Source organism: Podarcis muralis, chromosome 7 (genome assembly GCF_964188315.1).
Source record: "Podarcis muralis chromosome 7, rPodMur119.hap1.1, whole genome shotgun sequence".
NCBI lineage: Eukaryota > Metazoa > Chordata > Lepidosauria > Squamata > Lacertidae > Podarcis > Podarcis muralis.
The window spans coordinates 88580182-88716721 of record NC_135661.1 but is presented as its reverse complement, the minus strand read 5'-3'; the positions used below and the strand labels follow the sequence as shown (position 1 = coordinate 88716721).

General features: G+C 50.2%; 3 protein-coding genes across 4 annotated transcripts; 2 read left to right on the top strand and 1 right to left on the bottom strand.

The window, feature by feature from the left end:
- The first annotated feature begins 27882 nt into the window (after positions 1 to 27882).
- GPR4 (G protein-coupled receptor 4) lies at positions 27883 to 67835 on the top strand. Its single transcript, XM_028741902.2, has 2 exons — positions 27883 to 28140; positions 66361 to 67835. Exon 2 carries the CDS (start codon positions 66606 to 66608, stop codon positions 67698 to 67700), a length of 1095 nt encoding a protein of 364 aa, XP_028597735.1. The 5' UTR covers positions 27883 to 28140; positions 66361 to 66605; the 3' UTR covers positions 67701 to 67835.
- A 9784-nt stretch (positions 67836 to 77619) lies between these two features.
- OPA3 (outer mitochondrial membrane lipid metabolism regulator OPA3) lies at positions 77620 to 82403 on the top strand. Its single transcript, XM_028741903.2, has 2 exons — positions 77620 to 77828; positions 81841 to 82403. The coding sequence occupies exons 1-2, from the start codon at positions 77687 to 77689 to the stop codon at positions 82167 to 82169; spliced, it is 471 nt and encodes a 156-aa protein (XP_028597736.2). The 5' UTR covers positions 77620 to 77686; the 3' UTR covers positions 82170 to 82403.
- A 7666-nt stretch (positions 82404 to 90069) lies between these two features.
- On the bottom strand, positions 90070 to 132392 carry VASP (vasodilator stimulated phosphoprotein). Of its 2 annotated transcripts, none has more exons than XM_028741905.2 (13): positions 131904 to 132392; positions 102439 to 102610; positions 101136 to 101304; positions 100386 to 100455; positions 99019 to 99086; positions 97167 to 97459; positions 96937 to 97034; positions 96284 to 96338; positions 95637 to 95670; positions 94256 to 94301; positions 92472 to 92562; positions 92037 to 92094; positions 90070 to 90692 (listed from the first exon to the last, which is right to left on the bottom strand). In XM_028741905.2, the coding sequence occupies exons 1-13, from the start codon at positions 131906 to 131908 to the stop codon at positions 90655 to 90657; spliced, it is 1197 nt and encodes a 398-aa protein (XP_028597738.2). In that variant the 5' UTR covers positions 131909 to 132392; the 3' UTR covers positions 90070 to 90654. The 2 variants fall into 2 exon arrangements, with proteins under 2 accessions (XP_028597738.2, XP_077788526.1); XM_077932400.1 differs by lacking the exon at positions 131904 to 132392 and adding an exon at positions 113523 to 113998.
- Positions 132393 to 136540: the final 4148 nt, after the last annotated feature.

The window sequence follows — 136540 nt, the reverse complement described above, 5'->3', positions numbered from 1 at the left end:
AATGGCCCATCTAGTCCGGCATCCTGTTCTCACAGTGGCCGACCAGATGCTCATTATGGGATACCAGCAAGCAGGATCCGAGCATCATCATCATCATCATCATCATCATATACAGTGGTACCTCTGGTTGCGAATAGGATCCGTTCCGGAGGCCTGGTTCGCAACATGAAAAGAACGCAACCCGCAGTGGCGTGTCTGCGCACGCATGGGTTGTGATTCGCCGCGTCTGTGCATGCGCGTGACGTCATTTTAAGCTTCTGCGCATATGCGAGCGGCGAAACCCAGAAGTAACTCCGGTACTTCTGGGTCGCCGCGGGACGTAACCTGAAAGAACGTAACATGAAGTGGACGTAACATGAGCCACTCTGGGCAGCTTCCAACAAAATATTAAAATACAATACAGTGGTACCTCGGGTTAAGAACTTACTTCGTTCAGGAGGTCCGTTCTTAACCTGACACTGTTCTTAACCTGAAGCACCACTTTAGCTAATGGGGCCTCCCGCTGCCGCCACGTGATTTCTGTTCTCATCCTGGAACAAAGTTCTTAACCCGAGGTACTATTTCTGGGTTAGCGTAGTCTGTAACCTGAAGCGTCTGTAACCTGAGGTACCACTGTAGTCCGTTAAACAAGATGCAACACTCTCCCCTCCTGTGGCTTCCAGCATCTTGCATTCAGAAGCATGGTTGTCTCTGATGCAGAGCAAAGCCATTGGGACCAATGGCTATCATAGAATCCAAGAGTTGGAATAGACCCCAAGGGCCATCGAGTCCAACCCCCTGCCAAGCAGGAAACACCATCAGAGCACTCCTGACATATGGTTGTCAAGCCTCTGCTTAAAGACCTCCAAAGAAGGAGACTCCACCACACTCCTTGGCAGCAAATTCCACTGTCAAACAGCTCTCACTGTCAGGAAGTTCTTCCTAATGTTTAGGTGGAATCTTCTTTCTTGTAGTTTGGATCCATTGCTCCGTGTCCGCTTCTCTGGAGCAGCAGAAAACAACCTTTCTCCCTCCTCTATATGACATCCTTTGATATATTTGAACATGGCTATCATATCACCCCTTAACCTCCTCTTCTCCAGGCGAAACATGCCCAGCTCCCTTAGCCGTTCCTCATAAGGCATCGTTTCCAGGCCTTTGACCATTTTGGTTGCCCTCTCAATAGCCCTCTCCTCTGTGCCCAAATCTGGGCAAGGGCATCTGTGGCTTCGCGGTGTTTCTGTACTCCCAGCTCCCACCCTCTCCCATCTACTGAATAGGCTGCCTGGGGTTGGGGTACCTGGAGGTCCAACAATATTTGGAGAGCCATGGTCATTGCCCACTCCTGCCCTGAATCAAGCCGACCAGGATTTTTCCTTAAAGGGTCTCCTGCAACAGGGGTTCCACCTCCTTCCCCCTGAAAAATCTGCCATATTTCTAGTTGCAAAGGTTCTTCCAAAAGTTCTCTCTAGAAATCAATTTGTTCCCCCCAAATGATTGTCCCCAGATGATTTTAGCGGTCAACACCCGAGTATTTGCTACATGATGATATGTTTGCCAGACAACACATCATAATATTTAGGATTTTATCATACAGTATTTGGTTAATGTACAATTCTTGGAGTCGGCGGTTTACGAGATTTCGGGGCTGCTGAGGCCTTGCCAGTTTCAAAATAATCTGAGAGATTCCCCCCCTGGCAAATGCTAAGCGCTTGAATTTTGGTGTTAAAGGTGATGTTCGAGATCTAGGCTTCGCTGCCGGGTTTGGAGCGTCACATGCAGAATTAAAAGCGTTGTCATTATTCTCCCTTTCAGCGCAGAGAGCTGATCCCGATGTTCTACAAAACAGCCGTCCAAAGTCTAGAAGAGAAACTGGTACAGGCCAGAAAGAGAAGCAAAGCTATTTTGCAGATTTATTTTAATAGAGGGAAAAAGTCATTGAAGCTCTGGTGGGGAACAGGAGCTGACTAAGTGGCAGGAAATTAAAGGATATTTGCCACCACCGTGCTGAACAGGAAACATTATTAAAGGGGCAGTAGCAGCCCAGAGGAAGCTACTAATTCAACGTAGGAAAGGGCGTCTGCTGAAGGGGAGCTATTCTGAGAAGGACATTTCTGGGTGACATGGGGTCATCCCAAGGAAGAGGTGGAGCTGCTGTTTTAACTTCTATCTCGGCGATCACTTGTGGCCGAGTAAGATTGAACGCTGTTGCTGTAGACAGCATCTTAAAAAGCAGAGACCTCACCTTGCCAACAAAGGTCCTTATAGTCAAAGCCGTGGTTTTCCCAGTAGTGATGTATGGAAGTGAGAGCTGGACCATAAAGAAGGCTGATCGCCCAAGAATGGATGCTTTTGAATTGTGGTGCTGGAGGAGACTCTTGAGAGTCCCATGGACTGCAAGAAGATCAAACGCATCCATTCTTAAGGAAATCAGACCTGAGTGCTCACGGGAAGGACAGATCCTGAAGCTGAGGCTCCAAGACTTTGGCCACCTCATGAGAAGAGAAGACTCCCTGGAAAAGACCCTGATGTTGGGAAAGATGGAGGGCATAAGGAGAAGGGGACGACAGAGGACGAGATGGTGGGACAGTGTTCTCGAAGCTATCAGCATGAGTTTGACCAAACTGCGGGAGGCAGTGGAAGACAGGAGTGCCTGGCGTGCTCTGGTCCAGGGGGTCACGAAGAGGCGGACATGACTAAACGACTAAACAACAACAAAGATTGAACGCAGTCTTAGTGGTGTGTCCGTAGGTGACTGTGGAGGCCAGTTCTGGATCCACACGTCCTTCCACAGTGGGGACATTGGTTTCCGGGCGGGAGTTGATCACTGTGAGGACGTGCCAAACATGCCTTCCTCTTAGTTAATTTCTCTCTTTCTTCCTGACTTTATGCTTCTTCAAAGTCCATGACACCTTTGGTAACAGCTGTTCTCCAACTGGAGCGCTCGCAGGCCAGTGTTGCCCAGTTGTCGGTGTTTATACTATATTTTTTCCTAGATTTGCCTTGAGAGAGTCTTTAAACCTCTTCTGTTGTCCACCAGCATTGTGCTTTCCATTCTTAAGCTAGGAATAGAGTAGTTCCTTTTGGAATAATAATAATAATAATAATAATAATAATAATAATAATAATAATAATTTATTATTTATACCCTGCTTCCCCAGCCACTCTTGGCGGCTTCCAACAAAATATTAACATACCATAATGCATCAAACATTAAAAGCTTCCCTAAACAGGGCTGCCTTCAGATGTCTTTTAAAAGTCATGTAGTTGTTGTTCTCTTTGACATCTGGTGGGAGGGCGTTCCACAGGGAGGGCGCCACCACCGAGAAGGCCCTCTGCCTGGTTCCCTGTAACTTGGAGACTTCCACTTGGGTATGGAAAAGCAAACCTTTGACAGCACTTAAGGGCCCTCGCGTAGAAACAATCTTAGCCAGACGCCTTGCCTATCCTGCACCCCTTAAACAGTATAAGCACTGACAACTGGGAAACACTGGCCTGCGAGCGCTCCAGTTGGAGAACAGCCTTTCCCAAAGGTTTCATTGGCTTTGAAGACACTCGAACTCAGGACGCAAGGGAGAAATGTGCCAAGAGGAAGGCACGCTTGGCAAATCCTCACCGGGATCAACTCCCACCCGGAAACCAATGTCCCCACTGTGGAAGGACGTGTGGATCCAGAATTGGCCTCCACAGTCACTTACGGACTCATTGTTAAAACCGTGTTTATGGAAGACAATCTTACTCGGCTACGAAGGATTGCTGAAGAAGAAGAAGAAGAGGAGGAGGAAAATACTCAGTCCCACTTCATCTCCTGCTCCCACCCAGTGAGATGGAATCCAACATAAAAGCTTTGCTGACAAATGTCAGGCAATTTACGCTGCTGCAGTTGCCTGGGTCCGCTCAGCTGTGTACATTGTGCGGGTTTATTAAAAGGAGAAAATCATTCTTTTCTGGTGCCCTAGGTAAAAAAGATTTGCTCTCGTTGGCAGGAGTGCTAACTATGTTCACCAGCAATTGGAGCGGGGGGGGGGGGGTGGAGAGAGAAAAATAGGTCTAGAGGGATAGGAAAGGGAGGGCCAATAAACCCCAACTGACCTTCTAGGATTAATTTCCACCAGCAGCAGCTTCTGGGAAGGGAAGAAGGTGGAGAATTCGTTGCCAATTAATGGCCGTTTCCATGGAACTCCTTGCATGGTTATGGCCAACACGAAAAGTAACACGGGCTGATGTGTTTCCTCAAGTACGTTACCCTCCGGATTTGCCAAAATTGGCATCATCTAATAGCAATAATGGGGACGTGGGTAGTGCTGTGGGTTAAACCACAGAGCCTAGGACTTGCCGATCAGAAGGTCGGCGGTTCGAATCCCTGCAACAGGGTGAGCTCCCTTTGCTCGGTCCCTGCTCCTGCCAACCTAGCAGTTCGAAAGCATGCCAGTGCAAGTAGATAAATAGGTACCGCTCCGGCGGGAAGGTAAACGGCGTTTCCATGCGCTGCTCTGGTTTGCCAGAAGCGACTTAGTCCTGCTGGCCGCATGACCCGGAAGCTGTATGCTGGCTCCCTCGGCCAGTAAAGCGAGATGAGCGCCGCAACCCCAGAGTCGGCCACAACTGGACCTAATGGTCAGGGGTCCCTTTACCTTTTTAATAGCAATAATAATAAAGGCAAAGGCAAAGACCATTCCCAATCTCTTGGGAGCTTTATGATACAAATAGGGAACTTTTTTCAGTCTGGGGGACAACATGCCAGTCGTGGGCAGGGCCATAGGTGAAAGTGAGCAGAATAATGAACCTAAATGTTCCCTCCATGTTGTTGTTGTTTAGTCGTGTCCTCCTCTTTGTGACCCCCTGGACCAGAGCATGCCAGGCACTCCTGTCTTCCACTGCCTCCCGCAGTTTGGTCAGACTCATGCTGGTAGCGTCAAGTTCCCTCCATACTGTACATTAAATAAGTTGGAGTTCTCGTTATTAAATATACCAAGAAAAAAGCACACCAACTCTGGGCAATGTAAGTTTTAAGAGTGGGAGTGGTCCCTCCTCGCAAATCAATAATCAATAGTAACAAAAACTAATCCATTCAAAAGTATGTATTGAATTGTCCCCAGAGTCGGACAAGAATTACAAACTCAAATAGAGATTACAAACTCAAACTCATAAAGATATGTATAACACAATAATATGTTACAAAGATTTTCTCTTTTTCACTTGACAATAATGTTGATCCTTATAATTGATCAGCTTGCAGCCGGAGACTCAGTTTCAATCATAGAGCAGGAGACAGAAGTCAGTTATGGATTAGAAAACAGGACAGGGCCCTGTTTCGATCTATTCACCTTCATCAGCTGGAAGCATCAAATATTACATGAAAATACATTTAGATTCTAAATTATAATAAATAACAGGACGCGGGTGGCGCTGTGGGTAAAACCTCAGCGCCTAGGACTTGCCGATCGTCAGGTTCGAATCCCCGCGGTGGGGTGCGCTCCCGTTGCTTGGTCCCAGCGCCTGCCAACCTAGCAGTTCGAAAGCACTCCCGGGTGCAGGTAGATAAATAGTGGATAAAGATCTTACTAGCGGGAAGGTAAACGGTGTTTCCGTGTGCTGCGCTGGCTCGCCAGATGCAGCTTGTCACGCTGGCCACGTGACCCGGAAGTGTCTGCGGACAGCGCTGGCCCCCGGCCTCTTGAGTGAGATGGGCGCACAACCCTAGAGTCTGGCAAGACTGGCCCAAACGGGCAGGGGTACCTTTACCTTTACCTTTTAATAGCAATAATAATAAAGGCAAAGACCATTCCCAATCTCTGGGGAGCTTTATGATAGAAATGGGGAACTTTTTTCAGTCTGGGGGACAAGTGAGCAGAATAATGAACCTAAATGTTCCCTCCATATTGTAGGCTGGTTTCTACAGCCCTCAGTAACCTCTGTGCAAAGAAGGAAGAGGCAATAACCGATTGCAAGGTTGCATTCCAGCTGGGGGAACTCCGATGGTGTGGTTGGGGGAGGGGGTTGAATCCCAGGGGCCAGATTGAGAGGTTTGGGGCCACATTCAGCCACCTCATCCCACCGCTGTTTTATGAGGATGAAGTGCTGGGCAGCAGGAGCGAGAGGACGCCTCTGGGTTTGTGGTAGGAAGGGAGGGATACGATTTTTTATTTTACAGTGGAGACGACACACAACTGGCAGGAACTGCAAATATTTTGAAGGATGGGATTTAGAGTTCAAAAAGCCTTAAAGTAGCCAAGCGTTTCCTTGTAAGCCGTCCAGCTTAGCGTCAGCGAAGAAAAATGTAAGACTGTTGGAAGATCTAGGAGGGAAGCCATCCCGAAATGTTTCAGTGGGGAAAGGGGATGGCGCATGGCTAAGCGCATGACGCCAGCTGTCTCTGGCCTCTCCATCCCTTAACATCTTGAGCATGAGGTATGGGCGCTCCTTCCCTCGATGATCAGAAAATGTGCACAGAGTTAGTGCTGCTACAGGTGACCCATAATACCAGTTCCGCATGTGTATGAAATCAATTTTTTAGTGTGGCGGCGCCTGTCCTCTGGAACTCCCTGCCTCTTGACGCCAGGTGCCTACACTGTACTCCTTTTGGAGCCTGCTGAAAACACTTTTGTTTAGACAGGCCTACCTAGTTACCAAGAATGCGGGTGTGTGTTTTAAACTGTCTTTAGTTTATTGCTGGTTTTATCTTCCGAATGTTTTAAAGAGTTGTTTTTACTTGAGCTTTTATGGCACCGTTCTCTTTGCAAACCGCTTTGAGACTTCTTCTTTTTCAATCAAGCCATGCATTCATTTTATGAACTGAAATACAGTGAAGGGGGGAAGTATATGATCCCCTGCTAAATTTGCCCGTTTGCCCTCTGACAAAGAAATGACCAGTTCATAATTGTAACGGTAGGTTTATTGCAGCTGCGAGAGACAGAACAACAGGAAAACCCCCAGAAACCCAGAAGACAAAAGTCTGAGATTGATGCGCTTTATAATGAGTGAAATAAGTATTTGATCTACCTGGAATCTTCACTGTATGTAACGAGCTGAGATTAGAAGCACCTGCTGTAAGGGAGAGGTCTTACCTGTAATCCCAGCTCATTACAGTACCTGTACTGTAGACACCTGTCGACAGAAGCAATCAATCCAGCAGATTCCAAATTAGCCACCATGACCAAGACCAAAGAGCTGTCCAAGGATGTCAGGGACAAGATTGTAGACCTGCACAAGGCTGGATTGGGCTACAAGACCATTGCCAAGCAGCTTGGTGAGAAGGTGACAACAGCTGGTGTAATAATTCACAAATAGAAGAAACACAAAATAACCGTCAACCTCCCTCAGTCTGGGGCTCCATGCAAGATCTCATCTCGTGAAGTTGATCAGGAGAACGGTGATGAAGCAGCCCAGAATTACATGGGGGGAACTTGTCAATGATCTCAGGGCAGCTGGGACCATAGTCACCATGAAAACAGTTGATAACACACTACGCCGTGAAGGACTGAGATCTTGCAGAGTCCGCAAGGTCCCCTTGCTCAAGACAGCACATGTGCAGGCCCGTCTGCAGTTTGCCAATGCACATCTGGAATGACCCAGAGGAGAACAGGGTGAAAGTGTTGTGGTCAGATGAGACCAAAGTCGAGCTCTTTGGCATCAACTCAACTCGCCGTGTTTGGAGGAGCAGGAATACTGCCTACGACCCCAAGAACGCCATCCCCACCGTCAAACATGGAGGGGGACATATTATGCTTTGGGGGTGTTTTTCTGCTAAGGGGACAGGACACCTTCACCGCATCGAAGGGATGATGGATGGGACCATGTATCGTCAAATCTTGGGTGAGCACCTCCTTCCCTCAGCCAGGGCATTGAAAATGGGTCGAGGATGGGTATTCCAGCATGACAATGACCCAAAACACGCGGCCAAGGCAACAAAGGAGTAGCTCAAGAAGAAGCAGCACATTAAGGTCCTGGAGTGGCCTAGCCAGTCTCCAGACCTTAATCCCATTGAAAATCTGTGGAGGGAGCTGAAGGTTCGAGTAGCTACACATCAGCCTCGAAATCCTACTGACTTGGAGAGGATCTGCAAAGAGGAGTGGGACAAAATACCTCCTGAGGTGTGTGCAAACCTGGTGGCCACAGAAACGTCTGACCTTTGTAATTGCCAACAAGGGTTTTGCCACCAAGTACTAAGTCATCTTTTGCAAAGGGATCACTTATTTCACTCATTATAATGCACATCAATCTCTGACTTTTGTCTTCTGGGATTCTGGGGTTTTTCCTGTTGTTATTCTGTCTCTCACAGATACAATAAACTTACCTTTACAATTATGGACTGGTCATTCCTTCGTCAGAGGGCAAATGGGCAAATTTAGCAGGGGATCAAATACTTTCCCCCTCTCACTGTAGATAGAAGGGCATTCTTGGGGGCTGCCCCACAGCAGCCTCACTGCCCCGCTCCAGGAAAGACCTGACAACCTCTGGACCCGAGTCCTGTATGGAAGCTTTGCAAGACCTGCACACCTGCATGGGAAGCTGTCTGTCAACGCGATTCCTGACGCTCTTTTTCAAAAAAACAAATTGGTTTTGTTTGTCCATGTTTGATTGTATCTAAGTCAGTTGAGCGTTGTATAATATCTCATCACATTGCAGCCTTTTGAAGAGGGCTGAGGAAACATGAACCAGCCAAAGTCATATGAAATTAATTTCTCTGGGCAAACACTGCAGGTGTTCCAGCTCCCAGGTTGATACTGCCAGGCCTCTTGTCCTGTTTGCAAATGACCCTTCACAGCTGGCATTGACTGGGTGCTCCTTCAGGCCGAGTTGGCCAAGGCAGCAGGAACGCCCTTCTCCTCACCTGCCCTCTTGCCATTAATCCTTGCTCTGGCATGCAGACGCCTGGCGCTGCAGTTTGCCCACCTCTCTGCCTGCAACCCCCCAGCTCAGCACCGTTACGTAACCACGGCCTGGCACTGGGGTTGGCTCACGGGAACATCCAGGGGTCTTTGTGCCACCCTGCGGGGCCCTGGAAGGCAGGTCAAGGTGTCTGCCAGCACAATTGGCAATTCTGCTGTTAACACGCAAGTGCTGTCATGGACGGGCAGGGTACAGGAGTGGGGGGAGTCACCACTTGGGGACTCCCCCAAGGGAAGAAAGCTCAGAGCCAGGGGATTAGTGGCTGAACGTGGTCAGGTGGAGAAGGAGGAACAGACTGGGGGGAGGAGATGCTGGAAGCTGAAAGGGCAACAGGGTTTGGTGAGCGGGAAGAGGCTGTGTCAGAGAGCAGTCCAGACCCAGAGGCAGGAGAGGAGGCTGGAGAGGAGAAGGTCCAAGAGGCAGACTGAAGGCAGACTGGGGAAGAAGCCAGGCAGTCTCCCCCTCTGGCTCCCCTTTCCCCTTGTTGTTGTTGAGTCGTTTAGTCGTGTCCGCCTCTTCGTGACCCCCTGGACCAGAGCACACCAGGCACTCCTGTCTTCCACTGCCTCCCGCAGTTTGGTCAAACTCATGCTGGTAGCTTTGAGAACACTGTCCAACCATCTCGTCCTCTGTCGTCCCCTTCTCCTTGTGCCCTCCATCTTTCCCAGCATCAGGGTCTTTTCCAGGGAGTCTTTTCTTCTCATGAGGTGGCCAAAGTCTTGGAGCCTCAGCTTCAGGATCTGTCCTTCCAGTGAGCACTCAGGGCTGATTTCCTTCAGAATGGAGAGGTCGGATCTTCTTGCAGTCCATGGGACTCTCCAGAGTCTCCTCCAGCACCACAATTCAAAAGCATCCATTCTTCGGCGATCAGCCTTCTTTATGGTCCAGCTCTCACTTCCATACTTTCCCCTAGACTCCCAGTAACTGGAGGCATGAAGAGGGCGGAGTAGAGACAGGCCCGTCGGCATAGTCTCAGATTGCTAGGGAGGAACCCGGTGGAAAAGGAGACTTAGGGAGCTATGGGAAGGTGGGGACTTTCAGCCCCCCACTACTGCCTCATTGGGGCAAGATCTATGGGGAAAAGTCGCTGTGCTCACTAGGCCTGGCCTCGTGTTGTTTCTTGGGATAAAGAGTTAACTGTGCTGACGCTGTGTGAGTTATCACTTCAACCAACCAACCAACCAACCAACCAACCAACCAACCAACCAATCAAAAGCTCTGCTGAACTACAGAGGGAGCTGCCTGCTGTCTCTCTGGATGAGTTGCTGCTCTGCGCCTCGGCAACCGGAAGGCAGCCCCAGATCAACGGCCCCAGCGTAGAAACCCAAGAGGTGGGGTCCTCTAAAGGAGGCGGAGCCTCCAGTCCTTCATACATTTATCTGAGAAGGCATGTGTTGCTCCTAGGATCCAGGCGTGGGAGAGCTTTGTGGCTTTTTGTGCTTCCGCCTCCGAATCTCTCTCTGCTCCTCCGTGGCTTTCCCTGCTAACACCCCCTCTTTCGAGGCACTGAATCTGGATTCCCCAGCCACCCACCCTCGCCGTAATTGGCGGTCGGACCAGGGCAGAGAAAGACACAGCTTAAAAGGCAGGAAAAGGAACAACTTAGAAGATTCATCGTTTACGGCTACTGGCTGACTTGGCTTTTAAAGAGCATTGCAGGCCGTTTTATTGGGGCCAAAGCTCAGCCGCAACGACAGCGCGCTTTGCAAACAGCCAGCCTCTGACATCTCCATTTAACAGCCTCTAGTAATAGTCGTGGGAACGGCTTATCTCTGATCCAGGCCTTGGAGAACTGCGCTGAGAGTAGACACCGCTTGGCCAATGGTCTGGCTCTGCGTAAGGCAGACTGATCTGTTCTTTACAGCTGGGTAGGCTGGTAGGACTTGGCCCTACTAGCTAAAAACGGACCCTCCACATTCAGAGGCAGTGGGCCTTAGTGCACGACCGGATGCTAGGAACCAAAAGAGGAGGCTGGGAGGAGATAGGGCTGTGAGGGCTATGTCACAGAAGATGGGGCAAGCTTGTTTCCTGCTGCTCCCGAGGGCAGGACTCGAACCCGTGGCTTCAAGTCACAAGAAAGGAGATTCCGACTAAACGTATGGAAAAACTTTCCGACAGTAAGAGCTGTTTGACAGGGGAACCTTGAGAGGTGGTGAACTCTCCTTCCTTGGAGGTTCTTAAGCAGAGCTTGGATGGGCATCTGTCATGGATGCTTCAGCTGAGATTCCTGCATTGCAAGGGGGTTGGACTAGATGACCTTTGGGGGTCCCTTCCAACTCTATGATTCTAGAAGAGGACTCTTGTGCTCGAATCCTGCTTGCAGGTTTCCCATATGGGCAGCTGGTTGGCCTGTGCAAGAACAGGATGGTGGGCTAGGTGGTCCATTTAATAAAATAATAATAATAATAAATTTTATTTATACCCCGCCCTGCCCGGCCAGAACTGGGCTCAGGGCGGCTAACACCAGAAAAATTACAGTAAAAACATAATAGGAAAAGGGGAAAAAACCAATTTAAAATACAGGTTAAAATGCAATTTAAAATGCGGCTTCATTTTAAAAGTCAAAGCCATAAGGGGAGGGAAACATAAGGGTCAGACTGAGTCCAAACCAAAGGCCGGGCGGAACAGCTCTGTCTTGCAGGCCCTGCGGAAAGATGTCAGGTCCTGCAGGGCCCTGGTCTCTTGTGACAGAGTGTTCCACCAAGTCGGGGCCAGTACTGAAAAGGCCCTGGCCCTAGTTGAGACCAGTCTAACCACCTTGCGACTTGGGACCTCCAAAGTGTTGTCATTTGTAGACCTTAAGGTCCTCCGCTGGGCAGACCAGGAGAGGGGGTCCCGTAGGTACCAGAAGAAGTCTCATCGCCGGAGAACTACCCACAGGCTGTAATGAGCCACGTGGCTGAGTGGAAAGCGTGGAGGCACCCCCTGAATTTTTCCTGCCTTGGGGGCCTCAGGACATCTGAGCATCCCGGCTACCTCTCAGAAGCTGCTCATCTAGTCCAGTCTCTGCCAACCTGCCATTCTCCAGTTGTCCTGGACCATGGGTAGGCAAACTAAGGCCGGGGGGCCGGATCCGGCCCAATCGCCTTCTAAATCTGGCCTGCGGACAGTCTGAGAATCAGCTTGTTTTTACCTGAGTAGAATGTGTCCTTTTATTTAAAATGCATCTCTGGGTTATTTGTGGGGCCTGCCTGGTGTTTTTACATGAGTAGGATGTCTGCTTTTATTTAAAACGCATCTCTGGGTTATTTGTGGGGCATAGCAATTCGTTCATTCCCCCCCTTCAAAATATAGTCCGGCCCCCACAAGGTCTGAGGGAAAGTGGACCGGCCCCCTGCTGAAAAGGTTTGCTGACCCCTGTCCTGGACTAAACTCCCTGCAGCCCCCAGGCAGCCCAGCAATTTATAGGAGTTGTGGTCCAAAATATTGGCAGGGCACGAATGTTGGCAAAGGATGAGACCCCTCTTTCCCTCGCCTCCCTCACCCCACCTCCAGTCCCCAGTTGTCTTCTGCTACAACGGTGCCAAATTCGATTTTGAGGAAGCTTTCAGCTCCCCGCCTGCCCTCTTCTTGTGCCCCCCCCTCTTACTTATCGAGCGCATCGTCCTTAAGTCACGCTGGCTTCGTTCCATGTGGCTGTGATGATATCATGTTGCTTCCTTCTAGAAGAGACCGCAAGGAGAAAGCAAAGCAACCGAAGTCCTTAGCTCCCGATCTGGTTCCCTTTCTCTCTCACACACAAATGCACTGCCCATCATCTGACCGGGGAGTCTCCAGCCCCAGCTAAGGCGAGCAGCAATGGCTCGGGGGCCTGAGGAAGGCTGCGCACTCTGCGCATGTTCAGAAGCCTCATTCTTTTCTAATTTTACAGACCCGGTTTTTCCTTTTTTCTTTTCTTGCTTGCTTATTATGCTCTCCCTTTCTTAAGGGCCACTTCAAGGCGGTGTCTGTGGGTGAAATATACTCAGAGTCGAGAGTGGATTTCATGCTCTTTATTCAGCTCATAGTGGTGAGGAGGAATGGAAGTTCCCCCAGAATGTCTGCTTTATATACATTATTTAATGCAATGGCCCCCACTTGATTGGCTAATTCCGGGATACACCTGTAGGCCAATCAGGTTGCGGATCCACCTGGAGCTGGATTGGGTGGCTCCTGTGGACCAATCAGACTGCTGCCTTCTGGATCCTATTGTTCTAGGACCAATCAGACCACTGCATTCTGGACCCTATTGTTCTAGGACCAATCAGGCTGCTGCATTCTGGATCCTATTGTTCTAGGACCAATCAGACTGCTGCATTCTGGATCCTATTGTTCTAGGACCAATCAGACCGCTGCATTCTGGATCCTATTGTTCTAGGACCAATCAGACTGCTGCATTCTGGATCCTATTGTTCTAGGACCAATCAGACTGCTGCATTCTGGATCCTATTGTTCTAGGACCAATCAGACTGCTGCATTCTGGATCCTATTGTTCTAGGACCAATCAGACTGCTGCATTCTGAATCCTATTCAACTCAGTACATAACACCGGGGATTCCCGGCAAGTCGGGGTTCTGTCCGGACACACGGGCTGGATCCAAATCTACTTTGCTTCGGCAAAGTTCCTGCACCCCTTGCTTCCAGGTCACAGCTGTGGCGTGCTTCAGTTCATAAGAACCGCCAGCAGAGCAGGAGGCTCTGAATCTCAGGGTCACGGGTTCGAACGCCGCGTTGGGCAAAAGAATCCTGCATTGTTGCGGGGGTTGGACTAGATGACCTTGGGGGAGCCTTCCAAGTCTAAAATTCTATGATTTTATGATAACTCAAAAACATCGGAAGAGCCTTCTGGATCAGGCCAAGGGCCCACCTTGCCCGGCCCTCTCCTCCATGGATTTGTCCAATCCTCTTTTAAAGCCACCTCAGTCGGTGAGCATCACTGTGGGAGGGAGTTCCACAGATTAACAGTTCAGCCACCCCATAAGGATTTGGCATAGGAAGATCTCTGGGGCAGAGACTTTGCGAGGCCCTGTTCACATTAAATCCTGCACTGGGATCTGGTGTTCCTCCTGGAGATCAGGCCTCATTCTTGTTAAAAGAAGGTTCCCCCTGGGTCCACCTTTCGCACTGGTCCCCTCTTCGCAGTCTGTGCGGCTCTTGGTGAGTGGAGGGTAAAAGCTGCTCTCCCAGCCTGCAGAGAGAGCCTGTCCTGGCCTGATTTGGGGCCTGCCATCCCTTCCCAAGCTGATCTACATCACAGGGTTGTTGTGAAGGTAAAAGGTGTGTGTGGGAGGGAACCCTATAGACCACCTTGAGCTATTTGTAAGAAATTTGTAGGTATCGGTGTAATAAAACTGCAATATTTTAAACAACGGAAGTGAGAAGAGGGCTGGGCGATCCTTTGTGGTCTCTTCCAACCCTGCAATCCTATGATAATAATAATAATAATAGTAATAATAATTTATTATTTATACCCCGCCCATCTGGCTGGAAGGGCCGCAGGTGCCGCTGTGGGTTAAACCACAGAGCCTATGACTTGCCGATCAGGAGGTTGGCGGTTCGAATCCCCGCGATGGGGTGAGCTCCCATTGCTCAGTCCCAGCTCCTGCCAACCTAGCAGTTTGAAAGCACGTCCAAGTGCAAGTAGATAAATAGGCACCGCTCCAGCGGGAAGGTAAACGGCGTTTCCATGCGCTGCTCTGGTTCGCCAGAAGCGGCTTAGTCATGCTGGCCACATGACCCGGAAGCTGTACGCCGGCTCCCTCGGCCAGTAAAGCGAGATGAGCAACGCAACCCCAGAGTCGGCCACGACTGGACCTAATGGTCAGGGGTCCCTTTACCTTTAACTTTACATCTGGCTGGGTTTCCCCAGCCACTCTGGGCGGCTTCCAACAAAATATTAAAACACAATAGTCTATTAAACATTAAAAGCTTCCCTGAACAGGGAATAATAATAATAATTTATTATTTGTACCCCGCCCATCTGGCTGGGTCTCTCCAGCCACTCTGGGCGGCTTCCAACTAAGATTAAAAATACATTAAAATGTCACACATTAAAAGCTTCCCTGAACAGGGCTGCCTTCAGATGTCTTCTAAATGTCAGGTAGTTGTTTATCTCTTTGACATCTGATGGGAGGGCGTTCCACAGAGATGGCACCACCACAGAGAAGGCCCTCTGCCTGGTTCCCTGTAACCTCACTTCTCGCAGGGAGGGAACCGCCAGGAGGCCCTCGGAGCTGGATCTCAGCGTCCGGGCAGAACGATGGGGCTTGAGACGCTCCTTCAGGTATACAGTGGTACCTCGGGTTAAGAACTTAATTCATTCTGGAGGTCCGTTCTTAACCTCAAACTGTTCTTAACCTAAGGTACCACTTTAGCTAATGGGGCCTCCTGCTGCCGCCGCGCTGCCGGAACACGATTTCTGTTCTCATCCTGAAGCAAAGTTCTTAACCTGAAGCACTATTTCTGGGTTAGTGGAGTCTGTAACCTGAAGCATCTGTAACCTGAGGTACCACTGTACTGGATTCTAAGATATGTGGCCTGCTTGTTTTCTCCCTATTTATTTGACTTTTTTCCTTTTCCTTTTGCCACTGACTCACAAAGGGTTTAAGAGGGGATGGGGGAGTTGAATCATAATAACATCTTTAAATAACCCACAAGAACAACAGCACTCGTGTGCTATTAAAATATTAGCGTCCAGCCGGCACAGCACCCAAACAGGATTAGGGCCCCAGCTTCGAGTCGGCTTTGGTGGCTTCTGCAAGACCCTGCGGCTCCTGGCAGCTGCCTCTGCCACCACAGGGTACCTGCCCTGGGCTCATCGCTCTCACCCACTAGACTTCCCCGCTAGAAGGTAAGAATAGCATTGCAGGATCCGAGCCCAAGAGCCACTCCCCCCCTTCTCCGGTTTCCAACAACTGGTATGCAGGAATATGGATAGACTGCCCCTGGCGCTGGAGGTTCTGTAAGAGCGTTAAGAAGAGCTTGGCTGATTCAGCGGCTGGATAGGAAAGGAGGAAGGAACTGGGGCTTGGGAATGACCTTGTCTTGGGAAGGAGGCGAGAGGGGCAGCTGGCGAGCAGAGGTGGGGCTGCCCCCTTTGAGGAGGAGCAGATTGGAGGACGCAGGACTCAGAGGCAAAAGGAAGCCAGGCCTCTTCCTGTGCAGTGCAATGACTTGGCAGAAGAAGGCTGTATCTGCAAACATCACCGGACGCGAAAAGGAAGGCTCTTTGCGCCACTGAGTGTTCTGGGCTGCCCCCACCGTTTGATCCCACAGCCCATTGCGCACTTAGCGGCTGCGGGTTCAAGCAAATGGCTTTTGCATGTGCAAAATGAGCCACTGGGGCAGGTTTGCGAAACCCTCCAGTCGCCTCTTGTGGCCAACTCAACCCCTTCTCTCTTTCTTTCTTTCTTTCTTTGTTTCTTTCTTTCTTTCTTTCTTTCTTTCTTTCTTTCTTTCTTTCCTTTTCTCTCTCTCTCTCTCTCTTTCCTTTTCTCTCTTTCTCTTTCTTTCCTTTTCTCTCTCTCTCTCTTTCCTTTTCTCTTTCTCTCTTTCTTTCCTTTTCTCTCTTTCTCTTTCTTTCCTTTTCTCTCTCTCTCTTTCTTTCCTTTTCTCTCTTTCTCTTTCTTTCTTTCCTTTTCTCTCTTTCTTTCCTTTTCTCTCTTTCTCTTTCTTTCTTTCTTTCCCCTTTCTTTCTTTCATTTTCTTTCTTTCTTTCTTTCTTTCTTTCTTTCTTTCTTTCCTTCCTTCCTTCCTTTTCTCTTTCTTTCTTTCTTTCTTTCTTTCTTTCTTTCTTTCTTTCTTTCTTTCCTTTCTTTCTTTCTCTCTCTCTCTCTCTCTCTCTCTCTCTCTCTCTCTCTCTTTCTTTCTATTTCTTTCTCTCTCTCTCTCTCTCTCTCTTTCTGGTGTTAGGGGAGGGGTAGTACTTATGATGGGGGCCACGTCGTGCTCCTTCTGGGGTAGCTGGCCCACCTTTGGTCCCCCACCCTGAACTCAGTTCTCACCCGTGGCTCCTGGAAGCTGCCAGCAGGCAACTGTGCTGCCAAATACAGCAGTTCTTTCCAAGAATATCAGGACAAAAGGAATGAGGAGGTGGAAGGGGAACCAAAACAGTTTTATTAACAAATAAACAGCAGGCATGCAAAGCATAAAATAAAACATACCCACGCACACTGCCCAGGCTTGCACCCAGGAGAGGAGGCCCCACAACGACCCTGTGAGGTAGGTTAGGCTGAGACTGGCAGTGACCGGATCCCAAGGCCAGCCAGTGAGCTTCATGGCCTGGGGGCGATTTGAACCCTGGTCTTAGTCTGACGCTCTAACCACTGCACCACACTGGCTCTCAGCGGCTCACACTGGCTCTCACATGTGGAGCGACCAAGCAGTGCGCCAGCCCTTAATAAGTCTTTATTTATTGACAGAGGCACAACTAGACTGCCTGTCGTCTCCAAAAAGCGCCTGGAAGGCATTTGGCAAAGAGAAACAAATGCACTTAGAAAGAGCGTTCAGGTCACAATAAGCCAGAAAAACAAAAACCATTGCTAGGTAAAATTAAAACACACCGAAGGCCTGGTGGCGCAAAAATTCCTTAACCGCCCACCTAAAGGACAACAGAGGTGTAAGGGTGCTGCAGTCCGGGTGCTGACACTGAAAAGGCCTCATCCTGCATCACTGCCACCCTCCCTGCAAAACTGCCCGGCCTCAACGATCCTGGTTCTGAGCCACAGAGGCCTTAAGAGGTAAGAGGAATAAGCACTTTGAGGCGAGCCCAGAAACAAATTGGGAGCCAGCGCAGTTTAAACTTTTATATGCCTGTTGTCTTTGTCCATGGAGTTTTCTTGGCAGGGATACTGGAGTGGCTTGCCAGTTCCTGCTCCAGGTGGATCACGTTTGGTCAAAACTCTCCACTATGACCTGTCCATCTTGGGTGGCCCTGCACGGCATAGCTCATAGCTTCTCTGAGTTATTCAAGCCCCTTCGCCACGGCAAGGCAGTGATAAAGAAGGCTGATCGCTGAAGAATTGATGCTTTTGAATTCTGGTGCTGGAGGAGACTCTTGAGAGTCCCATGGACTGCAAGGAGATCAAACTGATCCATCCTTAAGGAAATCAGCCCTGAGTGCTCACTGGAAGGACAGATCCTGAAGCTGAGGCTCCAATACTTTGGCCACCTCATGAGAAGAGAAGACTCCCTGGAAAAGACTCTGATGTCGGGAAAGATGGAGGGCACAAGGAGAAGGGGACGACAGAGGATGAGATGGTTGGACAGTGTTCTCGAAGCTACCAGCATGAGTTTGACCAAACTGGGGGAGGCAGTGGAAGACAGGAGGGCCTGGCGTGCTCTGGTCCAGGGGGTCACGAAGAGGCGGACACGACTAAACGACTAAACAACAGCAGTTTAAACAAGGCCAGTGTGATGTGGTCAAAAAAGTGGGGGTGGGGGTGTGAACTGGGATCGCTGAGAAGTGTTCAGATAAGAGGAAAGGTCTCCCAGAGGTGCTGGTTATGCAGCTCATCAATTTATGCACTTTGCAGGCACCGAGATATTGTGATGGTCACCGACTCTGAAAGGGGACGAGGCAACGATGAGGAGCAGGAAATGTCCACCAGCGGCTATTAGCTGCAACGGCTAAGTGGAGCATCCATGTTCAGAGACAGTCTACCTTTGGATACCGCTTTGGCAGGGACTGGCAAACAAGAAGGGGGCTGTTGCCTTGGTCCTTGTGGAGCTCTTGTAACATTCCGGCACTGAGCCTATATTATTATTGATAATAATAATTGTTGTTGTTTAGTCGTTTAGTCGTGTCCGCCTCTTTGTGACCCCCTGGACCAGAGCACACCAGGCACTCCTGTCTTCCACTGCCTCCCGCAGTTTGGTCAAACTCATGCTGGTAGCTTCGAGAATACCATCCAACCATCTCGTCCTCTGTCGTCCCCTTCTCCTTGTGCCCTCCATCTTTCCCAACATCAGGGTCTTTTCCAGGGAGTCTTCTCTTATCATGAGGTGGCCAAAGTATTGGAGCCTCAGCTTCAGGATCTGTCCTTCCAGTGAGCACTCAGGGCTGATTTCCTTCAGGATGAAGAGGTTTGGTCTTCTTGCAGTCCATGGGACTCTCAAGAGTCTCCTCCAGCACCAGAATTCAAAAGCATCCATTCTTCAGCAATCAGCCTTCTTTATGGTCCAGCTCTCACTTCCATACATCACTACTGGGAAAACCAAAGCTTTAACTATACGGACCTTTGTCGGCAAGGTAATGTCTCTGCTTTTTAAGATGCTGTCTAGGCTTGTCATTGCATATTAATTAATTAATTAATTAAGCTCCTTCGGGGGGTAGAGGAAGGTAGAAATGCACTGAAAGAATAAACGCAATATGTTTCCGTGTGCTGCTCTGGTTCGCCAGAAGCGGCTCAGTCATGCTGGCCACATGACCTGGAAAAACTGCCTGCGGACAAACGCCGGGTTCCCTCGGCCTATAGAGCGAGATGAGCGCTGCAACCCCAGAGTCGTACAAGACTGGACCTAACGGTCAGGGGTACTTTTAACTTTTTCCTATGCATGCATGCACATTCCACTCTGACACAGAGCTATTGGGAATGTTTTGGAGCAGCGAGATGCGAAATGATCCAATCCTGCAGCCACCAGCTCTGGCCAAGATAATAATGTTTGGGAGAAGAAGGCAGGGGGAAAACCTCAGTGTCGGTCTGGCATGCTGTCATTCCAGTTGCTGGAAGGCTTTCACCTCTTCCTCCTCCCCCAGAGCCACGAATTAGCAGATTAAAGCAATTATTTGAGCATTTTTTTACTGCTCTGAGAGTGTCTCTTTTCAGAGCCAGCAGGGAAGTCACGTGGAATTTAAAACAGAGAAGATTCTCACGGCAGACAACTTTGCCATCCCTCTGACAGCGCACTCCATTGTCTTTCAAGGCAAGAGGATGTCAGCAGGAATTGCCAGCGCTTCAGACTACAACTCCCGTCGGCTAGGGGACTGATGGGAATCGTAGTCCCGAGCACCCGGAGGACAACAGATGGGCAAGAAACTGAATTAAAAGTATGGTGGCTTAAGGCCAGTAATCTCAGAAGCAGCCTCATGCAATTACCTGAGATTTCAAGATTAGTGAAAACAAGGATTATGCAAGGTGTGGTTGCAGAGGGAGAGGGGAAGAAGAGATGGACGGGGAGATTTTTAGCATGATCTATACTTTGCCTGGGACGCGGATGGCGCTGTGGTCTAAACCACAGAGCCTAGGACTTGCTGATCAGAAGGTCGGTGGTTCGAATCCTGATGACGGGGTGAGCTCCCGTTGCTCGGTCCTTGCTCCTGCCAACCTAGCAGTTCAAAAGGACCTCAAAGTACAAGTAGATAAATAGGTACCGCTCCGGTGGGAAGGTAAACGGCGTTTCTGTGCGCTGCTCTGGTTCGCCAGAAGGGGCTTAGTCATGCTGGCCACATGACCCGGAAGCTGTACACCGGCTCCCTCGGCCAGTAAAGCGAGATGAGCGCCGCAATCCCAGAGTCGGCCACGACTGGACCTAATGGTCAGGGGACCCTTTACCTTTACCTTATATTTTGCCTGGTTTTAGCGAACAGAGCCCTTGTTGTAACACAGGCTGGGTCCGAGTCCCTGTTCCTGCTTTCATCCGTTACACGAATAAGCAGAGCTGACATTTATAAAATTATGCAAGGCTCTCATTTGAACTTGTGTACAACCCATGAGGAGGAGGAGACTCTTGAGAGTCTCGTGGACTGCAAGAAGATCAAACCTCTCCATTCTGAAGGAAATCAGCCCTGAGTGCTCACTGGAAGGACAGATCCTGAATCTGAGGCTCCAAGACTTTGGCCACCTCATGAGAAGAGAAGACTCCCTGGAAAAGACCCTGATGTTGGGAAAGATGGAGGGCACAAGGAGAAGGGGACGACGGAGGACGAGATGGTTGGACAGTGTTCTCGAAGCTACCAGCATGAGTTTGACCAAACTGTGGGAGGCAGAGGAAGACAGGAGTGCCTGGCATGCTCTGGTCCAGGGGGTCACAAAGAATCGGACACGACTAAATGACTAAACAACAACAACAACCCATGAGGCTGAAAGTTGGGAGATTTGAGACAGATAAAAGCAAGTCTCAAACTCAGGACGCAAGGGAGAAACGTGCTAAGAGGAAGGCACGCTTGGCAAATCCACACCGTGATCAACTCCTGCCCGGAAACCAATGTCCCCACTGTGGAAGGACGTGTGGATCCAGAATTGGCCTCCACAGTCACTTACGGACTCACTTTTAAAACTGTGTTCATGGAAGACAATCTTACTTGGCTATGAGGGATCGCCACAGAAGAAGAAAGATAATAGAATTGTAGAGTTGGAAGGGACCCCTGGGGTCATCCAGTCCAACCCCCATAGCAATGCAGGAATCTCAACTTAGCACCCATGGCAGACGGCCACCCACCCTCTGCTTAGAAACCTCCAAGGTCAAACAGCTCTTACTGTCAGAAAGTTCTTTCCTCTTGTTTAGCTGGAGTAATAATAATAATAATTTTTATTTATACCCTGCCCTCCCCAGCCAAGACCGGGCTCAGGGCGGCTGACACCAGATATAAAAACAACTGATTGAAATACAACTTAAAAAACAAGATTAAAATACAACATTAAAACATTAAATCGCTGCCTCGTTTCAGTGGAAACTCAAATCAAAAACTTTTTTGGGGATGAAAACGTCAAGTCTTCACCAAGGCTAACTATCCAGACTGGATATCCTTTCTCCTTTCTTGCAACTTTAAGCCATGGGTTCGAGTCCTAACCTCCAGAGCAGGAGAAAACAAGCTTGCCCCCTCTTGCTCCATGGGACAGCCAGACCCTTCAGATATTTGAAAATGGCTCTGATAGCTCCTCTCGGTCTCCTCTTTTCCAGCCCAAGCATACCCATTGTTAACCTGTGGAACTCCCTCCCACAGGAGGCAGTGATGGTTTTAAAAGAGGGCGGGCCAAATTCATGGAGGGGGAGGGGGCTATTTATTGGTGGCACCCAGCATCCCAAAAACCTCATACGAAACACTTAGGGAAAAATTGTCAGGAAAGGAAGAGCAATCTAACCCCCCATGTTGTGTTGCAGAAGAAGTGGAAAATTACACACACCCCATTTTAAGTACAATCAGGTGATTAAAGACAGAGAGGGGGGGTCTCTTGTCTCTTCCGAAAGCCAGAGGGTGGGGCATCTAATCCATGTTAGAGACACTGGGAATAATTCAGGGCAAATCAACATCACGAAGGTCCTCAGGAATCAATTTCTGCACTCATTTGAAATCTGGGCATTAAAAAAAAGAAGAAATTTTTTATTGAAAACCTTAAGTTATAAATTATAACAGAACAGTGCCCTAAAATACATACCTGGACTTGTTTCGATTAATGTCTGCGGGAGACTTTGTGGATATTTAAGTTATAATTAGAAAAATCTTCATAATTATTCAGCTTATAAGAAGTAAATAAGGAGGCCAGATACAGGATAAAGGAAGTCCTTTATTTGGTTGTTTGTATTGTTGTATGTTATGCTAATTGTGTGCTGTGTTCGCGTTTGTTGAGGGTGGATTTCTATATTGGGGGTGGGGGGTTGTGTTATGTTGTAAATAAAATTCCCAATAAAAAATTATTGAAGAAAAGAAAACCTTAAATTATAAAATTCTGGTTTGGATGCTTGATTTGAAGGTCACGTATGGAAGGGGAATCCTAGCATTGTGGAGTTGGAAGGGGACCCCCAGCGGCCATCTAGTCCAGCCCGCTGCAGTGCAGGAATCACAGGGAGATGAGGAAAAGTGAAAGATGGATTGCAGTCAGCATGTAACCATCTCTCTTGAGAATCCTTCCCTGGGCTCTGGAAAGGAGGACTGAGGTTGCGTCGTCAGCTCTAAGGACGGGAGAGGGTGGGGTGCGTCTGGATATGACTCCTTGCTTCCAAGAAAAAGACCTTTTAATTGTTTCCTGCAAAGAACAATCCTTTATTGTTGCAGGAGTGCTGTTGAGAGATTTCCACAGGATTGGGGAAAGAGGCACCGCTTGCTGCGACCATCTGCGATGGAGGGAGGGGCCGCCTTTTCCTGGAGGAAAGCGGGGAGCGCACCTCCCGTTCATAAGAGCCTGGCCTCTGGGTCATCTCAATCTTGGAGGATGGATGGCAGCTAACAGATTGGGGTTGAATCCTCTTACTGTCAGGAAGTTCTTCCTAATGTTTAGGTGGAATCTTCTTTCTTGTAGTTTGGATCCATTGCTCCGTGTCCGCTTCTCTGGAGCAGCAGAAAACAACCTTTCTCCCTCCTCTATATGACATCCTTTTATATATTTGAACATGGCTATCATATCACCCCTTAACCTCCTCTTCTCCAGGCTAAACATGCCCAGCTCCCTTAGCCGTTCCTCATAAGGCATCGTTTCCAGGCCTTTGACCATTTTGGTTGCCCTCCTCTGGACACGTTCCAGTTTGTCAGTGTCCTTCTTGAACTGTGGTGCCCAGAACTGGACACAGTACTCCAGGTGAGGTCTGACCAGAGCAGAATACAGTGGCACTATTACTTCCCTTGATCTAGATGCTATACTCCTCTTGAGGCAGCCCAGAATTGCATTGGCTTTTTTAGCTGCCGCGTCACACTGTTGGCTCATGTCAAGTTTGTGGTCAACCAAGACTCCTAGATCCTTTTCACATGTACTGCTCTCAAGCCAGGTGTCCCCCATCTTTCCGGAGGAAAGCTCACAAGCAGAATCTGAGTACAAGAGCCCTCTCCCCTCCTGCGGTTTCCAGGAATTCAAAAGCATCGCTGTCTCCCAACTGTGGAGACACCAGCAGCCACTGTTAGGCTTACGCTCCCATGAATTTGTCCAGTCCTCTGTTAAAGCCATCCGAGCTGTTGGGAAATCGATTTAAAATTTACAGATTGTTCTCTGCTGAAAGAAAATTCTATGAAGGTGATGTACAAATGATATATGACACCGGTGCAGTTAGGGAAAATGTACAAAACTAGCTCAAACTTATGTAAGAAAAAGGAGGGGACATTCTGCCACATGTGGTGGGACTGCAATGAAATTAAGAAATTTTGGGAAATGATATACAGTGAATTGAAGAAAATGTTCCATCTAACATTGGTTAAAAAAAACCTGAAGCATTTCTGTTAGGGATTGTAGGAAAAGACCTGCCAAAGAAGTTGGGAAATATCTTTATGTATGTGACAACGGCAGCGAGAGTCTTAATAGCACAAGGATAGAAAAATGAGGAAACCCTGACTAAAGAACTATGGCAAGAGAAACTGATGGACTATGCAGAACTGGCAAAATTGACACACAAACTAGGGGACAAGGATAACCGTGACTTTAAAGAGGAACGGGAACCTTTTACAAAATGTCTAAAAGATGCAACAAAGTGAATTGGACTCCTTGGCAGGTTTTGAATAAACACTCACAAACTTTCTATTGATAATAACCAGTTAGATAAATTAAGGATTTATACAATTTTGTAAGGGACGCGGGTGGCACTGTGGGTAAAACCTCAGCGCCTAGGACTTGCCGATCGTCAGGTTGGCGGTTCGAATCCCCGCGGCGGGGTGCGCTCCTGTTGTTCGGTCCCAGCGCCTGCCAACCTAGCAGTTCAAAAGCACCCCCGGGTGCAAGTAGATAAATAGGGACCGCTCCAGCGGGAAGGTAAACGGTGTTTCCGTGTGCTGCGCTGGCTCGCCAGATGCAGCTTGTCACGCTGGCCACGTGTCTCCGGACAGCGCTGGCCCCCGGCCTCTTAAGTGAGATGGGCGCGCAACCCCAGAGTCGGACACGACTGGCCCGTATGGGCAGGGGTACCTTTACCTTTACCTTACAATTTTGTAACATGCAGAGAATAGCATTTATAGAGATAACAGAGACTGGAACTGAGGGAAGTCGGGGGCGGGGGGGTTGTTTTATGGGAGGGAGAAAATGGGGGGGGATTAAAGATGATATGTTTTAAGATAATATGTTTTGTTTAATTTCCTAATAAAAAAACTATTTAAAAAATAAAAAAAATAAAGCCATCCGAGCTGTTGGCCATCACTGCCTCCTGTGGCAGGGAGTTCCGCAGTTAACTATGCATTTGTGTGAATAAGTAGTTCCTTTTCTCCACCCCGAATCTTCCAGAGTTCAGCTTCGTTGGAGAAGGTGCTCATCCGCACTGTTGCGGCTTTGTGTAGTAGGTTAATGATCACCGTGGGTTGGCTGGCAAAGCACGCATCCGTCGGGTTAATCTCGAACTCGGGGCCGAGGGTCCTGAGCCCAGGTATCCTGTTGCCAAGCTGGTCTTGAGGAAGTGAACCCTGCTCAGGGGCGGGTGGCGATTCATTCGCCCCATGGACTAATTCAGGAGGGGCCAGTCCTGAAAGGCTTTGCCCCGCTCTTAAGGGCTGCCAAGTGGACCCGTGTTCCAGCCAGTCAGGCCTGACCTCCACAGTCCTGGAATTGTAGAATTGGAAGGGACCCTGCGGTCATCTAGCCCAACCCTCTGCAATGCAGGAATCACCTACCCAACACGGGGCTCAAACTCAAGATCTTGAGATTTAGAGTCTCATGCTCTACAGACAGAGTGTCCGTTTAATTTTTATATGCTGATATTATTATTTTATACTATTCTAATGACGGTTGAATGTTACTTTATTTGATGTAGATTGCTTATTTCAAAGCTGTTTTATTATCATTAGATTGTTATAAGGTATACGTTCTTGGTTTCTTCAGCTTGTAAACCGCCTTGAATATTGTAAAATAGAAAGGCGGTACAGTGGTACCTCGGGTTAAGTACTTAATTCGTTCCGGAGGTCCGTTCTTAACCTGAAACTGTTCTTTTTTATAAAAATTTTTTATTGCGTTTCTTTCCATAATTTTGTACATTCCAGACACATACAGTAGATACAAGAAACAATTTTTTCTTTTTTAACAAAAAAAAAACAACACAAAAAGAAAATAAATCCCTATTTGGACTTCCCCACCCCTTCCGGATCTGCGTTCTTTAATTTGACAATGTCAGCAATTTGTTACCTTATTTCATACCTCACTGTAACTTTCAATTGTTATGTATCCAAATTCAATATATTATATCTCAGTTTTAATGCCTTTAAAATAAACATAACATATTCGATTCAATTTGTCTCCTTTTCTCTTTTATCACTTGTTTTACCATTTACTTAATCATAGTTGCTAAAGCATAACATTTCCTGATCGTGCACTATCTTAAGATTCATACAGTTTGTAATATTTTTGCAAATAGTCTTTAAATTTTTTCCAGTCCCCCTCAATTGTTTCTCCATCCAAATCTCGGATTCTGCCGGTCAGTTCCGCTATCTCCATGTAGTCCATCAACTGCGTCTGCCATTCCTCCAGCGTGGGCAAATCTTGTGTCTTCCAACTCTTTGCGATGAGTATTCTTGCTGCTGTGCTAGCGTACATAAACAAAGTTCTGTCCTTCTTTGACATTTTCTGGTCCACCATACCCAGCAGGAAGGCCTCTGGTTTCTTGGGAAAGGTATACCTAAATACCTTTTTCAATTCATTATAAATCATTTCCCAGAAGGCCCTCACTTTTGGGCAGGTCCACCAGAGATGGAAGAAGGTCCCCTCTGCCTCCTTACACTTCCAACATTTGTTGTCAGACAGGTGATGTATCTTAGCTAACTTGACTGGGGTCATGTACCACCGGTATATCATTTTCATAATGTTTTCCTTCAGGGCACTACATGCCGTGAATTTCATTCCGGTGTTCCATAACCTCTCCCAGTCTTCAAACATAATGTTGTGTCCAACATCCTGTGCCCATTTTATCATGGCAGATTTAACTGTCTCATCCTGTGTATTCCATTTAAGCAGCAAGTTATACATTTTCGAAAGTGTCTTAGTTTTTGATTCTAACAATTCCGTCTCTAATTTCGATTTTTCCACCTGGAAACCAACTTTTTTGTCCATTTTAAAAACCTCTTGAATTTGAGCATAGTGTAACCAATCTCGCACCTTATTTTTTAGTTTATCCTGGCTCTGCAACTTCCAGTTATCTCCAATTTTTTCAATTAATTCCCAATATTTCGGCCAATAGGCCTCCATATTGGGTCTTTTTCGAACCTGAAACTGTTCTTAACCTGAAGCACCACTTTAGCTAATGGGGCCTCCCGCTGCCGCTGCGCTGCTGGAACCCGATTTCTGTTCTCACCCTGAAGCAAAGTTCTTAACCTGAAGCACTATTTCTGGCTTAGTGGAGTGTGTAACCTGAAGCGTATGTAACCTGAAGCGTATGTAACCCGAGGTACCACTGTATACACATTAAAAGTGATGATGATGAACGTCCAGTCCCAGCAATGAGTCTCTTCACTTCAGGCTGATAGCCAGGGCTCTGGCTCTCAAACGGTTAAAACCCGCCCCCCCCCCGGAAAGGGATCCTCCCCACTCCCATCTTTGGGGGTTCAGCTTCAGCAGCTCACCTCCAGACACGTCAACCCAGGGAAACTCTTCGGAGCTCAAAGTACCAAAGCTCACTCATGCGGCTAGTCCGCAACAACTTTCTGTTACTTCCCATCTGCTGGCATGGAAGCATGCAGGGTTTTTTTTGGGGGGGCACTCCTATTAACCAGGGAAGGTATATAGGAAATGGTTGGGGGGGGCATACTTCTCAAACCCCCCATCCATTTTTTTGCCTTCTCTCAAAGGGGCTGCCTTTGCGTGGGGAGAGATCTCTGTCGAGGGGGGGTGCCTTCACCCCATGCATACCCACCCCAGAATGGGAAGCGGCTCCTTAGACGGCGGTTGCAACAGCTCGGCCGTTAGAGCGCTAGGCTTTTAACCCCAAGGTCGTGGGTTCGAGTTCTGCTTGGGGCAAAAGATTCGCGCGTCGCAGCCTGGGGCTGGGCTGGATGACCCTTGTGGTCCCTTTCCAGTTCCGCGGTTCTTCTAGGGCTCTCCGCGGAGGCTCCGGCGACGAGAGGGTTAAGGCTGCTTTCCCCCCCCCCGCCACCCCCCCCCGTTCCCCGCCCCGGGAGAGAGGGAAGGAGGGCGGGCGGCTGGCTCCGGGGAAAGGAGCCGCCGGGCAGCCGCTGCTCAGTCGGGGCTGAGCCGGGCGAGCGCAGCTGAGCCGGCGCGCCCTGCTCGTCTTTGCGCCCCGGAGCCAAGCGCACCTGCCCGGAGGGGGACCCCGATGGGAGCCCGGCACGATGCCCCGACGGCGGCGGCATGAGAAGGCGGCAGCGGCGGACAGAAGCCCCCTTGGGAGCCCCGGAGAGACCACCCACCTCCTCTCCATCGACCGGCCGGGACGGAGGTGAGCAGCAACGCATCGGGGCGCATTGCGCGTTTGGGAAAGGAGAGCCGTGGAGACGTGGGTGGAGGGACCCCCGTTCTCTTGGGCTGGGGCTCCTCTTCCTGCGCCACGGCGCGAGAGAGGTCCCCTGCACACGTGCAGAGTGTTTTCCCTTCTCTTTCTGGGCAGCATGGCTAAGTTCTCCTCTTAGAAACTGAATTATACGATTTCAATTAATTACACGTATTGGTCACTTTTTAATAGACGGGAATATCTCAGGGGGTTGGAGCGGGTCCCTTGACAATTCCGAGCGGCTTGCAACAGTAATAGACACATACATTAAAATGGGTTAAATTAAATTAATTAAATTTACCGGTTGCTTTTTTTTTTAAAACAAAAACAACTCAGTGCAGCTTAGGATAAAACGCACATGTACATTAGAGTGGGCTATCCCCATTTATCTTCAGAACAAGCCTGCCAGGTAGATGAGGCTGTGGACAGAAACTCACCCCCCCCCCCAAAAAAAAAACCCCAGTAAGCATCATAGCTGAGTACAGATTCGCACTCGGGTCTTTGCCCTCAGGGTAGCAAATAATAATGGGCTCCCTACCCAAATCTGTCACACCACGCTTGACATTTGGCAGACTCAGGAAAGCAGGCTGGCTTTTAAAAATTCTTTTGCCTTGGCAAACTTTACTCCTTTAGAGTCTGTGCCAGGTTGAGCCAGACAAATTGACAGTCCAGTCCATGGTTAATTTATAAAAGGAAAGGTTCTGGGGTTCTAAGCCCTGCTTAGAAATTAAGCCCTTCGCCCTGGATGATCTAGTCCACACACTTAACTGTTCAATAAATTTTACAAACCGCCTGATAATCAGCAAATCTCTCAGCTGTGTACATAAAACAGTGAAATAACCACGCAGATAAAAATCAGCTGGATTCAAAAACAAGTTATGCATGACTAAATTACACGTCCGGACAGACTGGCTTGCTGAAATATATATATTTAGCAGGCGTCTAAAAGTATATAAAAGCACCTGACGAATGTTCCCTAGCGAAAATGCATAACGTGCAGGGCTGTTTGCTTAGTGAGGAATGTACTCTGCACGTCCCCAGGGGCCTTCGAATGCTCCAGATCTGACTCCTGGGGCTGAAAAAAGATTCTGGAATTAAGGCCGGGCTCAAATGAAGCTCCATATCGGTCCAACTGGGAAAGTATCATAGAACTGTAGAGTTATAGAACAGGGACCTAGGGTCATCTAGTCCAACCCCCTAAAATGCAGGAACCTCAGTCAATCGTAGATACCCAAAAGGAACAGTGGAGTTGCAACCTTTAAGTAGGACCAACGGAAGGGGAGACCAAGCTTTCAAACGCCCCAGAACTCCTCTTCAGGTTGGGTGTTAAGAAGAAGGGGCAAACAGGCAGGAGAATTGCAGAGCCCAAAGGGACCCCCAAAGCTCATCTAGCCCAGCCCCCCTTCAGTGCAGGAATCGCAGTGGTGATTCTCTTTGCGCCCTGATTAGGGGCCTCAAAGATTGCACTGGGCCTCCCCCCCCCCCATGAATGTCAGCCCCTCTTCTGATCGCTGGTGACCCAGAAGTAATTTTAGGTAAAGGTAAAGGGACCCCTGACCATTAGGTCCAGTTGTGGCCGACTCTGGAGTTGCGGTGCTCATCTCGCTTTACTGGCCGAGGGAGCCGGCGTACAGCTTCCGGGTCATGTGGCCAGCATGACTAAGCCGCTTCTGGGGAACCAGAGCAGTGCACGGAAACGCCGTTTACCTTCCCACCGGAGCGGTACCTATTTATCTACTTGCACTTTGCCATGCTTTCGAACTGCTAGGTTGGCAGGAGCAGGGACCGACAATGGGAGCTCACCCCGTCGCGGGGATTCGAACCGCCAACCTTCTGACTGGCAAGTCCTAGGCTCTGTGGTTTAACCCACAGCGCCACCCGCAGCCCTTTTAGACATGGCCTAATGTCTCCAGGGTGGCCGAGGGAACTGCTGCCTGTCTCTCCCAGTTCCCTGGACCTTCTGCCCCCTTAGCCACTGAGGTCAGTTATGGACCCCCAAAAGGAGACTTCTAAAACCTTGAGAGCCACTGCCAGCGTGTGCAGTCAAGACTGCGCTATGTTCTGGTTTCGGGGTCTTATGGACTGGCATCTCCCCCTGCGGGTGGTATTCTGCAACATGTATAGCTCAATTTCTACAGCACAGGACTCTGAATCTCAGGGCCCTGGGCAAAATATTCCTCCATTGCAGGGGGCTGGATTAGATGACCCTCGTACTCCTGCCCACGAGGCTATGCCATTGACGCAATAATCGTGTGTCAGTGCAGGATTTATACGAGACCGTCCACACGTCATTCCGTTTTATTAGTTGTTTTGGGACTTTTCCCGTGTGGATCTGGACATGAGAAGTAATATGCTAGATTAAATGTAAAGTATTGGTTGTGTTTAGAAAGGATTTATGAATGATTTAGTAAACTTATTGATTAATAATAATAATAATAATAATAATAATAATAATAATAAAGATTTTATTTATATCCCGCCCTCCCCAGCCGAAGCCGGGTTCAGGGCGGCTAACAACAATAAAACAGTACAGAAAGTACAGCACAAACAACACTCTAAAATCATGCATTATAAAATTAATTAATTCAAGCCACTGGCAACCATTGGGCCAGAGCTCCGCGAAGATTGCCGAGGGAGGGAGTCAGGCTGTGCCCTGGCCAAAGGCCTGGTGGAACAGCTCTGTCTTGCAGGCCCTGCGGAAAGATGTCAAGTCCCGCAGGGCCCTGGTCTCTTGTGACAGAGTGTTCCACCAGGTCGGAGCCACAGCTGAAAAAGCCCTGGCTCTAGTTGAGACCAATCTAACCTCTCTGTGGCCTGGGACCTTCAAGATGTTTTTATTTGAAGACCGTAAGTTTCTCTGTGGGGCATACCAGGAGAGGCGGTCCCGTAGGTACGAAGGTCCTAGGCCGTATAGGGCTTTAAAGGTTAAAACCAGCACCTTAAACCTGATCCTGTACTCCACCGGGAGCCAGTGCAGCTGGTATAGCACCGGGTGACTCGTAAGGAGTCTCGCTGCAGCGTTCTGCACCCGCTGGAGTTTCTGGGTCAGTCTCAAGGGCAGCCCCACGTAGAGCGAGTTACAATAATCCAGTCTGGAGGTGACCGTCGCGTGGATCACAGTGGCTAGGTCAGGGCGAGAGAGGTAAGGAGCCAACTGCTTAGCTTGGCGGAGATGGAAAAATGCCGCCTTTGTTATAGCTGCAATCTGCGCTATAGAATATTTGTGTGAGATTGTATGGGGAAAATACGGAATAACAGATACAATCTTGCTTAAAATGTATACAGGAAGTGCAGTGTAAGCGACGGAAGTCAGTCAGTGACATTTTATTATTATTTTCATATTGAGATATTTGTAGAATAAATTTGGAAGAAATTCTTCCAACTTTTCTTCTTCTTCTTCTATTTTTTTCTCCTTTTTTCTTTCGTTCTTTTTTATATATGTGTGCTTATCTGAAATATATATGTATGTATGTATTTGCAATATTTTGCTTATATTTTGTAATAAATATATTAAATAAATAAATAAAGGAAAAGGAAAAAGGGTTTTTTAAAAAGAGAAGGTAATATGCTAGCCACCTTTAAATCTTTGAAGGGCTGTCCCATGGATGATGGAGCAAGCCCACGGATTCAAATTGCAAGAAGCGAGATTCCAACCAAATACCAGGAACGCTATTCCAACTAAATATTAAGAAGAACTCTCTGAGGGCTACGAGCTGTTTTAACAGTGGAACAGACAACCTAGGAATGTGGCAGACTCTCCTCGTTGTAGTGTCTTAATTAAGCCTTCGGAATTTCTTTTGCATTGCAAGGGGTTGGACTAGAATATGACCCTGGAGGGGTCGCTTGCATCTCTACAATTCTATGATTGCCATCTGGAGAGGCAATCTTGTACTACAGCGCAACAAAAGCAGGACACCCCCCTACATCCCGGGAATAATAAAATCATCATCATCACCATCATCTGTGGCATCAAAGGAAGTCAGGATTTCCGCTGGAAGTTCTGGAAACAGAGTGGGATGACTACCCAACAGGTTTTGCAGGCACAAAAGCTATTGAAAGCAGAATCGCGTCTAACCGCCCTGACAGCGTCACAAGTGCAATTCATCCTGAATGCACGATTTTTAAAAAAGGATGTCTGGAGGGGCCCATAGCAGTGTCCTAAATGGATCTGTCCAGGGAAGCGGGTTAAACCACAGAGCCTAGGACTTGCTTGGTCCCTGCTCCTGCCAACCTAGCAGTTCGAAAGCATAGTGCAAGTGCAAGTAGATAAATAGGTACTGCTCTGGCGGGAAGGTAAACGGCATTTCCGTGCGCTGCTCTGGTTCGCCAGAAGCGGCTTGGTCCTGCTGGCCACATGACCCAGAAGCTGTACGCCGGCTCCCTCGGCCAGTAAAGTGAGATGAGCGCTGCAATCCCAGAGTTGGCCATGACTGGACCTAATGGTCAGGGTCCCTTTACCTTTACCTTTAACTGGATCTGGACAGCCTTTGGGGCTCCTGGACAAGTGTCCCCCCCCCCCGACATTGATACATTTCAGTAGGGATTATGTGGGAGGGCTTGGTGGCGGATTGTGCCCCGTGTGGGACACTGAGCTGTGCCCCATTTGACAGAGCTGGTCCCTGATCTGGAGGCTTTTCCCCTCCCTCCCTGAAAACCTTCCCTGCCCCCCCCTCTTGGCAAGGAACCCTTAAGGAGCAGGCTGTGGGTGTTTGGGGACAAAGAGTTCAGGCGTATCACAAACGATTTCCTGAGATGATAGGTTTTAACAGTGCCAGCATCTTCTTCAAACACCCTCACACAGCCTCCCCCAGGGTGGTGAAGGATGTTAAGGGAGGATACAGCAGGCGGTGAGGGAAAAGCCCATTTCCTCCCCTGCCCTGCAGAGCAGCTGCTGGTCACAGTAGGCCAATCTGGGCTGGAAGGATGGACAAATCACTGTGATCTCTGTTGTCCGGCCGCTTCCTTCATCCCTCAGCCAGTGAACACAGAAAGCTTCTTCTGCGTCCAGCCTGCACTGGTTGACAGCAGCGTTCTACCTGATGGGAGATGTTCAGAACATTTGCAGGGCACCAGGTTCATAGGATTGTAGAGTTGGAAGGGACCCCACGGGGTCATCTAGTCCAACCCCCTGAAGTGCAGGGATCTCAGCTAAAGCATCCATGGCAGATGGCCACCCAACCTCTGCTTAAAAACTTCAAATGAAGGAGAATCGACCACTTCCCAAGGGAGACTGTTCCACCATTGACCAGCCCTTGCTCCCTAATGTCTAGTCCAACTCTGCCCTGAAGTCAATGCAGCCTTGAAAGGGGAGCCTCCTCACAGCAATTTCTCTCTCTTCTTTTTTTAAGGGGGGGGGGTTTAGTATTTCTAGCACACAAAGAATGAAGATTCCTCCTCTCTCCCCAGCTACGCAGGGGCCCTCCCTGGATCCTATTTATGTTTTCATTTTTGCCGCCCGTCGGCACCAGCTAACAAAATTGCGACGATAAAAAACGAGTTTAAGGCGGTAATTGCATCAGCGCAAATGCAATTTCTGAAGCCTACAGAACACATGGAGGCGGCAGCCGGGGCATAAATGAGCAACCTGGTTAAAACTGCCTCTCTCTCTCTCCCCCCCCCCTCTAAATGCTTCTGCTTGCTTTGGGAAAATGTGGTGCTGGGGTGTCTTAATCTCCAGAGCAGGAGAAAACAAGCTGGCTCCCTCTTCCATGTGACAGCCCTTGAGATATTTGAAGATGGCTGTCCTGTCAGCTCTCAGTCTTCCCTTCTCCAGGCTACACATACCCAACCCCTTCAACCGTTCCTCATAAGGCTCCTCTGCACACCTTCCAGCTTGTCAGTATCCATCTTAAACTGTAGCACCCAGAACGGGACACAGTGCTCCAGGGGTGGCCTGACCAAAGCAGAATGTTGTTTTTCAGTCGTTTAGTCGTGTCCGACTCTTCGTGACCCCCTGGACCAGAGCACGCCAGGCACTCCTGTCTTCCACTGCCTCCCGCAGTTTGGTCAAACTCATGCTGGTAGCTTTGAGAACACTGTCCCACCATCTCATCCTCTGTGGTCCCCTTCTCCTTGTGCCCTCCATCTTCCCCAAAATCAGGGTCTTTTCCAGAGAGTCTTCTCTTCTCATGAGTTGGCCAAAGTCTTGGAGCCTCAGCTTCAGGATCTGTCCTTCCAGTGAGCACTCAGGGTTGATTTCCTTCAGAATGGAGAGGTCCATGGGACTCTCAAGAGTCTCCTCCAGCACCAGAATTCAAAAGCATCCATTCTTCGGTGATCAGCCTTCTTTATGGTCCAGCTCTCACTTCCACACATCACTACTAATGTGAAATAGATTGGGACTATTATTGGGCAGGTGGGGCTCGTCCACCTGGGAAGGTAGCCCTTCCAGGAGAAGGAAAACTATCGATCCTAAACCTTCTTTAGGAGAAGAAAAGACTTGGGAGCAAAGCCTACACAAATCTCTAAGGCGGTTGGATGGTGCCTTGTATGCCTCCATCCAGCAACTCCTGCTGCCAAGCCAGTGCCAAATGTCTTCCTCTGCTTTCCGTTGGACCACATCCGTGAGGGGGTCTTGTCAACTTGGCAGCCCAGGAGCTCCAGACACACTCGCCGGGGAGGTCACTTTGGTGATGCTAACACAGCAAAAACAATGCAGTTATGAGTTACCGGTCTCTGCAGCTACAGCAAGCGCTGTGATTCTCCAGCAGATTGATTTGGCCCGCAGGAGCACACTCCATTGTCTCTGCAGACCAATGGATGCCCACAAAATTACCGTATTTTTTGCTCTATAAGACTCACTTTTTCCCTCCTAAAAAGTAAGGGGAAATGTGTGTGCGTCTTATGGAGCGAATGCAGGCTGCGCAGCTATCCCAGAAGCCAGAACAGCAAGAGGGATCGCTGCTTTCACTGCGCAGCGATCCCTCTTGCTGTTCTGGCTTCTGAGATTCCGAATATTTTTTTTCTTGTTTTCCTCCTCCAAAAACTAGGAGCGCCTTGTGGTCTGGTTCGTCTTACAGAGCGAAAAATACGGTACTAATCCTCCATTCATTCCTTTACTGTGTTTCACACTGCATTCCTGCCAGTGAATTTTAAATATATTTATGCTGGTGACCATCGCTGCCTCTCCTGGGAGCAAATCCCAGAGCTTCAGCTGTACTGGATAAGGCCCCACAGGATTCTAGTATTATGGGATGGAGGAAAGTTCTCTATCCACTTTCTCTACAACATGCATAATTTAGCACACCTCTGTGAGGTCTCTCTCTCTGGTCCTCCCCATTTATCTAGCCTTTTGGCTAGATAAAAAATTTAAAAAAGCAACCCCAAATGTTGTAACCTTTCCTCTTAAAGGATATGCTCCACCCCTTGATCATTCCGATTGTGTTTCTTCTGCAAACAAGCAGAGATGCTTACAGCTGATAAAATGCACTTTTGATCAAAGTCACACACTGGATCCTTCAAGGAGGGGGTGACCCTCCCCAGAACGAATTGCCTGCCCCGCTGTTAACACCTCCATCCTGTCTGGGTTGGACTTCCTGGGTTCCTCCATGGGTGCTTTGGGCATCTGAGCAGGGGTCCCTTCATGCCTTAACCTCTCAGGGGCTCCAGGGCTGATGTCTCTGCCAGGCCACGTAGCTGAGGATTCCCAGCGGCGACTCAGCTTCTCGGAAATATCAAGTTTCTAGGCCTCATGATCAGAGGTCGGTTTCTAGAAGAGGACATGCCACGATACCCCTCCAGGCACCAACAACTGAAGGAGGACACTCACAAACATGCATAGAGGGCAACGCCGTTTAGCTGCGATCCCTGCATTGCAGGGGGTTGGAATGGATGACCCTCAGGGGTCCCTTCAAAAATCTGCAGCTCTATGATTATCACAGACAGTGAGCGGCCAGGAGAGACCCAAGTCCTGGGAGGGGGAAACAGCCAGACATGATGGATCCCTGTTTTGCAAGCTGGAGAAGGTGAGACAGATAGGATAGGCAGTCTGGCAGCCAAGTCCTTCTTCATGCCATGCTCAGTTAACCTATGGAACTCTCTTCCACTGGAGGCACTGATGGCCACTAACGTGGATGGTTTTAAAAGAGGATTAGACAGATTCATGGGGGAAGAGATCTGATCTCCCAGTATCCAAAGGGCTGCCACATACAAGTGATGGAGAAGATTTGGAGCCAATTGATCCATATTACAAAAAAAAAAGGGGGGGGGGATTTAGATTAAACACTGGGATGAACTTCCTGGCAGTACGGGCTGTTCCACAGTGTCAGAGGCTGGAAGGTTTTTTAGCCCAGGTTGGTTGACCACTGTGGTAAGAATTTTAAGGTCTTAGATATATAATAAATGTTCATAAATGTGCCAACCAAGCACGTGCATAGATCAGCACAGGAAGACCGACCTGAAACCATTTTTTGGGCTCCCAAACTGACCAAATGTTTTCTCTGCAAGGTCAAAGGAAAATGGAAAAGCCTCCCCATTGTCTTTTCCTTCACAAATCCTGTCTTAAGGGTATGTCTGTGTATGAATAGGGTGAGCCAGACTACCAGGAAAGGCAATCAGATAAGCTATTATCAGATAACTTGGCAGACAGGAAAAACAACAACACTCAAATTTCTGTTGTAGACCGCCTTTTCTGTGATGTAGGTATGGTGTTTCTGGGGAGTGGTCTTAGGTTACACCCTTTGTGTGATGTATGTATGATGTATGGAGGGGTGGTCTTGAGCAGGGAATTTAAAATGTCTATATAAGGGCAGGCACACCTTTGTTCTGGGTCCTCCTCCTTCTTTTGCGTGTGAGGGGAGCACCCTGTTGCAACAGATAAACAAAGATCAGGCTTACGAGCTGCTTTGCTTCTCAATACTCTCTGCTTGGCCTCTGTTATTTTCTCCTACCAATAGGGAACCTACGAAAGGACTCTATATGGGCTCCTGGATACTCTATATGGGCTCCTGGATAAGGGAAAAAGGGCAGATTTTGTTTACAACACCACCTGCCAGGGATGCTGGAGCAGGGGGTTGGACTAGAGCAGTGTTTCCCAACCGGTGTTCCGCGGCACACTAGTGTGCCGCGAGACGTTGCCTGGTGTGCCGCGGGAAAAATTGGCGGGGGGGGGGGGAATAAAGGGGAAAAAAATTATTCCCCCACCGCCAGGCGTGGGGCTGGGGCGGGGGAAGCCCGAGCTTCCCCCTCCCCCAGAACGGGACCCAGAGCCATGCCGAAGCTGCGCGCAGCTTTGGCATCGCTCTGGGAGCTTGCGGGGCTGGGGGAGGAGGAAGCCCTCCGCCAGCCTCCAAACCATGTCGGGAGACAGCGGGATGGCGCGCTGCGCCTCTCCCGCTGTCCCCCGATTTTGCAGGGCTGGCGATGGGGAGGAGCAGGCTTCTCCCCCCGCCAGCCTTCCAGCCAAGTCGGGGGGGCAGCGGCAAGGGCGCGCTGCGCCTCTCCCGCTGTCCCCCGATTTTGCAGGGCTGGCGATGGGGAGGAGCAGGCTTCTCCCCCCGCCAGCCTTCCAGCCAAGTCGGGGGGGCAGCGGCAAGGGCGCGCTGCGCCTCTCCCGCTGTCCCCCGAGTTTGCAGGGCTGGCGATGGGGAGGAGCAGGCTTCTCCCCCCGCCAGCCTTCCAGCCAAGTCGGGGGGGCAGCGGCAAGGGCGCGCTGCGCCTCTCCCGCTGTCCCCCGAGTTTGCAGGGCTGGCGATGGGGAGGAGCAGGCTTCTCCCCCCGCCAGCCTTCCAGCCAAGTCGGGGGGGCAGCGGCAAGGGCGCGCTGCGCCTCTCCTGCTGTCCCCCGAGTTTGCAGGGCTGGCGATGGGGAGGAGCAGGCTTCTCCCCCCGCCAGCCTTCCAGCCAAGTCGGGGGGCAGCGGCAAGGGCGCGCTGCGCCTCTCCCGCTGTCCCCCGAGTTTGCGGGGCTGGCGATGGGGAGGAGCACGCTTCTCCCCCCGCCAGCCTTCCAGCCAAGTCGGGGGGCAGCGGCAAGGGCGCGCTGCGCCTCTCCCGCTGTCCCCCGAGTTTGCGGGGCTGGCGATGGGGAGGAGCAGGCTTCTCCCCCCGCCAGCCTTCCAGCCAAGTCGGGGGGGGGGGGGAGCGGCAAGGGCGCGCTGCGCCTCTCCCGCTGTCCCCCGAGTTTGCGGGGCTGGCGATGGGGAGGAGCAGGCTTCTCCCCCCGCCAGCCTTCCAGCCAAGTCGGGGGGCAGCGGCAAGGGCGCGCTGCGTTTCTCCGCCGTCCCCCGAGTTTGCGGGGCTGGCGATGGGGAGGAGCAGGCTTCTCCCCCCGCCAGCCTTCCAGCCAAGTCGGGGGGCAGCGGCAAGGGCGCGCTGCGTTTCTCCGCTGTCCCGGACGGCTTTCAAAAGCCTGCCTTCAAAAGCCGTCCGGGACAGCGGAGAAACGCGCTGCCTTTCTCCGCTCTCCCGGGAAGGCAGGCAGGGGGGAGCAAAGGCTTTCGCCCCCGCCCGCCTTCAGAAGAGGTCAAGGACCTTCTAAAGCCATCCGGGACAGCGGTGAAACGCGCTGCCTTTCTCCGCTCTCCCGGGAAGGCAGGCAGGGGGGAGCAAAGACTTTCGCCCCCGCCCACCTTCAGAAGAGGTCCAGGACCTCTTCTGAAGGCGGGCGGGGGGCGAAAATCTTTGTCCCCCCTGCCTGCCTTCCCAGGGGCTTTTAAATCGCCCCGGACAGCGGAGAAGTCCTCCGCTGTCCCGGGCGATTTTAAAATGCCGCCCGCCAGCATTTTAAGATTGCCCCGGACAGCGGAGAAGTCCTCCACTGTCCCGGGGTTTTTTAAAATGCTGGGGGTGGGAAGAAAAGCCCTTGTCCCCCCCCCCAGCCTTCAGAAGAGGTTGGGGGACAGACTGTCCCCGGACCTGGTCTGAAGGCGGTTTCCCTAGGAACGTATTAATTGATTTTCAATGCATTCCTATGGGAAACCGTGCATCGCAAGAAGAAAAACTCACAAGACGAAGAGACTTGCGGAACGAATTAATTTCGTCTTGTGAGGCACCACTGTATCCGGAGAGGCGGCCTTCAGGCGAGTTTTAATTTTAATTTTCCTTCTCCCACTTAATGCCCCACGCTCGCCCGAGCAGCTTGCAGTCCTCGGTAACCACGGCGACCCGAGGGAGGGGAGGGAACAGGGAAGTCGAGGGCGGCGGCGAGCCGCGATGACGTCAGTGGGCCGCGCCGCCTCGCCCTGGCACGGTGTGAGAGCCCCGGCTAGTGGCGCGAGCTTCAGAATAAGTGGGATCCGCGTGCGCGAGACCGAGATCGCGGGTAAGGAGCTCAGCCCTGGGCAGGAGGAAGCGGGGCCGCGCGTGCGGGCCACATCCCCACAGAGAGCGAGCCTCCCCCGGCCCACCACTCCGGGCAGGTCCACTCGCATGAGGAGGTGGCGATGGCGACGGCCGGCAGCTTGCCTGCAATGCCATCCCTCGAGCAGGCGAGGAGCCCGGAGGCTACCAGATGCGAGTCCTCTTTCCCACCCTGCTCGGGAGTCCAGAGCACTTGGTCGCATTCAGGATCTAGAGTGGGGAAGCGGGGCTTGTGTCTGGGCTGGACACATTGGGCTGCCTGTGCCGCTCGACCTGCGGGGAGAAATCAGGGTGGGAGTCACGACCGTGAGGCAGGGCTGCCAAGTGTGGCAGAAGAGGACACGGCCGTCGCACCTGTCCTTAGGTAGGAGCTTCTTCCGTGTCGACCTGCTGCCCTAAAGTCTTGGCTTTTTTCTTGGCTTTTTGGCGGTTGGCACAGAAGGAAGGCAAGGGGGAGGGGAAAAAATTGAAACTTACACTTTCGTGCGTCCCTCCCGGCGTGACGCTGCGCGCTGACGTCACGGGGCTGTAATGGTGGTGTGCCTCGAGATTTTTTTCATGAAACAAGTGTGCCTTTGCCCAAAAAAGGTTGGGAAACACTGGACTAGAGGACCTTTGAGGGTCCCCCCTCCAACTCTGATGATTCTATAAGCCTAGCTGGAAAGACACCGTCTCTTACTTGGGACCCCGGCACAAAAGATGATTCAGGTCTTTCTCTCTCTCTCTCGTTATTTCACATGTTTCGAGTCTGACTCCTGGTACCGTGAAGACCAGCAACCCCCCAAATTATAATTATTTATTAAAATGTATTCTGCTGCTCAGATTAAGGTAAGGCATGAGTTGCATGCAGGCTTTGGCATTTGGGGACGGGAGGTAAGGATTGTGGCATGCAGCGGCAACCAGAATCCCAATAATAATAATAACAATAATAATAAAAATTTATTATTTATACCCCGCCCATCTGGCTGGGTCTCTCCAACCACTCTGGGCGGCTTCCAACAAATCATTAAAATACAGTGGTCTGTTAAACATGAAAAGCTTCCCTAAACAGGGCTGCCTTCAGATGTCTTCTAAAAATCTGGTAGTTGTTTTTCTCTTTGACATCTGATGGGAGGGCGTTCCACAGGGCGGGCACCACCACCAAGAAGGCCCTCTGCCTGGTTCCCTGTAACCTCACTTCTCGCAATGAGGGAACAGCCAGAAGGCCCTCGGAGCTGGACCTCAGCGTCCAGGCAGAACGATGGGGGTGGAGACGCTCCTTCAGGTATCCTGGGCCTTTGAGGCCGTTTAGGGCTTTAAAGGTCAGCACCAACACTTTGAATTGTGCTCGGAAACGTAATCCCAAACAGTGGCTGGTCTTGGGTGGAGGTGTGGTTGGGGCAGGCACAGGAATATACCCCAAAAGCGCAGGTTAAAGGGATCTCAGAAAGCTGGTGGTGAAGTTTTCTTGGTCCCTGGAGAATCTGCTGCCAGTCAGAGCGGCAGAGAGTCCCAGGAGAGAGAGGCGAACCTTCTGATCTGACACAAGTCAGCTTTTGTATTTCTCCCGAGCGAAAGGATGCCTGAGATGGCGTCTCCATCTGTTGAGGCTGAAATATCAGCACGAATTGGCAGCTGTTGCAGTAGCAGGAGATGAGGACAAGCGCTGCCGCTTGATTTGAATCTCTTTGGGTTTGTGGTCTACAGAAGGGAACCAGGTTTGAGATTGTGATGCTGGTGGGGGCTTAGCGGAGAAGGAAGCGAATCAGCCTGCCAGACTTTGCCAACCTGTTCAGGGAAGTTTTTAATATGTAATGCTGTACTGTTTTTAACACTGATTGGGAGCCGCCCAGAGTGGCTGGGGAAACTCAGCCAGATGGGCGGGGTATAAATAATAAATTATTATTATTATTATTATTATAACCTGGGGCCCAAAACAACTGCAGGTTGGCGGAGGATGCAGACCTGGGCAGCGCCTCTGAGCATGTTAAGAGTGCGGGGCTTCCAACGAGCTCCCTAATGAGGTGGTTCGGCCACCAAAAAGGGCTGGTGCAATTCCAGACTGCACCAACGAAGGTCTAGCACCCAGGCCAAAGGAAATAATAAGGTAAAAAGGTAAAGGTACCTCTGCCCGTACGGGCCAGTCTTGACAGACTCTAGGGTTGTGCGCCCATCTCACTCAAGAGGCCGGGGGCCAGCGCTGTCTGGAGACACTTCCGGGTCACGTGGCCAGCGTGACAAAGCTGCATCTGGCGAGGCAGTGCAGCACACGGAAACGCCGTTTACCTTCCCGCCAGTAAGCGGTCCCTATTTATCTACTTGCACCTGGGGGTGCTTTCGAACTGCTAGGTTGGCAGGCGCTGGGACCGAGCAACGGGAGCGCACCCCGCCGCGGGGATTCGAACCGCCGACCATGCGATCGGCAAGGAAATAATAGCCCTGCTCTATTCTGCCTGGGTCAGTGTCCTCCTGGAATCCTGTGTCCAGTTCTGGCCATGCCAGTTTAAGAAGGAGATTGAAAAACTGGAAGGTGTGCAGAGAAGGGCAACCAAGGTAATAATAATAATAATAGTAATAATAATAATAATAATTTATTATTTATACCCGGCCTATCTGGCTAAGTTTCCCCAGCCACTCTGGGCGGCTCCCAATCGAGTGTTAAAAACAATACAGCATTAAATATTAAAAACTTCCCTAAACTGGGCTCCTTCAGATGTCTTTTAAAGATAAGATAGCTGCTTATTTCCTTCACATCTGATAGGGCGTTCCACAGGGCGGGTGCCACTACCAAGAGGGCCCTTTGCCTGGTTCCCTGTAACCTCACTTCTTGCAATGAGGGAACCGCCAGAAGGCCCTCAAAGGTGGATCTCAGTGTCCGGGCTGAACGATGGGGGTGGAGATGCTCCTTCAGGTATACAGGACCAAGGCCGTTTAGGGCTTTAAAGGTCAGCACCAACACTTTGAATTGTGCTCGGAAATGTACTGGGAGCCAGTGTAGGTCTTTCAAGACCAGTGTTATGTGGTCCCGGCGGCCGCTCCCAGTCACCAGTCTAGCTGCCGCATTCTGGATTAGTTGTAGTTTCCGAGTCACCTTCAAAGGGAGCCCCACGCAGAGCGCATTGCAGTAGTCCAAGCGGGAGATAGCTAGATGATCAAGGGAGACCAAGCCTTGTGAGGAACGGTCGAAGGAGCTGGGGACGTTTAAGCCTGGAGAGGAGAAGACTGAGAGGAGACGTGATAGCCATCTTCAAATATCTGAAGGGCTGTCACGGAAGATGGAGTAAGCTCGTTTTCTGGTGCTCCAGAGTGCAAGAGACTGAACCAATGGCTTCAAGTTACAAGAAAGAAGATTCTAACTAAATATCAGGAATAACTTTCTGTAGATAAGAGCTGTTGGAGGTTGTGGACCCTCCTTGCTTGGAGGTTTCTAAGCAGAGGTTCGATGGCCATCTGTCATGGATAATTTAGCTGAGATTCCTTCATTGCAGGGGGTTGAACTGGATGACCCCCAGGGTCTCAAACCGACAATTACCGTATTTTTCGCTCTATAAGACGCACCAGACCACAAGACGCACCTAGTTTTTGGAGGAGGAAAACAAGAAAAAAAATATTCTGAATCTCAGAAGCCAGAACAGCAAGAGGGATCGCTGCGCAGTGAAAGCAGTGATCCCTCTTGCAGTTCTGGCTTCTGGGATAGCTGCGCAGCCTGCATTCGCTCCATTAAGACGCACGCACATTTCCCCTTACTTTTTAGGAGGGAAAAAGTGAGTCTTATAGAGCAAAAAATACGGTATATGATTCTTTGACTCTTGCTGCAACAGACAAGCATGGCTAAATAATAATAATAATAATAATAATAATAATAATAATAATAATATATTATTATATATTATTATTACTGCTCTCGAACTTTTCTTCTTGTCTCCTCTTGTCCCGCGAATCCCAGCTGGGTTTGCTTTTTGTCGCAGGGACGGCGTCTTGGTGCTCTGCACATGCTCAGCAGCACTGTGCCCTTTGCATTTCCTTGAGGCAGGCAGGCACTGAGAAACAGCCAGGCCCCGGCTACAGCCCGGCCGTGCTTGCTCTCCGTGGGAGACAAGGAGGCCCCGGCAACCTGGACACTCCTCAAGCCCAGGCTTGCACCAAACCCTAGACGTGGTTATTTACTGAGACCTCGAGATTAGCTGGGCAGGCGCTTGGCAGACGCGCCCAAACCAAACACGCCCAGGTGATGAAAATCCCTGACTTAGGGGCTGGGAGAGAGGCTGGGGAGTGTGGCTTGGAGCAAGCACCCTGCCTGCCTGGGGAAGGCGGCCGGGGTTAATCAATACCACTTAAACCCATTTGCCTATTTCCAAAACCTGGCTGCCTCTTCCCTTTTGAGGCACTGGAGGAAAGCGTGTGTCAATCAAAGGACTGCTGTCTACTGTCACAAGCCTGCCTTTGTCTCGCATCCTCTGCCCCTCAAAGGTCTGTCCTCAGTAACTCAAAACTTCCTGGTTCCTAACTGGCTGTTGCAAGGCTGATTTAAGAGAAGTCATGTCCTTCCGATTGCTGCACCTTGTTTTGAAAGTGAGCGGGGGGGGGGGGGTCTTTTAAGAGTCGTTTGCTAGGCAGAAACCCAACAGAACCCGGCTCATTCTGTACCTTTTGTTTTGTTTTTTTATAAGATATTTATTAAGATTTTTTAAAGTATTACAATAAAAATGAAAAAAAATAACAGAAATACAAAATAAAAATAGTTAAAAACACACAGAATTTCCATTGCTTATTTTCCTTTAGCTTGTTTCCCGGACCTCCTCATACCTCCCTTTTTTGTATTCCACTTCAAATTGTTGGTTCAGCAAATCCTTACCATTAGATTTTTACCTATTTATAACCCTTTTTTCATATTCTCTTAAAGCATTACAGCTGGAAACCACTTAATTTCTATCCAACATCATTCTAAGATTCATTAATTTTACAATATTTCTGTAGATAGTCTTTAAATTTCTTCCCATTCTGTACCTTTTGAACTTCTGCCTGCTGAGCAGCTTCTATAGGAACAGGAACAGGAACAGGAATAGGAATAGGAATTTATTATTTGTACCCCGCCCATCTGGCTGGGTTTCCCCAGCCACTCTGGGCGGCTTCCAACTAAGATTAAAAATACATCAAAATGTCACACATTAAAAACTTCCCTGAACAGGGCTGCCTTCAGATGTCTTCTAAACGTCAGGTAGTTGTTTATCTCTTTGACATCTGGTGGGAGGGCGTTCCGCAGGGCGGGAGCCACCACCGAGAAGGCCCTCTGCCTGGTTCCCTGTAGCTTTGCTTCTCGCAGGGAGGGAACTGCCAGAAGGCCCTCGGCGCTGAACCTCAGGGTCCAGGCAGAACGATGGGGGTGGAGAGGCTCCTATAGGAACAGGGACCCTGCAAGGATTTCAAAAACTTGTCTGCATTTAGCGGATGGGTGAATCGTAGGCTTGGAAGGGACCCTGGCATCATCTAGACCAGCCCCCTGCAACGAAGGAATATGCAGCTGTCGCAGATTGAACCTGCAACCTTGGCATCACCAGCACCAAGCTCTAACCAACTGAGCTATCCAGCGACGATGGTGCTTCTGTTTTCTGAACAAGCAAGGGCTTCATAGAATCATAGAGTTTCTGAGTTGGAAGGGACCTCCAGGGCCCAACCCCCTGTAATGTAGGAATCCAAGCTAAATAGCATTTTTTTGGGGGGTGGGATCTTCTAAATTCTGGAGTCCCGACAGTGTCAAGTCACTGCGCTACCAGAACAGGGACACTTCCAACTACCTCAGAAGATGTTGGAATCTCCTACCTTGGAGGTTTTTAAACAAGAGGATGGACAGCTATCTGCCAGGGATTACCGGTTTTTTCGCTCCATAAGACACACTTTTTTCTTCCTAAAAAGTAAGGGGAGATGTTTGTGCGTCTTATGGGGCGAATGCGTGGTCCCTGGAGCTGAATTGCCCAGGGGGAAAAAGCAGATCATTATTATTATTTTTTTTGAAAGAGGGAAGTGGGTGTTGAAAGCCGATCGGGGAGAGAGATAAGGGACGCTAGAGATAAAGGAGGCTGCCTGGGAGGGGGGAGGTAAGGACAGCAAACTTGCAAAGGGGGGAAACAGGAAGACTAAAGCAATGAGGAGAGAAATTAGAAGAAAAGGAGGAGCAAAAAACTGCCCCAGCTAAGGAAAAGACACTAAGGCAAACAAGAGGGAAGGGAGTGTTGAAAAGAAACAGCTGATCGGTGGGATCAGGAGGGAGATAAGGGACCCTAGCGATAAAGGAGGCTGCCTGGGAGGGGGGAGGTAAAAGCCCATGGATCCTCAGGATTTTTGCATTGGGTCACCCCAAATTCTCCATCAGATCACATAGCATGTCCATGGCTACAGCCTGCACCAAAAAAATCACGCATCCGCTGTTTCCTGGGGCTACAATGGTGCAAAAACCTGGTTACAAAGCATGGATCCACATGGATCCTCAGGATTTTTGCATTGGGCTACCCCAAACTCACCGTCAAATCACGTCTGTGGCCACAGCATGAACCACAAAAATCATACATTCACTGTTTCATTCAGAATATTTCTTTTCTTGTTTTCCTCCTCTAAAAACTAGGTGCGCCTTATGGTCAGGTGCGTCTTATGGAGCGAAAAATATGGTATTTAGTTGGGGTTGGAATAGATGGCCTCTGAGGATCCCTTTCAGTTCTAAGATTCTATGACTTCCTTTCGCTTGCCACGGTGGGGAGGGCAAAAGCTGCTTTGGGCAAGAATTCCCACCAACTCCAGAGCCTGGTGGAAAGTTTTGGGTTCCTGTAAACCAAGTGTGCGCACATGACAGCTGGTTTGTGGCCGCGTCAGAGGCAGAGAGTGCGTTTCTGGGATATAAATAGGCCAGTGGCGGGATAATCAAATTGGGGGTCTGAGCACAGGCTGTTACTGGGAGTCGTGGGGGGGGGGGGAGTAGCAGAGCGTTGACAGAACAGGGGTGAAGGTAGGAGAGAACCCAGGAAGCAGTCAAGCCATCCTTCTTTGTGACACACAAGCCATGCAGCCTGTGTGTCACCTCCTGCCTCTCTCAGAGCATGCAATTTCCAGAGGGGTAGCTGTATTCCTCTGTCAAAGCAAAAAAAACAACAGAGAGTCTTGCGGCGCCTTGAAGACTCACCAGAACATCAGGAGTCCCTCCTTTAAAGCCATCCAAATTGGGGGATGTCCCTGCCTCATGTGGGAGGGAGTTCCATAGTTCATTTAATGAGCTGCATGAAAGATACCTGCATGGCAGGGGGTTGGATTGGATGACCGCTGGGGGTCCCCCTCCAATGACAGTTGGCCATCGGTCAGGGGTTCTTTAGCCCTGGTTAACTCTGTGTTATTCTGGGTGGTGTGTGAATGAATGAATTTTATTATTACGATCACAGACCAGTTCCGGGTCACTTACAATATCAGGAAAATCATAATTGAATTGCAATTGGGTACAACAGAGACAATTTAGATATAGCGGCAGTTATGTATGTGTGTGTGTGTGTGTGTGTGTGTGTGTGTGTGTGTGTGTGTGTATATATATATATATATATATATATATATATATATATATATATAATCTTGATCACTAAAATATAACCTAAAATAATCATTTAAAACCTTAATCATTTTGGTAGTACAGTGGTACCTCGGGTTACATACACTTCAGGTTACATACACTTCAGGTTACAGACTCAGAAATAGTGCCTCAGGTTAAGAATTTTGCTTCAGGATGAGAACAGAAATCGTGCTCTGGCGGCGCTGCAGCAGCGGGAGGCCCCATTAGCCAAAGTGGTGCTTCAGGTTAAGAACAGTTTCAGGTTAAGAACGGACCTCCGGAACGAATTAAGTACTTAACTCGAGGTACCACTGTACAGCTTGTTCCCTAAATTTTATGGCAGTATTAACACAACTGGGTGGTGTGTTTATGGTGGTAACCCCGAACTGTGGTGGCCGAAGCTTCCTGTTTTCTGGCGTTTGTTCTATAGCATTTAAACATTTCCCAGATTCTGGAAGTGGGGAGAGAGAACCGATGCCCTGGGGCCATGGATTTAAAAGCACTGCTGGGGCATGTTCTGCTTTTTGGCACTGAGATGGTGCAGTGATCTTCTTTTCCGCCATTTAAAGAGCTGGGGTTTTGGGGAGGTGGTCTGGGAGCTGCTTTCAGGTTCCTCCGAGCTTCAGTCCCCAAGTGCAGTGGTTGGGGCAATTCCACTCCTGCTAGTATTGGATCACTGCATTAACATGTAGGGATCAGGCAGAGCAAATCCACATCCACGGTCTTTGAGGGAGGACGGGGTGTTTGGGGAGAGGGCGGCACTGTTCTGGCCGCGAACTGAAGCCCTCTCAACGTGCCCATAGTTCGCTTAATGCGCTGCGTGAAACATACTTGCGTTGAAAGGGGGTTGGACTAGATGACCCATGGGGTCCCTTCCAACTCCACGGTTCCACAGTTCTAAGAAGGAGCCCTGAATCTTCCAACAGTCTATTTCGTTGGGAGTTCTATTTTACAAAAGTCTATCAGAATTCCCTTCACAGTGTTCACTCTGCTTAATCAGGTGTGTGTGTGTGTGTGTGTGTGTGTGTGTGTGTGTGTGTCATAGAATTTTAGAATTAGAAGGGACCCCAAGGGGCATCTATATGTCTGTACAGAGAACCGCCACATTTGTCCCTCCTTTCACACCCACACAGATATAGAGGTGGCAACCAAGGGGAACTTTTCACGCATGCGATGGAAACGATGCCATCTCCTATCATTCATCTGTCTCTAAGGTGCCACAGGTTCTTTGCGGATCACGCCTGTGTGTGGCGGGGCAGAGGGCTGAGCGATCTCATTTCTAGCCCTGGAGAGGCAGTTTTTTTAGTCTCTATAACCAGCAGGTTAGGACCTGGTTGGGAAGGGGCTGCGAGACCTATTGCATGGGTAGGCAAACTAAGGTTCGGGGGCCGGATGCGGCCCAATCGCCTTCTCAATCCGGCCCGCGGACAGTCCGGGAATCAGCATGTTTTTACATGAGTAGAATGTGCCCTTTTAGTTAAAATGCATCTCTGGGTTATTTGTGGGGCACAGGAATTCGTTCATCCCCCCCCCCAAATCTAGTCTGTCCCCCCCCCCAAGATCTGAGGGACAGTGGGCCGACCCCCTGCTGAAAACGTTTGCTGACCCCTGGCCTATCTTTTCAGCCCCATCTCCCCCAATCTGGCACTGTCCAGTTCCCATGAGCCAAGCTACAACTCCTGCAGCCTAGCGGGTGTCAAACGTCTTGCCCTGCCGAGAGGGGGGGGGTCTTGTCATCTGGGCAGCCCAGGACCTCCAATCACACTGCCCAGGCTTGCGCAACTCAACGGTCTGACTTCACCCCTGGAGGCGCACTCCATTGTCTCTCGAGACAGGCGGATACCAACAGCAACAAAAAATTTCAAGGTGACTACCTTGTTACCAATGACAAACCTAGACAGCATCTTAAAAAGCAGAGACATCACCTTGCCAACAACCGTATAGTTCAAGCTCTGGTTTTCCCAGTAGTGATGTATGGAAGTGAGAGCTGGACCAGAAAGAAGGCTGATCGCCAAAGAATGGATGCTTTTGAATTCTGGTGCTGGAGGAGACTCTTGAGAGTCCCATGGACTGCAAGAAGATCCAACCTCTCCATTCTGAAAGAAATCAGCCCTGAGTGCTCACTGGAAGGACAGATCCTGAAGCTAAGGCTCCAAGACTTTGGCCACCTCATGAGAAGAGAAGACTCCCTGGAAAAGACCCTGATGTTGGGAAAGATGGAGGGCACAAGGAGAAGGGGACGACAGAGGACGAGATGGTGGGACAGTGTTCGCGAAGCTACCAGCATGAGTTTGACCAAACTGCGGGAGGCAGTGGAAGACAGGAGTGCCTGGCGTGCTCTGGTCCAGGGGGTCGACTCAACGACTAAAGTTTGCCACTGGTCTTGCTAGTCAGGGATGATGGGAGTTGTAGTTCAAAAACAGCTGGAGGCACAAGGTTGGGAAACACTGGACTAAACAACAACACCTTGTTACAGGGGTGAAAATGTATGCAAAGTTCTGAAGTGTCTGGATCTGATTCTATTTTGTTCTTAATCCCCCCCCCCTTTCCTGACAAAGGAGCAGTCTTGTTACACCCCTTCATGGCTATGGTACAGGTTTGGGGTTGTGATTTATTAGCTAGTAGGGGCTGTGTTTCTTGTGGCGTTTTTTTCTTCAAGTGAGCCAAGAGTCACTGAGTGCTGGATCTTTATGCCAGGGCTGAACCTTTTTGGGACCAGGCAGCTAGCAACTTTCTTTCTTTCCTTCCTTCCAGGGAGGCAGGGAGCATACTGCAGCCGACTCATCAGTTTGGAAGCAGGTGGCCAGCGAGGTCCAGACTGGCTTAATTATATTTTGGCCGGTAATGGGGAGAGAAACCAATGTCCTTGGGGAGAGGGAGGGGCACAGCTCCCGTTCCCTCGTTTCATGTCCTCCCCCTAGCCCCACAGAGTTTTCTGCAACACCCCCCCCCCCCCCAGCCTTCCTCATGTTTCTTCTTCTTCTTCTTCGGAGATCCCTCGTAGCTGAGTATGATTGTCTTCCATAACATGGTTTTAACAATGAGTCCGTAAGTGACACTGGAGGCCAGTTCTGAATCCACACATCCTTCCACGGTGGAGACATTGGTTCCTGGGAGGGATTTGATCACGGTGTGGATTTGCCAAGCGTGCCTTCCTCTTAGCACGTTTCTCCCTTGCGTCCTGAGTTCGAGTATGTTCAAAGCCCAGGACACCTTTGGGAAAGGCTGTTCTCCAACTGGAGCGCTCACAGAAGAAGAAGAAGAGTTTGGATTTGATATTCCGCCTTTCACTCCCCTTCAGGAGTCTCAATGCGGCTAACAATCTCCTTTCCCTTCCTCCCCCACAACAAACACTCTGTGAGGTGAGTGGGGCTGAGAGACTTCAGAGAAGTGTGACTGGCCCAAGGTCACCCAGCAGCTGCATGTAGAGGAGCGGAGACGCGAACCCGGTTACCCAGATTACGAGACTACCGCTCTTAACCACTACACCACACTGGCACCACACAGGCCAATGTTTCCCAGTTGTCAGTGTTTATACAGGGGTACCTCGGGTTACATACGCTTCAGGTTACATACGCTTCAGGTTACAGACTCCGCTAACCCAGAAACAATACCTTGGGTTAAGAACTTTGCTTCAGAATGAGAACAAGTCCTAGGCTCTGTGGTTTAACCCGCAGCGCCACCCGTGTCCCTTTAGTGGGCCCTAAGAATATGCACCTCAGGTGCCAAAAGCTGGAATAAAGAGTGTTTCAGGTGGAATCATTACGTTATTTTCAAAGCAGCAGCAGTAAGTGGATGATCGTAATTGGGTTTTCGTTGCAAAGCACTTTGGGCTCAGATCACCGTGCAGAGGCGGCAGGTAAGTGAACAAAATCAAACCCAGCACGTAACTTGTGAATTCTGGTACAAAACTGAACGCTCTGAGAAACTCAAGAAGAGTTTGTTTAAAAAACAACAAACCAACCCCAAAACCCACCCAGGTTTGTGGCACTCAATTAGGGCTGGGAAGAAGGCAGCACAGCAACAACTTTTCCCTGGGCATTTTTGGACCACGTTGACTCGTCCTGCCCGGTTACTCAGTAATGATGTTCTTCTTCCTTTCACTTGGGCTGCTGCGCATGAGCGCATGGAATGAGCGCATGCCCCTCCTGGCACCACCAGGCCAATTATTAACACCGTCCGCGCATGCCGGCTGGTGTGATATGCGCTCCTTGTTTTCTGCTTCATTTCGCTCTCCTGACTCTCCCACATCGCGGGCATAAGGAGCATTGGTTTGGGGGTCGAAGAGGAGTCATGCTCACAAGGACTGAGGAGGCGCCCCCGTTCCTGGATCCGTCCGAAGGGGGCTCAGCGAGCCCAGTGTCCTGCTCTCACAGCGGCCTCAAGCAGGACCTCTCAGCCCTCCTGCGGTTTCCAGGGGCTTTGGGAAGGCTGTTAAAGATGCAAAGCGCAAGTTTATAAATCCGGTGGCCATGCAAAGTGCTTGATTTCCATAGATACCGATGCTCCCACAGAGAAGCAGCCCAGACGGCTCCAGGGGCCTGTGGAGCCTCACTCCGACTCCTCCCCGAGAATTGCACCTAGTACCTCTCTCTCGTACCCTGCTCCTCCGTTCTGGGTTTGCGGAACCGGGCTGGCTGCCTTCCCAGAGCCCCCCGCGCATGCCATTCACCTCATCAGAAATAGGTTACGGAGTCAAGGCCTGCTTTGTACAGACCATGCCTGAACTTTGGTGTCTCCCGAGGGACGTTTTAGGAAGATAAGGAAGATGCCTCATGCAGAATCAGGCCATTATTGTTGTTGTTGTTAAAGGTAAAGGGACCCCTGACCATTAGGTCCAGTCGTGGCCGACTCTGGGGTTGCGGCGCTCATCTCGCTTTATCGGTCAAGGGAGCCGGCGTACAGCTTCCGGGTCATGTGGCCAGCAGGACTAAGCCGCCTCTGGCGAACCAGAGCAGCGCACGGAAACACCGTTTACCTTCCCGCCGGAGCGGTACCTATTTATCTACTTGCACTTTGACGTGCTTTTGAACTGCTAGGTTGGCAGGAGCTGGGACCGAACAACGGGAGCTCACCCCGTCGCGGGGATTCAAACCTTCTGATCGGCAAGTCCTAGGCTCTGTGGTTTAACCCACAGCACCACCCGCATCCCTGTTGTTGTTGTTGTTGCTGTTACTATTATTTATTGATTTATTGATTTATTTTCTATGCCGCCCTATACCCAAAGGTCTCAGGGCAGTTCACATCAAATATATAAAATCAAAACAAAACCAACAACCCAATTAAAAACCCCCCAAAAGAGCTAGCATTTTTTAAAAGGGTATAACAGGGGTAGGCACTCTAAGGACCGTGGGCTGGATGCAGCCCAATCGTCTTCTAAATCCGGCCCTTGAACAGTCCAGGAATCAGCATGTTTTTACATGAGTAGAATGTGTCCTTTTATTTAAAATGCATCTCTGGGTTATTTGTGGGGCATAGGAATTTGTTTATATATATTTTTCAAAATATAGTCCGGCCCGCCACATGGTCTGAGGGTCGGTAGACTGGCCCACGGCTGAAAAAGCTTGCTGACCCCTGGGGTATAGGATGTAGATCAAGACAGGCAAAGGCCTGGATTTTGTAGGGCAGGCTCTACCCGGATGAGGCAGCGAAGGCCCCTAAGCGAGCTATCAGGAGGAAATGCAAATGCAGACCCCGAAGGTTTCCATGGGGTGTGTGTAGCTGGGAAGGGGAGGGGGTGAAGTTCGAAGGCTGACGCAAGAGCTCAGCCACCATCTCCTTCCTTGAAATGCTCCCCTCTAGTGAGTCAACTGAAAGACCAGTCCATGGGTAGGCAAACTAAGGCCTGGGGGCCGGATCCGGCCCAATCGCCTTCTAAATCTGGCCCACGGACAGTCCAGGAATCAGCATGTTTTTACATGAGTAGAATGTGTCCTTTGATTTCAAATGCACCTCTGGGTTCTTTGTGGGGCATAGGAATTTGTTCTTAGCCAGTAGTGGTTAAGAGCGGTAGACTCATAATCTGGTGAACCAGGTTCGATTCCCTGCTCCTCCACATGCAGCTGCTGGGTGACCTTCGGCTAGTCACACTTCTCTGAAGTCTCTCAGCCTCACTCACCTCTCAGAGTGTTTGTTGTGGGGGAGGAAGGGAAAGGAGAATGTGAGCCGCTTTGAGTCTCCTTTGTTGTTGTTTAGTCGTTTAGTCGTGTCCGACTTTTCATGACCCCATGGAGCAGAGCACACCAGGCACTCCTGTCTTCCACTGCCTCCTGCAGTTTGGCCAAAATCATGCTGGTCGCTTCAAGAACACTGTCCCACCATCTCGTCCTCTGTCGTCCCTTTCTCCTTGCGCCCTCCATCTTTGCCAACATCAGGGTCTTTTCCAGGGAGTCTTCTCTTCTCAGGAGGTGGCCAAAGTCTTGGAGCCTCAGCTTCAGGATCTGTCCTTCCAGTGAGCACTCAGGGCTGATTTCCTTCAGAATGGAGAGGTTTGATCTTCTTGCAGTCCATGGGACTCTCAAGAGTCTCCTCCAGCACCAGAATTCAAAAGCATCCATTCTTCGGCGATCAGCCTTCTTTATGGTTCACCTCTCACTCCTTAGAGTAGTGATAAAGCGGGATATCAAATCCAAACTCTACTTTTTCTTCTTCTTCATCATCATCTTCTAAATATAGTCCAGCCTCCCACAATGTCTAAAGGACAGTGGACTGGCCCCCTGCTGAAAAGGTTTGCTGACCCCTGGTCCAGTCGTTCGTCCAAGACTTGCTTTTCAGCCCCCGTTACTAAACAAAACTTAAAAATTGGGGAGGTTGTTACATTTATAAAGGCTGTTCTAAGGCTAACTGAGGAGAATAGGACCCCCGTCTCCAGCACCTTCGCATAACAGAACGTTAAATTTGTCAATGAGAGTTTGCCAGATACGGCTTTGGACGTTGCTTCAAAGCTGGAAGAAAGCTCCAACCCTGGATTTTTAAATATTTTATGCACCACACTTTAAGGAGGATATTGTCGAGCCACCGATAGCCCTGTCCTCCTCTGTGGATTTGCCCAGCCCTCTCTGAAAGCCAAGCAAGTTGGTGGCAGCCGCTTGTGGGAGGGAGTTCCGCAGGTTAACTCTGCACCGTCAAACGCTAAAAAGAGAGGCCTGCTGCCTTTATGCCCTGCTTGTAGTAGGGAAAACCTAAAATAGAACAAAGCCTTAATGGGATGCCGGCTACAAACCTCGTTTCACTGAACTATTCAGTTTCCTCAGAAGGAAATAGAAAAATCATAAACTTTAAATGACCAAAATTCAAACAAGGGTTGTTGTTGTTATTGTTTAGTCATTTAGTCATGTCCGCCTCTTCGTGACCCCCTGGACCAGAGCACGCCTGGCACGCCTGTCTTCCACTGCCTCCCGCAGTTTGGTCAAACTCATGCTGGTAGCTTCGAGAACACTGTCCCACCATCTCGTCCTCTGTCCTCCCCTTCTCCTTGTGCCCTCCATCTTTCCCAGGATCAGGGTCTTTTCCAGGGAGTCTTCTCTTCTCATGAGGTGGCCAAAGTCTTGGAGCCTCAGCTTCAGGATCTGTCCTTCCAGTGAGCACTCAGGGCTGGTTTCCTTCAGAATCGAGAGGTTTGATCTTCTTGCAGTCCATGGGACTCTCAAACCTAAATAGCAAGTTTTAAACAAAGCCAAACTTGAAGAAGGGAAAGCACAATAATAAGGGGTTGAAGACTCAACTGTGAAAATTCTAGTGCTGCTTTTACAAAAAGGTTAAAAAACCCAAATGGCACAAATTCAAAGAAAGGAATACAAGATAAAGCTGTTTTAGGCTTTGAACAAACTCAAGAACAGGGCTGAAACTCTCCCATGGTCAAGATGTTACTGCTGATGTTAAAGACTGATCGGGGCCTGATCCAGCATGGCTCTTAGGATGTTCTGAAACTCACTGACCTTGATCCTATGCTGCCTGCCCCAAGTCTGGCGAACCGCTTCACCCTGTGTGTTTTACTCCTACATTTCTTCTTGCAATCACGTCTCATTATTCAGAGTTGTGATGCGTGCTCCCCATCTCACACCTCCGCATGTTTCAGAAAAACGAGGGCAACCAGTGCTCCGAACAGCTGCCACCAACCTGAGCACAGCTCCAGCTGTTTTGGACTACAATTCCCATCAGCCCGACCACACGGCTGGCCTTAAATAACAGCAGAGCCACGAAAACAGTGTTCTGTCCTCCTGAACTCCTGCCACAGGGCGTGCCAGACTTTAATTTCTGCAAATCTCTTTGCAGGGTCTCAAAGATAGGCTTTTGGGTGCGAGGAAACCAAATCTGCTGTTATTTTTGTGACTGGACAACATTTAGCTTGGCAAGTCTGCGTCTGATGAAGAAGCGTATGGACTGCATTCGGGAAACCAAAGAATTTTAATTTTAGCTTCTGAAAAATGCCAGTTATGCTAAATAATGATGATGATGATATAACTGCAGCTGTTTGGCAATCACGACTTATATGCAATTCTACACACATTTTACCTACCAAGCAAAACTAAATTATATCAGTTTAGCCAAAATATATTTTGAATTCCCAAACCACATTACAACTTTTTACCACCCTTCGTTCTGGGAATGTGAAAATTGAACAATTCAACACGCCCCATAGGTTCCACTCTTAGGGTGAACTTAGGATGCAGACGTCCACGTGACCGCCTGCTTTTGTGTTTTTCCAAAGAGGGACGCGGTGGCTGCTTCAATAGCCTTTTGTTGCAACCTGAGATCTATGTTACGCCCAGCACTGTGTGGCCTCATTAAATCTCCGTTCCATCATAAAAAGTGCAGGCAAAAGAGATTTTTTTGCAATGCACATGAGCTACACCTTCTCCTCTCTACTCTCGCAGTGTTTATTTTTCCTTAACACCCAGCCTGAAGAAGAGTTCTGGTGGGCTGAAGAAAGTTCTCCACCGTGGCCATTTCAGTCGCTCCTGATACTGCCCTACAGCCGTAATTCTAGGAATCAAATGTTCACGATCAGTCCCCTACTTTTCCAATAGTTGCCGGTGTGGCTGCAATGCAGCCATAATCTTCTCTTCATCACGTCAACAGGTGGCAGAGAACCGGAGAGAGCCAGCTTGCTGCATCACCTCTTGCCAACCTGATGGGAGTTGTAGTCCGAAACAGCCAGAGGGCGCCCGGTTGGCCTTTGTTGTTGTTTAGTCGTTTCATCGTGTCCGCCTCTTTGTGACCCCCTGGACCAGAGCATGCCAGGCCCTCCTGTCTTCCACTGCCTCCCGCAATTTGGTCAAACTCATGCTGGTAGCTTCGAGAACACTGTCCCACCATCTTGTCCTCTGTCATCCCCTTCTCCTTGGGCCCTCCATCTTTCCCAACATCAGGGTCTTTTCCAGGGAGTCTTCTCTTCTCCTGAGGTGGCCAAAGTCTTGGAGCCTCAGCTTCAGGATCTGTCCTTCCAGTGAGCACTCAAGGCTGATTTCCTTCAGAATGGAGAGGTTTGATCTTCTTGCAGTCCATGGGACTCTCAAGAGTCTCCTCCAGCACCATAATTCAAAAGCATCAATTCTTTGGCGATCAGCCTTCTTTATGGTCCAGCTCTCACTTCCATACATCAAGACTGGGAAAACCATAGTTTTTACTATACGGACCTTTGTTGGCAAGGTGATGTCTCTACTTCTTAAGATGCTGTCTAGGTTTGTCATTGCTTTCCTCCCAAGAAGCAGGCGTCTTTTAATTTCGTGGCTGCTGTCACCATCTGCAGTGATCATGGAGCCCAAGAATGTAAAATCTCTCACTGCCTCCATTTCTTCCCCTTCTGTTTGCCAGGAGGTGATGGGCCCAGTGGCCATGATCTTCGTTTTTTTGATGTTGAGCTTCAGACCATATTTTGCACTCTCCTCTTTCACCCTCATTAAAAGGTTCTTTAATTCCTCCTCACTTTCTGCCATCAAGGTTGTGTCATCTGCATATCTGAGGTTGTTGATATTTCTTCCGGCAATCTTAATTCCGGTTGGTCTAGGCTGGCTTAGAACTTCTCTTCCTTTCTCTCCCCAAGCCAAGAACTTATTTCTCCCATGAATTAATTCTCTCCCGGCAGCCTGTCTTGCAAGGTGCCAAGGGGAAGACCAAGACAAATGAATGAGTTTCAGAACTGTTTATGCTTTCCGTTTAGACACGGCCCATGAATGGTGCTAAAACTCTGGTAAACCGCAGCAAGGAAAGGCACAGCCTCCTCTATCGAGAGCGCCCGAGATTTGCACATTTGCTTCAGTTGTTTTTTTTATACCTTTCCACGTTCCGCATTTCTTTCCGGATTTTCCAGGCCCAATCTTCTGCCACGGTGTCCTTGAAGCAGGTTAGTTAATTGGACCGCGCTGAAGTGAACTGGCATATCTGAGACAGCTGCGGGGTTCTTGCAAGTAGGCTTGGCTGAGAGGGAGGCGGTCTGGAAGGCTAAAGGGTTTCCCTCCACCCTCCTCATATATTCTGCACTGAACCTGGGTTTTTAATTTGAGGAAGGTGGCATGTGGCCGTATCCTGTTTGGGACTGGCGGGAGCCCTGCCGTTCCAGCACCAGCCTGTGTCTCCTTTGTTCCCTGCCCTTTAGAGCTTGGCAGGAGAGTGCCAGGGAATTGTGTTAGGGAGGAAGGGGGTCTCCATGACCTTCAGCTGCAGGGAGAGGGATTAAGACCTCAGAAAGGTCAGCATTAATTTTTCAGGAGCCCTTCTTATTAATTAATTGGAGAACTAACACTTCTGCAGAGCTAAGCTGGGGATAAATGCCTTGGGGCGGGGGCCACGTCCCAGTCTGTTCCCCCACCCCAGTTTCCCGGAAACCAGCATCCAGCCCTGCAAATGCAGAATCTCGGGTCTTCTGCACTCTGCACGCGTCCCAAGCACTTGCAGGGAAAAGTCAGGGCGAGCCCTTGAAAACAGCCCAGAATTTTACTGAATACATTAAAGAAGTACAGTGGTACCTCAGGTTACATACGCTTCAGGTTACATACGCTTCAGGTCACAGACTCCGCTAACCCAGAAATAGTGCTTCAGGTTAAGAACTTTGCTTCAGGATGAGAACAGAAATTGGGCTCCGGCAGCAGCAGGAGGCCCCATTAGCTAAAGTGGTGCTTCGGGTTAAGAAAAGTTTCAGGTTAAGAACGGACCTCCAGAACAAATTAAGTACTTAACCCGAGGTACCACTGTACATTTGTCTCCTCCACAAGTTTGGCATAAGTGACATCTAATTGGCTGAGTTTTTTTTCTTGATGTAATATAGAGGTTTTTATTATGGGTACTCTTTGGGGTCAGGTGCTGTGCCAAACCTCCTGCTCTCTCGCTTTTTACAACGGCTCTCTTTCCACTTTTACCTGCCTGTTATCTCATCGCAAATATCCGGATAACCTGCTTTATCATTTCTTCCGGTGAATGTAACATCCCATGCCAGCCTTTGGCTTGGATCGGTCTAGTTGTTTTATACGTTTGTGTATTTTGTTGCTTAGGTCATAGGGATAAAATTCAACAGAAATACAGTGGTAAAAGGTAAAGGTACCCCTGCCCGTACGGGCCAGTCTTGACAGACTCTAGGGTTGTGCGCCCATCTCACTTAAGAGGCCGGGGGCCAGCGCTGTCTGGAGACACTTCCGGGTCACGTGGCCAGCGTGACGAAGCTGCATCTGGCAAGCCAGCGCAGCACACAGAAACACCGTTTACCTTCCCGCCAGTAAGCAGTCCCTATTTATCTACTTGCACCCGGGGGTGCTTTCGAACTGCTAGGTTGGCAGGCGCTGGGACTGAGCAACGGGAGCGCACCCCGCCGCGGGGATTCGAACCACCGACCTTTCGATCAGCAAGCCCTAGGCGCTGAGGCTTTTACCCACAGCGCCCTCCGCGTCCCTGGAACTTAATTCGTTCCAGAGGTCCGTACTTAACCTGAAACTGTTCTTAACCTGAAGCACCACTTTAGCTAATGGGGCCTCCTGCTGCTGCCGCGCTGCCGCAGCACGATTTCTGTTCTCATCCTGAAGCAAAGTTCTTAACCTGAAGCACTATTTCTGGGTTAGCGGAGTCTGTAACCTGAAGCGTATGTAACCTGAAGCGTATGTAACCCGAGGTACCACTGTACTTTCAGAAAAGGGAAAAGGAAACAGCCCAGAAGTTTCCACTGGTTCAGAATATATCTGTGGGGCTTCAGATGATGCACGCAAAAATGGTTGCCTGTTTCACCAGTTGAGAACCTGGCTGCCCGACTCAATCCCAAACAGCGTTGCTCTTTGAAGACCTAAACTACCTTGCAAGCAGTTCCTTGAGAACTGCCTCCCATGAACCTGCCCAGTTCTGTTTTTGAGGGCCTCCTTGAGGGGGACGTTTTCCAGGTGTGGTGCTTGATGTCGAAAACAGCAGCCCCAAAGCGGAGCATGCCTGGCCTCATGTTTAGACATAAAAAACCGAAAGTAAACAAAGAAGAAGAAAAATGACTTCCATTTCTCCGTCTCTCCACTTCAAAAACTTGTGCAAAATTCTTACTCCAGCCAGCTCTTTTGCTTTCCAACCTTTTTTTGTCAGTCTTCAGACCCAGATATCACAAGTTGATTTTCCTTTTTGCGCAGAAAGCCCATAAGGGGTTTCCAATCGTTGATAAACGTCAACAGTGATTTTCCTCTAGTTTAGCACGTCAGTTGTGCGGTCCTAGCCAAATCCATTCATTTCAATATCCATTCTTCCATAATAGGTAATAAGAAGCCCTTCCATCTTTGTGCGTATAACAGTCTCGCCGTTGTGATCGTATATCGCAATAATCTTCCATAATCTTTCCCCCTGGATAGTTAGCGACTGTGAGAACAGAATGCTGGACTAGATTGGAAATATCAGTTTGATCCAGCGGCTTGTCTTATCTTAATAAGGATTTGATAGCCCCTACTTAGTCTTTAAGGGACGCGGGTGATGCTGTGGGTTAAACCACAGAGCCTAGGACTTGCCGATCAGAAGGTCGGCAGTTCGAATCCCCGCGACGGGGTGAGCTCCCATTGCTCGGTCCCTGCTCCTGCCAACCTAGCAGTTCGAAAGCACATCAAAATGCAAGTAGATAAATAGGTACCGTTCCGGCGGGAAGGTAAACGGTGTTTCCGTGCGCTGCTCTGGTTCGCCAGAAGCGGCTTAGTCATGCTGGCCACATGACCCGGAAGCTGTACACCGGCTCCCTCGGCCAGTAAAGCGAGATGAGCGCCGCAACCCCAGAGTCGGCCACGACTGGACCTAATGGTCAGGGGTCCCTTTACCTTTTATAGGTGCTGGAAGCTGGGAAACCCAGCCAGATGTGCAGGGTATAAATAGTTAAAATGATCATTATGAATCCAGAAGCTGGGCTTTTATGGAGCGTCCAGGAGCAGTCTATCTGGACTCCTTCATTCTTGGGGGCAGTTGGCCACTGTGAAAACAGAGCGCTGGACTCGATGGGCACCCCTTGGCCTGATCTGGCAGCTGGTCTCTTTAGAGATACGTGAGGGCCAAACAGTGTTTCTGTGCACTGCTCTAGTTCGCCAGAAGCGGCTTAGTCATGCTGGCCACATGACCAGGAAGCTGTATACCGGCTCCCTCGGCCAGTAAAGCGAGATGAGCGCCGCAACCCCAGAGTCGGCCACGACTGGACCTAATGGTCAGGGGTCCCTTTACCTTTACTTACTTAGTCTTTGCTCTCACATTTTAGATGTCTGTGCATTTTTTGCAGGAGGCAAAAGATGCGCCCCAGCTGGGGAGCTTCCGACACCCTCACAAACACACCCGAAATGGTGCCTTGTGGCCCATCTACCTTTGTGAGCTTGCTGTGACATACTTGGGTCTTGGACACCCCCCTCTGTTTAGCGTCCGAAGTTTTAGGCTGCATCTTTAGGATGTTGTTTCCTGCTCTAATCTCCCTGAGTCAGACAGCATGGCTCCCCATCCACTTTCGAGATTTCTACTGACGAGACAGAGGTGTGGTGCTGCAGGCACAGCCTCTCTCTGCAGATGGTCTCTCCTTCCCAGAACCGCTGAGCCGAGGGGCAAGGTTTGGGGAGGGTTTGGCTGCTTGCCTGGGCGAAACAGACGAGCGCTGCTTTGATTCCTGGCAGCGGATGAAGCTTTTGGCCACCTGGGTGGGGAAGGCAGATGCGCCCTCAGAAGAGTATAGAATCACAGACCTGTCAAGTTGGAAGGGAACCCCAAGGGTCATCTAGTCCGACCCCCTGCAACGATGCAGGAATCACAGCTAAAGAGGTGGCCAGCCCAGTTCTGTTGAAGAATCTCAAATAATCATAATCATCACCATAATAAATTTTATTTATACCCCGCCCTCCCCAGCCAGAGCCAGGCTCAGGGTGGATAACACCAATAAAATCACAGTAAAAACATAACAGGGGGAAAAGAAAAAGGGGGGGAAAAACAATTTAAAATGCAGCCTCATTTTAAAAGTAGCCGATAAATCAAGACCGTAAGGGGAGGGAAACATAAGGGTCAGACTGAGTCCAAACCAAAGGCCAGGCGGAACAGCTCTGTCTTGCAGGCCCTGCGGAAAGATGTCAAGTCCCGCAGGGCCCTGGTCTCTTGTGACAGAGCATTCCACCAAGTCGGGGCCAGTACTGAAAAGGCCCTGGCCCTAGTTGAGACCAATCTAACCACCTTGCGACCTGGGACCTCCAAAATGTTGTCATTTGTGGACCTTAAGGTCCTCCGCGGGGCATACCAGTAGGTACATGGGTCCTAGGCCACATAGGGCCTTAAAGGTCAAAACCAGCACCTTAAACCTGACCCTGTACTCCATCGGGAGCCAGTGCAGCTGGTATAGAACTGGATGAATATGATCCCGCGACAAGGACCCCGTAAGGAGTCTTGCTGCGGCAATCTGCACCCGCTGGAGTTTCTGGGTCGGCTTCAAGGGCAGCCCCGCGTAGAGCAAGTTACAATAATCAAGCCTGATAATCAAGGTGACCGTCGCGTGGATCACTGTGGCCAGATCAGGGCGAGAGATGGAGGAGAGCCCACTGCCTTCCAAGGCAGCCTGTTCCACAGTTGAGCAGCTCTTAATGTCGGAAAGTACTATCTGTGAGTTAGCAGTTTCCAGCAAAAACAAGGAAAAGAGACTTGGGATTCCTTAAAAGAATCACAGAATTGCAGAGTTGGGAAGGAACCCAAGGATCATCTAGTCCAACCCCCTGCAATGCAGGAATATGAAGCTGTCTCATATGGGGATCGAACCTGCAACCTCGGCGTTATCAGCGCCAGGCTCTAGCTAGCTATCCTGGGAGGAGCCTTCTGTGGCTTAGGGAAATTTATGCCATAGCAAAAATGTCATAGCCTCCGCAAATGGTCCACAGATGACAACATTTTGAAGGTCCCAAGTTGCAAGGTGGTTAGGCTGGCCTCAACTAGGGCCAGGGCCTTTTCAGTACTGGCCCCAACTTGGTGGAATGCTCTGTCACAAGAGACTAGGGCCCTGCGGGAATTGACATCTTTCTGCAGGGTCTGCAAGACAGAGCTGTTCCACCAGGCCTTTGGTTTGGACTCATAAGTCTGACCCTTATGTTTCCCTCCCCTTACGGTCTTGATCTATTAAAGGTAAAGGTAAAGGTACCCCTGCCCGTACGGGCCAGTCTTGCCAGACTCTAGGGTTGTGCGCTCATCTCACTCTATAGGCCGGGAGCCAGCGCTGTCCGCAGACACTTCTGGGTCACGTGGCCAGCGTGACAAGCTGCATCTGGCGAGCCAGCGCAGCACACGGAAACACCGTTTACCTTCCCGCTGGTAAGTGGTCCCTATTTATCTACTTGCACCCGGGGGTGCTTTCGAACTGCTAGGTTGGCAGGCGCTGGGACCGAACGACGGGAGCGCACCCCGCTGCGGGGATTCGAACCGCCGACCATGCGACCGGCAAGTCCTAGGCACTGAGGTTTTACCCACAGCGCCACCCGCGTCCCTCTTGATCTATTGGCTACTTTTAAAATGAGGCTGCATTTTAAATGGCATTTTAACCTGTATTTTTATTTGGTCCCCCCCCATTATGTTTTTACTGTGATTTAATTGGTGTTAACTGCCCTGAGCCCACCTCTGGCCGGGAAGGACAGGGTATAAATAAAATTTATTATTATTATTAATAGCACCCTTTTCTCCAGGAAGCTCACGGTTCCCCTCCCGCCCCGCACACTCCTTGTTTAATAACACAACAACCCTGCCAGGGAGGTGTGGCTGAGTGGCAGGAACCCAAGGCCACCACCCAGGGTTCTCCATGGTGGTTCCCTCATTGCGAGAAGTGAGGGTACAGGGAACCAGGCAGAGGGCCTTCTCGGTGGTGGCACCCGCCCTGTGGAACGCCCTCCCTTCAGATGTGAAGGAAATAAGCAGCTATCCTATCTTTAAAAGACATCTGAAGGCAGTCCTGTTTAGGGAAGTTTTTAATATTTAATGCTGTACTGTTTTTAACATTTGATTGGGAGCTGTCCAGAGTGGCTGGGGAAACTCAGCCAGATGGGTGGGGTATAAATAATAAATTATTATTATTATTATTATTATTATTATTATTATTATTATTAGGCCAAGTGGGGATTCGAAGCCTGGTCCCCAAGTCTTGGCCCCACACTCTAACCGCTGCACCACACTGCCTCTGTGTTAATACCGCCAGGGGGGGGGGAGCACAGCAACAGCCCTGTCAAAACCCACCTGCCGCCAGCCACTAACTAAGGGCCTACCTCTTGCCCTCCCGCCGACAACTCTGTTCCACTTTTTCTGCCACATTCCACTCCATGAATTGTCCCGATAAACCGGACCACGTGCACCCGGTGCTAAAAATACAGAAAAGATGCGAAGTGGTAAACAAAAGGCTAGGTCCCCCCAAAACGCTGAGGTCTGCAGCCTGTATAAATCATTCCTGTTTGCATAGTCTGTTCTGGTTTTGCCCCCTTGCAGCGGGGGGAGGAAGATCAGAAGTTCCCTTTCAGCAGATTAGGCTACTCTAGCCCAGTCTTGTCTCTGGCAAAGCAGGTGTCCGTCTCCCTGATCCGTCTCCCTAAGGACCTCCGGAAAGCACAGGAGCCCCGTCCCCTGAGAGACTTCTTAATTTCTGCGTTTCTGGGATTTCACCAGGCAGCACCTCTCTGAACCAAATCTTTACAAGCCTGAGGGCTAGAAACTTGCTGCCTTCGTTTATGCATTGCATTTATATCCCAGCTTCTTCCTTCCTAGGAGCTCAAGATCTCCTTGTTTTACTCTCAACAACAACCCTGTGAGGTAGGTCAGGCTGAGAGCGGCAGTGATGAACCTAGTGGAAGTCATGGCCGAGTGGGGATTTGAACCCTGGGCTCTCCCAGGCCCTGGCCCAATACTCTCACCACACTGGTTCTTTGATAAAAGGATGCAGAAATTCTTGGGCGGCTGAATTTCGCACCCAGTACCAAATCCCATGCGTTGGTTTTTTTTCCCCTGAGAACAGTTGTGTTCCCCCAAGCTGTCATTCGTTTTAAAATGCACCATTTAAAAATGGGTTGGGGAGGGAAAGTTATTGGGTTGCTTTTGTTTTTAATTATGTACTTTGTGTTACTATATTGTTATTTTATGTTGTAACTGCCCAGAGATCTGTGGTTATAGGGTGGTAGGGACGGGGGTGGCGCTGTGGTCTAAACAACTGAGCCTAGGACTTGCTGATCAGAAGGTCGGCAGTTCGAATCCCCACGACAGGGTGAGCTCCCGTTGCTCTGTCCCAGCTCCTGCCAACCTAGCAGTTCGATAGCACCTCAAAGTGCAAGTAGATAAATAGGCACCACTTTGGCGGGAAGGTAAACAGCGTTTCCGTGTGCTGTGGTTTTCGTCACGGTGTCCTGTTGCGCCAGAAGCGGTTTAGTCCTGTTGGCCACATGACCCGGAAAGCTGTCTGTGGACAAATGCCGGCTCCCTCGGCCTGAAAGCAAGATGAGCGCCGCAACCCCATAGTCGCCTTTGACTGGACTTAACCGTCCAGGGGTCCTTTACCTTTTTTACCTATAGGGCGGTGTACAAATAATTATTATTATTATTATTATTATTATTATTATTATTATTATTATTATTATTTCATTTTGTTATCTCATGGGAGAACTTAACTGTGGAAAGAATGAGGTCTGGACTTGTCACCCTATGGCAGCAAATATCCCAGGTATCTCTGCCGCCAAGTGATGCTAAAGGAAATTTACCATATTTTTTGCTATATAAGACTCACTTTTTCCCTCCTTAAAAGTAAGGGGAAATGTGTGTGCGTCTTATGGAGCGAATGCAGGCTGCGCAGCTATCACAGAAGCCAGAACAGCAAGAGGGATTGCTGCTTTCACTGCGCAGCGATCCCTCTTGCTGTTCTGGCTTCTGAGATTCAGAATATTTTTTTCCTTGTTTTCCTCCTCCAAAAACTAGGTGCGTCTTATAGAGCGAAAAAAACGGTGATAAGATGCCATTCCTATGATCCCATCCATGGAGCTCACCCATACTTTCACACAATCCATATTCTGACTGTACTTTGCATCGATTAATTCTCCCTGGTCTGAGAGCTACTTGTTCTGCCGCTGTGCCCTGTTAAAAGGCAGTGTCCCATGAACCAGATCTTATCAGGGGCACAGAAAATCCAGAGAGGTTTGCTCCGCTTCCTAAACCACACTAAATGCACACCTCAATCCGGATCTTAATATTTATGGACAAACCCAGGTGCGAGAGAGTTGAGCAGAGAAGAAAACCACAGCTTCTCCGTCAACCGGGCATCGTTGTACGACGCCGATCGAATGTGCTCACAGGTCTCTGAGGACACATGGCAGCTTATGGCACGATGCCTTTGCTTGCAAAGCGAAATGACTTAAGTGTCAAATGTAATTAAATAGACATTTGGTGCTTATGGGGAGGGTGGCTGAATATCGATTGCTGCTTCTTGTATAAATTAGTGAAAACAATGAAATGTTTGGATTCCAACCAAACCAACCACGCCTGGAATTGCTCCTGATCTGTCCAACTCCAGCGACTGAGAGGGAGAGAGAGAATTCCCTACAAGAAGCCAAGTTGCAGGGAACCAGGCAGAGGGCCTTCGCAGTAGTGGCACCCGCTCTGTGGAACGCCCTCCCACCAGATGTCAAAGAGATAAACAGCTACCAGACTTTTAGAAGACCTCTGAAGGCAGACCTGATTAGGGAAGCTTTTAATGTTTAATAGGTTATTGTATTTTAGTGTTCTGTTGGAAGCCGCCCAGAGTGGGTGGGGGAACCCAGCCAGATGGGCGGGGTATAAATAATATATTATTATTATTATTATTATTATTATTATTGCCGTCCTCTTTCCCCAGGTCCACAAGGCCAGGAAGCACCTCTGAGAAGCGTCCCTTGCACCAGCCCAGCTGATTAGGTGCCACCACAGCAGAAGGCAGCACCCAGCTCCATCCCATGGGGGCCTTGCTGCGCACAGATTCCAGGAACCTCCTCGCGATGGCCAGCCCGGCCCTGCGGACGTCCTGCTCCTGGCCCCGCAGACCCCTGTCCTGAGCCGGGGACCCAGCGCCGCCCGGGCTGTCCGCAGCCCGCTTCCTTGAGGATGTGCAACGCGACGCTGGTGAGTTGCCACGTGGACTCCAAGATCGACCACCTCTTCCCTCCGGCGCTGTACATCGCCGTCATCACGGTGGGCCTGCCCACCAACTGCCTGGCCCTGTGGGCCGCCTACCTGCAGGTGCGCCAGAAGAACGAGCTGGGCGTCTACCTGATGAACCTCTCCGTGGCCGACCTGCTCTACATCGCCACGCTGCCGCTGTGGATCGACTACTTCCTGCACCACGACAACTGGATCCACGGGCAGCAGTCCTGCAAGGTCTTCGGCTTCATCTTCTACACCAACATCTACATCAGCATCGCCTTCCTGTGCTGCATCTCGGTCGACCGCTACCTGGCCGTGGCGCACCCTCTCCGCTTCGCCCGCTTCCGCAGGGTCAAGACGGCCGTGGCCGTCAGCGCCACGGTGTGGGCCATCGAGATTGGGGCCAACTCGGCGCCGCTGTTCCACAACGAGCTCTTCCACGACCGCTACAACCACACCTTCTGCTTCGAGAAGTACCCCATGGAGGAGTGGGTGGCGTGGATGAACCTCTACCGGGTCTTCATCGGGTTCCTCTTCCCGTGGACGCTGATGCTTTTCTCCTACAGGGGGATCCTGCGCGCCGTTCGGGGGAATATCTCCACCGAAAGGCAAGAGAAGGCCAAGATCAAGCGCCTCTCGCTCAGCCTCATCGTCATCCTGCTCTTCTGCTTCGCCCCGTACCACCTCCTCCTCCTCTCGCGCAGCGCCGTGCACCTGAGCAAGCCCTGCGACTGCGGCTTCGAGGAGACGGTCTTCGTGGCCTACCACACGGCGCTGGCTTTCACCAGCCTCAACTGCGTGGCCGACCCCATCCTGTACTGCTTCGCCAACGAAGGGGCCCGGGGCGACGTGGCCAAGGCCCTCTCCACCTTGCTGCGCTTCCTGGCCAGCTCCAAGCCCCGAGAGATGGCCAACGCCTCCCTCACCCTCGACACCCCTCTCTCCTCCAAGAAGAGCAGCTTCTGCCGGCAGCCGCTGGCGCTCCCCATGCCCCCCTCGCAGGGGGCCGCGGGGGACGAGGAGCTCCAGATGAAGATACTGACTTTCGAACGCTGAACGCTCGGAGCTGCGTCCACGCAGCGTCCAGACGACGCAGAGGCCCCGCTGGCAACTTGCCGGGGCAGGTGGCCGACGGATATACTATCGGACCTAACAATAAAATGATAATATTATTATTATAATAACTTAAAACGTGCCAGCACATTTCTGCCCACGCTGCGAGATGCATTGCAGGGGGTTGGCCTAGACCAGGCATCCCCAACCTGCGGCCCTCAAGATGTTATGGCCTACAACTCCCATGATCCTTAGCTAGCAGGACCAGTAACCATCATCATCATCATATATTTATACCCCGCCCATCTGATTGACTTTCCCCAGCCACTCTGGGCGGCTTCCAATCGAGTGTTAAAAACAATACAGCATTAAATATTAAAAACTTCCCTAAACAGGGCTGCCTTCAGGTGTCTTTTACAGAGAAGATAACTGCTTATTTCCTTCACATCTGAAGGGAGGGTGTTCCACAGGGCGGGTGCCACTACTAAGAAGGCCCTCTGCCTGGTTCCCTGTAGCTTTGCTTCTCGCAATGAGGGAACCGCCAGAAGGCCCTCGGAGCTGGACCTCAGTGTCCGGGCAGAACAATGGGAGTGGAGACGCTCCTTCAGGTATACTGGGCCTTTGAGGCTGTTTAGGGCTTTAAAGGTCAGCACCAACCCTTTGAATTGTGCCCAGAAACGGACTGGAAGCCAATGCAGATCTCTCAGGACCGGTGTGATATGGTCCCAGCAGCCACTCCCAGTCCCCAGTCTAGCTGCCACATTCTGGATTAGTTGCAGTTTCCAGGTCACCTTCAAAGGTAGCCTCACATAGAGCGCATTGCAGTAGTCAGGGATGATGGGAGTGGTCAGGGATGATGGGAATTGTAGTCTCAAAACATCTGGAGGGCCAAAGGTTGGGGGTGCCTGGGCTGGACCATTATTTCCCAATTTCTCTGGCTGTTTTTGGACTACAGTTCCCATCATCCCTGACCACTGGTCCTTCTAGCTAGGGATGATGGGAGTTGTAGTCCAAAAACAGCGGGAGACCCAAGGTTGGGAAACTCTGGGCTAGGTGACCCGTGGGGTCCCTTCCAACTCTGCGATTCTATTACCAATACCTAGCGCCTGCGTAGTGCTTTGCTGGAGAATTCAGAGCACCGCCCTGCTTGGTGGCCCTAGCACAACAACCCTGTAAGAAAAGTGAGCATTGAAGGCGCAGGTGGGTGATGGCAGGTGTGCTGAGGCTGAGAAGCAGCAGCTTGCCTAAGGTAAGATTCGAAAGGATGTTTTAGGACACGGGAGCCAGCAACGCTTCTGAACACCACACGAGGGGAGAGCTGCTCCTGTGTTCGAATCCTGCTTGAAGGTTTCCCATTAGGGCACCTGTGAGAACGCACTTCAGCACATTCCTTCCCTATCCCTTTTGGCTCACGGTTTCATATTATAAGATGGCTTAAGGACCGGAAGACACCCCTGCCGTTCTTTAGAGAGCATGCAAGTATATTTGCAGGGCTTGCAAAGAACTCCAAAATACCCACGGGTATTTGGGGGGATTGCAAAATACCTCGAAAGTTCTTGGAAGGTGCGAGCCGTAACTGGTCGCTGGGCTGCCTCGATGCCCCTGGAATGGCAGGCTGGAAGCCACCATGAAATCCTGTCCCGTTTGTTCTTTGCAAAGGCACTTGAGTCAGGGGTGGGCAGAGACAAAGATGGAAATGGAGGGGAGTAGTTAAACAAAACAGTAGGAGGAAACGGCCCATGGGATCCTTTTGCGGCACCAGAGACCCAAGCAAAACACACATGTCACTTCATTCTTCCCCCTCCCGGTTTCCCATCTCCAAATTACAAGAAGAGGCCAAAGGCCTGGCGTTTACGGATACTAATGAGCAGAGAAAGCTCCTTGGGGACCATGCAATCAGCCAAAGTCCACCCGCTCTGTGTTTCAGCACAGGCCGGGATTTAGAACTGGGCGCATCTCGGAGCTATCTGAGCAGCGGGTTGATTCTGAAATAACTGAGAGGGGCTGAGGCTGGGGCTTGGCTCGACTGCTATGCCCCCTCAGGTGCCTGGGAGCTGGCTGTGGCTCCCACATTGGGAGAAGAGACCCCCAGGCTGTCCTCAGGCGCTCTTGTTATTCCCCGAAGGGAGGCTGATTGCCAATATCCAAGGTTGCATGAGAAAGCTGACACTCTTTCTGGGTTCCTATTGTACTTTGAAATCAGGCCCTTTTAAGGAAGAGTGTGAAGGTGGCCTATATTCTCAGGGGTGAGATGTGGCTGTCAAACAGCGTCGGAGATTATAAATATGGAATAGGGGGAGAGCAACTCCTCTAGAGAGCCACAGTTATGGCATTAAGAAGGTTTAATTCTTTTTGTACTGGTAGCCACAAGTCTGTTGTTGTTTAGTTGTTTAGTCGTGTCCGACTCTTCGTGACCTCCTGGACCAGAGCACGCCAGGCATTCCTGTCTTCCACTGCCTCCCGCAGTTTGGGCAAACTCAGGCTGGTAGCTTCGAGAACACTGTCCCACCATCTCGTCCTCTGTTGTCCCCTTCTCCTTGTGCCCTCCATCTTTCCCAACAACAGGGTCTTTTCCAGGGAGTCTTCTCTTCTCATGAGGTGGCCAAAGTACTGGAGCCTCAGCTTCAGGATCTGTCCTTCCACTGAGCACTCAGGGCTGATTTCCTTCAGAATGGATAGGTTTGATCTTCTTGCAGTCCATGGGACTCTCAAGAGTCTCCTCCAGCACCAGAATTCAAAAGCATCCATTCTTCGGCGATCAGCCTTCTTTATGGTCCAGCTCTAACTTCCATACATCACTACTGGGAAAACCATAGCCGCAAGTCTAGTGATAGCGTATCACTGGAAATCCCAGGCGGAGATACCTCTTGAGATGTGGTGGAATAATATTTGGGATATAGCTGGTTCAGAATGACTGACTGGGCTTGGAAAAATTGCAAAAGGGGTTGTGATGGAAAACACCTTTGACAAAACCTGGTCTCCCTTCTTTCCGTACATAAAGGAAAAGTAAAGCTCTCCCATCAGCCTTACAACCTCCAGGACACCATAAACTTAATGCTATGTTATTTCCTCTGTTGAGACTGTGTTGTACAGTGGTACCTTGGTTTACAAATTCAATCCGTTCCGGAAGTCCGTTCTTAAACCAAAGTGTTCTTACACCAAGGCGTGCTTTCCCATAGCAGTGGGGGACTCAATTTACAAATGGAACACACTTGAGAGGAAGTGGAACATGTTCGGCTTCCAAGGCAAAGTTCACACACCAAAACACCTCCTTCTGGGTTTGCAGCATTCTTAATCCAGGTTGTTCATAAACTAAGCTGTTCTTAAACCAAAGTAAGGTAAAGGGACCCCTGACTGTTAGGCCCAGTCGTGACCGACTCTGGGGTTGCGGCGCTCATCTCGCTTTACTGGTCAAGTGAGCCGGCGTACAGCTTCCGGGTCATGTGGCCAGCAGCACTAAGACGCTGCTGGCAAACCAGAGCAGCGCATGGAAATGCCATTTACCTTCCCGCCGGAGTGGTACCTATTTATCTACTTGCACTTTGACGTGCTTTCGAACTGCTAGGTGGGCAGGAGCAGGGACCGAGCAACGGGAGCTCACCCCGTCGCAGGGATTGGAACCGCCGACCTTCTGATCGGCAAGCCCAAGAGGCTCAGTGGTTTAGACCACAGCGCCACCCGCGTCCCAAAACCAAGGTACCACTGTATAATAATTTAAGTTCTAGAGTTATGGGAGCAGGAGAGAAACTTTTATTTATCCATGCAGCCATGCGTTAATTTTATAAGCTTATGCCCTGTCGCCTCTTCCTTGCCGTTCCTCTAAAGAGTTTCCCCTCAATGAAAAGTTCTGCGTAGGAAGTGCCTTCCCGCACCCCCCTGCCAAGGGAAATTCCCTGCACGTAAGAATAATTTTTACTTTGCTCATAGCAGCTCAGGAATCCCCGCCTGCCAGCCAGGCTTAACCCCAGGAGTAGCCGCATTTCCACACAGGGCCAGCGATCCTGCAATAAACAGCTACTTTATCCACCACCCTCTGCTCCTGGCTGCCTCTTGGCTTGGGATAAAACCAAACATGGTATGCTGCGCTGAATGCTTTCAGAAATTCCCACACCTCCTGGGATTAACCTCTACCTCCAGCGATGGCTCTTGGAGCCTAAGACTGCCCCACTGATGACTCACTCCATGTTCCAGGAATGCATGGAGAAGAAAAGAGAGGGTCATCTGTGACGTCCCAAGATGGGAGCAGCCTAATCTCAGGGTTTAACAAGAGGCGAGGGCTGCTGAGTCAGTGGCCTTTCTGGGAATAAACAGGAAGAGGCCAAAGGTGAAAGCGAGTGGAAATACCCACGGACCTCCCGACAATTCCAGCAGGCTGAGACCAAACAGTAGGACAGGCAGCCTCGGTGGGCTCCCCTTTGTTGGAGGTTTTTCAACAGAGGCCGGGTGGCCATCTGCCAGGGATTCTTTAGCGCTGATTGCTGCGTTGCACGGGGTTGGTCTAGATGACCCTCGGGGTCCCTTCCTGCTCTACAGTTCTGGGATTCTATAACTGATCAAAGTATGCCCACATGGGCAAGGAGTGAGGGATGGGGCTGGCCCATTGCCACAAGCCAGCCCGTGTGGTGGTGAGGTTAGAGTGCTGGCCTAGGACCTGGGAGAAATAATAATAATAATAATAATAATAATAATAATAATAATAATAATAATAATAATATATTATTTGTACCACGCCCATCTGGCTGGGTCTCTCCAGCCACTCTGGGCGGCTTCCAACTAAGATTAAAAATACATCAAAATGTCACACATTAAAATCTTCCCTGAACAGGGCTGCCTTCAGATGTCTTCTAAATGTCAGGTAGTTGTTTATCTCTTTGACATCTGGTGGGAGGGCGTTCCGCAGGGCGGGCGCCACCACCGAGAAGGCCCTCTGCCTGGTTCCCTGTAGCTTTGCTTCTTGCAGTGAGGGAACTGCCGGAAGGCCCTCGGAGATGGACCTCAGCATCCAGGCTGAACGATGGGGGTGGAGACGCTCCTTCAGGTCTACTGGGCCTTTGAGGCCGTTTAGGGCTTTCAAGGTCAGCACCAACACTTTGAATTGTGCTCGGAAACGTACTGGGAGCCAATGTAGGTCTTTCAAGACTGGTGTTATGTGGTCTCGGCGGCCGCTCCCAGTCACCAGTCTAGCTGCCGCATTCTGGATTAGTTGTAGTTTCCGGGTCACCTTCAAAGGCAGCCCCATGTAGAGCGCATTGCAGTAGTCCAAGCGGGAGAAACTGGGGTTCATATCCCCACTCAGCCACAAAGCTCACTGGTCGTGTGTCACTGTGTCTCAGCCTAACCTCCCTCGCAGGGTAACGGGAGGGGAAGAACCACGCACACCCACTTAAACTCCTGGGGAAAGGCAGAATGTAAATGTAATGATGATGATGATTATCAACTTCTTCTTCTGAGAGATTTGCAGCCCCAGCGAGAACAGTTCCTCAAGTCTTTTTTGGACTTTTTGAGAGTGGATTCCAGAGTGGGATGCTTTCACTGCTCCTGTTTATTTAGTTTCCTCTCGCTCGGCCTAAATCTCTTGATCCCTTTCCCGCTCGAGCTGCTGGGACGCATGCCGGATCTCTGGGGCCAGGAAAGGACACGGTTCCCATGTGTGCAGGCGGGGAAAGGAAACGACAGACCCTCTGGTTTCCCACTGGGGCTTGGGTTCCAAACTCTCCTTTCCATTCCTTCCCCGCTATTGCTTAATCAATACAGTGCGCCAAGACTACCCCTGGGCACAACCTGAAGGCAATTCGGTTGTGCCCAGAGACCCTGGCTGGGCTGTTATGGTACTGACCTCTTGGGGGCAGCTCCCTGGTCCTGCCCTTGGTTCCATGCCTCAGTTTCTCTCTCCGAAAACCCCGTTCTGCTCTAACGAGAAGGATGAGCCAAGAAGGCAGCATCTGAGGCAGGCCAAACAGCAGGAAAGTCCTTTAATTCTTGTGTTCACACGGTCCGGGTGACCCTGCGGGAAGGAACGAGCTTGGGGTCAGTCGCCTGGGCAGGCAAAACACAGCAAACCCCCTCACAGCAACTGAGGAGCCAAGGAGGATCTAACTTATTCAGGGGAGGATTATGAAAGTTTCATTCCTCTTCGTAAATCTCTTAGCATGCTTAGGGTCACAATGACCTAAGAAGAGCCTGGCTGCTGAATCAAGCCAATGGCCCATCTTAATAATAATAATAATAATAATAATAATAATAATAATAATAATAAATTTTATTTATACCCCGCCCTCCCCGGCCAGAGCTGGGCTCAGGGTGGCTAACACCAATAAAATTTCAGTAAAAACATAATAAGAAAAAAAAGAAAAAATTATCCTGTTCTCACAGTAGCCAGCCAGATGCCTCAATGGAAAACCCACAAGTGGGACACTCAAGTCCCCTAATTTAAATGTATTAAACTGTCTCGTCTCCCTTCATTAGCACTTCACTGATTTTGTAAACACATTAGTTAGGTAAAGATACTCCTAACCGTCAGGTCCAGTCGCGGACGACTCTGGGGTTGCGGCGCTCATCTCGCTCTATAGGCCGAGGGAGCTGGTATTTGTCCGCAGACAGCTTCCTGGTCATGTGGCCAGCATGACTAAGCCGCTTCTGGCGAACCAGAGCAGAGCACGGAAACGCCGTTTACCTTCCCGCCGGAGCAGTACCTATTTATCTACTTGCGCTTTGACGTGCTTTCGAACTGCTAGGTTGGCAGGAGCAGGGACCGAGCAACGGGAGCTCACCCCGTCGCCTGGATTCGAACCGCCGACCTTCTGATCGGCAAGTCCTAGGCTCTGTGGTTTAGACCACAGCACCACCCGCATCCTTATTCAGCCCAAAACTCAGAGACACAGGGTTAAGGTTATCGCATATATCACAGGCACACTGCATTGACAGAAGTCACACGCACACAAAAAGGGTCTATTTACAGTATGAAATTAATGAAATTAACTACAAAAATGTACTAAACTTAAAAATTGCGAAAGCAAAGGCCGAAGTAAAAAACTTAGCATAATCAGATGACCTGGGATGGCTCAGTTGGTAGACCACGAGACTATGAATCTCAGGGCTGCAGGTTTGAGCAGCACACTGGGCAAAAGAAACCTGCATGACCCTAAACTAGATGACCCTCATGGCCCCTTCGAACTCGACAAAATCTTTGAGTCTATGAAAATATGACGAAGACCTATTCAGACATTCCTTAAATTTTCCCTCAGCTACCAAGGGATCAAGTATACCATCCCAGGGATCAAACGCCAGACTATTTAGAAACACAGTTGCAGGGACTTTTGATTCGGAACACAGATATCGCTAGATACATACCAAGCCCGGCCAAAGTCTTTGCTCTCTGCTGGACCTGCAACGCTACAGGACCCAAGAGGTGCACCTGAGGTTATCAGGAGGCTTCTGTTGCAAACGGTGCTTGGACTTGGGACCTCACATTTAACTCAGTAAACCAGCTCCCAGAAACCCTCGGCTGGGTTAGTCTGGCTGCAGCCCTCCCATAATAAGGTCAAGAGATCTCAAAGAGGTGAGAAATCGAGGCGTCTTGTCAGGAAGGCTAATGGCTGCTCAGCTCTCCCAGAGAGGAAGGTTCTTCACAGGTTCCATCGTTTTGCACCATTAGACCCGGCGACTCTACGCAACGCTGAATGAAATTGGGGAGTGGGGCCAAGGTGACTTTTTTTTTTACGATACGATAATCTTTATTGTCATTGTCCCACACAGAACAACAAAATTGGAAAAAACCACATCAGACATTCAAAAGCTGCTATCCCAGCCTGGTTAACCCCCTAAAAACTCCCCCATAATTACCGTAAATACAATGTACTCTCCCAGAGAGTACAACTTACACTGCGTTTATAACCAAAATCACATTTGGATAAAAACTGTTTCTCAGGCAGCTAGTCCTAGTCTTTTTAACCCTGTACCTTCTTCCAGAAAGGTCCGTCTAGTTCAAGCTATGGTTTTCCCAGTAGTGATGTATGGAAGTGAGAGCTGGACCATAAAGAAGGCTGATCGCCAAAGAATGGATGCTTTTGAATTCTGGTGCTGGAGGAGACTCTTGAGAGTCCCATGGACTGCAAGATCAAACCTCTCAATTCTGAAGGAAATCAGCCCTGAGTGCTCACTGGAAGGACAGATCCTGAAGCTGAGGCTCCAAGACTTTGGCCACCTCATGAGAAGAGAAGACTCCCTGGAAAAGACCCTGATGTTGGGAAAGATGGAGGGCACAAGGAGAAGGGGACGACAGAAGACGAGATGGTGGGACAGTGTTCTCGAAGCTACCAGCATGAGTTTGACTAAACTGTGGGAGGCAGTGGAAGACAGGAGTGCCTGGCGTGCTCTGGTCCAGGGGGTCACGAAGAGGCGGACACCACTAAACAACAACAACAACAACCTTCTTCCAGAAGGCAGAAGCTGAAAGAGATCATTTCCGGGGTGCGCACTATCCTGCGCTATCTCTGCAGCTTTTTTATGGCACCTGGAAGCGTAGATTTGATCCAAGGTGGGAAGAGTGCACCCAATTATTCTCTCCGCAGTCTTTACAACCCTGGACTTGCAGGTGCTGCAGGCCTTTGCCCCTTAGCCTTTGAGGTGAACAGGGGAAGCTCTTCACTAGAAAGCAACTTCATGCCAGCTTCACTTGTTGAATTGCTGACATAATAATAATAATGATGATATTATTTATACCCTGCCCATCTGGCTGGTTTCCCCACATAGGTAGGAGGAGGAGGAGGAGCGTCAGGGAGGGGGTTTCCCAGAACAGGAAGGTAGCAATGCGCCCCTGGGTCTCTGCACCGCCTTCCTGGGGGCGAGAAAGGGGAGGAGCCTCCTGGCACGTGGCCTCCGCGTGGCAGCGGGAGAGATTTCCCGCCAAAAACCCGGGAGGGAGGGGGAGAGGGCGGAGCGAGCCGTGATTGGCTGAGGCGGATGACGGCCAGCATTGGAGGGCAGCAGTGCGCCACAGATATAGAAAAAAGGGAAGAGTGACACATGAGCACTGACAGGAGAGAGAAATTGAAAAGCTCGACCGGCTACGTTTGCCTAAATGTTCCTAAAGGCAGGCCGTTTTGCAGACGAAGAACAGAAATTGGAAAAGAGCAGGAGCGCCTCTTTCCCTTCCTGTGGTGCAGCTTATTTCACAAGGGCGGGGGGAGTTGCTGCCGCCCAACCCCTTCGATAAGGAGATTCCGGGTTTCTCTTTTGGCTTTCGAAGGCGCCCGCAGTGGCTCCTGCCCCGGGGCGAGGAAAGGGCGACACATAGACCAGTTTCTAACATGAACCCGGAAGTTCCCTCTACGGACAGTTAAAGGGTGATTCTACATTTTTAACTCTGTGACCTCAGCCTCTGGGCGGCATGAAGGTCCTATATGACATGCGCAGCCGCAGTCGGCGTTGTTCCAACGCCCTTCTCTATCCCCTGCCATCTCTATGGCAATGGGAGCGGCTTCCTTCCTTCCGGTCTGTGCCGGAAGTGTACGTCAGGGCCGCGTTTCGGAGCGCTGCTTTAAAAGGCTGGAAAACAATTCTTTCGCTTTTTATAAACCAGAAATATATATATATTTCTATATATATTATATATATATATATATTTCAAACAAACCACAGTAAAAACAGAAAGCACACATGTAATTAACATATTCAAAATATTATATCCCTCTTCGCCTTATTAGCATATTTATGACAAGGAAAAAACCAAATATATTCCAGCTCGCCTCATTAGCATATTCATGAGAGGAAAAAACAATATTATTCAGCGTTGCCTCATTAGCGTGCGCCCTCGTGTTACCTCACCCGGTGTGTCATGCGGGGGGAGAATATATTAGCATATTAATAAGGCCTATTTGCATACGGGATACGCACGCCGGGGAGGTCGGGCGTGACGTGCGCGCTGACGTCACCGCGGCCCGGCGTCTGCGTGCGCCGCGCTCGGCGCGGGGGCCGCTGGGAGCGCGAGGATGGTGGCCGGCGCCTTCCCGATTGCCAAGCTGCTCTACCTGGGCGTCCGGCAGCTCTCCAAGCCCCTGGCCGCGCGCATCAAGGACGGGGCCCGCGCCAGCCCCTTCTTCCGCCAGTACATCTGCGGGCCCCCCGCGCAACGTGAGTCAGGCGGCGGCAGCGCCCCCCGCGATAGGGGGAGTCTCCCGTCAGGGTTGAAAGGGAAGCCAATGGGAGCGAGGGGTGGGCGGGCGCGCGAGGGGAGTAGGCCAATAGGGAGGTGAGGGGGGCGGGCCTCCGAGGAGCCGCGGGCCAATCGGGAGGGCGGAGAGGCTACGGCGGTGACATTGAGAGGTCCCCTTCCCGGGCGGCACGTGGGGAAGCGGGGGAGGAGGCGGAGCCCCCTGACCCAGTGGCCGGGAATTTTATTAATAAATTAATAAATTAATTAATTATTAATTATTAATCATTAATTATTAATTAATTTTATTCAATAAAATTTGTACAGCGCTGGGCTGTTTGGAAAAACCAGCAAAGCGGTTTACAAAGAACAAAGCAGTGAAAACAAATCAGTGAAAAGTTAAAAACCAAGTTAGAAATCCAAACTTAAATTCATCAATAGACACTAGAACTCACAGCAACTTTCTAAGCCTCCGAACAGGCTTGGCTGAGCAAAGGGGATCTTTAGCCGCCGGGCGTCCACAGGCCATAGCTGTCAACTTACAGATTTGAAAATAAGGGACCAGCAGCCAAAATAAGGGATTTTGCTATTGTAAAGAGTTACATACATTGGTAGGTTTGACAGATGCTGTCAATCCGGCATGAGGCCCCGCCCTTCTGCGTCCCTTCCCATCCCCTCCTCTTTCTCCTCCCTCAGGCAGCCTCCTCAGCTGCCACCACCGCTGCGCACGCGCTCTCTCATGGCGGAGGACCCCAAGCAGCTGCTTCTCTCCTGAGCCGGGCGAGCGTGAAACCCAGGAAATTTAAGGGACATCATCAATAAGGGACACGGCGCTGGGATAAGGGAGTTTCCCACCAAATAAGGGACGGTTGACAGCTATGCCACAGGCAGGGAGTTCCCAAGTGTGAGTGTCGGGAGGCAGTTGGAGGATGGATGGTGGCTAACAGATTGAGGTTGAATCCTGACAAGACAGAAGTACTGTTTTGGGGGGACAGGCAGTGGGTTGGTGTAGAGGACTCCCTGGTCCTGAATGGGGCAACTGTGTCCCTGAAGGACCAGGTGCGCAGCCTGGGAGTCATTTTGGACTCACAGCTGTCCATGGAGGCGCAGGTCAATTCTGTGTCCAGGGTGGCTGTTTATCAGCTCCATCTGGTACGCAGGATGAGACCCTCCCTGCCCGCGGACTGCCTCGCCAGAGTGGTGCATGCTCTGGTTATCTCCCGCTTGGACTACTGCAATGCGCTCTTCGTGGGGCTACCTTTGAAGGTGACCCGGAAACTACAACTAATCCAGAATGTGGCAGCTAGACTGGTGACTGGGAGCGGCCGCCAGGACAACATAACACCGGTCCTGAAAGATCTTCATTGGCTCCCAGTACATTTCCGAGCACAATTCAAAGGGTTGGTGCTGACCTTTAAAGCCCTAAATGGCCTCGGTCCTGTATACCTGAAGGAGTGTCTCCACCTCCATCATTCTGCCCAGATACTGAGGTCCAGCTCTGCTGAAAAAAATTGCTGACCCCTGACTTTTTATGGTTCATGGGCATCTGTTCCATTAAATGATGCTTTGCAGGAGGTGTCCTGCCCACCCTTCCTGCCCCGGAGGACAGAAATAGGATCATAGGATCGTAGACTCGGAAGGGACCCTAAGTGTCACAGCAATGCAGGAATCATCAAACTCACATTTAATCACTTTATCCACAAGAATATCCTCAATAACTGTTCTCTGTAAATAGTAAAAGTCCATTCTTAACTGGTCTGCTCAGACAATTACCTTGAAGCTAGTGCGACTGGTTCAGGAGTCTCTCTCTCAGACAAGATGGCAGGTTTGAAAGCAACCGCACAAGCATTGTTATAGTCTTGGATCATGCCGCCTTTTCCCTGAAATAAAAAAGTCCCAAACACTGCAGCATTTCCTCATAGGGGTGTCCTGAGAGATCTGCATTGGCTCCCTGTCCATTTCCAAGCACAATTCAAAGTGTTGGTGCTGACCTTGAAAGCCCTAAACAGCCTCAAAGGCCCTGTATACCTGAAGGAGCGTCTCCACCCCATTGTCCAGCCCAGACACTGAGGTCCAGCTCTGAGGGCCTTCTGGCGGTTCCCTCATTGCAAGAAGTCAAGTTACAGGGAACCAGGCAGAGGGCCTTCTCGGTGGTGGCACCCACCCTGTGGAATGCCGCCCCTCAGATGTGAAGGAAATATGCAGCTATCCTATCTTTAAAAGGCATCTGAAGGAAGTTTTTAATATTTAATGCTGTATTTTTAACACTCGATTGGGAGCCACCCAGAGTGGCTGGGGAAGCTCCGCCAGATGGGCAGGGTATAAAAAAATTATTAATTATTATTATTATTATTATTATTATGGACTCTCTTCATCTCCTTGATTGTTTCGGCTGCCCTTTTCTGAACCTTTCTGAACTCCACAGTGTCTGCCATGGTGAAAATTGGGGTGTTATTTTTATCCATGACATTTGCATACTGCCCTTCCATCAACAGATCTCAGCGCAATTTGCAACATTAAAATTACAATTGACCCCCCCCCCCCAAATATACCCTCCAGGCCTCTCTTGGAGGAAACACACACAAAAAGGCCTCAGAGGATGACCTCAGGGTCGAGGTAGGAAATATGGGAGAAACACACTTTGAAAATTAGTATAAATTAATATGGAGATGGTATTTAACACCAGTCAGATTAAATCAAATAAACAAGGAATATTCCGTGCTATGTTGCCAGGAAACAGGGACCTATGTTCACATGTCATGAGGGTGTAAATACGTACAATTTTTTGGGCAAAGGGTGTTTAAGTAGATAATTAAAGCTGACCAAAGCATTATTATCAATTTACGATGGGGTGGAAGCAGCTCGAGCGGGAAAGGGATCAAGAGATTTAGGCCGAGCGAGCGGAAACTAAATAAACAGGAGCAGTGAAAGCATCCCACTCTGGAATCCACTCTCAAAAAGTCCAAAAAAGACTTGAGGAACTGTTCTCGCTGGGGCTGCAAATCTCTCAGAAGAAGAAGTTGATCATCATCATCATCATTACATTTACATTCTGCCTTTCCCCAGGAGATTAAGTGGGTGTGCGTGGTTCTTCCCCTCCCGTTACCCTGCGAGGGAGGTTAGGCTGAGACACAGTGACACACGACCAGGGAGCTGACCAAAGCGTTATCAATTTATTATCAATTTATTATGGGGTGGAAGGTTCACAGGCTACGAAGGACTTACTCTCTAATTTATCGACAGCTGCACGAATTATTATAGCTAGGAAGTAGAAGGAGCAAGGTGAATATAAAATGGAAGAACGGTACAAAGAGGTGTGAGATTTAGCTGTTAATGACAAATTAACATGTGCCATTCAGGTAAGATAGGGAATATGCAGGAGAAATGATTTTGAGGAGATATAGAGGGTGTTTGTAGAATTTATACTGCTAAAACGGAAAGGGGTCCAACCATCGCAAGAGGTGTTGAAATTTTGGGAGGTTGGATAGTGACAATGGAATGGTCTCAGGGAGTGGGCTGCACGTTTATATTTATTATTATTACTTTGTCAAAGTAGGACAGAGGTGGCGCTGTGGGTTAAACCACAGAGCCGAGGGCTTGCCGATCGGAAGGTCGGTGGTTCGAATCCCCGTGACGGGGTGAGCTCCCATTGTTCGGTCCCTGCTCCTGCCCACCTAGCAGTTCGAAAGCACCTCAAAGTGCAAGTAGATAAATAGGTACTGCTCCGGCGGGAAGGTAAACGGCGTTTCCGTGCGCTGCTCTGGTTCGCCAGAAGCGGCTTAGTCATGGTGGCCATGGAAGCTGTACGCCGGCTCCCTCGGCCAGTAAAGCGAGATGAGTGCCGCAACCCCAGAGTCGGCCACGACTAGACCTAATGGCCAGGGGTCCCTTTACCTTTTACTTTGTCAAAGTAAAAATTAAAATATAAGTGATGCCTGGAAGGTGCAGGCCCAGCACCCTGGACATTCCTCACTCTTCCTTTTCCTCTTGCAGTGTACCACTGGGTGGAGATGCGAGCCAAGATGCGCATCATGGGCTTCCGTGGCGCCGCCATCAAGCCGCTGAACGAGGAGGCGGCCGCCGAACTGGGGGCGGAACTGCTGGGCGAAGCCATCGTCTTTGGGGTGGGGGGCCTGTGCATCTTCCTGGAGTACTCCCGCCAAACAACCAACAGCAAGAAAAAGGAGGACGAGTTGAGCAGCACCCTCGAGAGCCTGCAGGAGCAGGTGGCCGAGCTGAACTTGACCGTGGAGACCCTGGACGCCCGGCTGCGGGAGCTCAACCGGGTCCTCGTGGAGGTCTCGGCCTCCCCCAAGAAATAACGGGGATGGCGGGCAGAGAGAGAGAGAGAGGCGGCTTCCTAAAACTGCGCCCGACTGCCGGCTGCGCCGCGAGGTTCCCCCTTGCTGGACGGCGAAGGGCGCCGCGGGGATCCTGGCCTACGCGGGATTCGGGGTGCGAAAGCCCCGCGTCCCAACCGACCCTGTGGTGCTGAGTTTCTCGGCCTTTTGCAAGCGTGTAAATACTGAATCTATTAAAAAAACAACCCAAATCGCGGAGAGAAAAACTCTCAGCCTAACTGATTGTGGGGAGGAGCTGCAAGGGCAGTGGGTGGGCGTAGGGAATCCTGCATGGCAGGGGTTGGACTAGATGACCGCTGGGGGTACCCCTCCAACGACAGTTGGCCGTCGGTCAGGGGTTCTTTAGCCCTGGTTAACTCTGTGTTATTCTGGGTGGTGTGTGAATGAATGAATTTTATTATTACGGTCACAGACCAGTTCCGGGTCACTTACAATATCAGGAAAATCATAAAAGACAATAGGGATACATTGAATTGCAATTGGGTACAACAGAGACAACAGTTAAAAAAATATATATATTAAATCTTGATCACTAAAATATAACCTAAAATTATCATTTAAAACCTTAATCGTTTTGGTAGTACAGCTTGTTCCCTAAATTTTTTGGCAGTATTAACACAACTGGGTGGTGTGTTCATGGTGGTAATCCCGAACTGTGGTGATCGAAGCTTCCTGTTTTCTGGCATTTGTTCTATAGCATTTAAACATTTCCCAGATTCTGGAAGTGGGGAGAGAGAGCCGATGCCTTGGGGCCATGGATTTAAAAGCACTGCCGGGGCATGTTCTGCTTTTCAGCACTGAGACGGTGCAGCAATCTTCTTTTCCATTTACAGTGGTGCCCCGCAAGACGAATGCCTCGCAATACGAAAAACCCGCTAGACGAAAGGGTTTTCCGTTTTTCGATGCGCTTCGCAAGACGATTTTCCCTATGGCCTTGCTTCGCAAGACGGAAACGTCTTGCGAGTCTTGCGATTTTTTTCGCTCCCCCCCCCTTTTTCTAAGCCGCTATGCCGCTAATAGCCTTTTAGCCGCTAAGGCGCTAAGCCTTTAATAGCCGCTAATCCGCTAATAGCCTTTTAGCCGCTAAGGCGCTAAGCCTTTAATAGCCGCTAAACCGCTAATAGCGCTAATCCGCTAAGCCGCTAATAGGGTTGCTTCGCAAGACGAAAAGACTGCTAGACGAAGAGACTCGCGGAACGGATTATTTTCGTCTTGCGAGGCACCACTGTACAGAGCTGGGGTTTGGGGGAGGTGGTCTGGGAGCTGCTTTCAGGTTCCTCCGAGCTTCAGTCCCCAAGTGCAGTGGTTGGGGGAACTCCACTCCTGCTAATATTGGATCACTGCATTAACATGTAGGGATAAGGCAGAGCAAATCCATCCACCGTCTTTGAGGGAGGACTGGGTGTTTGAGGAGAGGGCGGCACCGTTCCGGCCCCAAACTGAAGCCCTCTCAATGTGCCCTAAAACAGCTTTTCCCCGGCCTGGCGTTCTCTGCTGCCTTTCAGGCAACGACTCCCAGAAGCCTCAGCCTGACCCTCCCAAGAAGGGGTGAAAACTTTCAGCTCCCCATCCCAAAGGAGCCCAGCACAATGATCAAAGTACAGTGGATGCTCGGGTTGCGAACGTTATCCGTGTGGGATGCAGGTTCGCAACCCGCGCCTGCGCATGTGTGGGTTGCAATTTGGCACTTCTGCGCATGCGCAAAGCATGATTTAGCCCTTCTGCACATCCGCCAAAACCCGGAAGTACAGTGGTACCTTGGGTTACATACACTTCAGGTTACATACGCTTCAGATTACAGACTCCGCTAACCCAGAAATAGTGCTTCAGGTTAAGAACTTTGCTTAGGATGAGAACAAAAATCGTGCTCCGGCGGCGCGGCAGCAGCAGGAGGCTCCATTAACTAAAGTGGTGCTTCAGGTTAAGAACCGTTTCAGGATAAGAACGGACCTCCGGAATGAATTAAGTACTTAACCCGAGGTACCACCGTAACCCGTTCCAGTACTTCCGGGTTTTGGCGGTCCGCAACCCGAAAAGACACAACCTGAAGCGGCTGTAACCCGAGGTATGACTGTACTGATATGTGGTGCATCATGGGAACGGCACCGTATTTGATGATAACCAGCAGCAAAACCAAACGCTGCTGTCCCTTTAAGACCAAAACACTTTGTGCATCATCGAAATGCCTTCTGCCGAGCCACTTAAATAATTAATTTCCTTAAAAGCACTTTCATCGACTGCCTTTGCTTAGATGGGAGGCAAAAGCGAATCCACAGAGTAGCAGGGCAGAGGATTACCGACAATGAAATACAGGGGGGCTGGGAGAGGAGAACGGAAACCAATTTGAGGTGACCTTGTCCTTCCTTGATTGGCCTTCCCAAAACTGCCCCTTGAATTCCTATTTTTAGATGAGGCTTGCCTGTTCCAATAAAGAAAGCCCTTCTTCACACAGATCCTGCAGGAGGCAGCGACGGCCGCCAACCTGGATGCCTTTAAAAGAGAATTGGAAAAATTCATGAGCTATCGATGGCTATTAGCCATTTGCTTCTGAATGCCAGTTCCTGGAAACCGCAGGATGGGAGAATTGCTCTTGTGCTCAGATACTGCTTGCTGGCTTATCTTCGTTGCATCTTCTTGTTGACTGTGGGGATGCTGCCATTGGCCTGATCCAGGAAGCTCACATTTTATTATGGCCACTGAGAAGAGGATGCTAGACTAGACAGGGGCCTAGTCTTGACCCAGCAAGCTTTTCTTATCTCCTTAAACTCTTGGCTAGGTCAGCTGCGTTCCAAAGAGAGGATCCCAGGATCCAGGGTTTCCCAAACTTGGGTCTCCAGCTCCTATTGGACTACAACTCCCATCACCCCTAGCTAGCAGGACCAGTGGTCAGGGATGATGGGGATTATACAGTGAGGGGAAAAAACGTATTTGATCCCCTGCTAAATATGCCCGTTTGCCGTCTGACGAAGAAATGATCAGTCCATTAATTTTAATGGTAGGTCTATTGTAGCTGTGAGAGACAGAATAACAACAGGGAAACCCCCAGAAACCCAGAAAACAAAAATCAGAGATTGATGTGCATTGTTGTTTAGTCATTTAGTCGTGTCCAGCTCTTCGTGACCCCCTGGACCAGAGCACGCCAGGCCCTCCTGTCTTCCACTGCCTCCCACAGTTTGGTCAAACTCATGCTGGTAGCTTCGAGAACACTGTCCCGCCATCTCGTCCTCCGTCGTCCCCTTCTCCTTGTGCCCTCCATCTTTCCCAACATCAGGGTCTTTTCCAGGGAGTCTTCTCTTCTCATGAAGTGGCCAAAGTATTGGAGCCTCAGCTTCAGGATCTGTCCTTCCAGTGAGCACTCAGAGCTGATTTCCTTAAGGATGGAGAGGTTTGATCTTCTTGCAGTCCATGGGACTCTCAAGAGTCTCCTCCAGCACCAGAATTCAAAAGTATCCATTCTTTGGCGATCAGCCTTCTTTATGGTCCAGCTCTCAATTCCATACATCACTTCCATACATCACATTCCATACATTATATAATGATGTGCATTATAATGAGTGAAATAAGTATTTGATCCCCTATCAACCAGCCAGATGTCAGGCTACCTGGTATCTTCACCAACGAGCTGAGATTAGAAGCACCTGCTGTAAGCCAGTGTGGTGTAGTGGTTAAGAGTGGTGGAGTCGTAATCTGGTGAACTGGGTTCGATTCCCCGCTCCTCCACATGCAGCTGCTGGGTGACCTCGGGCCAGTCACACTTCTCTGAAGTCTCTCAGCCTCACTCACCTCACAGAGTGTTAGTTGTGGGGGGGGGGAAGGAAATTGTTAGCCGCTTTGAGACTCCTTCGGGTAATGATAAATCGGGATATGAAATCCAAACTACTTCTTCTTCTTCTTCTTCTTCTGGAGAGGTTTTACCTGTAATCCCAGAGGGCAAACGGGCAAATTTAGCAGGGGATCAAATACTTCTTTCCCCTCACTGTAGTCCAAAAGCAGCTGGAGACACCCAAGGCACTGGTCTTGCAACAGGCAGCCTGATCCAAGCCGGGCCACGGCAGGAGCACTACCGCCGTGCAAATACACGGCGAGAGATTAAGAAACTGGTCCCCACAAATGCATGTTTGGATCCCAAAGTGGGGTGCACCGTGGCAGAAAGTAAGACAGCCTTAAATAGCACTGGAAATGCAAACAGCCAGCAGGTGGCAATGTTGTCTTTTGAGAAGACCTGGTCCTTTTTGTCAAATCTGTCCATTCTCCCACCCTTAAAAATGAGAGGTGGGTCAGCCGAAGAGTGTCTGCTTCGCATGCAGAACGTTCCAGATTCCATCCCCAATGGCACCTGCCGGTGTGGCTGGGAGAACACCTCCCTGGCAACCCCCAGAGAGATGCTGCCAGCCAGTGTAGGCCGGGTGCAAATTAAATTTGAGGTTAATAGCCAAGGTTCATGAGGCCTGAATGCTTAGGACTGCTGCTACCTAAAGCTGAAATCCTTAACAAATGCAGTAAGGCCAATTGAACACGCAGTAGATCTTGGTTCTTCAGAATCAGTCTATAGCATTGCATTTCTCCAGCCTGAAGTTCCTTGTTTACTCCAGCCTTGCTGGTCTATATCTTTCTTCTTTGGCGATCACTTGTAGCCAAGTAAGATTGTCTTCCATAAACACGGTCTTAACAGTGAGTCTGTAAGTGACTGTGGAGGCCAATTCTGGATCCACACGTCCTTCCACAGTGGGGACATTGGTTTCTGGGCGGGAGTTGGTCCCGGTGTGGATTTGCCAAGCGTGCCTTCCTCTTAGCACGTTTCTCCCTTGCGTCCTGAGTTCGAGTGTCTTCAAACCCCAGGACACCTTTGGTCAAGGCTGTTCTCCAACTGGAGCGCTTGCAGGCCAGTGTTTCCAAATTGCTGTTTATACTACATTCTTAAAAATTTGCCTTGAGACTGTCTTTAAACCTCTTTTGATCATAGAATCAGAAGGGGTACTCAAGGATCATCTAGTCCAACCCCCTGCAATGCAGGAATCTCAGCTAAAGCATCCCTGGCAGATGGCCACCCAACCTCTGCTTAGAAACCTCCAAGGAAGGAGAGTCCACCACTTTCCTATGGTGTCCGACAGCTCTTACCATCAGAAAGTTCTTCCCAACGTTTAGCCGGAACTTCCTTTCTTGTAACCCGAGTCCGTTGGTTCGGGTCCCCTCCTCCAGAACAGGAGAAAACAAGCTTGCTCCATCTTCATGGCAGAGCCCTTGAAATATTCAAAGGGCCTCAGTCTCCTCTTTTCCATGCTGAACATCCCCAACTCCTTCAACCGTTCCTCACAAGGCTAGCTTTCCGAACCCTTGACCCTTTTCCTCTCCTGGCTAAACATCCCCAACTCCCTCAACTCTTCCTCTGAAGTTTCAAGATGCGGTCGCCCTCCTCTGCCCACCTTCCAGCCTGTCAACATCCTTAAATTGTGGTAATATAATAATAATTTATTATTTATACCCTGCCCATCTGGCTGGGTTTCCCCAGCCACTCTGGGCAGCTTCCAACCAAATATTAAAAACAATACAGCGTCACACATTAAAAACTTCCCTAAACAGGGCCTCCTTCAGTTGTCTTTTAAAAGTAAAATAGTTGTTTATTTCCTTAACATCTGATGGAAGGGGATTCCACAGGGTGGGTGCCACTACCAAGAAGGCCCTCTGCCTGGTTCCCTGTAACTTGGCCTCTCGCAGTGAGGGAACCACCAGAAGGCACTCGGAGCTGGACCTCCGTGTCCGGGTAGAACGATGGGGGTGGAGACGCTGCTTCAGGTATATTGTGCCTTTGAGGCCGTTTGGGGCTTTAAAGGTCAGAACCAACACTTTGAATTGTGCTTGCAAATGTACTGGGAGCCAATATAGATATTTCAGGACCGGTGTTATGGGGTCTTGGCAGCCGCTCCCAGTCACCAGTCTAGCTGCCGCATTCTGGATTAATTGCAGTTTCTGGGTCACCTTCAAAGGTAGCCCCACATAGAGCACATTGTAGTAGTCCAAGCGGGAGATAACTAGAGACCAGAATTGGACACAGGACTCCAGGCGTGGCCTGATCAAGGCAGAACAGAGTGGGACTATGACTTCCCTTGATCGGGACACTAGACTTCTGTTGATGCAACCTGGAATAATAGAATTGGGGTTTTTTTTGATGCTGCGTCACTCCTAACACCTGTGTCTAGGATTCGAAATGCCAATTCATAGCTTCAGACTTCAAAGTATTCAAAGGAGGAGACCAAGTAATCCAGCGGTTCTCAACCTGCGGGTCCCCAAATGTTGTTGGACTACAACTCCCATCATCCCTGAGCTCTGGCCTTGCTAGCTAGGGGTGATGGGAGTTGTAGTTTGACAACATCTGGGGACCCACAGGTTGAGAAAGGCTGCCATAATCCTTATCAAGTACCGTATTTTTCGCTCGGCAAGACGCACCAGACCATAAGATGCCCTTAGTTTTTGGAGGAGGAAAACAAGAAAAAAAATATTCTGAATCCCAGAAGCCAGAACAGCAAGAGGGATCGCTGCGCAGCAAAAGCAGCAATCCCTCTTGCTGTTCTGGCTTCTGGGATAGCCGTGCAGCCTGCATTCGCTCCATAAGATGCACACACATTTCCCCTTACTTTTTAGGAGGGAAAAAGTGTGTCGTATAGAGCGAAAAATACGGCACCTCCCATTTCTTATCCATTTGCAAACAAACACCAGGAAGGGGTTTTTCCTTTCTGCTATCCCACATACAGTTCTCTGAGCCCAGTGAGAGTGCCACCAGTAAGAGAGGGAAAAAACCACGCTGAGGCCTCTTTTTTTTTTTTTTTTGCAATTTTACAAAAAAGGAAAAGATTTATTCCTAGAGAAGTTTGGTGCATGTGCCCAAGACCCTAGTGCCGATTTGCAGGTGAACATGTGCGGTGAGGCCAGAGGGTGGGCAGAAATACCCGGCAGTTCAGTAATAATAATAATAATAATAATTAAAAAAATCAAAATATAATATTCCATCCAGCTAGACAAAAAAATAACAAAAGTCAAAAAATTACAGCTCAGTAGAAAAGCCAAGAACCCTGCCTTGCTTTCCCCTCGGCGCTTCCCGACAGGAGGCAGAGGGGAGCGAAATCCTCTTTTTTTATTATTATTAAAAATAAAAACAAATCATTACCCAGAGAGGTGAGAGCAGAGAGATGGGTGAGTGGGTGGGGTTGAGTAAAATATTTTTTTTCAGAATGAGCCCAGCAAGAGAGAGCGTGTGAAATGAGAAAAGGTACTAGGAAGTCGGGTGATAATTATTATTATTTGGGGAGGGGGGGTCGTGGAAGCTGTCCTTTTCAGCAAAGTGGTCCGTCTTCCAGGGATGGGCATGCATGACTAGCGAGGGGGGGCGTGCATTGCAAGTAAGGGTGCCTTTTTTAAAAATAAAAAGGTTGTGGTTGGCAACCAGGTGGCCGGAATTTGGCCCGGGTCAAATTACCAGCAGCGGGAACGCTGCGGTTTGTCACCCTTCCGCTGGGAAAAATATATAACTGTGTGCCCCCAAACTACAGAGAAAGTTCAGGCCACCTTTGTTTTGTTCCTTGGTCCCCTTATCGCAAACCCAACCCCTGGCATCGTGTCTGGAAGAAGGAAGGGTCCGAGAGACCTGCTTGCCTTAGCTAAAAAGGGAAATGTTGCTGGTTTAGGAGAGGAAGGAAGTTCAGGAAAGGCAGGGCAAAGGTTTGGCCTTTAGGGCAACCCAGTTGCTGACCACTACCTTCAAAGGAAAGAAAACTTCTCCAGTTTGGTTAAGCTGATGCGATTCCCTGAAGCCCGGGAAAAACAGGTGTCCCCCCCCCGCTTCCCATGCCATGGTTTTTTTTTGGGGGGGGGGGCGCGGAGGAGAGAAAGAAAAAACAGACACAGGCGTCTTGGTCCAAGCGTGAAAAAGGATGATTTGCGGGTGATGGAGAGTCTAGCCCTCTCTGGGAATGGCACAGTGTTAAGTGGTGGCGGGAGGGGGGGGGAAGGAGCCAGTTCCGCCAGGGAAATACCCCCCCCCCTTGCACACCTCCTGCGGGAACAAGCCCCTCGTTGTGGCGGGGGGTGGGTGGGGAGGAAGGAAGCAGAGGACGAAGGAGGGGTGTTGCTATTGCTCTGGGTAAGGCACAGGTGGGGGTCCTGCCCTTCCTGGGGTGGGGGGCTGCCACAGATTCTCCTTTCCCCCCCCTCCCCGGAAATTGCACAGCGGGGGCCTGGGAGCCGACGGGAAAAGGTGTGTGTGTGTGTTGTGTGGAGCTCATCTGGTGCGTTTGTGGGGGGGCGTGGGGAGAAAAGGGGTGATCAAGTTCGTTCTTTTTATCTTCTTCCGCTTTTATTCTTTCCTGCACGTTTCGGAGGATTGAACTGCTGGCTCCAGGAGACACCGGCAAGTTGGGGGGTTTTCTTTCTTGTGTGTGTGTGGGGGTTTGCACTAAGGAGACCCCCGCTTCCGTAGCTCTGTCACAAATGCTGCGGCAAGAGAGAGAGAGAAAACGAAAATATGAAGCCGGGCCCTTTCAGCGATCCAAAATGTTCCAGCGCTGTCTAGAAAAGCCAGGCTTTTCCAACCCCTGGGTGGGGGCCTTTGCATAGCTGCTTCAGACTACAACTCCCATCAGCCCCTGCCGGCACAGTCGATGCGACACTCTGGCTCATGGGAGTTGTAGTCCAACACAGCTGGACAGCCCCAGGGTGGGGAAGACAGCTGTAGGTTATACAGTGGTACCTCTGGATGCGAACGGAATCCGTTCCGGAGCCCCATTCGCATCCAGAGCAGAACGCAACCCGCATCTGTGGGTCGCGATTTGCCGTTTCCGTGCATGCGCGTGACGTCATTTGAGCATCTGCACATGCGCAAGTGGTGAAACCCGGAAGTAACGTGCTCCGTTACTTCCTGGTCGCAGCAGAGTGCAACCCGAAAGCGCTCAACCCGAAGCTACTTCAAACTGAGGTATGACTGCGTACCGTATTTTTCGTGCCATAAGACGCACCTAGTTTTTAGAGGACGAAAACAAGAGAGAAAAAAAATCGGAACGAAACAGTGGATGTATGATTTTTGTGGTTCATGCTGTGGCCACAGACGTGTGATTTGACGGTGAGTTTGGGGTAGCCCAAATCCATGTGGATCCGTGCTTTGTTTTTGCGCCACTGCGGCCCCACACAACAGTGGGTGCGTGGTTTTTTTGGTGCAGGCTGTAGCCATGGACATGCTATGTGATCGGATGGTGAATTTGGGGTGACCCAATTCAAAAATCCTGAGGACCCATGGGCTTTTACCTCCCCCCTCCCAGGCAGCCTCCTTTATCGCTAGCATCCCTTATCTCCCTCCTGATCCCTTACAGATCAGCTGCTTCCTTTCAACACCCCGTTCCCTCTTGTTTGCCTTAGTGTCTTTTCCTGAATTGGAGCAGTTTTTTGCTCCTCCTTTTCTTCTAATTTCTCTCCTCATTGCTTTAGTCTTGCTGTCTCCTCTCCTTACAAGTTCGCTGTCTTTACCTCCCCCCTCCCAGGCAGCCTCCTTTATTGCTAGCGTCCCTTATCTACCTCCCAATCACTTGCGATCAGCGGCTTTGTTTCAACACCCCCTTCCCTCTTCCAAAAAAAGAAAAAGCATGATTTGCTTTTCGCCCCTGGGCAATTCGGCTCCAGGGACCACGCATCCGCTCCATAAGACGCACAAACATTTCCCCTTACTTTTTAGGAAGAAAAAAGTGTGTCTTATGGAGCGAAAAATACGGTGTATACATAATTTATTTTCTAAAATTTATACACCACTTTTTAAAAAAACAACAACCCAAAGCCTTCATAACTTACCCTGTATGATCTCCTCTTTCATTTTCTGTAATTCCCGCCGGACCTCCTGCAAGAGTTCCTAGGGTGGGGGTTGGAAATACATGCATTTAGGGCCCAGAGGGAAGAGGGAGAAGACAGGACCCCCCCCCTACAACTCTGGCACCAGGGAAAGAACAGAACAGAACCCCCCAACCAGCCTAAAAAGGAAGAGTATCTTTGAAATAATCATTAGGTGATCATTAGCTGATCTGTAAAAAATGTTACTTGGAAAAAAAGAGGGAGAGAGAGACATTGCACATACTTTTGTAAACCAAGAAAATCTTTAATTAAATTAAATTAAAATAATAATCATTAGCTGAGATTCCTGCATTGCAAGGGGTTGGACTAGATGACCCTAGGGTGTCCCCTTCTCTGGTTCTAGGTGACGTTAGCTTGGACCCAAAAAGGCAGGTTTACCTGTTTCACCCGTTCCAGCTCCGACTCGTCTCCTCCTCCTCCGCCGCCACCAGCAGGTTCCGAACCGGTGATCGCTCCGGCGGATTTCATCCTGGGGTTGGCGAGAAAGTAAAGGAAGGATTTCAGGGGGGCAGGCGAAGCTGTGCAGCATCAGACCCGCCAAACAGGCAGCTGCCATTGAGTTTTCCACGAAATGCAAACAGCTGCTTCGGAAGGGGGGGGAGGGTTTCCCTGCAGGAAAACCACCTCCCTCCCCGGGGCTGCTATTTCGTTAAAACCAGGTGCGTTCGTTGTAAAAATCAACACCGATCTCGTTTGGTCCCGAAGGAGCACCAATAATGAAGCACTTTTATTTCCACTTTTATTTCCAAGGTGGCGCTCCAGGTTCTCCCCCTCCCTCATTTAATTCTCCCCCACAAACAGCAACGGAGAGATGCAGCGACAGTGAGCTTTGTGGCCGAGTGGGGGATTCGAACCCAGGTCTCTCCTAGGTGCCAGTCCGATGCTCTAACCACTGTACCACACTGCTCGGGAACAGGGCTGGGCGGGAGGCAGCCTACATAGCCCTCATACAGGAAGTATTTGCCTATGGGGGGGACACGGGGGGGGCAGGTTTGATTGCCTCTCTTCCTGCCTTGCATGTCTTGCTTCCACAGAAAATTTTCTCTTTTTCGTTGGCAACAGAAACGCCCCCCGTGCTTTTATTAGATGCCACAGAGTCCCTGAATCAGCTCAGAAAGCTGTGTTTGGGTGCCAACTCAGCCCAGCCACGGAGAAGGATGGGAGTTGTAGTTCAGCAGCGCCTGGTGGGGGCACAGATACCTCTCCACCCAGCCCGGTCTTAAAAGAAACCCAGCACCGGGAGTTAAGCGGGCACCCTCTGCTCACGGAAGGCTCCAGGTACGTTTGAAGTCGGCCGCGATTCCTCCTTCGCGGTGGGTTGGGCTTGATGAGCCCTGGGGTGCCCTCCTATGGTTCTACGGGGGTACTTAGCAGATATAAGTCTATCCTCCACCAGGGCCAGGGCCTTCTCAGTGGTGGCTCCGACCTGGTGGAATGCTCTGTCCCCCGAGACCAGGGCCCTGCAGGATTTAACCTCCTTACGTCGGGCCTGTAAGACAGAGCTATTCCGCCTGGCCTTTAATTTGAATTCAGCCTGATCTTTAATTTCCCTTCCCTTCCCCTTTTATGAAGATCACCCGCTCTGAGACCCCCCAGCTAATTCTCCCCTGGTCTCCTCGCTGGCCCAAGTAGGACCAATTCAACCAGCTAGCCCTGGGGATTATCTAATTGATTTTTGAATTTTATTGTTATTTATGTTTTTATACTGTATTTTACGCTGCTTTTACAATTAAGTGCTTTAAATTTGTTGTTAGCCGCCCTGAGCCCAGTTTTTGAACCGGGAAGGGCAGGGTATAAATAAAAGTTGTATTAATATTATTATTATTATTATTATTAATCCAGCCCTCCCTGCCTGATACCTAGACTGGCCGAACTGTGGACGGGCAGCAGCTGAGGGCGTGGTGCTTCTCTGGGTCACAGTTGTCCTGAGCGTTGGGGGGGGGGGCAGAGAAGAGAAAGACTGAGACACAGCTTGGGTGGGGGGCAAACAAGACAGCCACCCCCCCACCGCCTGCCCCCCACTTTGTGGGTCAAGGAGGGAGAGGAACACTGCGCGCAAACACACCAATTCCACTGGCTTCGTGGAAACTTGGTGCCAGGAGAAAAAGGGGGGCAGATTTCAGAAAAACTCAAAAAGACCATGATGGACAGGTGTCACTTACCTGGGTAGCGTCGTGCTGGTCTTCTCCCAAGGCCTGCGGAAGGAATCTAGGACAAAGCAAGGAGGGAGAGGGTGGGTAGGGGGCTGTGGGTGGCAGAGGGGCAGACCCCCTGGACATTCTTGACTTCCTGTTGAAGCCCCCATTTAGCGTTCCCCAGGCGCCTGGGAACTCTAGAGCAAATGGCCCTCGCGTATCTCTAAAGAGACCGGCTGCTGGATCAGGCCAAGTGCCTTGTTCTCACTTGGCCAACTGCCCCCAAGAACGCAGGAGTCCAGATAGACTGCTCCTGTACCTGGAAGCTCCATAAGAAAAGCCCAGCTTCTGGATTCATAATGATCATTTTAACTATTTATACCCTGCACATCTGGCTGGGTTTCCCAGCTTCCAGCACCTATAAAAGGTAAAGGGACCCCTGACCATTAGGTCCAGTCGTGGCCGACTCTGGGGTTGCGGCGCTCATCTCGCTTTACTGGCCGAGGGAGCCGGCGTACAGCTTCCGGGTCATGTGGCCAGCATGACTAAGCCGCTTCTGGCGAACCAGAGCAGCGCACAGAAACGCTGTTTACCTTCCCGCTGGAGCGGTACCTATTTATCTACTTGCACTTTGAGGTGCTTTCAAACTGCTAGGTTGGCAGGAGCAGGGACCGAGCAACGGGAGCTCACCCTGTCGCGGGGATTCGAACCGCCGACCTTCTGATCGGCAAATCCTAGGCTTTGTGGTTTAACCCACAGCGCCACCCGTGTCCTACCTTACTAGGAGTCAAATACTACCAGCACATCATAATCATATAGTTTACTTTCAGCATACATCGCGCCAAAAATTTCAAATCAGATTTCCATAACCTTTCCCAAACTGAAAGCTGGATAAAGGTAAAAGTAAAGGGACCCCTGACCATTAGGTCCAGTCGTGGCCAACTCTGGGGTTGCAGCGCTCATCTGGCTTTATTGGCCGAAGGAGCCGGCGTACAGCTTCCGGGTCATGTGGCCAGCATGACTAAGCCACTTCTGGCAAACCAGAGCAGCGCACGAAAACGCTGTTTACCTTCCCGCCGGAGCGGTACCTATTTATCTACTTGCACTTTGACGTGCTTTTGAACTGCTAGGTTGGCAGGAGCAGGGACCGCGCAACGGGAGCTCACCCCGTCGTGGGGATTCGAACCGCCGACCTTCTGATCGGCAAGTCCTAGGCTCTGTGGTTTAACCCACACGTAATAAATCTACTCCAGTGTCCTCTTTTCTCCGAAGGGAAAGCCGCAAGCAGGATTTGAGCACGGTCACCGTGCCCAGTAGCCATTGCAGGCCACAAGGTGGGTTTTCCACTGGCCGGAGGGCCTTGTGCCCACTCTAGTCTATCGCCCACCTTCTGGGCCCCACTGCCTACCTGTGGTCTTGGCACCAGCGTCTGTGTCATTTTGCTGGGGGGGAAGAAACAGAGATGGCAAATGAGAAACAAGAAGCCACCAGCCTCAGTCCCACCCTCCTCCTGCTCTGCAAAGCAAAAACCAGAGAGGGATGCCAGTCGCTGCCTCTCAGCCCAACCCGCCTCCCAGGGTTGTCGTTGTTGTTGTAAGAAGTGAACTGGGGACGGGGAGGGCAATGTTTGCCACCTTGCAGGAAAAGGTGCCATATAAACTGGCCCTACTACACAGGTGCCAATAATGCCCCTTTTCTGCATTTGCAAGAACTCGATGGTTTGCCCTTTGGAACTCCCTGCCTAATGAGATGGAGCAGGCGCCTTTGCTGTACTCCTTTTTCAGCTCCAGCTGAAAACATCCTTGTTCAGACAAGCCTGTGCAGATACCTTAGAAAGGTATTTTTTTATCTGTTCCATATTTGGTGGGATTTCCCTTGATTTTATTTGTCTTTCATATATCAATTCGAAGTGTGTTTTTCTTTTCAATCCAGCATTGGGGAAACTGCATTGCAATACTAAATGAATGAATTTTTGCAAGGGGTGGAATGAATAAAACCCAGATTTCTAAACTTCTGGTTCTCAAACTGGACAGGGAAGGGGAGCTGGGTACTTACGGGACCTTCATCTTTCTTTGGAATGGGTTTCTCACCCTGATCCGCAACTTTCCTCCTGGGGAGACGGGGTTTAGGGTGGGGAGAGAGAGAGAGAGAGAAACGGGTTGTTCAAGATCGCCTCACTCCCTAGATGCCCTCTCATCGATCTATGGAAGCAGCCCTGTCACAGAACACCCCTTCTGCGTTTGTAATTAATCTAGCTTTTAGTGTGGCGGCTAGACTCTGGAACTCCCTGCCACTTGACACCAGGCAGACGCCTTCTCCGTGCACTTTTCAGCCAAACGCATTCCTGCTTATGAAATTACTACACTTGTGGGCCACCCTGTTCCAAGCAGGGCGCAAGACGGAGAAAAATCAGGAGTTTGGCTAGCTTCTCCTATGACTATTGGGAGAAAAACAGGCCTTGCCTGAGCCCAGAAAGGGGCTACGTCTCGCCTGGGTCCTCAGCCCTACCCAGAAGTGCTGCCAGGGTCTGACCCTGGGCCCTTTTGCACGATCCACCACAGAGCCAGGATCTTTTCCTTGACAAATAGAGAGCTAAGATCCTAGTCCTCAAGAGTCCTGGATTTGAGTAGGAACACTGGTACTCTGCGCCACTGAGCCAGGCCCCCTCGCTGCCATCCACCGACCCCGCGAGGTTCCGCCACACTCACCGCCGTGCCAACATGGCGCTCATTTCCTCCATGAGCCCCCCGCCTCCCCCTCCACTCGGCGGGGGTGCTGCGCCAGCCGCGGCCTTTGGCGCCTCCTCCTGCGGAAGAAGAACAGGGGTAAGGGTTAAGGCGCCAAGAGGGTGCCCAACTACAACTCCCATCTACAGCCTTGGGGAAAACCGGGCGCCTGAACTACAGTTCCCGCCACCCGCGGAGTTCCCTGTACTCACCCTGCCCACTTTCTTGAGCTTTGCCCCTGCGAGGGCAGCAGCCAAACCGGAGGGCGGGCCGCCCCCTCCTGCCGGGCCCTGGGGAGGCGGGAGGGGCGGCGCAGGGGGCGGCCCCCCTCCCGGAGGCGGAGGGCCAGGGGGGCCAGGCGGGGGGCCGGGCGGTGGCGGAGGCCCCGGAGGTGGGGGTGGCCCCGCTGGTGCTCCTGGCGGTGGGCCCGGGGGCGGGCATGGCGGGGCGGGCGGGGGTCCTGGTGCGGGCGGGGGTCCTCCTCCCGAAGGGGTCCCTGCAGGCACTGCAACAAGAGAGGTTTCGGTTGTGGCTCCGGCACGGCAGGGGGTTGAGCTGGATGACCCCACGGGGTCCCTTTCCAATGCTACACAGTTCTGCAGAATGTGGGTTTGCATCCAGAGAGGGGCAGAGGGAGGCACCTCATCACAGCCGCCCCACAAGCACCGAACACCTGTGCGCCCAGCCCAAGATATTTTCTTAGGTCACATCCGCACGTCACATTTAAAAGCACTACGATACCTCTTTAAACAGCCTTGGCTTCCCCCAAAGGATACTGGGAGATGTAGTTTGTTAAGGGTGCTATTTCCCCTCCCATAGCCATGATTCCCAGAGCTCCCTTCCCCCTGGTAGAACTACAACTCCCAGAACTCCCTCTTCCCCTCCTAGAACTACAATTCCCAGAAGTCCTCCTTCCCCTTCCCAGAACTCCCTCTTCCCCTTCCCAGAACTACAACTCCCAGAACTCCCTCTTCCCCTCCTAGAACTACAACTCCCAGAACTCCTCCTTCCCATTCCCAGAACTACAACTCCCAGAACTCCCTCTTCCCCTCCTAAAACTACAATTCCCAGACCTCATCCTTCCCCTCCCAGAACTCTCTTTTCCACTCCCCAGAACTACAACTCCCAAAACTCCCTCTTCCCCTCCTAGAACTACAATTCCCAGACCTCCTCCTTCCCCCTCCCAGAACTCCCTCTACCTCTCTTAGAACTACAACTCCCAGAATTCCCTCTTCCACTCCTAGAAATACAATTCCCAAAGCTCCCGAGCTTCCGGGGTGGCGCCATCGGCAATGGCTGATTCCCTCTAACTTGGAGGGGACAGGCTCTGCGGAAATTGGGTCTTTACCGCTACGGCGCAGCGGGGACCCTTCAAAAACCACAGGCGGGTGAAGCCTGTGACCGTGGGACTCGGCGGGCACCTTTTCGCCCCCCCCCCAATCGGCGAAGGAGTCCAGTTTAAATACAATTCCCAAAGCTCCCTCTTCCCCACACAGAGTGACAATTCCCAGAGACCCCTGGGAAGAGGGGGTGTCTGTTAAAACCACCCTGACAATTGTACCTCTGGGAGGGGAATACAGAGCTCTCCTGACAACCCCCAGCACCCACCACAAACTACAGTTCCCAGGATGCTTGGGGGGCCATACTGCTTTAAGCATGGGTGAAGATGTGAGCTTGAGCATTTAGCAGAACGCCCTCCATCCCATTCTCTCTCCCCCCCCCCCCCCAATCCTTAGCCTGGGCGCGTTAATCCAAACTAAACCAATTGTTTATTCTTCAGGCGCTCAGAGGCCGGCCGGCCTCCTCCCACCCACGGACTTCCCTTTTGGGAGCGAAGTCACCCCACTTATGGGGGGGGGGAGGCTTTGTCGAGGGCACCCCCCACCCTGCAAAAACCCCATAACCCTCCAGGCACATTTCCAAGTCTCTCCCCAGAGCCATTACCAGCCAAGGTCCTGAAACAAAAAAGGGGTTTTGCACCCCACACCCGCCTGGGAGAGGGAGGGAGGGTTGGGGTCACCCACTGGGTGCTGCTCGTCCCCCCACCCCACCCCAGGGACCCACCTGAGATTGTCACCCGCCGCTCTCGCTCGGCCTGCTCCTGTTGCTCCCTTTCCAGCTGCTGCTGCTGCCTGGAGTTTGGGAGGGGGGGGGGAGAAAAGAGAAAATCAGCCCCCCCTGCAGATCCGAGGGCCCAGGCGAGGCGGCTGGGCAGGATGAGGCCCATCTGGGCAGGGTCCCCCACCCTCCCCTGCGTTCAGCCCCCTCCCCAATTGCTGCCACTCACTTCTGCGGAGGCTCTGGCAAAATCCCGGACACTGCAAAGCCACACATGGCCAGGAGCTGGGGCAGGTGGGGGGGTGGCCCCCCAGGAACGGGGTGCTCTGCGCACGCTGGGAACAGGCGGCCGGAATGGAGGCAGCGAGCGGGGCAGCCGGGTGACCCGATGACCCCTCAAGCCGATTAGCAGCTAAGCTGGGAACGCCCTCTGCTACGCCTGGAGGCATGAAGGAGGGCTGGGGGAATTAGCAATTGTCTGCTGACCTGCGTACCGGATTGGACCCCCAGTATTGCCTGCACGGGCTGGCAGCTGCTCTCCAGGGTTGCAGAGGCAGGGGTCTCTCCCAGGGGTCTCTCCCAGGAGAGGCCACTGTTGGTGACTGAGGCTGCTGCATGCCCTTTCCATTCTGGCCGAGAATGAATCGGAGCTAAATAGGGAGGCGCGATTCGCACTGGGGGCCGAGGGAAGCAAAAGCTGGCGAGAGGGAGGCCCACTGGATTTGGGGAGAGGGGCTCAGTTACAGTGTCCACCTCAGCCAACGGACTCAATCGGGTGGCCCTCAGGGGTGAGCTGCTTTGCAGCCTCAGTTTGCTCCGTCTGTAAAACGGGCACGGCAGCAACCTCAGATTCGCGGGGATTTGTCGGGAAAAAAAGGACTCGTTGAAAACATGCAGCGGTTTAACAAAGTGCAAAAGGAGATGTGAACGTTGAAGTTATTATTATTATTATTATTATTATTATTATTATTATTATTATTATTACCCTGCCCATCTGGCAGGGTTTCCCCAGCCACTCTGGACGGCTTCCAACAGAATATTAAAATACAATATCCTATTAAGCATAAAAAGTGACCTAGCCTGCTCCCCCCAAAATCCTTCCCCTCTCTCACCTCTTTGCAGGGGGTTGGACTAGATGACCCTTTCCCCTCCAGCGCTACCATTCTATGATCTTAAAGGAATTGAGGCTTGTGCCTCTTTTGAGTGTGCAAGCACTGAGGACGCAGGCTGGTCCAGCCTCTGCCAACCTGGTGCCCATCAGTCCCTGTGAACCTAGCTTGGTACTAAACTGGAGTAGGCTGAGGCCCCGCCAAGACGTTGCTCAGGGCAGTAAAACAACGCAGTAGCAGGGAGTTCCGCAGAGCACGAAGTACCTTTTCTGCTGCTCCGCCATTTCTTCCGCTGTGGGGCCGTTCTGGATGGGCCGTGGAGCTGCCGAGTTCCCTGCGGGGTGTGAAAAAATCAGGATTTAGAGCCAGTTTGGCAGACCAGACCAGGGTGGGTCTCGCCCTTGCAAGTTTAAGGCTGAGTATGCCTGCAGGACAATGACAAACCTAGACAGCATCTTAAAAAGTAGAGACATCACCTTGCCAACAAAGGTCCGTATAGTCAAAGCTATAGTTTTCCCAATAGTGATGTATGGAAGTGAGAGCTGGACCATAAAGAAGGCTGATTGCCGAAGAATGGATGCTTTTGAATTCTGGTGCTGGAGGAGACTCTTGAGAGTCCCATGGACTGCAAGAAGATCCAACCGATCCATTCTGAAGGAAATCAGCCCTGAGTGCTCACTGGAAGGACAGATCCTGAAGCTGAGGCTCCAAGACTTTGGCCACCTCATGAGAAGAGAAGACTCCCTGGAAAAGACCCTGATGTGGGGAAAGATGGAGGGCACAAGGAGAAGGGGGCGACAGAGGACGAGATGGTGGGACAGTGTTCTTGAAGCTACCAGCATGAGTTTGACCAAATTGCGGGAGGCAGTGGAAGACAGGAGGGCCTGGCGTGCTCTGGTCCAGGGGGTCACGAAGAGTCGGACACGACTAAACAACAACAACAATCCCCGGCAAGATGGAAAACCTTTCCAGGACCCCCAGCAAGATGCCCCGATTCTTCCATCTCCCCCTCACCTGAATCCAGTGCCTCCAGCGCAGCCATCATCCCACCAGCAAACTGGCTAGCGTCCTCTTTGGTGCCAAAGTTGAGTCCCCAGACTTGGCGAGCATCTCGCCACTGGTGAAAGTTGGGCGTAGCCTGGTTGTATTTTAGCCCTTTCACGATGGGGCTGTTGATGACCACCTTTGGGAGAGGGGGGGGGATAAAAAAAAAGCTGAGCCAAGAGGGATTTTGCCAACTTGGTGCCCTCCAGCTGCCTACCACACCCATCAGCCCCAGGCAGGGTGCACAAGCATTTTGGACCCTCCCCTGGCGCCAAACCCGACCCCTTTCCGGTGCCAAGACCTGACCCCTTTGAAGCGACCTGAGAGCCAAGCGAGGCTCTGCTGCTCCTTCGCTTCCGTCATTTTGTAACGGCAAGATATTCAGTGGCTCAAAATAAGAGGATGGGAAAGTCTGAGCCATGATCTCCATTCTGCGTTTGTAAGAAATCGATATTTTAGTGTGGCACTGTTGGAACTCCCTGCCTGTTGACAGCAGCCTCAGTTTGCTCCGTCTGTAAAATGGGCATGGCAGCAAACTCAGATTCGCGGGGAGTTGTCAGAAGGCCAAGGACTCCTTGAAAACATGCAGTGGTTTAACAAAGTGCAAAAGGGGATGCGAACGATGAAGTGACCTAGCCAGCTCCCCCACAAATCCTTCCCCTCCCTCTCCTCTTTGCAGGGGGTTGGAAGTCGGTATTTCAGTGTGGCACTATTGGAACTCCCTGCCTGTTGACAGCAGGCAGGCAACTTCACAGCACCCTTTTCGGTGCACGCTAAAAACATTTATTTGTACCTGGAGAGGTTGGGAACATTGACACGTGCGTCCATCTGGTTTTTAGTTTACTGCTGAATTTAATTTTCTTCTAATCTATTAGCCTATAATTTTACAGTTTTGTAAACAGCTTTGAGGCAAGTATAAATTCTACGAAATTACGTAAATAAATAGGGGAGAGCCCCGGACACAGACCCATGCACCCCAGGAGAGGGAAAAATAAAGAGAAAGAGCCCTTTTGGGTACCAGAGCCAGGGGGGTTGCTATGGCGACACTGGAGATGCTCTAACACAGGCTTCCTCAACCTCAGCCCTTCAGGTGTTTTTGGCCTACAACTCCCATGATCCCTAGCTAGCAGGACCAGTGGTCAGGGGTGATGGGAATTGTAGTCTCAAAGCATCTGGATGACCGAGGTTGAGGAAGCCTGCTCTAACATCACAGGAGGGGCAGACCTCCCCTTCCCTCCCTCGTCTTTGCTGTGGGGGGGGGGGGGGTCCTTACCTGTTGGTCCGGCTGCATCTTTCTCCCCACGACCCTGAACGTGTTGTTGACGGGGCTGTGGTAGATTTGGATGCGGCTGAAGGCTTGGGGGCCGCTCCCCGCGGGCACCCATTTCTTGTTGGCATCATCATACAGCATCACAGTGGCTCGGGTGGTGCAGACGACGGACTCACTGGGTTTGGGGAGGGAGGGGAAACAGGGAATGGGGGGCACAGGAAGGAGAGAGTGAGGCTAAGCCAGGGCACAAAGACCCCCACCAGGAAAAGCGTGGGGCAACACAGACACACACACTTTGAGGGTACCAGTGTAAGATGCATCGTCAAAAGAACTGGGCTTCTATATGATCTTGGCACCTAGGATAGCTAATTGCATCTCTTTTTGAAAAAAATAGTTTTTACTGAATGATTTTATGCTACAAAAAACATTACAACCATACTACCACAAAATACAACTGAGAAATATAAATTACATGCATCAATATTTTTGTTATTTACTGCCTTATTTCCTCCCAAACATTCCATACAAAACACACACACACACAAAAAATTAATGATAAAAATGAAAATAAATATTTCCCCCCTTTTTTATCTTACAAAACCTTTTCTTCAGTTTTGACTTCCTGTCAAGTCCCATCGCATATGTTTTATCTTACAATTGAATGTACACAATAAACCTTTCGATATAAATTTTCCAGTGTATTCAGAAAACATAATAAATCCTTAATTGTTATCCACCGCCTTTTACTTCCTTTGTCACTCGAATGCTAATTGCAGCTCAATGGAAAAACAGCCCAGAATTTTACACTGGCCGCTGGGTAGCGCTCAGTCCGGAACTGAGATACAATCGAGAAAATTACACATAAATTGAGATTTCAACAGGGACGACCTGCATTCTTTGGCTACATATATTGCAGAATCGACATTTTCAAAACAACTTTCATTGCCGGCTGGCACATCTGGAACTTGACTCGATAATTCCCTTATTTATTTCACAAACTACCAAATAATGTCAATGTTCTTTACAGTGGCACCTTGGTTCTCAAACACCTTGGTACTCAAACAACTTGGAACCCAAACACTGCAAACCTGGAAGTAAGTGTTCCAGTTTGCGAACTTTTTTCGGAAGCAGAACATGCTCCGTTTTGAGTGTTACGCTTCTGTTTTGAATGCTATGCTGACATCTGTTTTTGCTATATATTTTTCATTATTGCAGCTTTCATTTTTGTTTCTGTGACTGTGTGGAACCCAGTTCAGCTGCTGATTGACTGTGTAACTGAAGTACATTGTTTATTGCTTTCATTTTATGGATCGATGGTCTCGTTAGATAGTCAAATTCATGTTAAGTTGCTGTTTTAGGGGTTGTTTTTAAAAGTCTGGAACGGATTAATCCATTTTGCATTGCTTTCTATGGGAATGTGCACCTTGGTTTTGGAACGAACTTCCGGAACGGATAAAGTTTGAGAACCAAGGTACCACTGTACTTAGATTTTCATTATTTTGACCCCTGCGTACACATTCCACATGCTTAGTTTCCAGTTTTGTTCTTCATCTTTTTATTTTTACGCATCGTAAAATGAAATAAAAAATATTTACGAACACACACACAATATCCCAGCCCCAAACTTCTTTCAATACAGTCAAATTTAGAATAGTAGCTGGTAAAAAAGCAGGTAGAAAACACCCCACTCCCATCTGAAAAAAGCACTACCCAAGGAAGAGGAAGGAGCTGTTCCGATGGCATTAAGCAAATTGCATTTCTCCATTATGCAAATATGAACAGAACCCTATTCTTCTCTGTGCTCAGTTTTAAAAGAGAGAAGTTGACAGTCCGAGGACTGCAATGTTATACTGCCATGTTTATTTATTTAAAAGCTTTCTGTATTGCTTTTATGACAAAACTGCCCCCCCCAAATGCATAAATAAATGAGTTCTTAAGGCCCATTTCACAGACACCAGAGATGAGGACTGCCAGATATCACTCGGAAATGGGTTCTGTAACTGGAGAGCAGGGGACTCAGATAAGGGCACGTTCCTTAAGAACTTGCTCTCAATTTGTGGACTCCAACTTTTTGACCCGACAGCCATCAGGGTTGCCACTTTTTTTATTTAAAAAACTAGGCTTGCTCCTCTGCATCCTAACATGCCAAAAAAGGGGGGGGGGCAAGTGATGCTCTCCCCTGTCTATTGAAGAAGCATACCTTTGCTGGAAAATTTTAACTTCCCCTTAAAAAAAATCACTTGCAACTGATGTGCATGGCTGGTGTTAAAGGCAGAGGAGCAGGAGCAAGAAAAAAAGTTGGCAACCCCAGCTGAGATTTTTTTCCACGGAATTCAGAAGCATGCCTTGTGAGGCCTGTCACAAACACAGCGAGACCTGACACATGGCCTCCATCGGTGTGGATGGAAAGTTCTGGAAAGCATCAAGTCACAGAAGCCCCAAACAACAGGCAAGAGAAATGTACTGTTGGCAGGGAGAAGAGTTTCCGCGGCCCCTTCTGCTTGGATTCCCCAGAGGTCCGGCCTTATATGGGTCCTCCGGGGCCAGTGGCGGGGAGGGGGGCAAAGGCACGTGCTTGCCCCTGGAGCCTCTGGGCTTCTTCCTCTTGTCTCCAGCCTCCCCTGCTGCCTCCAGCTCTCCTGCTTTAACAGCACCGAAAGCCCCTTGGAATAACAGGTTCTGAATTGCCCAAAAAAGATGTGAAAGTATTTTTGTATGCCACAACTGCTGCACGGATTTTACTAGCCAGAAAATGGAAAACACAAGAACTACCAACGGTAGAAGAATGGCAGATGAAGATGATGGAGTTTATGGAGCTGGCTGATCTCACCGCGACCAGAAAGAAGAGGAACATCAAGAAGTTTGGAAGAAATTTAAAGACTACTTGAATAAATATTGTAATATTAAAGATATGTAATCACTTGAAAGAATCAATTAGGCCTAGGATTAAATTGGGACCAAATATATAAATAAGTAAATGTACGATAAGAAAAGTTAGGAAATATGATTATGTCTGTGATATGGTTTATGAAATAATGATATTGGAAACTGCTATATATAATTACCAAGAAATTCAAATGGAAGAGATTTGAGGAAGTCAAATAATATGTTTATGAAGATGGATCTTAATTAATCAATTAAGTGTTAGTGTGGTGATGATTTGTTGTATTTTATGTTTTATATTTTTTTCTTCTTTTTCCTTTTTCTGTTTCATTCTTTTTCCTTTATTATTGTCAACTTCTTCTTTTGTTATGTCTATTATGGAAAATAATAAATATTATTGTAAAAAAAAACACAACAGCACTGAGAGGCAGGCAGAAATCCATCAGGTGCAGCTCACTTTGCCACGGACAGCTGCCCCTGTCGAATGGCTGCCTGCTCAAGGCAAGAGGCAACAGGGCAGGAGCGGCAAGATGGCTGAGAGTCAGCTAAATACGTATATCTACCCAACGGGGAAATGGGAACCAACAAACGCTTGACCAAGGATAAGATTTGGAGACTTGTGAAATAGGTTTGGGGACTTTGAGAAAGGCGGCCCACGGTTTAAACCACCTGTTCTACAATTAAAAATTGGGAAAGGAGTACGGCAAGGCTGTATATTGTCTCCCTGCTTATTTAACTTATATGCAGAATTCATCATGCGAAAGGCTGGGCTGGATGAATCCCTAGGCGGAAATAAGATTGCCAAAAGAAATATCAACAACCTCAGATATGCAGATGACACAACCTTGATGGCAGAAAGTGAGGGGGAATTAAAGAACCTTTTAATGAGGGTGAAAGAGGAGAGCGCAAAATATGGTCTGAAGCTCAACATAAAAAAAGAAGATCATGGCCACTGGTCCCATCACCTCTTGGCAAATAGAAGGGGAAGAAATGGAGGCAGTGAGAGATTTTACTTTCTTGGGCTCCATGATCACTGCAGATGGTGACAGCAGCCACGATATTAAAAGACGCCTGCTTCTTGGGAGAAAAGCAATCTTAAAAAGCAGAAATACCACCTTGCCAACAAAGGTCTGTATTGTTAAAGCTATGGTTTTCCCAGTAGTGAAGTGAGAGCTGGACCATAAAGAAGGCTGATCGCTGAAGAATTTATGCTTTTGAATTCTGGTGCTGGAGGAGACTCTTGAGAGTCCCATGGACTGCAAGAAGATCCAACCTCTCCATTCTGAAGGAAATCAGCCCTGAGTGCTCACTGGAAGGACAGATCCTGAAGCTGAGGCTCCAAGACTTTGGCCACCTCCTGAGAAGAGAAGACTCCCTGGAAAAGACCCTGATGTTGGGAAAGATGGAGGGCACAAGGAGAAGGGGACAACAGAGGACGAGGTGGTGGGACAATGTTCTCGAAGCTACCAGCATGAGTTTGATCAAACTGCGGGAGGCAGTGGAAGACAGGAGGGCCTGGCGTGCTCTGGTCCAGGGGGTCACGCAGAGTCGGACACGACTAAACGACTAAACAACAACAAATTCTACAATTAAGTTCATTGGCTAGCCAATAACATTCTCTTTCAGCCGAACCCACCTCACAGGGCTGTTGTTGCGAGGGATAAAGTGGGGAAGGAGCGAGGCCAAACCACCCTGAACATCTTAGAGGGTAAACTGGTGATAAATAAATACACTGGGAGGGATGAGGGAAGCCGTACTCCTCTGCCACAGCTGGCTGCCGTGGATTATGGGAGTTGTAGTCCAATGCTACCTGGAAAAGCCACAGAAATCCCTCACTCCTGGTTTAACCCAGCTTCTGGCCTGAAGCTCAGTGAAAACCAGGTGCCTTTGGGGAAATCCCCAAGCGGGGCAGGAGTGCAACAACACACCCATTTTGGCTAGTAGCCACCGATAGCCCTCTCCTCCTCGATTTTAAAGCCATCCCTGCCTCATGTAGGAGGGAGTTCCACAGGCTAACTCTGTGCTGTGTGAAGAAGTCCTTCCTTTTATCAGTCCCAAATCTTCCAACATTTGGCACCCGTTAGTTCCAGTACAGTGAGAGAGGAAGACGAAACTTTTCCTGACGCTGCTTTCTCCATGCCATGAATAATTTTACAAACTATCATGTTGCCACTTACACAACTTTCCTCTAACCTCAGAAGTCCCAAACGCTGCAACCTTTTATTCGTCCCTCCCCTTGATCATCTTGGATGCTGTTTTCTGTACCTTTTCCAAACTCTACTATATCCTTTCTGAGTTAAGGCAACCAGAACAACACACAGTCTCCCAAACGCAACCGGATCACAGATTTGCACAACGACATTCTATGAGCAGTTTTATTTTGAACCCATTTCTGAATTATCCAATTATCTGGTTATCTCCTGCTTGGACTACTGCAATGCGCTCTCCGTGGGGCTACCTTTGAAGGTGACCTGGAAACTACAACTAATCCAGAATGTGGCAGCTAGACTGGTGACTGGGAGCGGCCGCCGAGACCACTTAACACTGGTCCTGAAAGACCTACATTGGCTCCCAGGACGTTTCCAGGCACAATTCAAAGTGTTGGTGCTGACCTTTAAAGCCCTAAACGGCCTCAAAGGCCCAGTAGACCTGAAGGAACATCTCCACCCCCCATCGTTCTGCCCGGACACTGAGGTCCAGCTCCGAGGGCCTTCTGGCGGTTCCCTCACTGCGAGAAGCAAAGCTACAGGGAACCAGGCAGAGGGCCTTCTCGGTGGTGGCTCCTGCCCTGTGGACCAGATGTCAAAGAGAAGAACAACTACCAGACTTTTAGAAGACATCTGAAGGCAGCCCTGCTCAGGGAAGCTTTTAATGTTTGATGCATTACTGCATTTTAATATTTGATTGGAAGCCACCCAGAGTGGCTGGGGAAGCCCAGCCAGATGGGCGGGGTATTAATAATAATAATAATAATAATAATAATAATAATAATTTACTATTATCCCTAGCATGGAATTTGCCTTTTTTCACAGCTACCACATACTTGACGTCTTTGTCTACTTACGACCCCAAGGTCTCATTCTTGGTCACTCCCCGCCAGTTCAGACCCTGTGAGCGTAGGTGTGAAATTTACAGAGTTTATTTGGCCTGACATGCCTCATTTTACCCTGGTTTACAACAAATTGCAATTGCAGCCTTACCACCCATTCACTTAGTTTGGAGAGGTCCTTTTGGAACCCCTCACGATCTCTTTTTGTTTTAACAACCCCGAACCATTTTAGTATAATCAGCAAACTTTGGCTACCTCATTCCTAACTCTAGATGGTTTATGAAGGGGTTAAAAAGAACAGGACCCAATTCTGACCTTTGGGGGGGGGGGTGCAGAGAGAAAAGGTTTCCCCTTTCTACTTCTCCCCCGTTGGAGAAGTGTCCGGTTCCTGATGCACAAGAGAACTCAGGAATTGTCGGCGAGGCATTTTGTCAAGAACCTATTTGAGAGTTCAAGGACCCTAAGTCACTTCTGCCTACATGCTTGTGTTTTTAAAATAAATAAATACATTATTACGGTCGGAGACCAGCTTATAAAACACACTTGGGGGTACAATCCCAGGAGGATAACAAACAAGATGATGGATTTTTCGGAGCTAGCTGACCTGACTGGAAGAGTCCGTGACCAGAAGGAGGAGGAGGAGTACCAGGAAGAATGGTCGAAATTTAAAGACTATTTAGTTAAATATGTCAAGTTGAATTAAATGGAAAAGCTTGCAAATATCAGATAGGCTTAGGATTGAAATATGTAATGTGATGAATTAATATGTTTAATGCTAAATTGGAAAGAAAGAAAGATGTTACGTGATTAAGTTAATTTTATAAGAATACTGGTTTTGGAAAACCGTTAAAATGATGATGTACACTGAAATTCAACCAGGGGGATACGAGGAAGTCACTTAACAATGTTAAAAAGATTAGTCTTAATAAGGTTAGGATTTTTGCTTGTTTGTTTATTTGTTTGTGTGTTTAAAAATTTTGTGGAAAATCAATAATTTTTTTTGGAAAAAAGCCAGAAAGAAAACAAACATTTAAAACAATGTACAACAATAAATTTAAAATTTATAAATGTGATAAGTGTATAGACGCTTAAAACTTTAAGATAAGCTACCGCAGACAGATGACCCACGGTCACCCATGGAACAGAGTTTGGGGATTTTCTTAACAAACTAGTTTGAGTCGAGTGATGGTGTGCGCCTACAGATCTGTACACAGAATCTGGCGACCGTCCGGGTCGTCTTCTGATCTTTGCCTAACAGGAAAAGTCTAATTTTTGGCTTTTCCAGGAGGTCAGCGAGCCTCACCAGAAGGGGATCAATGGTCTCACTACGTGCCTCTTCATAAAAGGAACATCTAAGGAACAAGTGCTCTGGGCTTCCTATCTCCCCCAATGAACAGGCGCAAAGTCTCTGAGCGTACGGGACTTTTTAAAAAGGCTCCTTCCAGGATATGATTGTTTAAACTCAAAGAACTCTGACAGCTTCGGGAGACAGGACTTGTCCTTGCAGAAGCCAGGCTGCCTCTGCTTCAGGCAAGGCTTGTTCTTCTATAGCCTTGATTTTGTTGTCGTTTAGTCGTGTCCAACTCTTCGTGACCCCCTGGACCAGAGCACGCCAGGCACTCCTGTCTTCCACTGCCTCCCGCAGTTTGGTCAAACTCATGCTGGTAGCTTCAAGAACACTGTCCCACCATCTCGTCCTCTGTCGTCCCCTTCTCCTTGGGCCCTCCATCTTTCCCAACATCAGGGTCTTTTCCAGGGAGTCTTCTCTTCTCATGAGATGGCCAAAGTCTTGGAGCCTCGGCTTCAGGATCTGTCCTTCCAGTGAGCACTCAGGGCTGATTTCCTTCAGAATGGAGAGGTTTGATCTCCTTGCAGTCCATGGGACTCTCAAGAGTCTCTTCCAACACCAGAATTCAAAAGCATCCATTCTTCGGCAATCAGCCTTCTTTATGGTCCAGCTCTCACTTCCATACATCACTACTGGGAAAACCATAGCTTGAACTATACGGACCTTTGTCGGCAAGGTGATGTCTCTTTTTAAGATGCTGTCTAGGTTTGTCACTGCTTTTCTCCCAAGAAGCAGGCGTCTTTTAATTTTGTGGCTGCTGTCACCATCTGCAGTGATCATGGAGCCCAAGAAAGTAAAATCTCTCACTGCCTCCATAGACTTGATTGCTTTATCCTTAACGACACTTCCCACCAATTGAACTTCGCGCAGCGGAATGGGTGCAGAAATATATTCTGGGGAAAACCCACATGCGGCTCAGGGGATTGGAGTCACCCTGCCCCCCCCACCTCCTGTCGCAAGCCTCAACAGCTCCTGACCTCTGTGTGGCAACTGCACAGCTATCGCTTAACCCGGGGGTTTCTGCAAGAGGAAGCTGAGAAAAGGCTTGTTGAAACCACCATCCGCAGAAATTCTGGCCAAGCAGACGCTCCAAACTGGGCTGCTGAACTCTCCTGATCTTGCAGAGACTCCGGGGGCCGGGGGGGGGAATAGCGTGTGCAGACATGAAGCCTCAATGGATAGAGAACTGGATCCGTATGACCCGAAACATTCGCATGTGCACACACACTCCATCTCTGCACAGGTTACGACGACTGGCTATAGAGAGGTCTCTCTCTCTGCCTCAGTTCCCCACTCTGTAAAACGGCCACTGCTCAAAGGAAATGCAGCAGCTCATAAAATATAGTTTGCAGAGTTAAAGTGTTGCAGAAAGGGTTAGCTGTCCTAAGGCACCGCTAAATCAACATTAAAAGATTTATCAGCTCCATCTGGTACGCAGGTTGAGACCCTCTCTGCCAGTGGACTGTCTGGCCAGAGTGGTGCATGCTCTGTTATCACCCACTTGGACTACTGCAATGCGCTCCACGTGGGGCTACCTTTGAAGGTGACCCAGAAACTACAACTAATCCAGAATGCGGCAGCTAGACTGGGGACTGGGAGCGGCCGCCGAGACCATGTAACACCAGTCTTGAAAGATCTACATTGGCTTCCAGTACATTTCCAAGCACAATTCAAAGTGTTGGTGCTGACCTTGAAAGCCCTAAACGGCCTCGGCCCGGGATACCTGAAGGAGCGTCTCCACTCCCATCATTCTGCCTGGACACTGAGATCCAGCGCTGAGGGCCTTCTGGAGGTTCCCTCGCTGCGAGAAGCAAAGTTACAGGGAAGCAGGCAGAGGGCCTTCTCAGTGGTGGCACCCATCCTGTGGAATGCCCTCCCACCAGATGTCAAAGAGAACAACAACTACCAAACTTTTAGAAGACATGTGAAGGCAGCCCTGTTTAGGGAAGCTTTTAATGTTTAATAGGTCATTGTATTTTAGTGTTTTGTAGGAAGCCACCCAGAGTGGCTGGGGAAACCCAGCCAGATGGGAAGGGAAAATTAATAAATTATTATTATTAAATGTATGAGGGCAAGCCACATGGGGACGTGTTTAACATACAACTGCAGGGTTCTGCACCGCAGATGCAAAATATGAGCTTATCTGCAACCAGGAAGCCCAAATTCCAAGGCTGGGCTGGGTTATGCAAATCAAAAAAGAAGAAAGGTGTTTGCAATTTAATCCGCTTAAGTAGTACAGGGCTGCCAGTCCACCATGGGGTGGGGGGGGGGGAGGAAAGAAAAGGGTTGTGCTTGGAAAATGGAGGGGCATCCTTGCGGAACGTTTCCATGCAGAATGCTGAGGACTAGAACCTTGGGAAGGCAGGTGGGAAAGAGAAGTAACTCTATAGGAAGCCGGTGGCAAGGTCCGCACGGGACTCGAGGTGCCTGGGCAGGCAGACCACCGTGTGCCCCAGCCGATTTCCACGGCCGTCTCTTCTCCGCACCCAATCATACCCCCCCCCCAATGCACACAAAGCTGTCAGGTGAGTTCTTCTCCGCCAGCTTCCTCTCTTAGCGCAAGGGTGCTCAGATAATTGTGGCAACTGGCAGAACAGGAAAAGCAGCCAGGCTGGCAAGGACTCTGTGTGTGTGCGTGCGCATGTGCGCTCATGTGTGTCTTTTACTGTCTGGGGTCTTCATGCGCAAGGAGGGGGGGTATAGAAGGAGCTGATAGAATGCAACGGGGGGAGAGAGGTTGACCAAGGTCTGGGACATAGAAACAACCACAAAACCACACCGTTTGTGCGCACACATGCGCGTGCCAAAAAGAGCCTGAGAAGAGCCCGAGTGCTGGATGAGGCCAATAATGGCCCAGCTCCTCTTCTCACAACCAAGCAGATGTACGCGGAAATCCACATGCGGGATCTGAGCGCAAGAGCAACTCGCCCGCTCCTGCTGCAGCCTTGCTGCCACAGAGTGCGCATAGCCAGGGTCCATCGATTGCCCTCTCATCTAGCAAAAGAGGGGATATTTTCGCCCGTTGGGTCTGGGCATCCCCAAGCAGCCTGGTCGAGCCCTCCCTCTTACTTACTCAGATTTAAGTTGCTGGTTTTGAGCTTTAAAGTCCTTCACGGCCTAGGAAGACCCTCGTAGCTATGGGACCGCCTCTCCCGGTATGCCCCATGGAGAGCCTCAAGGTCCATAAATAGCAACACCCTAGTGGTCCCGGGCCCTAAAGAAGTCAGATTAGCCTCAACCAGAGCCAGGGCCTTTTCAGTGATGGCTCCAGCCTGGTGGAACGCTCTGTCTCATGAGACCAGGGCCCTAGGGGATCTGATTTCTTTCCTCAGGGCCTGTAAGACGGAGTTGTTCCGCCTGGCCTTTGGCTTGGAATCAACTTGATCCCCTCCCCCTCTATCCTTTTTCCTTTCTCCTTCTGTGGTGGAACTCCTATTTGGGGACTTCCCTGGCTTTTTTCTGGCCCACCTAGGACCAGTCTGGATAGTTGGCCTTGGTGAAGACTTGACATTTTCATCCCCCAAAAAGGTTTTTGATTTGAGTTTCTACTGAAATGAGGCTGCATTTTAATCTTGTTTTTAAGTTGCATTTTAATCAATTGTTTTTATACCTGGTGGTAGCTGCCCTGAGCCCAGTCTTGGCTGGGGAGGGCGGGGTATAAATAAAATTATTATTAATTATTATTATTGTTGTTGTTATTATTTTATTATGCACACACTCTGTTTCCTAAGCTGCACTCCTGCCTGTCTTCCTTGCCATGTTGGCATTGCAGCGCCACCTCCCCAGCCCTGCTTAGGTCTAAAGTACTTGTTGCAAAGACTCCTCTGAGTTCGCCCTCCAAGAAAAAGCGCTCCTTTGGCTTCCTCGAGCCGATTTGTTCTGGTCTTCTCCAGTTGCAGGCTGCCTGTTTTCTCCCTGCCTCTCGCCCGCTCCCCATTCCTGCTCCCGCAGAGTCGGGGCTGTGCCACAACTCGCCTGCAGCCCAGAGGCAGGAATCGTGGCCCAGGCCTGGCGCTGCCTGTTTGGATTAAGGGAGCGGCTGCCGTTTCCGCTTCACCCTTTGGTGCCTGGAGGGAGGCTGAGCTGCGGGGGAACCCGGTGTTTGTGTGTGCAAGGCCTTCTGTGTTTGGCAGTGCGGAGGGCAGAAACCTGAAAGGCCATAGTAGTAGTGATGTATGGAAGTGAGAGCTGGACCATAAAGAAGGCTGATCGCCGAAGAATGGGTGCTTTTGAATTATGATGCTGGAGGAGACTCTTGAGAGTCCCATGGACTGCAAGAAGATCCAACCTCTCCATTCTGAAGGAAATCAGCCCTGAGTGCTCACTGGAAGGACAGATCGTGAAGCTGAGGCTCCAAGACTTTGGCCACCTCATGAGAAGAGAAGACTCCCTGGAAAAGACCCTGATGTTGGGAAAGATGGAGGGCACATGGAGAAGGGGACGACAGAGGACGAGATGGTGGGACAGTGTTCTCGAAGCTACCAGCATGAGTTTGACCAAACTGCGGGAGACAGTGGAAGACAGGAGGGCCTGGCGTGCTCTGGTCCAGGGGGTCACGAAGAGTCGGACACGACTAAACAACAGCAACATCCCTTAATCTAGACAGGGACTTTGCTAGCAACTCAGAAGTCCCACCAATTTGCATACCCACACATACACATTTATACATAAATACAGGGCACAAGGAGAAGAGGGCGACAGAGGACGAGATGGTTGGATAGTGTTTTCGAGGTTACCAGCATGAGTTTGACCAAACTGCGGGAGGTAGCGGAGGACAGAGGTGCCTGGCGTGCTCTGGTCCAGGGGGTCACGAAGAGTCGGACACGACTAAACGACTAAACAACAACAACAACAACAATTGTTGCTGCGTTCCAAAGGAAGGATCCCAGGATCCAGGGTTTCCCAAACTTAGTGTTCTGTTGGGGAAACCCAGCCAGATGGGCGGGGTATACATTATTATTATTATTATTATTACACAGTCACAGAGTTGGAAGGGAACCTGACTCTCTGCAATGCAGGGATCGAACCTGCAACCTTGTTGGGAGACACCCGGGTTCAAATCCTCCCGTGGGTGACCTTGGGGCCAGCCACTGCCTCTCAACCTAAGCCCTACCTCGCTGGGTTGTTCTGAAGATGAAACAGGGAGTAGGGGGAGCGCTTTGCACCCCCTGGAGCACCTGGGAGAAAAAGGGGGGGATAAATCAGCAATAAATGAAGCAACAGGCAGGCAACGTCCTTCTGGTTTCAAGCCGAGAGCGACGTGGGGTGGAGAGGGGCCCGATCCACCTCATCCTCACCCCTCCCAGGTTGTGTTGAGCAACAACTGCAGCCCATCATGCGCCTCCAGCCCACGTCCGGCTCTCGCAAGCCACAGGTCCCTTCACAATCTCGCCACGGCCGCAGTGACGCAAGGTACACTTCCGAGACTACCTCGCTTTTAAGAGAGAAGGCAAAGACCCAAGCCGCCCGGAGGAGGGTTGTGCAAGGCCGGAGAAGCCCCGAGGTGTGGCTCTGCAACTGCTGCCAGCCAGAGCTGGCACCCACAAGCAAGAAACTGGGTCCCTGCAATGCCACCCGCGGACACCGCGGAGCAGGCGGATGGGTGCGTCGTTCGAGATGGGCATATATCTAGGTGCAGAGGAAGCTGGAGGAGACTTGGTCAGCCTAGGTCAGTGCTGCATGCACTCGCTGGCAGGGGCTTCCCAAGGTTCAGACAGCGGGCATTACCAGGAGAGGCCAGGGGTTTCCTGCCTGCCAGTGCTCAACCTCCGTCTAAGTAAGGTGCCAGTCCTCATGGAGTTTAGCACAGGGCTGTTTTATACAGGAAGCTACCGACTCAGACCTAGCTCAGGACTGCCTACACTGGCTGGCAGCTCCAGGAGGCGCATTCAGGGATTGAACCCGGGACCTTCTGCACGCCAAGCAAGGGCTCTGCCAGCCCTTGGAAGGTGGCGATGGACCGTCAAAAATTCCAGGCGGGTCTGAAGTTGAGGCAGTGCGGTGTAGTGGTTAGAGTGCGTCAGACCAGGACCTCGGAGAGACCAGGGTTTGAATCCTCATTCAGGCATGCTGCTTGCGGGTTCAGTTTGATGTATTATAGTATTTTAATATTTTTTTGGAAGCCGTCCAGAGTGGTTGGGGAAGCCCAGCCAGATGGGTGGGGTATAAATAATAAATTATTATTATTATTATTATTATTATTATTATTATTATTATCCCTCAGCCTAATCTACCTTGCAGGGTTGCTGTAGGGATTAAATGAGGAGGGGGAGAAGAACCAGGTACCCCACCCTGAGCTCCTTGCAGAAAAGGGTGCGATATAAATGCCAAAAATATAAATAAAATCCAATTCACAGACACACACACATACATTTTTGCAACGGCCAATGTTTCTCAGAAACGGCTTGGGGAACCTTGGCTCAGCAATACCCAGAATCCTTTGAGACGCATCTAATCGGATGTTGCTTTGAAACCGCTGCGACATTTTCTCTCTATCCCGTCCTCTCCCTCCCCAGCCGTCGCATTTTTCCCTTTGCAAAAATGTTTGTTTGCATTCTGGGGTCAGGCTGCAGGCCCAGAGCAAAGGTCTCTCTCTTTCTCTCTCTCTCCAGCTCACAAATGGAGGAACATTTGCTGGAGAGGAAGGTTTTGTGAAATGTGGAACTTGCTCCGCCAAGTATCCCAAGACACAAAAATTACAGCAGAAATAAACCACCTTCCCTTTCATAACCTCGTGGGGGGGGGGGCAAGAGAAAGAGGAAGACCTGCAAACACAACTCCTGGGTCCTGCTACTTGCAAGCCAGCTCAAGTAGTTCCCTCGCTTCCTTCTGCCTCAGTTTCCCCTCTATGTAAAGAGACACCTTCTTACAGACCGCTCCAGGGCAAACAGGGGTGGGTGCAGGGTCTTCTCAAGATAAGCCCAGCACTTCAAAAGGTAAGTGTGATGCCTAGTGTGTGTGGGGGGGGCTGCAACCAGGCCTTCTGCACTCCAATACAGCTGCCCAGCAGGGTCTGGGCGTATAAGGTTTAGGATACTGCCTGATACCAAGTTCAGGTCAGTGTTGTCTACTCTGACCGGCAGCTCTCCAGGGTTATAGGTGAAGGACACTCCTAACACTACACCTTGGAGATCCTGCCAGCAGGGAAGGAACCTGGAGCCTTCTGGATGCCAAGCAGGTGTCCTACCCCAAGATATGGCCTAGGAACTGCAAATGCCAGGCTAGCGGGGGCCAAGTGAGAGCGCTGCAACCTGGGCACAAACCCCAATGCCAAGGCCGCCCCCCCCAAGCAGCTATAACCTCTGGTGGCTCCTGTCCCAAGGCGAAAGACTTCTGGGAAAAGATTTATAATGAAAAAAATGTTGAAATATGCATTTATAAAGAAACCAGAGGCCTTTCTTCTTGGAATAACAGGTTTGGAATTGCCCAAGAAAGATGTTAAATTATTTTTGTATGCCACAACGGCTGCTCGTATTTTGTTAGCTAAAAAGTGGAAAACCCAAGAATTACCAACGATAGAAGAATGGCAGGTGAAGATGATGGGTTTTTCGGAGCTAGCCGACCTACCCGGAAGAGTCTGCGACCAGAAGGAGGAGGAGTATCAGGAAGAGTGGAAGAAATTTAATGATTATTTAGTTAAATTTGTTAAGTTAAATTAACTGGAGATAGCTTGCAGATACTTAATGGGCTTAGGATTTTATTTATGTTAAGTGATGAAGTAATAATGTTTAATCCTATAAGGTGAAGATTTAAGGATGTTAAAGTTTAAGTTAAATTTCATAAAAATTGGGATTTGGAAAACCGTTAAACGGACATGCAATGAAATTCAACCAAGGGGAAGCGAGGAAGTCACTGAACAGAGTTAATAACTGTAACTTTCAATAAGGCTATGATCTCTGTTTTGTGTGTTTGTTTTTTATAATATTGTGAAAATCAATAAAAAAAATTGGGGGGGAAATATAGGGTAACCTCTGCGGGCTCAACTCAAACCTGGCTGTCCGAACCAAAACATGCCAGAGGTAAGAGGCAGCGAGGCTTTTGAATCCCAGTTCCTGGAAACCTCAAGAGCTGCTTGCAGGTTTTCCCTGGCCCCTAGGAGAACAGGATGCTGACCCCTGTCCTGATCCAGCAGCCCAGCTCTTCTAATGGAGCCTCCAGCTCCAGGGGCAGTCTATCTGCGTTCCTAGGTTCGCCGAGGCATTTGGCCTCTGCAAGAAAAGGAGACTGGACTAGTCTGCTCCTTTTAGGTTCAGAGGGCAAAGAGGACACCCGGTTTTCCTATTTTGGGAAAACAGAGCGAGGTAAGTGGGGGGGGGGGCAGTGCGGGAAACAGGCTGCCCCCCCTTTTACCCTGGCAGAGACTGAAAGAATAAGAATTGGCACCTGGAACGGCCAACCGGAAAAGAGGCGGAAGGAGGGAGGGCGGGAGAGCAAAAAGCAGCCTTTGCCCATATAAGGTAGACTTGAAGGACAGGCCGGATAATGTGGGAATGCAAGGCGGTTGGAGGCGCCCAGAGACATCCTGCACCGCCGTTGTCCCCCCCCCCCATCAGCAACCCTGCCTAAGCAAGGAAAAGCACCCCCAGCCCAGCTCAAAACATCCTGACATCATCCATCGCCTCCATTCTCTCCCTAAAGCAACCAACTTCCCCATAAAGGTATTCACAAAGGAAGTTTTTTTATTTTTGCTAGAGAGGGACTTTTCCTTCCCTCCCCCCATCCCAACACAGACACACTCCCCAAATTCCAGACTTGTGAGCTGGAAGCATTGCAAACTGATGGGGAGTGGGGGTGTGTGTGGCTGAGTTAAATTTGGGTCAGGGGGGGTCCAGAACAGAGCAACAGACAAGCAGGTACGGTTGGACTCAGGATTGCTTTCCATGTTACTTTCTCCAACTTGGTTAAAAAAAAAAGAAAAAGTGGTGGGTTTTTTCGGGAGGGGGGTGGGAATTGGCAGAGCCTTTGTTTTCTGCAGAGGGACAAGAGCGGCTCGGGGGTTTGGGGGGGGACTGGAAAAAGCCATTTATAATGGGCGTGTGTGTGCATTTTGGACGGCGTTCAAAGTCGTTTGGAATTAGCCGTGTAAACATCCCCCCCCCCTCCCTGAACACTGCAAGCACAAGAAACCGGCAGCTCACTCCCAGTTGGAGAGGGCGGCCCAAGATGGGGGGAGAAGTGACCCCCCCCTAAAAACACACACAATGATATCCCCTCCATCGGTGCACTCCTGTCATTGATATATATGGGATTTTCCCCTTTCAGAAATCTTAATGTGTTGCGCACAAGACTTCGCCCCTTGTGTGCCACCCCAGGAATTTTTTTTCCTGCTGCCCCCCCCAAAAAAAAATTAGCAGAGGGTGGCAAAGGGGAGCAGGGAGCTCTCAACCCTTCCAATGGGGAGAGGGGGATTCCCTTATCCTGAAATGCAAAGCCCTTTTCTAGAGCTCAGAGGAGCATCTGTAGTGTCGCACCCCCCCCCCAAAAAAATTCAGTCGCACCTGGGTTTCTCTGCCTGTTTCACTTCGACTTTCTTAGCGGGTTCCGGGGCGGGAGATTTCTTCCCCAGCGTGATCCTGCCAAAGCGAAGCACATTCCTGGTCTCTGGGAGGGCTAGAAGCCCAGGGAGACCCCCCAGGAGAGGGGGGGGGGTTTGAGGGTGGTCCTCAGCCCCCTCCCAGCCAGGCCTTTTCGGACAGTGCGTATAGCTTTGCCCCCCCCCAATCTCCAGAAATGCATCTTGCAAAGGGCAGAAGTGGGGGGCAAACCAGCCCCACTCTGCACCCTGCCATTGATAACTCCCTGCCCCCCACCCTGACCCAAATACTCATCCGCACTTGAGTTGCGTCGAATGGTGTTGGTCTTTGGCCTTGGGGGGGTCGGGAGCCTTGCTGGAAACGGAGAAAGTCAAAGGTCACAGAATCGTGGGGAGGGAACCTCAGAGGTCATCCATCCCAACCCCTGGTGGAAAACCTCCATTGGTGGGGAAATCGCCACCTTCCGAAGCCAAGGGAGCCAGAAAGCCCCCAGACTCCAGGAACCAGTCTGGAAAGGAGTGGGGGGTGTGTGTTTAAAACCATTCCTAAGAGTCAGAAACCAGAGGCCTTTCTACTTGAAATAATAGGAATGGAATTGCCCCCAAAAAAGACTATTTTTGTATGCCACCACAGTGGCAAGACTGCCGTTAGCTAAAAAGTGGAAATCGCAAGAAATTCCAGGGGTGGAAGATTGGCAGGTGAAGATGTTGGACTTTTTGGAGCTAGCCGACCTGACTGGAAGAATCCGCGACCAGAAAGAAGACGGGAAGAAATTTAAGGACTATTGAACTAAATATTGTAATATAAATAATCAGAAGTCACTTGAAAAGTACCAAACAGGCCGAGGATTAAAATAAGATTCAATTGTAAGTAAGTTGGGTTTAGAATATTAAGGAAAGAGAAGAAGATGGTTAATTGTTGGAAATAATTTTAGTTGAAGAATGATATTGGAGAGCTGTTATATGGAGATACAATGAAATTCAGAAGGGAGGGATTTGAGGAAGTCAATCAACAATGTAAGATAACTTGGGTTTTTCAAGTGATAGGTGTTTTTGTTGCTTTTTTTTAAAGCAATGTAATGTGCTTTCTCTTGTGTTTTCTTTTCTTCTATATTATACTTGTTATAATTGTGGAAAAAAATAATTTTTTGGGGGGGAAAAACAAAATAAAACCATTCCTAAGAGTCGGGGGGGGGCATTTTCAGGTTCCAGCCAGGGGCAGGTCCAAAACTTCCAAGATATTTTTTTTTGGGGGGGGGATTGCTTCCATCCCTAGAATACTCAATGATCTTGGGTACCACTTTCAAAGGCCTCTGCAGGTTTTGTGCGATAAGGGTGTGCACCCCAGGATAAGGAAGTTTTTTTGGGGGGGGCTACATGTCCCGCACGCAGGCCCAATCCATCCACACCTGAGCGTTGTGCCATGCTTCTCCACTTTGGGCGGATCCGGAGCCGGAGATCTGCCAGAGAGCAAAAAAACCACCACTACTCAGGTCGCCTATGGCGAACGGAGGGGGAAGCAAGGCGACCAGCGGTGGTCCCCCCCCCCCCAAGTGCTGGGAGCAGGCAAAAGCCACGCCTTGGGGCTAAGGGGGTAGGATGCGCCTGGATCTTGCCTGTGCTCGCCCCTGGAGAGCATCAGTAAGGAGGTGAAGTGGGGGGGGGGTGTTCCAGAGGCTTGTTCCCCCCCCCCAAAAAAACCTCCTCTTCTTCCTCCTAATCCCCTGAGCAGCCTTGTATTTGAGACGGCTGAGTCACTTCCTGAAAGGCCCGCAGCTTTTCCGGCCTTTTCCAGCTCAGGACAATTTGGGGAAAGGGGGGGGGTGGAGGGCCAGCAAGACCTAGGACTCTTGGGGGGGGGCAAGAAACACCTCCCTCCCTAAAAAACAGAACTGACAGAATATCAGGGCTGATCTTGGATGAGAAGGTGGAGGAGAGAGAAAAGGGACAGCTGGTCACGGCGGGGGGGGGGGGCAAGATGGGGGGGCAGAGAAGGGGCTGCAATCCATGTCGGAATTTCATGTTTAGCGGGGGGCAGGGAGAGCATGGTGGCATTTCCACAGGGCAGAATACGACCCACGCTGGTGACTCCAGCCCCCTCCCCTACACCCGGGAGGCCAGCAGAGGGCCCAATCCGAGGGGGGGCGGCGCGAAACAACCTTCCGAAGCGGCCCATGGTGTCCGACGTGGTGCCCCCGCCGCGCCCGGCCCGGGTGCAGGTCTCTCTGTCTTCCCCACCAGCCCTTACGATGCCTGGAAGACGTGTGAATCGGAACTCAGTGCCGCGTCACAATGCAGCGGCGCCCGGAACCTGCGACCCCCAAGAAGATTCCGGCGCTGGGGGGGGGCAGAGACTCAGGGTGAGGCCAGGCGGTTGAGGCAGCTCAGGATTAGGCCATTGGTCCATCTAGCCAAGCCTCCTATTCTCACAGTGGCCAAATACCCCAAAGAACCTAGGAATATAGATAGACTGCCCCTGGAGCTGGAGGTTCCATAAGAACCTGAGAAGATGCCCACGGGAAACCTGCAATCCAGGCATGGGTAGTAGCCATTGAATATGCCCAGTCTGAGGTTGGTGGCCACCACCCACCCCAGCCTCCTGTGGCAGTGAGTTCCACAGGTTAACTCTTTGCAGCAGCAGAAATCCTTTCTTTGCCCTGTGGCGGGGCAACACCCTGGCCCTTCGTTTGCAGAACAAGGCGTCCTGGGGCTCGCTGTTCTGGCTGGCTCATCCCTAGTGTTTGGGGCTGACAGCACTTAGTCATCTGAGGAATGAGGAAAATGGGGCTTAGCAGCCGCGCATGAAGCTGGCTCCAGTGCAAAATGAAGTCACGCTTTTAAATGCCGAATCTTCACCTCCCGTGTCCCCTATGAACGGCGCAGCTGCATCAGGAAAGAACGCCCCAGGACCCTGCTTCCGACAGAGGACAGCCAAGGTGCTTCTGGAATCTCCCAAGCAGAACACACACACAAACACACTTCTGCTACTTTTGTCCTCCGTCCCCAGTACATCAAATTTAGAGGTAGACACTCTCTGAACATGGAGGCTCCATTATCAGTCAATTCAGGGTCTTTGTTCCTGGCTGGTGGACCAAACCACCCCCCATGAATTTGTCTAATCTCTCCATCTCTCACACCAGAAGCATTTTTACTTGGCATTGTAGGAGAGGATATTAACAGACAGGACTAGAAATTGTTTTTATACGCAGCAACAGCAGCAAGAATATTATTGGCACAAAAATGGAAGCAAGAAGAATTGCCGACGAAAGAAGAATGGCAAATGAAATTAAGGGACTCTGCAGAATCAGATAAATTAACAGGAAGGATTCAAAACCGGCGGGATCAGAGATTCTTAGAGGACTGGAGTAAATATCTGAACTATTTGAAAAGCAATTGTGACGAACAGATTACGCTAGCAGGACTGCAAGGAGTTATGTAAGGAGGACTTTGTGAAATATTGCAAGGAAGACTTTGAAAAGAATTATTAGTTAAGGGCAATTAAAAGTAATAGAGAAATTAAGAAATGCAGAACAAGTGATAAAGAATGGAAAATCTTCAGAGGTTGTTGATGGAAGTCTAAAATATTGTATAAGATAAGGAGTTATGATAAATGATTGCTGGAATTTATATGTTAAAAAATTATTTCACCAAAAGTTGATTTCGGAAGCTGCCTGTCCCCTTCCCGCCCCAAACAATGGAGCATCTTTCTCCTGGAGATGAAATGGAACCTTTTCTCAGAGGAGTTCAAAGTATTACCATTGCACTCATTTCAGTGGTTAAGGCTAAGCAGCCTTTAAAAAGAGGAAGGTGGCAGAAGGGATCCCAAAGGGCATCTAGTCCAACCCCCGGACAATGCACGGTCCCCCATCCAATCTGAAACCCAACCGGACCCTGCTTAGCTTCGCAAACGTGCTAGCCGTTTTCTTGCTGCGCCACCAGGAGGAGGAACAGTTGAGGAGTCGTCAGCTGCGGTTCCTGCATTGGAGCGGGTTGGGCTGGATGACCTTAGGGGGACCCCTCCCAATTCTACGATTGCGTGAATTTGCCTTTTGAAAGGCTTGGTTTTAATTGGCATCTTACTGGGTATATGTGTGAGCCCACCTGGTGCTCCCACCTACCCCCAAAAAAGTTCTGTGCCAGCCACGGCTGATGGGAGTTGTAGTCCAACAAGATCTGAGGGCACCAAGATTGCCTTCAAGGCATAGGCCACAAGTCCCTGGGAGCCCAAGGGTTAACTTCCTCTTCCCAGTCAGTCCATGTACACAGTGGAAAAGGGAAATGGGACAGGCTGCTTCCTGATCTTTAGGTAATCAGCCAGGACTCATTAAATCGCCTGCAACATCTCAGACCCACAGTCAGTACTAAGCAACTCAGTCAAGTAATTGCAAAGCTCAGGGGTCTCTCTGGATTCTTGCCTGGGTCACCCATTTTACAGATTAGGAAAGTTAAGGCAGGAAGGGGGAAAGGCTGGATCTCAAACGAGACATGGCAGACAGGCACACACATGTCAGCACATAGACAGAGAAAGAGGTGTTTTTGTTCCTTGTCAAAGTGAAAAAATGAAAATGGGACGCGGGTGATGCTGTGATCTAAACCACTGGGCCTAGGGCTTGCCAATCAGAAGGTCGGCGGTTCGAATCCCCGCAACGGGGTGAGCTCCCGTTGCTCGGTCCCTGCTCCTGCCAACCTAGCAGTTCGAAAGCACGTCAAAGTGCAAGTAGATAAATAGGTACCGCTCCGGCGGGAAGGTAAACGGTGTTTCCGCGCGCTGCTATGGTTCGCCATGCTGGCTACATGACCCAGAAAAACTGTCTGCGGACAAACGCCGGCTCCCTCAGCCAATAAAGAGAGATGAGCGCCGCAACCCCAGAGTCGTTCGCGACTGGACTTAATGGTCAGGGGTCCTTTACCTTTTTTATGTGAAAAATGCTTCTGCCTTTTGGGTCAGAAACCTTGCAAGGCCAAATGCCAGCCTGGTGTAGTGGTTAGAGCGTCCGACTAGGACCTGGGAGAGACCAAGGTTCAACTCCCGTCCCCCACTCATCCAGGACACTCACTGGGTGCAACTTTGGAAACCAGTCATAACATCATAGAATTGGAAGGGACCCTGAGGGCTACTAGACTACTGCAACATGCTCTATGTGGGGCTACCTTTGAAGGTGACCAGGAAACTACAACTAATCCAGAATGTGGCAGCTAGACTCATTACTGGGAGTGGCTGCTGAGACCATATAACACCGGTCTTGAAAGACCTACATTGGCTCCCAGTACGTTTCCGAGCACAATTCAAAATGTTGGTGCTGACCTTTAAAGCCCTAAACAGCCTCGGTCCAGTATATCTGAAGGAGCGTCTCCACCCCCATCATTGTTCTGCCCGGACACTGAGGTCCAGCTCCGAGGGCCTGCTGGCGGTTCCCTCACTGAGAGAAGTGAGGCTACAGGGAACCAGACAGAGGGCCTTCTCGGTGGTGGCACCTGCCCTGTGGAACACCCTCCTACCAGATGTCAAAGAGAAAAACCAACTACCAGCCTTTTAGAAGACATCTGAAGGCAGCCCTGTTCAGGGAAGCTTTTAATGTTTGATGCATTACTGTTTTTTAATATTTTGTTGGAAGCCGCCCAGCGTGGCTGGGGAAGCCCAGCCAGATGGGCAGGGTATTAATAATAATAATAATAATAATAATAATAATAATAATAATAATAATAATAATAATTATTATTATTATTATTATTATTATTATTATTATTATTATTATTATTTCCATCCCAACTTCCTGTTGGCCCAGTCTACCTCACAGGGTTGCTGTGGGGGATGAAATGAGGCAGGGTTTAGGAAAAGCATCCGCCCAAGTCCTCCACATGAGACTTCAACGATTCAGTCCTTGCAATGCAAAACTTTGAGCTTAGTAGCTGGCTGAGCAGGGGGTTGGACTAGATGACCTTGGGGGGTCCCAGCTCTACACTTCCATGTTTCTAAGCATCTTCGTTCCCCAAAGTGGCTGGGGGAGGGCTTTCGGGGGGGGCATGCAACATAACCCCCCCTTCACTCCCAGACAGCTGGAAGCTTCTCAGCTGTTGAAAGATACCAGAAAGAGACCCCCAAGTAGCAGACATTTGGGGGGGGGAGAGAAAATAAAATCACCAGTTGCTGCAGCTGCTGAAACTTCTCAGGCCTCCCCCCGCAGCTCTAACCACTAGGCGCTGCACGAAGACGCAAATAAAACCCTGGCCGGCCGCTGAAATCCGCTTCTCCTACCCACAGCTTTCAGTGTTGACGTGGTCTCCGGACATGGAAGCGAGAAAAGCTGTGGGTTTTCAAGGGGTCGGGAAGGTGGGGGTTGTTTCTGCACAGCTGCAAATGCCCCCCACTGCCATGACCCAGACCCGACAGAAAACGGAGTGCTCTGGGGGTCAGGATTCATGGAAGGCTCTTTTGCACCTTGCCAAATGCAAAATAAAGGCTTTGCAAATGAGAGGGACCAAAGGGCCTTTTGTGGTTTTGTTTGAAGAGGGGAGAGGTGGATTCGATGAGGTCCTGGAACTGCAGAGCTGAAAGGGAGCCCAAAGTTCCTCTAGTCCACCCCCCCCCCCCAAATGCAAGGTCATACCGGTGCCAGGAAACTCTAATTGCTGGTGTGCTGCGAACAACCTCGATACTCCTGTCTGCTGAGAAAGGAGTAAAAACCTCCCTCCCCTGTGCTAACCGCAAGGATGGAGGTCGAGAGCCACTGATGGGAGCTGGGTTCGAATCCCTGCTCAGCTGGGTGTGTGACTTTGGTTCAGTCACAGACTCTCAGCCTAGCCTACTCCGCAGGGTCGTTGTGAGGACTAAGTGAGGTGGACACCACCTTAGAAGAAAGAGACAGGGGAGGGGGAAATGTATAAATGTAGTCGTCAAAGATTTCTCAGTATATATCCGAGAGTCAACGAACTCAGATCTGAAACTGTTCCGCATCACGCAACTTCTCTGTGAAATCAAGTTCCTGCCCAGAAGTTTGCAAGACAGACAGTTCAACCCCAGCAGTGAAGGGGAACCAAGTCCCAGGTCAGCTACTCTTAACACAGACCATTGGGCTGCTCCGGACTACAGTTCCCATCAGTCCTAGCATATCAGCCAGGGATGATGGGAGTTGTAGTCCAGAACACATCTGGAGATGGCACTAGGTTGCTGCACAGTCAGGAAAAAAACAATGCTGTCCCGGGTTGTAAAGACTGCAGAGAGAATAATTGGGTGCACTCTTCCCACCCTGGATCAAATTTACGCTTCGAGGTGCCATAAGAAAGCTGCAGAGATAGCGCAGGATAGTGCACACCCCAAAAATGATCTCTTTCAGCTTCTGCCTTCTAGAAGAAGGTACAGGGTTATTAAGACTAGGACTAGCCGCCTGAGAAACAGTTTCTATCCAAATGCGATTTTGGTTTTAAACGCAGTGTAAAGAGTCTCTATGGGAGTATATTATATTTTAAAATGGGGTATCAGAGTTTTTAGGGGGCTAACCAGGTTGGGATAGCTGGGGTAGCAGGCTTGTTGGTTTTTGAATGTCTTGTGTAGATTTTTCAATTTCGTTGTTCTGTATGGGACAATGACAATGAAGATTATCGTATCGTATTGTTGGGGAATTCTGTGTTTAAAATGTATTATTGAAAGACAGAGTTATTTAGCCTAAAGAAGGCAGGCATGGGGTGGCAGAGAATGAAGTTTTAGAGCCATCAGAATAAATGAACGTGGCTGCGACAGGTCCATCGATTTCGAAAGGTCTATTCTGAGTAAAGCTAAGAGCTGGAAGGGATCTCCAAGGGCCATCTAGTCCAACCCAATGAAATAATGCAGGAATCGCAGCGAAAGAATCGAAGGGAAGTCCCACCTCGATAATCTTTCGGAGCTGTTTGAGCGTGCCGTCAAGAGCAGAGACAGGAACAACCCAGCGGTAGACATGGCAAGCTTAGACTTCCCCCAAAAAGAGCTTTTGACAAAGTCCGACACACCAAAGGCTCTTGAGGGAACTTAATCATGGAATAAGGAGACAATTCTCTAGTGACTCAAAGTCGTCTCACCCTGTGAGGAGTCAACCAAGGAAATGAATGGGCGGCTGTTTCAGAACATGCAGCGCACGACTGACCTCAAATGCTGCGAGACGCAGATTTAAAAAGGGATTGGACTCATGTTTGCAGCCCACTTTTAGCCAGAGCAGCGAAGTGGAGCCTCCATCAACAGCAGCAGCCTACATGAAAACACCGGCTGCCAGGATGTTCAGCTTTCCCTTGTGGCCTACTAGAGATAACTGGATGACCGACACTGGAAACATGTCCGGAGGCCAGACTAGGTCATTCACTCTTGAGATAACCAGACCCACAGGTCAGGGGTCGCAGTCCCCATTTTTTTAAGAAAAGGCAGCATATAAGAGGATCTGGCCGATATTTTTGGAGTCCCTCCGGAGCTACTGATGAGGGAATCTGCACCCCACTGTCGACATAATACGGCGTTTTATGGCTTAAGTGAGGGCGGCAGGTCTCTGGCCTCAAGGCGCTTACAGTCTTAAAATTAATTTAGCCTCCTCTGTGCCCTTTGAGACACCCAGAGCTCCCCATTTAAATGAACACTCAGTGTAACCTACCCAAATGAATGGACCTAGCTTAGCCACGTCCATCCATTTCAATGGGTATACCCCAGGGGAAGGGACGCGGGTGGCGCTGTGGGTTAAACCACAGAGCCTAGGACTTGCTGATCAGAAGGTCAGCGGTTCGAATCCCCGCGACGGGGTGAGCTCCCGTTGCTTGGTCCCTGCTCCTGCCAACCCAGCAGTTCGAAAGCACGTCAAAGTGCAAGTAGATAAATAGGTCCCACTCCGGCGGGAAGGGAAACGGCGTTTCCATGCGCTGCTCTGGTTCGCCAGAAGCAGCTTAGTCATGCTGGCCACATGACCCGGAAGCTGTACGCCGGCTCCCTTGGCTACTAAAGCGAGATGAGCGCCGCAACCCGAGTCGATCACGACTGGACCTAATGGTCAGGGGTCCCTTTACCTTTACCTTACCCCGGGGAAAACTTAGCCAACAACCACCCACAACTCCCTTCCTTCCCATCCCAGGGAAATCTCAATGCCAGAGGGATCCTTGTCTCCAGATCGCGCAAAACGCCAGACAGGACTTTTCTCCGAAATCCTCCAAGTACGTCCTGCTACACCAGCCGTTTCCAAAATTCTGGGGGTCACACACCGCCCGCTTGGTCCCATAAACTCACCCCCAGCAGTCTATAAAAAGCATTATTCAGAACAGTGGTTTGCACGGCACACTATGGAAGAGAATAGTAAAATAGAACTCAAAGCAGCGAACGGCACATTTATTCAGAACCCAAACAAAACTATTTAGTTTGATTCATCTGAACAAAGTTCTTGGGCTTGCTCCAGGGACACCAGCTTTTTGAAGTCTGATGGTCATTTGCACCTCCAGTGACCCCCCAACAAGGAATCCTGCCCACCCCCACTTTGGGACAACCCCCCCAAGTCCTACACGCTCCCTTTCCCTGCATTTCCTCCTAATGAGACCAAGAACTCTGTGAGCCCTTCAAGGCCGACTAATTCGGTGGTGATGCTGATGAGGGCAGCCCAGGCAGTGATAAATCTTGTCAGCCTTTAAGGCGTCACTGCACTCCGCGTCTCAGCGAAGATGACAAACTGACCTCTTCCGGGTTGCTTAACCTGCAAAACACACCCTGCCTCCCCCACACCCCCACCTCAACTTTCCTTCTCGTATTGTAAGGCTGCAGGCAGGGGCTGCCCTTTTTAAAATAAAAAATAAAAAATTGCAATACAGCAACTAGAGATCGGCTTATAGATAAAGCATATCATAGATTTTAAACTCAGGGCCCCGCGCTTGATCTGAATCTATTTCCCCTACAGTTCACTTCCTTTTGCTTTCAGGGGATCGGGGCCACAGATACAGCTTTCCGCTGGATTAAGGAGGCGAGGGGAGAATGCCATTTACACCCCAGCTTTTTCAAGGAGCTCAACCTCCACCAACCTCCTCATTTCACCCCCCACAACAACCCTGTGAGGTAGGTCAGGCTGGGAGGCCGTGAATGGACCCCCCCAGGTGACACTCAATGGCCGAGTGGGGGTTCGAACCCTGATCTGACACACCAACATCAGTGTTTCCCCAAACTGGAGTCTCCCGCTGTTTTGGGACTACAATTCCCATCATCCCTGATGGGAGTTAGGGATGATGGGAGTTGTAGTCTACTGCTCTAACCACTACACCACACCGCCTCTTCCCTTGGTTTGGAACGGCTGGTACTTTCCAACTCTGCGGTTCTATAATTCTATAATCTGGTGACTCGGGGATGGGAGCCGGGGAGGAATCTCCAAAAACTGCCGACTCAGGATGAACTCCTGCCCATCAGCGCCTCCTTGTCAGCCTAATTTCTGAAGGAGGGGGGCTGCTTGTCTCTTTCTCCTCTTGACCTCAGAACCCTCCCTGTTAGGCTCAGAAATTATTACACTACGTCAACGCAGCAGGGGAAAACACTCTGCACGTGCTCAGAAGCACAACCTCGCAAGTCCCAGGACACAGAAAATGAGGTGGGAGGGCTTAAGACCTACCTGAGACTTGAGACTTAAGATTTGGGGGCAGCTTGAGCCTGGACAACCTTAAATAGCCTGCCTTGAAATAGGTTTACAATTCCAAACCTGCATTCACTGAGAGAGACGTGGAGGGAGGTGGGGGTCTTTGGTGCCCCCCCTCAACTTGAGGAAAGGAGCGAAGGGGGCACAACGGGGGCAGGATCAGGGCCAGGATCGCAAGGGGAAGAGAGATCGAGCTTTGGGGTGCCCCTCACTCCCTTGCAATACCTGAGAAGGGGGCGCAGTGGTACATAAAGCCAGTCCGGTCATCATCAGACAAGGATCCGTTCAAGAGGACTGACCGCTTATCAGATGTCCAGCATTGGCCAGAACCTCTTGGACCCGCCGGACCAGCACCCCAAATTCGGGAAGTGTCTTGGGCTCCAGGAAAGATCACCCTCCCTGTCCCATCAGAGGGGCGGAGCCACCCCCCTCTCAGGAATGCCCTCCTGGGAGAAAACGACTTCCTGTGTCCTTAAAGGGGGGGGGGTGTTATTTGTTCCTTAGGTGTGGGGCTGCAAGGAACTAAGTAGCATACATGGATCACAGAAACCAACCTTTGAGGTTCCTCTCCGCTCACAACAGATCAGAGGTGTCGCTCCCCCCCTTCGACTTGACCCCTTGCAGCCCCCACCCCAAATCCTGACCTTCAGTCCTCTATTGCAGAACTAGGAAATGCCCCCCTCCGCCCCCAAAAAACTTAAAACTCCCAGCCCAACGCGAAATGCATGCACAACCCCCTGGGAAAGAAATTGCATTCCTCACAACACCCCCCCCCGCCCCACTTATGGAGGACACGAGGCAGCTGTGGGGCAAATCTACAGTATCCTTATCTCTTCCTGCTCCCCCCTTGCCCGGGGCGTGGCTCGTTTCCCTCCCCCCGTAGAAACTCCCCAACAAACTCCGCTGCCGTCCTGGAAGTCTCCCCCCTTATCTCAAGCGGGGGGGGGGGCGAGCGATGAAGTCACACGGAAGGGCGTGGCTTCAGACATCAACTTGGGGTGCCCCCATTCAACCCCATGGCCTGCGTGTGTCCACAGTCATTCCGACAACAGGATTTTTTTTGGGGGGGGTTGATTGTATCATCTCTTGCCTCTTCCAAAGTGGGGGGCGGGGGAGTGCCAATCTCTCCTCCTATATAGGGGAACATTTCCCCACTTCCGGAAAACACGCTCGATTGGGCTTCAAAGAGAGGGCAGAAACGACCCCCCCCCATTTTAAAAAGAAGCTTCTAACAGTTTCTGTGTTTTGGAGGGGGGGGTGGTAATCTTTGCCACGTGCACCTCTCTCCCAAGCGGTTACAAAAGGAACCAGGAAAACCGCGTAATGTGGGAAGGCTGCCCCAAAACAGCAACCCCCAATGTTCTAGGGTTCCCCAAAACAGCAACCCCCAATGTTCTAGGTTCCCCAAAACAGCAACCCCCAATGTTCCGGGTCCCCCAAAACAGCAACCCCCAATGTTCTAGGTTCCCCAAAACAGCAACCCCCAATGTTCCGGGTCCCCCAAAACAGCAACCCCCAATGTTCCGGGTCCCCCAAAACAGCAACCCCCAATGTTATGGGTCCCCCCAAACAGCAACCCCCTAATGTTCCAGGTCCCCCAAAACAGCAACTCCTAATGTTCCAGGTCCCCCAAAACAGCAACCCCCAATGTTCCAGGTCCCCCAAAACAGCAACCCCCAATTTTCTAGGTTCTCCAAAACAGCAACCCCCAATGTTCCGGGTCCCCCAAAACAGCAACCCCCAATGTTTTAGGTCCTCCCCCCCCAGGAAAAAAAAAATCTGCGCCGGTTGCAGCCTCGACGGGAGGGCGGGGACGCGGGTGCCGCCGCGCTCCTTTCTTCGGAGCAGCCTCGGCGTGCCGCCTCCCGTCTCCCCGCTTGCTCCTTCCTCGGGGCGGAGGCCCACGGGGAACCCAGACGGCGCCCCCCCCCGCCCGAAATCCCGGCTCCCGCAGCCCAGACAACAAAGGCGCCCTTCTCCCTCCCTCCCTCCGCCGCCGCCGCCGCCGCGCCCGGGCAGCAGGTAGCACTAACCGACCTCATGTCTGCGGGCTCCGTGCGCGGCGCCGCCGCTCCTCCGACTGCCGCTTCCGCTGGGCTGCCGCTCGCCCAGACCTGGCTGGGTGGGGACGGGGGTGGGGCCGCCAGGAGGCCGGGCCGGAGACCCGGAGAGGAGGCGGCTGCCGTCGCTGCCGCCGGAGCTCCAGGCTCAGACAGCAGCAGCACCGGGAGCCACCGGCGCCGCAGCAGCGTCCGCTCCGGTCCCCATCCGCCGCCGCTCCCCGCTTTCCTTCCTCCGGCCCGCGGCTACCTCGGCCCGGCCCGCCGCCCCATGGTCCCGATCCTGCCTCGCCAGAGAAGGAGGGGAGGCGGAGAAAGAGGGAGGGGAGGCGGAGGAGGAGAGAGGGGCGCGGGCACGCGCACGCGCGCTCCCGCGCCAGCCTCGCCTCCCTCCCGCGCGCGCCCTCTTTGATGTGGTTACAATGTTGCCGCCCCCGCCCCTCACTTCCTCTTTTTCTTCCCTCTCACTTTTCTCCCCCCCTTTGCTACATTTCATTCCGAAATTCCACTCCGCCTCCTCCCCCCCGCGCCGCGTTTCCACAATGCACCGCTCCGGCCCCGTCTTAAAAGGGGCGCGGCGGAGGGGGCGCCTTAAAAGGGCGATCGGAGGCGGGGGGGGGAGAGTGCGGGGGGAAGACGGGAGCGCGCCCCCGATGGGGACTTACAAATAATAATAATAATTTTTTTCCAAATTTTTTTTATTAGTTTTCACAACATTATAAACAAACATATAAGACAAACAAACATAAACCAGAGCCTTATTGAAAATTACACTTAATATCTTTGTTAAGTGACTTCCTCGCTTCCCCTTGGTTGAGTTTCATTGCATGTCCTTTTAACGGTTTTCCAAATCACAGTTCTTATAAGATTTAACTTAAACATTGACATCCTTAGATCTTCAGATGATGAAATTAAACATGTTAATTCGACGCTTAACATAAATAAAATCCTGAGCCAATTAAGTATCTGCAAGCTGTTTTCAGTTAATTTAACTTAACTTATTTAACGATGTAATCCACTCTTCCTGGGAAAAGATTTATAACGAATTGAAAAAAATGTTAAAATATACATTTATAAAGAAACCAGAGGCCTTTCTTCTTGGAATAACAGGTTTGGAATTGCCCAAGAAAGATGTTAAACTCTTCCGGTTACGTCGGCTAGCTCTGAAAAATCCATCATCTTTATCTGCCATTCTTCTATCGTTTGTAATTCTTGGGTTTTCCACTTTTTAGCTAATAAAATACGCGCAGCAGTTGTGGCATACAAAAATAATTTAACATCTTTCAGCTGGAAGGGGTCCCCCAAAGGCCATCCAGTCCAACCCCTTCAATAATGCAGGAATCGCAGCTAAAAGAATCCCCATCCGATGGCATTCGCAGCTGGAGAAGCCTTGGCCATCCAAACCTGGGTTTAAAAACCTCCCACGCACACATTGTATTGTTCTAATACATACAACAGCCTTGTCGGGTAGGACAGTATAATTTGTCTCCCCTGTTGAAGATAGGGGAGGCTGAGATGTGTGTCTGTGTGTATAAGAAAGGTGTATACCAATTTAATGGACCTCTAACCAGTTTGCAAAGTATAATGACCAATTACAAGGCAGTCAATCAACCAGCTTATTACAGTCATAGAACCAGCAGCGAGAAGACATTAAATTTAACAGAGCCTTGCTTAAGGCAGGTTTATTATCAAGTGGGTAGGTCAGTTACGCCCATACATATAGCTGCTATGACAACACACTAAGCTTTTGTGTTATGCTTTTAAACTAGGGAATAATAATAATAATAATAATAATAATAATAATAATAATTTATTATTTATACCCCGCCCATCTGGCTGGGCTTCCCCAGCCTCTCTGGGCGGCTTCCAACAAAATATTAAAATACAGTAATGCATCAAACATTAAAAGCTACCCTAAGCAGGGCTGCCTTGAGATGTCTTCTAAAAGTGTGGTAGTTGTTCTTCTCTGACATCTGGTGGGAGGGCGTTCCACAGGGCGGGCGCCACCACTGAGAAGGCCCTCTGCCTGGTTCCCTGTAACTTGGCTTCTCACAGTGAAGGACCCGCTAGAAGGCCCTTGGAGCTAGACCTCAAGTGTCCGGGCAGAACGATGGGGGTGAAGACGCTCCTTCAGGTATACTGGGCCTTTGAGGCCGTTTAGGGCTTTAAAGGTCAGCACCAACACTTTGAATTGTGCTCGGAAACGTACTGGGAGCCAATATAGGTCTTTCAAGACCAGTGTTATGTGGTCGCGGCAGCCACTCTCAGTCACTAGTCTAGCTGCCGCATTCTGGATTAATTGCAGTTTCTGGGTCACCTTCAAAGGGAGCCCCACGTAGAGCGCATTGCAGTAGTCCAAGCAGGAGATAACCAGAGCATGCACCACTCTGGCAAGACAGTCCGCGGGCAGGGAGGGTCTCATCCTGCGTACCAGATGGAGCTGGTAGACAGCTGCCCTGGACACAGAATGAACCTGCGCCTCCATGGACAGCCGTGAGTCCAGAATGACTCCCAGGCTGCACACCTGGTCATTCAGGGACACAGTTACCCCATTCAGGACCAGGGAGTCCTCCAGACCTGCCCGCCCCCTGTCCCCCCAAAACAGTACTTCTGTTTTGTCAGGATTCAACCTCAATCTGTTAGCCACCATCCATCCTCCAACCGCCTCCAGGCACTGACACAGGACCTTCACTGCCTTCAAGGGTAGCCCCACGTAGAATACATTGGAGTAGTCTAGCTGAGACGTTGCCAAGGCCTGCACCACCGTGGCCAAGCCATCCCTGCCAAGGAACAGCCAAAGGTGGAAGGAAGCGCTCTTGGGAGACACTGAGAACCCCTGTGCCTCCGATGATGGTGACAGATCTAAGGCAAGAAACCCGCCAAGAAGAGTGCAACCCGCCACTCTCTGTCCCCCTCAAAATGGCTTCTGTCCCTTCAGAATGTACCTTTGGCTTATCAGTTCTGCCTGGGGCTGGCTGAAGCTGATGGGAGTTGTGGTCCAAAACATCTCAGGGGCACCAGGTTGGGCAATGCTGATACAGCACACACATTCACACATGGGCACCTGAATCTGCATGTTGTGAACTGCCTTATGTTCTTTGGATGGAAGGCAGTAGACAAATCTATTAAACAACAACAATAATACACCTGTACGCAGGATGAGGCCCTCCCTGCCCGCAGACTGTCTCGCCAGAGTGGTGCATGCTCTAGTTATCTCCCGCTTGGACTACTGCAATGCGCTCTACGTGGGGCTACCTTTGAAGGTGACCCGGAAACTACAACTAATCCAGAATGCGGCAGCTAGACTGGTGACTGGGAGTGGCTGCCGAGACCCCATAACACCGGTCTTCAAAGACCTACATTGGCCCCCAGTACGTTTCCGAGCACAATTCAAAGTGTTGGTGCTGACCTTAAAGCCCCAAACGGCCTCGATCCAGTATACCTGAAGGAGCGTCTCCACCCCCATCGTTCTGCCCGGACGCTGAGGTCCAGCGCCGAGGGCCTTCTGGCGGTTCCCTCACTGAGAGAAGCCAAGTTACAGGAAACCAGGCAGAGGGCCTTCTTGGTGGTGGTGCCCGCCCTGTGGAAAGCCCTCCCACCAGATGTCAAAGAAATAAAGAACTACCTGACATTTAGAAGACATCTGAAGGCTGTCCTGTTTAGGGAAGTTTTTTAATGACTGATGTTTTAATGTATTTTAAATATCCTGTCGGAAGCCGCCCAGAGTGGCTGGGGAAACCCAACCAGATGGGCTGTTGTTAATATTATTAATTAAGTTGGTTCAGAAACTGCAGCTTGTGCAGAATGAAGCAACACAGCTTTTGGCCAGAACAACTCTGCATCCATTATGCAGTTACTGAAAGCTCCTTGCTGGCTGCCAGGAAATCTCCTAGCTTTGTTCAAGGTATCAATCCTGAGGTATGAAAGCCTAAAGGGCTTAATAGGAACCAGGTAACCTCAAGGTCCACAAATGACAACATTTTGGGGGTCCCAGGTTGCAAGGTGGTCAGATTGGTCTCAACTAGGGCCAGGGCCTTTTCAGTACTGGCCCCGACTTGGTGGAACGCTCTGTCACAAGAGACCAGGGCCCTGCGGGACTTGACATCTTTCCGCAGGGCCTGCAAGACAGAGCTGTTCCGCCCGGCCTTTGGTTTGGACTCGGTCTGACTCTTATGCTTCCCTCCCCTTATGTTCTTGATCTATGGGCTACTTTAAAATGAGACTGCATTTTAACCTGTATTTTAAATTGGCCCCCCCCCCATTATGCTTTTACTGTAATTTTACTGGTGTTAGCTGCCCTGAGCCCGGCTCTGGCCGGGGAGGGCGGGGTACAAATAAACTTTATTACTATCATCATCATCATCATCATCATCATCATCATCATTAGGGACCACCTTGTCCCCCTGTAAACCAGTTCTCCCATAGCCCTTTAGTTCCCATGCAAACTGAGGCCTAGAATTGTCAAATTGGAATGGGTCCCAGGGGTCATCTAGTCCAACCCCCCGTCATGCAGGAATCGCAGTGAAAGAATCTCTGACCGATGGCCAACCGACCTCTGCTTAAAAAGCTCCATTGAAGCAGAGAGCTTGTCAAAGGAAAGAACTCCCGAGGCTT

Excerpts from the sequence above, each read along its gene's own strand:
- GPR4 (XM_028741902.2), top strand. The coding sequence starts at position 66,606 with ATGTGCAACGCGACGCTGGTGAGTTGCCACGTGGACTCCAAGATCGAC.
- OPA3 (XM_028741903.2), top strand. The coding sequence starts at position 77,687 with ATGGTGGCCGGCGCCTTCCCGATTGCCAAGCTGCTCTACCTGGGCGTC. Across the intron at positions 77,829-81,840 it reads CTGCGGGCCCCCCGCGCAAC|TGTACCACTGGGTGGAGATG; the intron begins GTGAGTCAGGCG and ends TTCCTCTTGCAG.
- VASP (XM_077932400.1), bottom strand. The coding sequence starts at position 113,983 with ATGGGACTCTCAAGAGTCTCCTCCAGCATCATAATTCAAAAGCACCCA. Across the intron at positions 99,087-100,385 it reads ATGGCGGAGCAGCAGAAAAG|GCAGCAGCAGCAGCTGGAAA; the intron begins GTACTTCGTGCT and ends CCCAAACTCCAG. Across the intron at positions 92,095-92,471 it reads AGCTGGAACGGGTGAAACAG|GAACTCTTGCAGGAGGTCCG; the intron begins GTAAACCTGCCT and ends CCCCCACCCTAG.